Consider the following 144,179-nt stretch of genomic DNA (forward strand, 5'->3'; position numbering starts at 1 on the left):
GAGTGAGTGCTTGCTTAACCTGTCTCTCAATTCCCCAGACAGTCAACCCGACAACACACCCATGAGGAAGAATCCCCTCGGGATCGGTAGAAGCCACAGAAGAACTAAAGAGACGGGATAAGGCATCAGGCTTGGTGTTCTTATTACCCGGGCGATAAGAAATCACAAACTCGAAACGAGCGAAAAACAACGCCCAACGAGCTTGACGTGCATTAAGTCGTTTGGCAGAACGGATGTACTCAAGGTTCTTATGGTCAGTCCAAACGACAAAAGGAACGGTCGCCCTCCAACCACTGTCGCCATTCGCCTAGGGCTAAGCGGATGGCGAGCAGTTTGCGGTTACCCACATCATAGTTGCGTTCCGATGGCGACAGGCGATGAGAAAAATAAGCGCAAGGATGGACCTTATCGTCAGACTGGAAGCGCTGGGATAGAATGGCTCCCACGCCCACCTCTGAAGCGTCAACCTCGACAATGAATTGTTTAGTGACGTCAGGAGTAACGAGGATAGGAGCGGACGTAAAACGCTTCTTGAGGAGATCAAAAGCTCCCTGGGCGGAACCGGACCACTTAAAGCACGTCTTGACAGAAGTAAGAGCTGTGAGAGGGGCAGCAACTTGACCGAAATTACGAATGAAACGCCGATAGAAATTAGCGAAACCTAGAAAGCGCTGCAACTCGACACGTGACCTTGGAACGGGCCAATCACTGACAGCCTGGACCTTAGCGGGATCCATCTGAATGCCTTCAGCGGAAATAACAGAACCGAGAAATGTGACAGAGGAGACATGAAAGGCGCACTTCTCAGCCTTCACGTAGAGACAATTCTCTAAAAGGCGTTGGAGTACACGTCGAACGTGCTGAACATGAATCTCGAGTGACGGTGAAAAAATCAGGATATCGTCAAGGTAGACAAAAACAAAGATGTTCAGCATGTCTCTCAGTACATCATTAACTAATGCCTGAAAAACAGCTGGAGCATTAGCGAGACCGAACGGCAGAACCCGGTACTCAAAATGCCCTAACGGAGTGTTAAACGCCATTTTCCACTCGTCCCCCTCTCTGATGCGCACGAGATGGTAAGCATTACGAAGGTCCAACTTAGTAAAGAACCTGGCTCCCTGCAGAATCTCGAAGGCTGACGACATAAGGGGAAGCGGATAACGATTCTTAACCGTTATGTCATTCAGCCCTCGATAATCCACGCAGGGGTGCAGAGTACCGTCCTTCTTCTTAACAAAAAAAACGCCGCCCCGGCAGGAGAGGAAGAAGGCACTACGGTGCCGGCGTCGAGAGAAACAGACAAATAATCCTCGAGAGCCTTACGTTCGGGAGCCGACAGAGAGTATAGTCTACCCCGAGGGGGAGTGGTCCCCGGAAGGAGATCAATACTACAATCATACGACCGGTGAGGAGGAAGGGAGTTGGCTCTGGACTGACTGAAGACCGTGTGCAGATCATGATATTCCTCCGGCACTCCTGTCAAATCACCAGGTTCCTCCTGAGAAGAGGGGACAGAAGAAACAGGAGGGATAGCAGACATTAAACACTTCACATGACAAGAAACGTTCCAGGATAGGATAGAATTACTAGACCAATTAATAGAAGGATTATGACATACTAGCCAGGGATGACCCAAAACAACAGGTGTAAAAGTTGAACGAAAAATCAAAAAGGAAATGGTCTCACTGTGGTTACCAGATACTGTGAGGGTTAAAGGTAGTGTCTCATATCTGATACTGGGGAGAAGACTACCATCTAAAGCGAACATGGGCGTGGGCTTCCCTAACTGTCTGAGAGGAATGTCATGTTTCCGAGCCCATGCTTCGTCCATAAAACAACCCTCAGCCCCAGAGTCTATCAAGGCACTGCAAGAAGCAGCCGAACCGGTCCAGCGTAGATGGACCGACATGGTAGTACAGGATCTTGATGGAGAGACCTGAGTAGTAGCGCTCACCAGTAGCCCTCCGCTTACTGATGAGCTCTGGCTTTTACTGGACATGAATTGACAAAATGTCCAGCAGAACCGCAATAGAGGCAAAGGCGGTTGGTGATCCTCCGTTCCCTCTCCTTAGTCGAGATGCGAATACCTCCCAGCTGCATGGGCTCAGTCTCTGAGCCGGAGGGAGGAGATGGTTGCGATGCGGAGAGGGGGAAAACCGTTAACGCGAGCTCTCTTCCACGAGCTCGGTGACGAAGATCTACCCGTCGTTCTATGCGGATGGCGAGTGCAATCAAAGAGTCCACACTGGAAGGAACCTCCCGGGAGAGAATCTCATCCTTAACCTCAGCGTGGAGTCCCTCCAGAAAACAAGCGAGCAACGCCGGCTCGTTCCAGTCACTAGAGGCAGCAAGAGTGCGAAACTCTATAGAGTAATCCGTTATGGATCGATCACCTTGACATAGGGAAGCCAGGGCCCTAGAAGCCTCCCTACCAAAAACTGAACGATCAAAAACCCGTATCATCTCCTCTTTAAAGTTCAGATAATTGTTAGAACACTCAGCCCTTGCCTCCCAGATAGCTGTGCCCCACTCTCGAGCCCGACCAGTAAGGAGTGAAATGACGTAAGCAATCCGAGCTCTCTCTCTTGAGTATGTGTTGGGTTGGAGAGAGAACACAATATCACACTGGGTGAGAAAGTAGCGGCACTCAGTGGGCTGCCCAGAGTAACATGGTGGGTTATTAACCCTAGGTTCCGGAGACTCGGAAGACCAGGAAGTAGCTGGTGGCACGAGACGAAGACTCTGAAACTGTCCTGAGAGGTCGGAAACCTGAGCGGCCAGGGTCTCAACGGCATGACGAGCAGCAGACAATTCCTGCTCGTGTCTGCCGAGCATTGCTCCCTGGATCTCGACGGCAGTGTTACGAGAATCCGTAGTCGCTGGGTCCATTCTTGGTCGGATCCTTCTATTATGATGGTGAATGAGGACCCAAAAGCGACTTAACGAAAACAGAGTCTTTATTCCAGTATATGACAAAAGTAATAATCCTGGATAAATCAAGGAGAAAACAAAACAGGAAAAACTTAAATCCACTCGTAGTAACGAGGACTGACTGGAGACTCGACCATAGACTGCAGGTTGCTTCGGGAAGGCACCGACCGTAGCAGACTAAGACACCTGCTCACACGCAGCATCTGAAGAAGACAAAACACGACAGGGCGAGACAAGGACACAGAACAGCGAACATCATACAAGGATCCGACAAGGACAGAAGCGGAAAACAAGGGGAGAAATAGGGGCTCTAATCAGAGGGCAAAATAGAGGACAGGTGTGAAAAGAGTAAATGAGTGAGTTAGGAGAATGAGGAACAGCTGGGAGCAGGAACGGAACGATAGAGAGAGAGAGAGAGAGGGAGGGGGAGAGAGAGGGATAGAAAGAGGGAACGAACCTAATAAGACCAGCAGGGGGAAATGAACAGAAGGGAAAGCACAAGGACAAGACAATAACCAAAGACAAAACATGACCCTAACAGGATTGACCCTAACAGGATTGACCATAACAGGATTTACCATAACAGGATTGAGCCTAACAGGATTGACCATAGCAGGGTTGACGATTTCATCTTAAATCTGCCATAAATCCCAATGTAACAGGGAGAATGGAAGTTTGTTTTGTGCAACAGAGATTGGCAATTACTGTAAATGCAAGCTTCACAATTTTGGGGAAATTGTTATTTAAAACATGTATAGCCTTTCTATCTATGGGTAACAGGGTTTACCAGAACATTTCCCCAAAACGTAGAACCAGCTCACCTGCTTTTACACTATGATTTGACTATTAGATGATCAATGTTTCATTTGAAAAACACATTTTAAAAGGATCGGTTACATCATATCAAAACGAGGGATCGGTTCAAGTATCAGGGATAACCTTAAAATGAAGGACAGACATAAATTAATCACAAATCACATGAGAAATACTAATCTTCAGAAATGGCTGTCAAAGAAACACAATACCTAGGGCTTTACAATGATGGTGAAAACCTGGAGAAATAGTGGGGCAAAGTGGGTTAAAATCTTCCTAGAAGTCACAGAGGGTGCACATAGGAACATGATAATATCTTCCTAGAAGTCACAGAGGGTGCACATAGGAACATGATAATATCTTCCTAGAAGTCACAGAGGGTGCACATAGGAACATGATAATATCTTCCTAGAAGTCACAGAGGGTGCACATAGGAACATGTTAAAATCTTCATAGAAGTCACAGAGGGTGCACATAGGAACATGTTAATATCTTCCTAGAAGTCACAGAGGGTGCACATAGGAACATGTCAAAATGCTTGATTTTAGCAAGTCTTTATTCATACCAAAAAAATCTGATTTATTGAATTCTCCATGGGATCCTTATTCAAGGGCACTTCATTTAGTTTAACAGGCTTTTACGATTACTACTTAAAATATCAAAGAGACACAGAAGTCACCCACCAGTTATTGATACACCAGTTATTCTTCTCCCGTTTGTGGACGTATTGATTTTGCATAATAAAAACTGTCAGAATGATCAGAATCATCCATTATACAGAATTACATCAAAGTGTGTGTGTGTGTGTGTGTGTGTGTGTGTGTGTGTGTGTGTGTGTGTGTGTGTGTGTGTGTGTGTGTGTGTGTGTGTGTGTGTGTGTGTGTGTGTGTGTGTGTGTGTACTGGAGCATCATGTGTGTGATCTGTGGAACCAGGAGACAGAGAAGCACCCTACTGTGATCATTAAGCCATGGGCAATTACTCTATCATGACAGAGAAATCAACTAGCTGGGTCCACACACACACACACACACACACACACACACACACACACACACACACACACACACACACACACACACACACACACACACACACACACACACACACACACACACACACACACACACACACACACACACACATAGGAAGGCTTTCACATGCTCCACAGGTTTCTTTTGATGGTTCTACTTTCATCTCTTTTTACCTTTTGAAATATTTTTATTATCTTCTCTACTTTCGTTTTTTTTTCAAATTTTGTTTCTACCTTTGTTCCCAATCTTTTTCTTTTCATCTTATCCCTTATTGATATAATGAATGGTAACTGATTGAATGGGTCATAAGTCAAGATATACATTCCACCTACAAGCTGGAAAATGTCCCGTATTAATTCCCCGTCCACATCAACCCTTGACATTTAAACAAATACCAAGAATATGAAAGAGAATCATCATCCCTCTCCCTGTGACTTAAGACCATGGAAAAGAATAAAGGAGTGTCTGTCTGAGTCTGATCTGTGTACTTCAAAGACACATTGTGTCCCTCTCCCACCAGCGCATGGTAAAGCTGCAGGAGAGGAGAGTGGATTGGTGGTGGTGCCACACACTCATCCACCCAACAGTAGTCTCTTCTTAAAGGAGAAGTTTTATTTTTCTCAACCAAATCTACATTTTTGATGGAAAAGGCATGTTACAGACACCTTTTTTGTGATTTCACATTTTGGGAAGAAACTTACCCCAAACAGCAAATCACTTCCTCATCCTCGTTGTGTATGGGGGCCCTGGAAAACATGAACAAAGGCTCCATAAACTCACAAACAAGTCCTTTTAGAAACGGTCTTTAGAAGTTGTACACATGAAATTATCATTCCAAACTTTATCCGCAACGTTACAGTATATTCCCTTTTGTGTGACTGGAAGCGTCTCAATCCACCACATCCGCCTAAGTCACACTTCCTCATCTGTGGTGAAAGGTGAGACAGCCAGAGCGTGTTTGTCAGACCATGAGACATCCCATCTGTGTCAGACCATGAGACATCCCATCTGTGGGGAAAGGTGACAGAGCTAGAGCGTGTTTGTCAGACCATGAGACATCCCATCTGTGGGGAAAGGTGACAGAGCTAGAGCGTGTTTGTCAGACCATGAGACACACCATCTGTGGGGAAAGGTGACAGAGCTAGAGCGTGTTTGTCAGACCATGAGACATCCCATCTGTGGGGAAAGGTGACAGAGCTAGAGCGGTGTTTGTCAGACCATGAGACACCCCATCTGTGGGGAAAGGTGACAGAGCTAGAGCGTGTTTGTCAGACCATGAGACATCCCATCTGTGGTGAAAGGTGACAGAGCTAGAGCGTGTTTGTCAGACCATGAGACATCCCATTTGTCAGACCATGAGACATCCCATCTGTGGGGAAAGGTGACAGAGCTAGAGCGTGGTTGTCAGACCATGAGACACCCCATCTGTGGGGAAAGGTGACAGAGCTAGAGCGTGTTTGTCAGACCATGAGACATTCTGAAAATCGGTCTACTCACAAAATCGGTTTGGCCTACAGACTATTATTATTATTACACCTCTATGGAAAGATGAGACTCTCCCGTACAATACTTGTCGTTGGTTTTGCCCAAGGAAGCCCACAGGCATCACAACGTCCCCCTGTATCAGTTTTATTTTTAAAGACTAGAAGTACAGTATATATGGAGACTGTTAGAAGCAAAAATAAGAGGTTAAATAAATGCAAAAAAATGATTACAAAAATGTTCCCCTTTCTTTCTTCTATCTCTCAGAGAATAGGACAGACACCTCAGAATTTTTTTGAAAGACTCTCTGTTGTTCCAATCCGTTATTCACTGCGTTTGTCTGGACTGATAGCAGTAACCCCCCCCCCCCCCCCCCAAATATCATCTAATAGTTTTTTATATGTATTTTTTGATACTTCAAGGGGCCTTAAAATTCTAAATCAAATGGTGAAATGATACTTGGTATGACCTTCTATAAACAATTGCATATGTTGTAGCTTAGTAGAATGCCCCCTCCCTCCCACAGCTTAGACAGGGCTTAGACTCGTATGGGACTCTTCTGTGCATGGTGTGTGTAAGTGGATATGTCTACAGGCTGGAGGCTGAATGTTCTTTTTTAGGACTGAGTGTCTGTCACACTGTGATGAAGATTACCCAGGAGGAGTGTCAGTCAAAGTGGTTTTTATTGTGTGGAAAGGTACAATCTAGTAATTACAAGGCAGCCATAGTGTCAAGCAGAGAAGACAACATTTGAAACACGTCAAGAGGCAAAAGCAAAATCACTGAAATGCACAAAACTGTTATTTTGGAGGTACCATACCCAGCATCATGTCCTTTCTTTCCCCAGATCTTTATCTTTGAGAACAACATCTACTACAGAGCGACAGTGGAGAGCAGAACCATTCGCCTGGTGTCCACAGGGAAGGAGCGAGTCATCTTCAATGGCCTGAGTGACTGGCTGTATGAAGGTAGGCGAACTATAAATGCACCTTCACTACTGCATACAGCTGAGCTATTCTAACAGAACTACAAATACCAGCAGGACAGAGAACGCTTGTTAGTTACACCCCAGGATTGCAGCAGTATCAAAACATAGGGCATGGAATCACAAATAAACTCCACCTATTCTGTACATTGTTTTAAAAGAATAAGCATGCCACTATAATCATAACAAAAAAATAGAGACAATTTTATTGTACTTTTTTAAGATGAGTTTTCCCCTCTCCTCAGAGACAAAGGCTATCTATGGCTAGTGTTTGTAAGTAATTACATAAAGAGAAACATCTGGTTGTATTTCACTGTCTCCCTGTCCCCAGAGCTCTCCACGCTTGTCTCTGTGTTTAGGCAATGTTCATTCATTCATGTCTGCATCGCTGCAATCTCACTCTGCAACTGGTTGCCATCCACACTACTACTGTACCACCATTTGTAATGTGGTCATTTGGAAAATGTTCTGCTCAATACAGTCTTAATTTCTCCATTTATTTCTTTACATTTTTTTCCTCATTGATTTGTTTTGTTGGATAATGGTTTTACTTTCGATGTCACCCCTTATATCACTGGATTACTACATAGAGTTTTATAATAGCAGCCTTAGGCTCAAGGTGACATTGGTACCTCTTCGCTCTCTAGTGGTCACTGTAATTCAACCACAGGGCATTCTGGATCCCAAATCCATTTTTTGAGAGGAGTATAAACCCATTATAACACACTTATATCCCCATCGGCCAGTCTGGCACTATGTAGGCCTACAGTAGCCGATTTTGATAGTGTGCAGCTGGAAACCAGTCTTTCACAAGACTGGTGTACAGTTTCAAGCAGGATTAGCCATCAACTGCCTAATTAGTGGTTACTGACTAAGCTCTCATAAAACCTATTGGCTTTCATATTTGATTAGATTTCTAGATTGTAAACTCACAGTTAAGCTTACCTAATGCTATAATCCATTGTGTAGGCCTAAGCGCGATATTAGATATGCATGTTATTTATAGTGCGAATAGACAGCCACATAGTTGCATAATATTTGTCTGCACTAGGTTTATGGAATGACTCCTGAACTGCAGGACCTGATCTCAGAGCAGCATCATCAGACTGGTGTGAGCGTGCGTGTGTGTGTGTGTGTGTGTGTGTGTGTGTGTGTGTGTGTGTGTGTGTGTGTGTGTGTGTGTGTGTGTGTGTGTGTGTGTGTGTGTGTGTGTGTGTGTGTGTGTGTGTGTGTGTGTGTGTGTGTGTGTGTGTGTGTGTGTGTGTGTGTGTGTCTCTCCCTATCTTATCAGAGCAGAATGCTTGGTGTGAGGGTGATATAGTAGTGAGACAGGATAGGATTGCCATGCAGAGCAGAGAGAGGGCCACACAAAGCCGACCGCACTAGACAGCGCAGGATGTGGGTCTCTTCACAACACCCCCAGCGCTGATTTATCACTGTAGTGACAGGAAACGAGAAGTTGTCTGTGTGTCTTTGGGGTTATGTAATGCAATGGGAAGGGTGTTATTGAGTGGTGATGATCTGGCAACGTGTGCAGTGGATTGGAGCAACAGTTCCTGTGATGGAGAATTCCGACCCGAGTTAAACACGTAAACGGACGGAATTCCCAGAATATTCAGAATATTTATTGTGTGCCCTCATCATTTGTGTAGATGAAATGTGGAGACCCAAACTACAGGCTTCTGTAGGGCCGAACCTGCCGAGTTCACATATAGGCTTTAGAATGTTTGAATTATATGCCCGGGATTGTCACATTTTTATTTGACAGTTTGTATCATGTTAAATATGAACCGCAATCGGGAGCCACTGTCAGTAATACCCACATACATTTCTAACTGTCACTTTAGTTTTAGTTTCCTTACATTAGCCAGCAGAATATGCCTTGCATCCCACTGCTGGCTTGCCTCTAAAGCTAAGCAGGGTTGGCTCTGGTTGGTCCCTAGATGGGAGAATAGATACTGCTGGAAGTGGTGTTGGAGGGCCAGTAGGAGGCAACCTTTTCTCTGGTCTAAATTGTTGTTATCCCAGGGCAGTTATTGGGGACATTGCCCTGTGTAGGATGTTGCCTTTTGGATCGGACGTTAAACGGGTGTCCTGAGTCTCAGTGGTCAATAAAGATCCCATGGCACTCGTTTTAAGAGTAGTGGTGTCCTGGCTAAATTCTCAATCTGGCCCCCTTAGAACCATGGCCACCTAATCATCCCCAGCTTCCAATTGGCTCATTCATCCCCCATCTAAAACTATTCCCCAGATTGTTGCTGTAAATGAGAATGTGTTCTCAGTCAACTTACCTAGTAAAATAACAAATATATTTAAAAAAACATTGTCAGTTTAACTTTCTTTCCTCGGTCACGTTTGTGCGGTTGTTCCTGAGGATCGCAAGCAATAGTGGATCATATTAGGCTAACTTATTACAAGTTGTGCAATAATTTGGGAGTATTTGAATCATTATAGAATACAGCCCGTACGTAGCAGTTTAAACCTGGAGCCTGACGCACGGTTCACAACGGCTGGACTGTACATTGTCATCACACAGTTCCATGATTAGTGAGGTTGGTTAGGGGAGATTTATAGGACTTATGTTGAACCCCTATTTTACACTTTCCTCACCTTCCAATATTTCATGGATTGAACAATTGAATATGGCAACTTTCAGGATGAATCAAACCATTGTATTTTTGATTCACCAATATGTTTAGTGTGTAAAGGCTCTCCAAACCTGTTTAAAAAAATATATATTCATAAATACTTTCTTAACCCTAAATAATATGCAAGATCAGAGTATTTTTTTAATCTACCAATTGGTACTGAAAAGGAGACGAATATGTCTGTATTTAGACCTACATGTCTTAATTGATCCCTAATGTTCTGAACAGTTTTCTCCATATATTCTAGTGAGTCTGTCGAGAGAAATTGTAACTAAAAGTACACCAAATTGGCTTTAGATAGGTTGGCTTTAGATAAATGTACTGTAAAACCTATTGAATGAAAACTCCAGGACAAAATATGTTGGCCAGCAAATGGGAGGGTTCCAGCAGTTGAATTCAATTTATCCAGCATGCGCAAGGGAACCACGCCTGCAAAGCTCATTATGCACCTGCATGTTAACTTTGAATACCAACTACTGAAAAGTGTGTAGGAAAGGTGTGCGTAGGAAAGGTGTCTGAATCAGGCCCGTTATGCAGATTGCTGTATTTTTACAACCAGTACATAAGCACTTCAGTCATGTTGTGTGAAATAACCACCACAGAGAGATACCTCAGGTGTTACTGCATCTCTGGGAGGTAGATTAGGGTTGTGGCTGGAGTTGGAGCTAGGGTTAGGGTTGTGGCTGAAGTTGGAGCTAGGGTTAGGGTTGTGGCTGGAGTTGGAGCTAGGGTTAGGTTTGTGGCTGGAGTTGGAGCTAAGGTTAGGGTTGTGGCTGGAGTTGGAGCTAGGGTTAGGGTTGTGGCTGGAGTTGGAGCTAGGGTTAGGTTTGTGGCTGGAGTTGGAGCTAGGGTTAGGTTTGTGGCTGGAGTTGGAGCTAGGGTTAGGGTTGTGGCTGGAGTTGGAGCTAGGGTTAGGGTTGTGGCTGGAGTTGGAGCTAGGGTTAGGTTTGTGGCTGGAGTTGGAGCTAGGGTTAGGGTTGTGGCTGGAGTTGGAGCTAGGGTTAGGGTTGTGGCTGGAGTTGGAGCTAGGGTTAGGTTTGTGGCTGGAGTTGGAGCTAGGGTTAGGTTTGCGGCTGGAGTTGGAGCTAGGGTTAGGGTTGTGGCTGGTGTTGGAGCTAGGGTTAGGTTTGTGGCTGGAGTTGGAGCTAGGGTTAGGTTTGTGGCTGGAGCTGGAGTTATGTTTGTGGCTTGAACTACTGTATGGTTAGGTTTGTGGCTGGAGCTAGGGTTAGCATTGTGGCTAGAGCTAGGGTTAGCATTGTGGCTAGAGCTAGGGTTAGCATTGTGGCTAGAGCTAGGGTTGTGGCTGGAGTTAGGGTTAGCATTGTGGCTAGGGTTAGGGTTAGCGTCGTGGCTGGAGCTGGAGCTAGGGTTACGGTTATGGCTGGAGCTAGGGTTACGGTTATGGCTGGAGCTAGGGTTAGGATAGTCTGTCCATCCGTCTGTGTGTCTCCCTGAGGGCTGTGGGGCTTTGTCCTCTTGCTGTTTCCATGACTACACTAAGACTGATATAAGTGAATTTCCTCACTGACCTCGGAACTCCTTCACCAAAGCCCTGCCAGTTTAGTTCCAGCAGTATTTCCTCCCATTGATTCTCTTTGAAGACCTTCAGTGGGTTAGCACACAGTCAGATAACTTATTCATCAGGGTTGGGGTCAATTCAGAATTTTGAAAGGAAATTGCATTCAAACCATACATTGTTATTGAATTTGAATTGGCCACACCCCACTGGAAGCAACATTTGAATTGAATTTGAATTGAAGTAGAATATAATTCAAGCAATTCAAACCAATTCAAATGAGACATGAAGCATGAAAATCTCATTCATTTGACAAGTGTTTTATCTTAACGATATGCCACTGTCACGTCTAGTCAAGGTGGGTGGAATCAGGCGCAAAGAGCAAATAGTGATAAGTAGTTTATTCTCCGGTGAACAAAAATAAACACGGACAACCCAAAATACAAACAGGGTGAAATTATCCAAAACAGGATAACAGACAAACCGGAGAATAAATAAACACAAAAACACAGACAGACGAAACGAAATGACAAAACAAAACAAACAATCTACATTATATACAGATACTAATTAACTAACACACAGGTGAAAACAATCACACAAAACCAACAGATACACGAAAAGGGATCGGTAGTGGCTAATAGGACGGTGACGACGACCGCCGAGCACCGCCTGAACGGGCAGGAGAGCCAACCTCGGCGGAAGTCGTGACAGCCACTTAATGCAAATAATACATATACCATTTCAAACATTAGCATGAATTTAACTAAAGACGCCCAACAGATTTTTTCTTCGTAATGAGATGTTAGATTGTTCCCTTCCATACGGTACTATTTGATCTAATGCAATCTGGGAAATGTATTTTATTATTATTATAGACAACCCACAACATGATCTTAGACTATTTCAATACCACTGTAATTATTTAAAATTGTTTTAGGATAATCCGATTTAAAAATGAAATGTTTCAAATGTATGCTACATGGTATTGGTAGCCATACATGTCAAAGTAAACTTTTCTATGGTGATGCGTAGATTAAATAAGCCATTTGAATATCATAGAATTTCATTGAATTCAACTATCCTTTAAAGATGGAATCCTTAATGGTGAAACAGCCACGTCCATTTGCAATATTACAACAACAAAGAAGTTGCTGCAAACAACGAACACTCGGTCTCCGACCGATCATCGCAAAATCTGAACACTACCAACAAAAGGAGCTGATCAAAAGCAGGGGAAGGGAGCTTAAAGGGACCAAATTCGGGCTCAATGACCAATTTCCAAGGGAGGTAAACGAATGTTGTATCATTATATGGAATTTTCTAAGCTGTTTTAAAGGCACAGTCAACTTAGTGTATGTAAACTTCTAACCACTGGAATTGTGATACAGTGAATAGTAAGTGAAATAATCTGTCTGTAAACAATTGTTGGAAAATGACTTGTGTCCTGCACAAAGTAGATGTCCTAACCGACTTGCCAAAACTATAGTTTGTTAACAAGACATTTGTGGAGTGGTTGAAAAAACAGTTTTAATGACTCCAACCTATGTAAACGTCCAACTTCAACTGTACATGTAATAGTGCCAGACATGCACACAAACATATACTGTTGGCATTGCTGTTATGATTTCAGTTGTCCTTGATGTCCCTTGTTTTCATTTTTTTATCTTTTTTTTGTTGCATTGTTGTTTGCTGTTTTCTTCTGTCTCTTTTGTTAATTATCTTGGTTGTTGGTGCATTGAGGGGGTTGGGGTTGGGGAATGGAATGGAATGAATTATATTTTTTACATACATTTTTTATGCACCTGTTTTTCCTCCATATTCAAATTCTGCTTTCTATGGGGTGTGGCTAATTCAGATTCAAATCAAATAATTTTATTGGAATTAAAGAGCAAATCACAATGCAATTCAGAATTGACCCCAACCCTGCTATTCATGCCCTGTAATTATCCATATGGTCTTTTATACAGCAGTCTTCTATGCAGCAATAGAAATGGTTGGATGTCTGCTGTCATACTGTACTGAAGATTGTGTTGTCCACTGTTCTTGAATGCCGTCAATGAGTTATTTCATAATCCGTATCTCATTCTTAGAGAGGGGATCGATGACTCAACATGGTTGTTCAATGTCCAATATACCCAATCACCACTCTCCCACACACAATCGCTGCATGCTGGTCTTCATCATCCCTCGTAGACCATCCTCATATTCTGTCAACTGAATCAGAGAACCCACAGCCAAGGTCTTTGGAGTTAGTCTGTCTCAGGGAATGGTTGCTGCCTGTTTGTACTATTTTTCTCATAGGAGGCCTTCCTGGGAGGTCTATGTTGCCACCTGGTGGGCATTGGTGGATTATATTAGACTTTGTCCATTCATTTCCATAATTACTTGTCTTGTCCTTTTCCTTACCTCTGTTTTCAAATGACCTTTTGACATGTGCTCTTCACATCTGCTGAATGATAAAGACATGACAAAGACATATGTTTACACACAACATAATCTCCTCCAGTTCAGTAAATGGGGGCCATAAATCAGATATTAGCCACAGCACATCTAATACATCAGCATCTGTACAACAGGTTGTGAAATGCTTACTTACTGTTCAAGAAATAGAGTTAAGAAAATATTTACTAAATAACCTTATTTAAAGTTATTAATTTACTAATAACTTTAAAAGTTTTTTAAAGTAACGATAAAATAACAATAACGAGGCTAAATACAGGGGGTACCGGTACCGAGTCAATGTGAGGGGGTCCAGGTTAGTCGAGGTAATTTGTACAGTACATGTAGGTATTTGTAAAGTGACTATGGGAGTACAGGAGGGGACTGAGAACGCTCCCTTGTGGGGCCCATGTGTTGAGGATCAGTGTGGATGAGATAATGTTGCCTACCTTCACCCCCTGGGAGTGAGCCATCAGTCCAGGACCTAGCTATTTAAGGGAGGAGTTCAGTCCCAGAGCCCTGAGCTTTGTTGTGAGCTTAGAGGACACTATAATATTGAATTCAGAGCTGTTGTCGATGAACAGCATTGACTACATATACAATGCCCTCCGAAATTATTGGGACAGTGAAGCATTTTAAAAATATTTTGGCTCTATACTCCAAAAGTTTGGATTTGAAATGAAACACTGACTATGAGGTTAAAGTGCAGACGGTCAGCTTTCATTTTGGGGTATTTTCATCCATATCGGGTGAACTGTTTAGAAATTACAACACGTTTTGTGGATAGTCCCAACATTTTAGGGCACCAAAAGTATTGTGACAAATTCATGTGTATTCAAGTAATAAAACGTGAACTATTTCGTTCCATATTCATAGCACACAATGACTATATCAAGCTTGTGACTCTACAAATTTGTTGGATGCATTTGCTGTTTGTTTTGGTTGTGTTTCAGATTATTTTGTGCCCAAAAGAAAAATGGTGAATAATGTATTGTGTCATTTTGGAGTCACTTTTATTTTAAATAAGAATATAATATGTTTTTAACACTTCCACATGAATGTGGATGCTACCATAATTACCGATAATCCACGATTCATTCTGGATTATCTGTGATCATGGTAGCATCCATATTCATGTACAAGTGTTTAGAAACATATTATTTACAATGAAAGTGACTCCAAACTGACACAATACATTATTTACCATTAATTTCTATTGGAGGGCACATTTCAGTTGAAGGCATTCAGTTGTACAACTGACTAGGTAACACCCTGTCCTTTATGGATGAAAATACCCTCAAATGAAAGCTGACAGTCTGCACTTTAACCTCATAGTCAGTGTTTAATTTCAAATCAAACCTTTGAAGTATAGAGTCAAAAGAAGAAAAAGTGCTTCACTGTCGCAATAATTACAGAGTGCCGATTGTCTTGAATGATAAATGGACATCGTTTGTGATACAGTAGTTAATTGTTTATGGGCGTGTATGCTGTTACAGAGGAGATACTGCAGACCCACATAGCCCATTGGTGGTCTCCTGACGGTCTCAGACTGGCCTATGCCACCATCAACGACACCCTGGTGCGCAAGATGGAGGTCCCCATCTTCACTGGCGCCCTGTATCCAACAGGGCTGGAGTGTCACTACCCTAAGGTACCGTAGGTCCTAGATACAGTCTCTTCAATATTCTCCGTCCTTTCTGCTCTACATCGCCTTGTCTTTTCTGGGTTAGTGGTTTTGAATGAGTACGTAGTGTTGTTGTGCAGAACGTTCAGAAAAGGGATCAACTCTTATCGAGTTGTATGGATCTGACAGTCGACTTCATGTAGACAGAAATGGTCAATAGATACTGTATAACCCACAGAATGATATGATCTCTGGCATAAGCTGTCTCTGCCCCTGCAGGCTGGGGAGGACAACCCTGTAGTACACCTGTCTGTGGTGAGTCTGAACGGACCCCTTCACACGGTGGAGATGAAGAAGCCAGACGACCCCAGGATAGGGTGAGGGTCTCACTGACTGACTGACACTGTGACACAAGGTTAAAGGTCATATTTACTACCCCGTAGGGAATAGCAGAGATGCAAACTCGTCACCTTTCAGGTAATCCTGAAGAGAAAGATTGTAAGTTGTAACACATTCCATTCTTTCTTTTAGAAGAGAATATTACATCACAATGGTAAAGTGGGCCACCAGCACCAAGCTGGCAGTCAACTGGCTGAACAGAGCTCAGAACAACTCCATACTGACACTGTGTGAGGCCACCACAGGAGTGTGCACCAAGGTGAAACACACGCCTGCACACACACACACACACACCGCCACCCTCTCTAACATTAAGCCCTACTTCTTTCTTGCCTCCTCAGTCACAATCCAAGTTGTCCTTACTTTCCGTCCTCTCCATTCAAATAAAATACTGCAGTATGTAACTTGAGAAAAAGCACGGTGGACCAGGCTGGGCACACAGAGGCCGGGATTCAATGCAGTATTCATTTTGTAACCGCCCTGTTATTTTTCCAGAAACACGAGGATGAAAGTGAGGGCTGGCTACACAGACAGGTAAGTGATAAGAACACTAAGAGCATAACATGTATCACAACACACGATCCAGTGAAATACATACATTACAGGAGGAGGGGGTAGGAAGGACAGAGGTGCAGTTTAACAGTTGAGCTGTCTCAATATACTCCCTCACTCACACACACCCACCTACTTCTTTCTCTTCCTGTTGCAGAACGAGGAGCCACTCTTCTCCCACGACGGATACAAGTTCTTCTTCACCAGAGCTATTCCTCAGGGTGGAAGGGGAAAGTTCTTCCATATCTCCATGTCCACCTCCCAAGTAAAACACCTCAGTCTGTTCTCTTCTCTTAAAATGTAGCCGCATTATAGTGCAGCGCACTGGACAGCCCACAATGCTCCTTTTAAAAGCATTTCCCCCGACGTCTGCGGAGAACGCACTCATGGTAAACGCGGCGCAAGGCAAGTTCAATGCGCTGCCCTATAATGCACCTTGGATTGAATCCCGGCCTCTGTGTGCCCAGCCTGGTCTGTATGAGCTGTTACAGATAACCAACTCTTCTATCCAGACTTGTAGTTGTCATGCAATGTGATGTATTGTTCCATTCCAGCCCAACACCAGCACAGACACTCTGCAGTCCCTGACATCAGGCGACTGGGACGTGACTCAGATACTGGCCTACAGCCAAGAAAGGCAGCTCATGTAAGCCTTTCCGACCCATACATTACAGCAACATGACCAAATAGTACCATTATGATTTCCAATTGAACATATGAGTTCCTATTGCTTATAGTTGATCAAATGTTACCAGGGGTATTTGACTTACCTTACCGTCTTGTTCAGGTAATGGTCATTAAACTCCAAACTGATCTTCATCACAATGTTTTACAGATACTTTTTGAGCACAGAGGATGATCCAAAACGACGACACCTCTACAGGTATAATTACATTTTGGGATTTAGCTCTCTAATGGTTATTCTATGTGAGATCACTATTTAGGGGTCTTTTTAAATCTAATAGCGTATAATGCTAATAGCGTGGTTTACTGTATCTATCCTGTGTCAGTGCGGACACCAATGGCCCATTTAATCGCTGCTGTCTGTCGTGTGAGTTCAAGTGTGGCTATGTGGATGGCTCCTTCAGCCACAACATGCAGTACTTCCTGCTCAACTGTAAAGGTGAGTGCTTCTATATATATATATATGCCATTTAGCAGACGCTTTTATCCAAAGCGACTTACAGTCATGTGTGCATACATTCTACGTATGGGTGGTCCCGGGGATCGAACCCACTACCCTGGCGTTACAAGCGCCATGCTCTACCAACTGAGCTACAGAAGGACCAGAAGGACTTCTGACTTTGAATCCTGAACACTAAGCAGCACTTAATGTTGTTAATGTTAATGTTGCACTTAACTGAATCAGTATATTTTTGTGATATACAAATACATTGAAGTCTTTCACTAGGCTGACAGGCTTTTAGTGGGTGTTTAGTGTCAGTGTAGATTTAAAAATCTACACGGACACTAAACATGCTCAGTCAAAATATTTTGCTGTGGCAAAAGGTTGTATTGAATGTGACAGCAGTCGGCACTAACCAGTGTTTGTATTTGCCAGTCAGACAACTCAAGCCCCTTGCCAAATGTGAATCGCCAGCCTGCACCCTAAAAAGTGTTCCTGCTGTGTATCAAACTACAGTAGTTGGCATAGAGCCCTATTTCCTGCCCTGCTTCCTGTGTGTCAGACAGGGTCTATCTATAGAATGAGAGTAGGGCCCATGGCCTTGTTTAAGTCTGTGTTCTCATTTCCTCTGAGAATATTCATCATCCTTATTTCTCCTACTAGTGCGGTTGCCATGACAGCTGATTTGTTTAGACGGCCGGCTCCAGAGAGGAAAAAGAGCAACCGTATTTCGTTAATTAGCTCTTGTGAGAGGAGACCAGCCCTGGTCTAACTGTCTGGAGTAATAATAACAGCCGGGTATTCATTCAGCTGCTCCCCAAGGTGCTACAGACAGACAGTGGCTTCTCAGTAATGACACATGGCTGGCTGAGAGGTGTTATTTCTAGACTTGCATTACTAAAGATGGTAAGAGAAACAGAGTGCTCATTCCACCAATTCAGTGCCTTTTGAGAAATGTAAATGTATTTTTTAATTAAAAAAAATATTTATAAAACATTCTGTTATAAAGAGCACATGTTCAACTTCATAAAAAGAGTTTTCCAATCTCAACAGGTTAAATAAAAATTACAACAGTAAGTGCCTAAGTGTCAAATAAAGTGTCTGGGTTGACTGTGTCTGGGTTGACTGTGTCTGGGTTGACTGTAACTGGGTTGACTGTAACAGGGTTGACAATTTCATCTAAAATCAGCCATAAATCCCCTTGTGACAGGGGGAATGGAAGCTTGTTATGTGTAACAGGGAGTGGCAATTAAAGCTTCTTTAAAACATTAATTGTTCAAACATTTGTAGCCTGTCTATCTGTGCTCGACTCGCTCAGTTTTCTACCACAAACACCAGAAAATGGCCAAAAAGAGTAGAACCAGTTAACCAGCATTTACACTATGATTAGACTATTAGATGTTTAATGTTTCTTTAAAAAAACATATTTAAACTAGAGTTCAGTTCATGTAACAGGGTTGACCTTATAATGAGGAACATAATTAAAATAATCACTAATCACATTAAATAAATATGAATCTTCAGAATTGACATCTTGGAGAAATATTGAGGTTAAGTGGGATAAAGTCTTCTTAGAAGTAAGAGAGGGTGCACAGGGGCTGCATTTTAGGCAGTTCAGCAAGTCTTTAATCATATTTTAAAAAATCTGATTTTTAAAATTCTCCATGGGGTCTTTATTAAAGGACATTTCATTTAACAGGCTTTTAGATGCAATATTGTGGCACAATTTCTTCTTAGAATACCAAATGGACACAAAACGTACCTTCGTGGAATAAACCAGAGGCATTTTTGAATGAGCTCTGATTTGAAGTGAAATGCTACAGAAAAAAGGATTTGAGTGTTTTGTTTGCTTCTCCATTTGAGGCCATTCATCTGAAACTTAAAATGCTTCATCCTATAATAACCGACAACCTCCACCCCTTTATCTCTCTCCCTCTCCACATCTATCCCTATCCAGGCCCTGATGTACCCAGTGTTGCCATCTACAGTACCAAAGACATACAGAGTGAGTGTCATGAGGCCTGAAGCTGGCCTGTACCATAAAGAGCACTGAAGCTGAGTGGCCTGTACCATAAAGAGCACTGAAGCTGAGGGGCCTTTTATTCAGCATAGTGTCTTTTATATCACACATCATTCAATGGGAAATGTGTTAGATGCTTCATGAAGCTGCCACTCAAACAGTACTGAAAGTGAACAATATGACTGTTTCTTCCATGTCACTGCAGAGGTCCTGGACCTGGAGACTAACGAAGGAGTGAATAACACGTACCACAGCATGCAGATGCCCAAAGTGGAGTACGAGACCATCACCATAGACGATTACAGTAGGTATCATGCCTTGCATGAATCTGCTGGTAGTGGTAGCTAATCAACTAGGTTCAATGTTAGCTAGCTAATATTAGGCTCTAACTAGCAAAGCAAACAGCTCTGAGATACGAATAATAACATCATACACGCAATGTTATCTAGCGAGCCAGCCAGCTAACCTCAGCTAGCTAGCTAACAGTACACATTAGCTTGAAACGAAAGCACTTTCTGTCAAAATTAGAAACGTGTAATATCTGAACATTTTGCTAGTTAGACTATCTTACCCGTATACATCATCATGCATGATGGACACGTGTCCATGTCACGGATGCCATGCCATGGTTGCTCTTAGTTTTAAGGAGAGAGGTGTTTTCTCCATCTCTTTAGCTATCAACACTTATGCAGCTCCACTACACAATACATTTTTAAAAAGCTGCATTTAACAGGATTACCAACACATACTGACCAGCTCAAATAGACAGAAGCCTCTATATAGCAGACCAATCTGAACTCTTCTCTCGGCATGTCCAGCCCACTCATTATCTCAGCCAATCATGGTTAGTGGGAAGGTGGCTTAACCAACTAGGTTCACAATTTAACCATTTTTTCATGTTTACAGATATTTAAGGCACATGAAAGTTCACATGTTCCAGAAGGCATTTCTGCCAAAAAATGCATTTTGAAAAAAAAGGTTTCTGTTCAAATGGCTCTCCTGTGAAGTGGTGATCCGCGACATACGCCTAGTTTCCTGAAACGAGTCACACATATATTTTGATATGTTTAACCGTTTTTTGGTTACTACATGATTACATATGTGTTATTTCATAGTTGTGATGTCTTCACTATTATTCAACCATGTAGAAAATATTAAAAATATTATCCAAACTTTTGATTGGTACTGTATAAAACACAGGATAATCACATTTTTGACTGCACTGGGCCTTTAAGAAGAACAACATGCACAAATTATTCACTAAATACCGTAAACCTCAACTAAATCTTGTAATAAATCATGTGGAAATTGAGCAAGTTGAGGTGACTAAACTGCTTGGAGTTACCCTGGATTGTAAACTGTCATGGTCAAAACATATTGATGCAACAGTAGCTAAGATCGGGAGAAGACTGTACATGATAAGGCGCTGCTCTACCTTATTGACATCACTGTCAACAAGGCAGATCCTACAGGCCTTAGTTTTGTCGCACCTGGACTACTGTTCTGTCGCGTGGTCAGGTGCCACTGTCACGTTTTATCAAGGTGGGTGGAATCAGGCGCAGAGAGCAGGTTTCAGATATTTGACAGTTTATTCTCCGGCGCACAAAAAACACGGTCAACCCAACACACAGGGTGAATAATCCAACACAGGATCAAAAATAGACCGGAGAATAAAACGCAAGCACTACACCAAATGACATGAATACAAAATCAATCCCGCACAAAACAAAGGCGGGACAACCTACTACATATAAGGACGTTAATTAAACTAAAATACACACAGGTGAAACTAATAAGACAAAACCAATAGACAAACGAAAAAGGGATCGGTAGTGGCTAGTAGGACGGTGACGACGACCGCCGAGCACCGCCCGAACAGGCAGGAGAGCCAACTTCGGCGGAAGTCGTGACAGCCACCAAAAAGGACTTAGGAAAATTGCAATTGGTTCAGAAAAGGGCAGCACGGCTGGCCCTTGGATGTACACAGAGAGCTAATATTAATAATATGCATGTCAATCTCTCCTGGCTCAAAGTGGAGGAGAGATGAACTTAATCACTGCTTTTATTTATGAGTGGTGTTGACGTAGAATGCACCAAGCTGTCAGTTTGAACTACTGGCACACAGATCGGACAAACATGCATACGCCACAAGACATGCCACAAGAGGTCTCTTCACAGTCCCCAAGCCCAGAACAGACTATGGAAGGCGCACAGTACTACATACAGCCATGGCTACATGGAACTCTATTCCATATCAAGTAACTCATGCAAGCAGTAAAACCAGATTAAACAAACCCTATGGAACAGTGGGGACTGTGAATCAACACAAACATAGGCACAGACACATCTATACACACACACACACAATAACATACGTACACATGGATTTTGTACTGTATATACAGTACATGTGGTTGTGGTGGAGTAGGGGCCTGAGGGCACACAGTCTGTGAATGTATTGTAATGTTTTTTAAAATTGTATAACTGCCTTCATTTTGCTGGACCCCAGGAAGAGTAGCTGCTGCCTTGGCAACAGCTAATGGGGATCCATAATACATTCAAATACACGGTCTTGTTTCTTGCAGCTCTGACAATGCAGATCCTGAAGCCAGCTGGTTTCATAGACACAGCTCACTACCCCCTACTACTACTAGTGTAAGTATGGCAATAACTACCCACACACACGTTTTTCTAGATATAAACATAATATCTATGAATCACACCACCCCCAGTAGGGGATTACATTAGGAATTATAGCACATTCCGTTTTGACATTGGACTCATGACTTTGGACCCTGTCACAGAGAGCTATAATGGGGTCATTGGTTCAGCCTGTCATCTGTTTCCATCAGAGACGGAACACCTGGCGGACAGATGGTGACAGAGCAGTTCCGTGTGGACTGGGCCACGGTGCTGGTGAGCAGTTACAGCACCATTGTGATCCGCTTCGATGGCCACGGGTCCGGGTTCCAGGGCACCAAGCTCCTCCACCACATTAGGAGGAAACTGGGTGTGATCGAGGAGAGGGACCAGATGGAGGCCCTCAGGTGAGAGACAGACACCTGGACAGTAGAATCTTCCTTGAGAGTTCAAATCAATGGTCCTACTTTATGATAATATACTAATACCATGTTACGTCTTACAGTATTTATACTGAACAAAAATATAAACACAACATGTAAAGTGTTGTTGGTCCCATGTTTCATGACCTGAAATAAAAGATCACAGAAATCTATTCTCTCAAATTCTGTGCACAAATGTGTTTACATCCCTGTCGGTGAGCATTTCTCCTTTGCCAATAATCCAGCCACCTGACAGGTGTGGCATATCAAGATGCTCATTAAATAGCATGATCATTACACAAATGCACCTTGTGCTGGGGACAATAAAAGGCCATTCTAAAATGTGCCGTTTTGTCACACAACACAATAGCATAGATGTCTCAAGTTGAGGGAGCGTGCAATTGGTATGCTGACATAAGGAATGTCCACCGGAGTTGTTGCCAGATAATTTAATGTTAATTTCTCTACCATAAGCCTCCAATGTCATTTTTGAGAATTTGGCAGTACGCCCAACTGGCCTCACAACCACAGACCACATGTAAACATGCCAGCCCAGGATCTCCACATCCGGCTTTTTCACCTGCGGAATTGTCTGAGGGGAGGGGGGTTATTTCTGTCTGTAATAAAATAGTATTTCTGTCTGTAATAAAGCACCTTTGTAGGGAAAAACGTATTCTGATTGGCTGGGTCTGGCTCCCAAGTGGGTGGGCTGTAACTCAGTAAAACATATTCAATTGTTGCATGTTGCATTTATATTTTTGTTCAGTATATATGCAGGTACAGTTGAATTATAGTGGGAAAACATTATGATGTTTTTTGTTTCAGGACGTTCGTTACTGTGTTTGTTGGAAATGTAATACCTATTTTGACCTTCCAACCAAAGCATTGATTGTTTTTTTCTTCTTTCTTCCAGACTGATATCCAAAGAAATGTACATCGACAAAAGTCGAATGGGAGTATATGGAAAGGTAAGGACAATCAATGCTTGAAGAAAACAAGCTTAGCTACTTATTTAAAAAAAAAACGTAATTGGGTTCCCTTTACTTCCCTTCTTGTCAATTCTTGTACTGTATTTGAGCTGAAGAAAGAGTAGCTCGGTTGGTAGAGCATGGTGCTTGTCACGCCAGGGTGGTGGGTTCGATTTGCATACAAGCATCTTACACATCTGGACATCATGTTCATGTTCATGACATCATGTTGCACCACAGACTGTCCAGGAGTTGGCAGATGCTTTAGTCCAGGTCTGGGAGGAGATCCCTCAGGAGACCATCTGCCACCTTATCAGGAGCATGCCCAGGCATTGTAGGGAGGTCATACAGGCACGTGGAGGCCGCACACACTACTGAGCCCCATTTTGATCAGCCTGTAGTGTGGTTTTCCACTTTAATTTTGAGTGTGACTCCAAATCCAGACCTCCATGGGTTGATAAATTTGATTTCCATTGATAATTTTTGTATGATTTTGTTGTCAGCACATTCAACTATGTAAAGAAAAAACTATTTAATAAGAATATTTCATTCATTCAGATCTAGGATGTGTTATTGTAGTGTTCCCTTTATTTTTTTGAGCAGTGTATATTCAGAGTGGACAAGGGCTTTCACTCCATCTGGAAAATAGAGCAGAAGCTCACCCTCTCACATCTAGGGGGGGGGGGTACATGCCAAATGGCACTCTATTGTAGTGGCCTACTTTTAACCAGAAGTAATGCACTGTAAAAGGAAGTGTGCCATTTGAGACACACTACTACTACACTACGGTCCAGCAACAACACAGAGCGGACAACATAAACAATTCAATAGGTTTCAGTTTGGCACTCAGTCCTCCTTTGTCTATAGAAAGTTTGAGTGTGTATGCAGTTTGTACTGGGAAGAAACTACCTTTGGAGTGGTGTATCTGGAGTCTCTAGCCTTGATATGTCATCAATGTCTTTCTGTACTGTCGGTTCAGTAAACTTGATACTGTAACATATCTATCCATAGGTTTACGGAGGGTATTTGGCCACAATGCTTTTAAGTTCTGATGACTCCCTGCTTAAATGTGGAGCCGCCGTCTCGCCCATCACAGATTTTGAGTTATACGGTATAACGTGATTATTTTCTTTAGCAACACAATTTCTTACTGCACAAATGATTTATCCCCACAAACTATAAATTGTTCTATGAACAGTGCCTTATAACATGATATTATGTCTGTTATTTCTTTATTCTCCAGCTTCAGCATTTTCAGAGAGGTACCTTGGATCACCAAAGACAGACTCTCGAATTTACTCGGTAAAGACAACAGTTCACACACTGTATTTACACTAGTCAGTCAATGTGTAAGATGCTATGTATTTCATGGTGACATTCTCTTTCCTTTAGATGGCCAGTTTAGCACATCGGGCAGGTCGTCTCATGGACAGGAAGTACATGATTATCCATCCAACCGCTGATGGTACAGTCATTACTTTAAACACTATCAATACATTAGCCTGATTGTTGTTGAAGTACTGTGACTGAATATAAACATCTTGCACATCCTGTTACCTGCTCTCCCACCCTACAGAGAAAGTTCATTTCCAGCACTCTGCAAAATTCATAAACCATTTAATCAACGAGAAGGCAAATTACTCTTTACAGGTAGGCTTGACAGTTTAGCTTTACGACATGTTTAGGACATTCCAATGAAGGCGTAATGAGCAGGGTGTCAAATATTGTATTACCTACATTATTTTCTGTTTTTGTAATGTAGATCTACCCAGACGAGGGACACTTCCTGCATAGCGATGGCACTCGGCAACACCTGAGCCAATCACTGGTCAACTTCTTTGAGGAGTGTTTCCGACTGCCGGACTTACCGAGCGACGAAGAGAAGGACAAGAAAGATGAGGGCGATGGTTAAACCAGCTGACACATGGTTAACGCTCTAGCCAGTTACTACAGCACAATATGCAACAAATCTTTCTCCACTCATTACCCCCACCCATAGCCTGGTTCCAGATCTGTTTGTGCCGTCTTGCCAACTCAGCTGGTCAGCTAATGATCATTTAGAGCTTGCATTGGTGAAACAGATCTAGGATCAGGCCAACCTACTCCATCCTCTGTATAATGCGGGCTTCTCTTTAGGGCACAGTACCTGCATGTACCAATAATCTCACACCTCACCCTTTTCCTCTTCCTCATCACTTCTGGTTGGCTGACAACTGGACTGGCCAGCAGACATCAAATTGTGCTGCTGTTTTTATCCTCTTTGATGTAATGGCAAAATGTAGATTTTCTCCTAAATAGAAATACTCAAAGGTAACTACTATTCATGAGGAATTACATAATTCTGACATGCAAAAATGTGGTATATTTGAAAAGATGACATCTGGGAGATGATCAGAAGATATGAGTTACATAGTTCAGAATACACAAGATCATAGCACACACAAAATCATTTTTATTTTATTTTGAAAGTAATCTTTCATTGACAAGCTATAGGTGAATTATTGATGCCAAGAGCTGGAAACACATATGATGGCTTCCACAACATGTGAACAATATCAGGAAAAAAATGGGATTGATAGACCTAACAACTAGAAATGGAATTGATAGACCTAACAACTAGAAATGGGATTGATTGACCTAACTAGAAATGGGATTGATAGACCTAACAACTATAAATGGGATTGATAGACCTAACAACTGGGATTGATTGACCTAACAACTATAAATGGGATTGATAGACCTAACAACTATAAATGGGATTGATTGACCTAACAACTATAAATGGGATTGATTGACCTAACAACTATAAATGGGATTGATAGACCTAACAACTATAAATGGGATTGATAGACCTAACAACTATAAATGGGATTGATAGACCTAACAACTATAAATGGGATTGATAGACCTAACAACTATAAATGGGATTGATAGACCTAACAACTATAAATGGGATTGATAGACCTAACAACTATAAATGGGATTGATAGACCTAACAAAATGGGATTGATAGACTAACAACTAGAAATGGGATTGATAGACCTAACAACTAGAAATGGGATTGATAGACCTAACAACTAGAAATGGGATTGATAGACCTAACAACTAGAAATGGGATTGATAGACCTAACAACTAGAAATGGGATTGATAGACCTAACAACTAGAAATGGGATTGATAGACCTAACAACTAGAAATGGGATTGATAGACCTAACAACTAGAAATGGGATTGATAGACCTAACAACTAGAAATGGGATTGATAGACCTAACAACTAGAAATGGGATTGATAGACCTAACAACTAGAAATGGGATTGATAGACCTAACAACTAGAAATGGGATTGATAGACCTAACAACTAGAAATGGGATTGATAGACCTAACAACTAGAAATGGGATTGATAGACCTAACAACTAGAAATGGGATTGATAGACCTAACAACTAGAAATGGGATTGATAGACCTAACAACTAGAAATGGGATTGATAGACCTAACAACTAGAAATGGGATTGATAGACCTAACAACTAGAAATGGGATTGATAGACCTAAACAACTAGAAATGGGATTGATAGACCTAACAACTAGAAATGGGATTGATAGACCTAACAACTAGAAATGGGATTGATAGACCTAAACAACTAGAAATGGGATTGATAGACCTAACAACTAGAAATGGGATTGATAGACCTAACAACTAGAAATGGGATTGATAGACCTAAACAACTAGAAATGGGATTGATAGACCTAACAATTAGAAATGGGATTGATAGACCTAACAACTAGAAATGGGATTGATAGACCTAACAATTAGAAATGGGATTGATAGACCTAACAATTAGAAATGGGATGGATAGACCTAACAACTAGAAATGGGATTGATAGACCTAACAACTAGAAATGGGATTGATAGACCTAACAATTAGAAATGGGATGGATAGACCTAACAACTAGAAATGGGATTGATAGACCTAACAATTAGAAATGGGATTGATAGACCTAACAACTAGAAATGGGATTGATAGACCTAACAATTAGAAATGGGATTGATAGACCTAACAACTAGAAATGGGATTGATAGACCTAACAATTAGAAATGGGATTGATCGACCTAAACAATTAGAAATGGGATTGATAGACCTAACAACTAGAAATGGCAGATGTTTTAGTAAGTGTCAGATGTGGTCACAGAACGTTTCCAAGGGTCCCTAATCCTCTCCAAAGTGGCATATGTCTGTAAATTAGATAATTCCAGTGCTATTACATATTTGGAATCCTTTAATGAGATTTGTTCAGTATAAAACACAATTTCTACCATATCAACCTCACTCAAACATTCTGATGGTGTTATTCAAGTGTCCTTTCAACCTCTCCAGTGTCCAAATGTGGTAATTGCACTGTTTTTGCACACTGGATGTGCCCAAAAGTTAATGTTCACTATAAAAACGAAATGTCTACCACACCAACCTCTCTCAAACATTGTGGTGGTGTCGGGGGACAGACATGGGATATCCAATGTGTTTCATCATATTATCCATGCGCAAATATAGTGACTTGATGTTGCCATTATGTCATCAGATACATTTGGCAATAGGCTAGATTTGTTCCTACCAACCTAGAGATTAATGTCATACCCCCATTTAGCTAAAGCTCAAACACAGACCCAATCGAAGTTTACCTTTGCTGTTTGGTGAAAACGTTGTGTAAAATCAACGGGGGTGGTGATCAATAACTGTAGGTCACATGCAGACTAATAAAACATCCTCATGATATGTGGTATCCTGGTTTACGGTGTGAATCAACGTAATCCATGTTGATTTCGTTTATGCCTCACAAGGCTACCCGGAAGGTAGGTAGCAGACATCTTGAAACGAGGTCATCGGCTCGGCCTGCCCTTATGTCCATATATGGCAGTAACTCACCAAAGCTTCTAAGGCACAGATCAACAGCAGACACCCTGCTTTTGCAAATAGGGGCTACCGTTCTCATACCAGACTGAACTGAAAAATGAAATAGGGTCCCCAAATAATGGGTACTTGACATGTAAGAGGTTAACACCGGAATCACGGAACAATCAGAAACGTTCTGGTGGTTGGTGAATTATGTAATTTGACGATGGTACCAAAAACAGGTACCACCCCTGTCGTCCATATTTACTGCATTGGAATTGATTAGCCATAACATTCGTAGGGGAACTTTTGTGCTAAAGACGTGTGTGGGGGAGAGGAGATGCAACTCACAGGCGGTGTTGACTCTGGTAAAAAAAAACAACTCGTAGCAGTGCTCTAAGTTCTTTTTCTGGACCAAATAAACTGATCACTGAGAGACCAGTAAACCCACCTGTGGATATCAGATGCTGTAGTGAACCACCCCAGCGGCATCCGTGTAGGGATGCAGCACAAAATATCCCATATTCCCTTCCCAAATATCATGGCTAATCAATTCCAATGCAGCACAGATGGAGGGAACATACAGTAGCTACCCATTGTTGGTACCATCATTATAAATGACAATTCACCAACAACTTTCCGAGGATTGTATCCATGATACTAAAACAGCAGTAGCATTTATTTCTCTTAATTGGGGTTCGTAATGTTCAGTATGGCTTTGAATTGATGTACGGTGGACATCCTTTCCAAATGAGGACACAATGTTTGATAAAAACTATTGACCTCTTTTGGGATTATTACATTCAGTAGGGCATTTATTTTCATTTGGAATGTAGCTCTCGTGTTGTGTTAGTCACTGTACTGTGCCTTACTACTAGGGGTTAACCAAGGTATTCATGTCAGGGACTATAAACCCTTCAATGGAAACATAACTTTTCATTTAAGAAAGATTGGTCAAAACCAGCCCTCAGTTGTCCTTCCGCCAACAACTGCAGGCACATGTGGAGCTCTATAGTTATATATAAACAAATATTGTATGACGCGTAATGACTTCAGTTGAATCGTTACAATCTGACCAGTCCGTATGTAGGAACATGTGATTTTATAACACCCATTATATATGTACTATAACACAGTAATATTGTGCTTGTATAAAATAGACACCTGAACATGTTCTGGCTGTTGTTAACTACATCAAAGGTTCTTGAGGCACATTCAGTGTATGTTTTCTAATTTGGCAAGTTACAATGTTTGGTTATTTGTTAAACAGCTTGAATGTCCGTCGAGATGTCATTTCTGTTAGTATTGTCCGTGAAAGTTTCTAGTCAGCTGATGTACAAAATGTATAAATCTTACATTGTTGAAAAGTCCTGAACTATGTGTGTGCGACTTGTACATAAAGCATTTTCAAATTAATCTGAGTACATTTGGTTCTTGGTGGCTTTGCTTTGCTTGGACACACTGCCCTCCAGTGGTCAAAAGGGGTTTAACTAAAGGACGTTAACTCCTACCAGATACAAGCAACATCAGTTATGTTAGGACACCATGCAAGAAACAGACCAATGCTCTTTAATAGGAACTAACTAGGGAGTGCAGGAGATTCTCAAACACCAGCCGTGTCCTTTTAGCCATTGATAAGATTTATTTCCAGTGTTTTAGGAGCCCGTGGCCCCTCCACTCAGAGAGTGAACAGGGTATATTGATACCAATGGTCCAGCAGTTCAATGAAGCCTCTTCATATGCAGGGCGGGATCTCTCCCAAGATAACCACTAGACTTAACACCCACACATACCATCAGGCTCCAATCAGCAACATCTCACAATACTGTACTTTTTACCTTACAAAAAAAATTCAATTTGATGGAAATGAAACAAAAAAGCAGCTAAAACATTGCATTTATATACACATTTAAGTTACTCTTTTTTTTTTACAGAAATATTTAAAATTCAAGTTGTGTTAAAATCCAAAATGCAAAAAAGGAAAAAGAAAAGTATAAAACATGTTAAGACCAGAGTGGAATGTCTAAGGAATGGAAGCCCAGCGTTCTTCTCCGTGTAAGACAGAACCTGTAGAATGACAGTGTTAGTCAACAATAAAAATGGCATTCGTAGTAACATCTTTATGCATCTCAACAAAGACGATATTGCACCCTTTACAGTTCATTGAGGCACTTTCTATTGCGAAGAAACATGATTTCAGATTTGATTATTCAATTTCTTCTCCCTCTCGATAATTTTGCAGCAGTCTGATGTCAGTAACTGACTGAAGCATGAAACCACAAGCATATCAACAAATACACAGCATATTGCAATAGAGGGAAGTAGTTGTTTACTGCTCCTTTTCTATCACTTAAAAGGGTGGAATAAAATGTCATTCTCGTATTTTCATGACGTCGTTAGTCCAGTGTCTTCTTGTCACAATGCACCTTGAGGCCACTTGACGGCGGCAATAGAGCACATATGGCAGTCCAAAACACAGGCTACCCCGAAAATAAAAGCTCCCTTCAAGTAGGTATAGATATATATATATATAGATATATATAGATATAGAGAGAGAGGGTGAGAGAGAGAGGAAGGGGGGAGAGAGAGGGAGAGAGGGAGGGAGAGCGAGAGGAGAGCGAGAGAGAGAGAGAGAGAGAGGAGAGAGGGAGAGAGAGGGTGAGAGAGGAGAGAGAGGAGAGAGAGGAGAGGGAGGAGAGGGAGAGAGGGGAGAGAGAGAGGGAGAGAGGGGAGAGAGGAGAGAGAGAGAGAGGGGAGAGAGGAGAGAGAGGAGAGAGAGGGGAGGGAGAGAGGGAGAGAGAGAGGGGAGAGAGGAAGGGGGGAGAGAGAGGAGAGAGAGGGTGAGAGAGAGAGGAAGGGGGAGAGAGGAGAGAGAGAGGGTGAGAGAGAGAGGAAGGGGGATATGTACAATTTCAAATGAGAACACAAGCAACTAAAGCTTCAGTCAGTATTACAGCACGTTGTACATTCTTCATTTGGTTACTGAAGGACTCACTTTTTACCAACAGACCCTCTTACAACAAACACAGCTCCACTGCAATACTTTTACAAACGTTCCCTGTACCTCCTAATCATCCTACTAGTCAGTTACTGTATCGTAAAGCCACTTAGCTAACCTTTTCACAATCTTTAGCGCCAGCCATGTTTACACTTCCTTACACCAATCAACCTTCAGACTCAGTTTATCCATGAGCAAGAGGCCCTCGAGGCACTACCTTCAGCAAAACAGGAATTTATGTTAGGAGTGACGATATCTCTACCCCAACACCCATCCCAAACTCTTTCATTTGTCATGAAAATGGAGAAAATATACCTACATCAATTTAATGTTTTGTTCCATGCCGTGTCGTGTTGAGTAACACAAACCACCCCTGTGAAGTAAACAGTCTAAGAGTACAAACATACACACCACCAAACAGACTCTTCGCACGCACACACACACACACACACACACACACACACACACACACACACACACACACACACACACACACACACACACACACACACACACACACACACACACACACACACACACACACACACACACACACACACACACACACACACACACACACACACACACACACACACACACACACACACACAGAAGTCACTTCACAGTACCTGAACATGCTCACCGGTCAATTACAAAATAAATCACCCACACCCATGGGTCTCAGACACAGACGATCAAACACATACACATCTCACAGACAGACGACACCCCCTCTCACAGGTACTGGTAGAAGCGAGAGTGGACCACCTGGGCACCAGAGAGTTTGTGTGGGTGTGCAGTGGCCGACAGGCTCAGGCTTTTATTCTGGGGGCCTGCGTCTCCGTTCAGTAGCGCAGCTGGAGCCGGGCGTGGTGAGAGGGGTTCTGAGAGGGACGACGACAGAGCCTCCTGGGCCTGGTTGGGGTCGGGGCTGCGGAAGAGGAGCGGCGCACCCTGGTGTTCAGTGAAGTCCAGGCTGACCTCGGGGTTGGAGGTGCGGTGGCGCTCGCGGGCAATCCACTCCCGGATGGAGAAGTCCTGGGAAGAACACTTTGGCTTCAGCCGGTCCACGGCCGATAGCTCCGCCCGCGAGCCCCCGCCCTCCTGCCAGTTCCCCATCACAGACAGTTCAGCAAAGTCCCTCTGGCCTCCCATGGTGTGTCTGCGTCTGATGTTCTTCTTCTTTTCCCTGCGTCCCTCTGGAGAGCGGCTCCGCTGGGTACCCACCCCGAACATGTCGTCTACGGACGTCAGCAGACGGAACTTCAGCCGGTCTGTAATTTTGAGACGCCACGCAGGATCAGCCCCCACCTCCAACTCGCTGCGGGAGGAGGAGCTAAGGCTGTCAATGGAACGCACCTTAACTGCCCCCGGAACACAAGACAGCCTAGTGGAGTCCTTGTCGCTCCGCCCTCCGTCCAATGAGGACTCGCTGTCAGTCTTCTGCCGCGCTGCTGACTTCTTCCTGGAGAGAGTGTCACATTCAATGAGTCTGTGGGAGGGGAGGGGCCTGGGGGCATCCGACACATCTGATTGGCAGATCTTCTCCACCGGCCCTGCTTCCTTCCCGCCCCCAACAAACACTGATAGGTCACTCTCACTATCCATCTCCATGGGCCGGCCCTCACTAATCAGCTCACTACGCTCATCATCAGCGTCGTCGTCTCCTCCCCTGCTCTCGGCCACCGAGCAAACCTCTGGACTGAGCGTGCTCAGATCGGCCCCTGTCAGGAAGGTCATGGAGGAGGTGGTGGAGTAGTCTGAGGTGATGGAGCTGACCTCTGCCCCTAGGCCGCTGGCCCCAGTCTCTGGCCCCAAGCCCCCCGTCCTGCCATGTCTCACCCTGGGACCTCTGACAGATGCCTGGGAGCTGGTGCTGTCCATGGTGCCCAGGTCTGAGACCTCGTCGTAGTTGGAGGGAGGGTCCGACAGGGAAGACTGGTGTGCTACCTGGCTGCGGTAGCCAAGTCTGGGGGACCGGGACGGTGAGGCATAGGGGGAGCAGGTGGAGGATGTACGGAAGCTGGGGGTGTGTTTGGGAGAGGGCTGAGACATGAGGCTGTCTGAACGGGACTCTTTCCCGTTGGTTTGGAACCTGTCCCCAGGCTGTACCCCTCTCTCGCTGACGTCCTCGACATCCCTCTCCTCCTCATCTTTTGTCTGGCTCTCTGGGGACCAGGCGGGGTGGAGGGCCTGGTGGCGCGGCTCTGGCTCCTCCTTCTTCTTATCAAACACGGCATCCAGGTCATCGTCAGAGCTGCTGGGCTGAGTCTTGTCCTTGGGCTTTTTACGCTTGCGGCTGACAAAGAAAGAAGAGAGCAGCATCTCCCTGCTACACTGGTCCTTCCCAGACCCCCACAAGCCCTGCTGGGACAGAGTACCAGGACGTCGTATTACATTAAAACACATAATTGTTCTTAAATGAGGAATTTCGCCAAGTCTGCTCTGAAACGGCATGGTCAATTGCTAATCACTCCGGATAAGACCATCTGCTAAATGTCTAAAATGTAAACGGTAGAACATTCCAGTGAGCAGGACAAGGCCTTTTAGATCTCTTTACTTAGTGAAGGTAATTAACATCAAATAGGAAGCAAGAGACAGCCAGACACCCCAGTGCCACATACCTTTGATTTGGAGGAGTCACTACACGTTGAATCTGTGAGAGAGGAGAGGGGCATTAGTAACATCCTTTAAGACACATATAACCTGAACAACAAGTATCAAGGGAGAGCGACTGTAGGGAGATCACAGGGTAGAGAGAAGAAGAGACAGAAACCTGCACCATGAGGGGGCAGTAGATTCAACAGACAGTGGAGATATTTGTAGCCCACAGAGATGGACGAAGGAAACGCTGAAGAAAGACTCCGCCCATGAGTGGAAGAAGAGAAGAGGAGGCCAGTAATGGAGGGATGAGAGGAAGAAGATGAAACCACGGCAGTGCGCATTAGGACAGGAAGCAGCTCATGCTCATAACAGGATGTACCCAATGGGACGACATCAACACATCACGGACCACAGGTTACGTCAGTCACAGTACATAGACAGCCAATAGCAACGGGGCATTCTATCCCAACTGAGAGGTATAAATCACAGAGGAAGGGATGACAAGTCTTCACAACCAGAGTTAAGGGGACAGAGCAGTGTTTAGGTCAGTAGTTCCACCCATGCAAGTTAGCCACAGAATGGACAGGTTGTGCAATATGTCCAGAGCTCGGTTTTACAATCCCTGTAGCACTCTCTAACATTTTAGTCTAAGTCAATTGAATATGACTGATGACCATAAACACTACAAAACAAGGACAGTACAAAAACCTTATCAAAGAAAATGTAAAAGAAACCATTTCCTACCGCATCAATACTACCACTATCAAGTCGTGGAGGGTACGACTTAAGTGTGTGCGCTTAATTTCGAGTTGTGTGTGTCCAAGTTGGGGTCAATTTCATTTAAATTCTTGTCAGCTGAATTGAACATGGAATATCTCCATATAGGAAATGTTATTTACCTGAATCAACTGGAATTTAGGTGGAATTGACTCGAACTGGTGCGTATATCAGTGTGCTACGCAAGGCTTTTGATGGGGGAGGTGGGTATTTGATAGATGTGGATGGTTGAGGCATTGGGGTAGAAGTATGTAGCCGTGAAAGACAAGGAGGTAGCTAGGTGGCAGTGTTTGGCTGTAGTTGGTGTTTCTGATGCTGAAAGAACAGTGGTTCATTGATAAGACTGGGGGTGAATCTCAGAAGTCTTTGCTAGATTTTTTTTAGCGTCCTTGCCCACCAAACGACAGAGGGAAGCAAGGAGAGATCTCCTCAAACCTTGTCCTCCAATACTGTCCTTGCTTCCATCTGACGTCTTGAGACGGGGAGAAAGCGTACAAGAAAATATGTTAGAGATTCACCCCTATGGTGTCTATCTCAAACGTGACAGGAGGGCAGAAAGAGGCTGAAGGGACTAATGCCATCAGAGCCACTTTGCTTACCATCTCACTGCTATCTATCTAACCACCCTAGTCTGTGTATATGGTGAGTGTGTGGGTCTAACGAGGTGCTGATCTCTCCTAGATGTCATTTTAGTGCGTTTGACAACAGCCAGCTCAGCCCAACACCACTACAACACTTACAACCCCCCGCAACCCCACTCGGACGCCATGACAGTAATGCCGCATGAGCGGGCGGTTGTGAAACCGTGGTTTGACCGTACCATGCTACTTGTCCTCGCGATCAGCTTTAGAGACAAGAGACAGCAGAAAGGCTTTCAGTAGAAAGTACAGCAGGCACTGCTCTGTATGTAACCTTCAGGTTATTAGGTATTTAGATTTTTGGGGGAAATATGAAAAACGTGCACACCGACAGGAAATGACAAAACATCGACTTCTCTTTCTTTCCGTTTTTCTTTTTTTTCTCTCCTCTCCTTCATGTTTCACCCCCAATTTAACAGAGCTGAGGGTTTCTGCAGACTAGGCAGCTACACTGGTGACAACACTCATCGTCCTTCTTCCTACAGTCCCAGCTGTCCACCACTGACATTACAGAGTCCACCAGTGACATCAGCGAGTGATAGACGCCGCCCACTTGGCCTGTGTCAGATTGGGTCAATGTGTGAGTGCTGGACAGGGACAAGGGAGAAAAAAACACACTACACACAAACCAAGGGTAGGGGTCAGAAGGGTTAACACTTCCACTTTGTTGTTTTGTTTGTTTGTTGTTTTTGGGGGGAAAGAACATGCCGGGTTTATGTGGGAGGAGGGGGGGAAGAAAAGAACTGAAAGAAAACGAGTCGTCATCTCAAGATAAGGAGGAAAGCACGGGGAGGAAAACAACGAGCAAAGAAAAAAAGGAAACATAAGAAAGCATAAGATGGAACTGGGAAAGAAATATAAAAATAAAAAAGAATTATGACATAACGAAACAGACCTTTATCCAAAACAAAAGGCTTAACAGCATTTGCAAACTTTTTTTTTTTTTTAGCAATTCCCAATTGGGTAACCCAAAATCCTTCCATCAAAAATGACTAAAATAGCTTGCCTCTTTACAAAAGCATGACACTTTTCAGTAGACTTGCTTAACTTTAGCATTTGATCATCTGATGGAAAGCAAACAAGAAGCCTCTTACTTTAGGACTAACAAACACATACATCTCTAAACATACACACATCTCCTGGAGCACTTTGCCTGAAGCTCATTAGTATACTTTGTTTTACACTTTAGTAAATCTGGTACATGTAGTCAAACTAGCAGGAGTGCTGTATTACATCCTCTCCAGGTGTGGTATCAATGAGCTTCAGCTGAGTTACCTGAGACTTCCCCAGGCGAGGAGGTGGTTGTGGTCCGGCCGATGTTGGACAGCAGGTGGTCGATGTTGGGCACGGGCTGAGACTGCACTGTACTCTCTTGTTCCACTGAGGTCTAGAGGAGAGAGAGATTCAACGAAGGAGATGAATGGAGATCGTGTTGAAGTAGAGGAGGAAAGAGGGATGGAGAGAGAACCTCAAACAACACTTCAGGCAACCTGCAAGACCAACAAACATCAACTACATCACACAACGAACATTTAACATTCTGTGCCATTACCAGCTGAGAGTAATGAGATTTATGTTTAGAAGTGAGAGAGCGAGCTGCTACGTACAACAGGGTCATCGTCCCCCTCAGTGAAGAACCAGTCGTACTGCTGAATGAGGTTCTCCACTATCTTGCACTGGTCTGGCATGTGGTTGACCATGTTGGTCATGTTGTCCTCAGAGGTTCTGACCAGGGTTGGACCAAACACGATGGCCAAGTTACGAGGCTCCATCTGGGGGGAGAGATGAGCAAAAGAGGCTTCCAGTCCAGTCCATATACACTAGGCCGCTACATTAAAAAGGCTCCATTTCTAAATACTTTTCAACTCTCAAGCGCACATACCTTATTTTTCTCACAGTTTTCAGAGACCAACTTGAGGTGTCCAGAGAGAAATTTGAGGGTTTCATAGTGGTGATCAGGCAATTCAAGAATCTGTGAAGAGGACCAACTTTCAATGCTAGAATGCAACAATTCAAACATTCAAATGCTACAGATCGAACATAAACCCTCATAGCATGAGCTGTAACTTACCAGCCTCTTGAGTTCTTTTAACCTCTCCACTGAGTCTTCTGTTCGATTGGCTTCAATAAAATCTGCATATTTTTCTGGAAAAGGAATATAAGAATCACTTAGTATCTCTAGTGACCAAGACCGAACATGGAGCAATAAGGCATACTATAAATAACTATGTGATTTATTAACAACTTCCTTAACACATTTTCTCTTCTTTACAGACATGCATTTACACTGTGTTCAGTGACTCACCATTTGTGAAAAGGGGCTCTGGAAGTTTCCGGAAGAAGGATTTCAGTAAACTACTGATCACGTTGAGGTCCCTCCATTTCTGTCAGGGAGAACAAGAGAGAAAAAGCATTAAAGACATTGTGAAGTATGGGAGAGATACAGTGCCTTCAGAAACCCATAGACTTTTTCCATATTTTGTTGTGTTATAGCCTGAATAAAATAAAATACAGTTTTTAATGTCACTGGCCTACACACAAATACCGCAATGTCAAAGTGGAATTATGTTTTTAGAAATTTGTACAAATTATTTCAAAATGAAATGTCTTGAGTCAATAATTATACAACTTATTTGTTATGGCAAGCCTAATTAAGCGCGTGTGTAAAAATGTGCTTAAGTCAAATAAGTTGCCTGGACTCACTATGTGCAATAATAGTGTTTAACATAACTGTTAATGACTACCTCATCTCTTTACACCAAACATACAATTATCTGCTCCCAAGTGGCGCAGGGGTCTAAGGCACTGCATCTCAGTGCTTGAGGCGTCACTACAGACACCCTGGTTCAAATTCAGGTTGTATCACAGCCGGACGTGATTGGGAGTCCCATAGGGCGGTGCACAATTGGCCCAGTGTCATCCGGGTTGGCCGTCATTGTAAATAAGAATTTAAATAAAGGGTCAATAAAATCAAAAATCTGTAAGATCCTCAGCCGAGCAGGGAATTTCAAACAGATTCAACCACAAAGGATATGGCATTAAAAAACAACGGTAGGAGGTAGTTGAGGTAATACATGTACATATGTGCAGTTTCTTTTGTTACTTTAAAGCCTTATTCTGAAATTGATTAAATTGTTTCCCCCTCTCATCAATCTACACACAGTACCCCATAATGACAAAGCAAAAATGTGGGGGAATAACAAAAAAAACATTTACATAAGTATTCAGACCCTTTACTCAGTACTTTGTTGAAGCACCTTTGGCAGCAATTACAGCCTTGAGTCTTCTTGGGTATGACGCTACAAGCATGGCACACCTGTATTTGGGGAGTTTCTCCCATTCTCTCTGCAGATACTCTCATCTCTGTCAGGTTGGATGGGGAGTGTTGCTGCATAGCTATTTTCAGGTTTCTCAAGAGATGTTTCATTCAAGTCAGGGCTCTGGCTGGGCCACTCAAGGACATTCAGGTCCCAAAGCCACCCCTGTGTTGTCTTGGCTATGTGCTTAGGGTCCTGAGACCCTGAGTGCTCTGGAGTGCTCCAGTCTCCCAGTCCCTGCACCACCGCATGATGCTGCCACCACCATGCTTCACCGTAGGGATGTTGCCAGGTTTCCTGCAGACGTGACGCTTGTGATTAAGGCCAAGGAGTTTCATCTTGGTTTTATCAGACCAGTCTCGTTTCTCATGGTCCTTTAGATGCTTTTTGGAAAACTCCAAGCGGGTTGTCATGTGCCTTTTAATGAGGAGTGGCTTCCATCTGGCCACTCTACCATAAAGGCCTGATTGTTGGAGTGTTGAAGAGATTGTTGTTCTCTGGAAGGTTCTCACATCTCCACAGAGGAACTACGGAGCTCTGTCAGAGTGAACATCGGGTTCTTGGTCACTTCCCTGACCAAGGCCCTTCTCCTCATTGCTCAGTTTGTCCGGGCAGCCAGCTCTAGGAAGAGTCTTCGTGGTTACAAACTTCTTTAATTTAAGAATGATGGAGGACACTGTGTTCTTGGGGTTCTTAAATGCTGCAGACATGTTTTGGTACCCTTCCCAAGATCTGTGCCTCGACACAATCCTGTCTCGGAGCACTACGGACAATTCCTTTGACCTCATGGCTTGGTTTTTATTCTGACATGCACTGTCAACTGTGGGACCGTATTTAGACCGGCGTGTGCCTTTCCAAATCATGCCCAATCAATTGAATTAACTACATGTCGACTCCAATCAAGATTAATAAACATCAAGGATGTTCAATGGAAACAGGATGCACCTGACCTCAATTTCGAGTTTCAAAGCAAAGGGTCTGAATACTTATGCAAATACGGTATGTGTTTTTATTTGTAATACATTTGCAAAAATCTCTAAAAGCATGTTTTCGCTTCGTCATTATGGGGTATTGTGTAGATTGATGAGCAAAAAAAAAGATTGAATCCATTTTAGAATAAGGCTGTAATGTAACAAAATGTGGAAAAAGTCAATGGGTCTGAATATTCAGTATAAACAGAGTAGCATCAGCATATGTGAAGTGTGAAAGTGTATGTGTGAGTATTTGGGGACTCAATATCCATGTGTGTGTGTGTGTCAAAATCAAATCAAATGTATTTGTCACATACACATGGTTAGCAGATTTTAATGCGAGTGTAGCGAAATGCTTGTGCTTCTAGTTCCGACAATGCAGTAATAACCAACCAGTAATCTAACCTAACAATTCCAAAACAACTACCTTATACACACAAGTATAAAGGGATAAAGAATATGTACATAAAGATATGAATGAGTGATGGTACAGAACGGCATAGGCAAGATGCAGTAGATGGTATCGAGTACAGTATATACATATGAGATGAGTAATGTAGGGTAGGTAAACATATAAAAGTGGCATAGTTTAAAGTGGCTAGTGATATATCTGCTGTTTCCTGAAGTCCACAATCATCTCCTTAATTTTGTTGACGTTGAGTGAGAGGTTATTGTCCTGACACCACACTCCGAGGGCCTTCACCTCCCTGTAGGCAGTCTCGTCGTCGTTGGTAATCAAGCCTACCACTGTAGTGTCACCCGCAAACTTGATGATTGAGTTGGTGGCATGCATGGCCACGCAGTCGTGGGTGAACAGGGAGTACAGGAGAGGGCTCAGAACGCACCCTCGTGGGGCCCCAGTGTTGAGGTTCAGAGGGGTGGAGATGCTACCTACCCTCACCACCTGGGGGCAGCCCGTCAGGAAGTCCAATACCCAGTTGCACAGGGCGGAGTCGAGACCCAGGGTCTCGACCTTGATGACGAGTTTGGAGGGTACTATGGTGTTAAATGCTGAGCTGTAGTCAATGAACAGCATTCTCACATAGGTATTCCTCTTGTCCAGATGAGTTAGGGCAGTGTGCAGTGTGGTTGAGATTGCATCGTCTGTGGACCTATTTGGGAGGTAAGCAAATTGGAGTGGGTCTCGGGTGTCAGGTAGGGTGGAGTTGATATGGTCATGACTAGTCTCTCAAAGCACTTCATGATGACGGAAGTGGGTGCTACAGGGCGGTAGTCGTTTAGCTCAGTTACCTTAGCTTTCATGGGAACAGGGACAATGGTGGCCCTCTTGAAGCATGTGGGAACAGCAGACTGGGATAAGGATTGATTGAATATGCCCGCAAACACACCAGCCAGCTGGTCTGCGCATGCTCTGAGGACGCGGCTGGAAGTCAGTGCAAAACAATTAAGATAAATAAATAAATAATATAATATAAAAAGGGATCCATGTAAACTGTCCGGATAGCCGTCTGATTAACTGTTCCGGTGCCATTTGATCCCAGACTTCACGCTCCGGTACCGCTTGCAGAGAGAACAGTGACTTGGGTGGCTGGAGTCCTTGACAATTTTTAGGGCCTTTCTCTGACAACACCTGGTAGGTCCTGGATGGCAGGGTGTTTGGCCCCAATGATGCACTACCCTCTGTAGCCCCTTGTGGTCGGATGCCGAGCAGTTGCCATACCAAGCAGTGATGCAGTCACTCAAGATGCTCTCAATGGTGCAGCAATATAACTTTTTGAAGATCTCAGGGCCCATGCTAAATCTTTTCAGCTTCCTAAGGGGGAAGAAGCATTGTCGTGCCCTCTTCACGACTGTTAGTGTGTTTGGACCATGATAGGTCCTTAGTGATGTGGACACCAAAGAACTTGAAGATTTCAACCCGCTCCACTACAGCCCCGTTGAGGTGAATGGGGCAGTGTTCGGCCCTCCGTTTCCTGTAGTCTTTGATACATTTTTCTTGCCCACGTTAAGGGAAAGGTTTTTGTCCTGGTTGCAAGGTCTCTGACCTCCTCCCTATAAGCCTCGTCGTCGGTGATCAGACCTTCCACTAACGAGTCGTCTGCAAACATGGTGTTGGATTTGCGCGAGGCATGCAGTCGTGGGTGAACAGGAGGGGACTGAGCACGCACCCTTGAGGGGCCCCGTGTTGAGAGTCAGCATAGCGGATGTGTTATTGCCTACCCACACCACCTGGGGTCGGCCCATCAGGAAGTCCAGGATCAAAGGTTGTAGAGGGAGGTATTCAGTAACAGGACCCGTAGCTTAGTGATGAGCTTGGTGGGCACTTTGGTGTTGAACGCTGAGCTGTAGTCAATGAACAATATTCTCACATAGGTGGTCCTTTTGTCCAGGTGGGCAGTGTGATGTAAAATAGAGAATAGAGGTCAACCGATTAAATCGGCATGGCCGATTAATTAGGGACGATTTTTTTTTAACATAGCATTTTTGGATGCCGATTATGGCTGATTACATTGCAATCCACGAGGAGACTGCGTGGCAGTGTTATGATCACCTGTTACGCGAGTGCAGCATCAAAAGGACCAGGTGGCTGCAAGGAGCCAAGGTATGCTGCTAGCTAGCATTAAAATTATCTTATAAGAAATCTTAACATAATCACTAGTTAACTACACATGGTTGATGATATTACTAGTTCAACTAGCTTGTCCTGCGTGTTGCATATTATCAATACGGTGCCTGTTAATTTACCATCGAATCACAGCCAACTTCAACTTTGCCAAACGGGTGATGATTTAACAAAAGCACATTCGCGAAAAAAGCTCAATCGTTGCACCAATGTACCTAACCATAAACATCAATGCTTTTCTAAAAAAATCAATACACAAGTATAGATTTTTTAAAACCTGCATATTTAGTTAAAATAAATTCATGTTAGCAGGCAATATATTAACTATGGAAATTGTGTCACTTCTCTTGCGTTCAGTGCCAGCAGAGTCAGGCTCGTTGCGAACAGTGTGAAGACTATTTCTTCCTAATAAAGACCGTAATTAATTTGCCAGAATTTTACATAATTATGACATAACATTGAAGGTTGTGCAAAATAACAGCAATATTTAGACTTAGGGTTGCCACCCGTTCGATAAAATACGGAACAATTCCGTATTTCACTGAAAGAATAAACGTTTTGTTTTCGAAGTAACAATTTCCAGATTTGAACATATTAACAACATATTTGCTCATATTTCTATGTGTTTATTATATTATAATTACGTCTATAATTGATATTTGACAGAGCAGTCTGAGCGGTTGTAGGCAGCAGCAGGCTCACAAGCATTCATTCAAATAGCACTTTCCTGCATTTGCCAGCAGCTCTTAGCAATGCTTGAAACACAGCGCTGTTTATGACTTCAAGCCTACTGTATCAACTCCCGAGATTAGGCTGGCAATACAATGCAATAGTGCCTATGAGAACATCCAATAGTCAGAGGTATATGAAATACAAATGGTAGAGAGAAATAGTCCAATAATTCCTATAATAACTACAACCTAAAACTTCTTAACTAGGAATATTGAAGACTCATGTTACAAGGAACCACCAGCTTTCATATATTCTCATGTTCTGAGCAAGGAACTTAAGTTAGCTTTTTTACATGGCACATGTTGCACTTTTACGTTCTTCTTTAACACCGTTTTTGCATTATTTAAACCAAATTGAACACGCATAGTTCAGTGTTGCTTGCCTCAAAGCGAGCAAAGAAGGCATTTTGCTAATCTGGTAGGCTCGTGTCACTGGGAAGCTCTTGGCTGTGCTTTCCTTTGAAATCTGTGATTGTTTGCAAAGCCTGCCACATCTGACGAGCTTCAAGAGCGGTTGTAGTAGGATTCGATCTTAGTCCTGTACTGACACTTTGCCTGTTTTTGAATTATTATACCTTTATTTAACTAGGCAAGTCAGTTAAGAACAAATTTGAGCCTTTAGCTCAGTACGATTGTTGCCTGTAATCCATTTCTTCTGGTTGGGATATTTACTTATAGTCACTATGGGGACAATGTTGTCAATGCACTTATTAATGAAGCTGGTGACAGATGTGAACTCCTCAATGCCATCAGATGAATCCAGTCTGTGCTAGCGAAACAGTCCTGTAGCTTTGCATCCGTTTCATCTGACCACTTCCACAGTGAGCACGTCACTGGTATTTCCTGTTTGAGTATTTGTTAGTAAGCAGAAATCAGGAAGATAGTGTTATGGTCCGATTTGCCAAATGGAGGGAGAGCTTTGTATGCGTCTGTGTGTGTGTGGAGTAAAGGTAATTTAAAGTTGTTTTTACCATCTAGTTGTAAAGGTGGTAGAAATGAGGCAAAACTGATTCGAGTTGTCCTGCATTAAAATGACCGGCCACTAGGAGCGCCGCCCCTGGATGAGCATTTTCTTGTTTGCTTTAGCGCCAGCATCGGTTTGTGGTGGTAAATAGAGACCCACGAAAAATAGATTCAAACTCAAAGTGTGTTATGTTTAAGGCAAATTCAACACAACACATTACTGAGTTCCACTCTCCATATTTTCAAAGCATAGAGGTGGCTACATCATGTTATGGGTATGCTTGTAATAATTAAAGACCAGGGATTTTTTCAGGATCAAAAATAAAAGGAATGGAGCTAAGCACAAGCATAATCCTAGAAGAAAACCTGGTTAAGTCTGCCGTCCACCAGACACTGGGAGATTAATTCACCTTTCTGCAGGACAATAACCTAAAGCACAAGGCCAAATCCACACTTGCGTTATTTACCAAGTGAATGTTCCTGAGTGGCCAATCTACATGAAAATCTGTGGCAAGAACTGAAAATGGTTGTCTAGCAATGATCAGCAACCAATTTGACAGAGCCTGAATAAATGTGAATATAATAAATGGTCACATGTTGCACAATCCAGGTGTGGGAAGCTCTTAAAGACTTACCCCAAAAGACTCACAGGTGTAATCACTGCCAAAGGTGCTTCTACAAAGTAGTCACTTAGGGGTATGAATACTTATGTAAATTAAATATCGGTATTTCATTTTCAATACATTTTCTAAAAACATGTTTTCACTGTCAATATGGGGTAGTGTGTGTAGATGGGTGGGTAAAAAAAATGTATATATCCATTTTGAATTCAGGCTGTAGCAAAATGTGGAATAAGTCCAGGGGTATGAACACTTTCTGAAGACACTGTATGCATGCGTGTCTGTCACTCACGTCTTCTTGGATGTCGATGTCACTCATCAGTCCTTTACTGTCCAGCTCCTCCTGCATGCTGGAGATGGCAGCGTTGTTTCCTGGTACTCTGTAGATCCCAGTGTACTCTAGCCCTCTTTCCTCTACCAGCTTACAGCACACATCCACGATGAGGGGAACAAACTACACAACACAAACAAAGTCTTTAGCATTATACATATTGTATAAACTAAGAAACAGACATCACTTTCATATACACAAAGCAGAACTTATACCGCACATATTAAAGGGAAATTTAACCGCTGCTCGTTCAGTGTATATGTCTGTCCATTAATATGTCATAAAAATCTATAACTTCCTCACTACAAGCAAATACGAGCGTTTCTGCATCTCAACGGCAGAAACGGGACATTCACATTTCCTGGTTCAAGCAAACTATAACATCCAGAATTCAGGACATAGTACCGCCCCTGTCAAGGTGGATCCAGTTTAACCATTTATTATTCTTTGCGTCGACAACAACTGTAAAGTAGTTAAATGTTGGCTAATCACCGACTCGTGTGTATCCCACAGACTAATCCGGCTGAGGATGACCTTGACGCCAGCTTTAGTAGTACAGATCCTGTAGACCCATTGGATGAAAGCGCTCAACATCATTGGACTCGGAAGAGGAAAATACCACATGGGGCTGGCAAGAGCCAAAGTGTATAGTCTGAGTCCAAGGTCATGGAGCTCGAACTTCTGACACACCAGCTGCCATTGCCAAACACAGGACAAGGTTCACGAGCTGAAACGCATTCAGGAACCTGGAACATTCAGCAAACACAACATCCATATTCAGATAGACTGATGTTGTAGTATAATATTGAATGCCTAGTATTCCTAGACACCGTGCTTCTACACCTGCATTGCTTGCTGTTTGGGGTTTTAGGCTGAGTTTCTGTACCAAACTTTGCGGTACAGAAAATGCTATTATTGCAAAAACGCTATTAGACTTTCATGGGCAATCGTTGTGTACGGTTTGTATTCCTACTATATCAGCTGATGTATGAAGGGCCATATAAAAAAATATATATTTGATGCAGGGAGCTGGTGTATCATTTCAACTAATTTGTTGGCAAATAAACATATTTCATTAAAATAGTAGATGTAGCAAATAAGTAGACATGGCTTGTATTTAAGACAATGTTTATTTGCTCTGGAGATCATGCTGAGTTTACATAGTATGCAGGTATAAAAATATTCTACTAACGCCTATAATAAATACTACAGTTCCACTACTTGCATATGGTGCGTTGGGGGTGCAGTGGTGTTCATAGTCACTCCCCACTTAGAGCAACCCCTACCCCCAAAAAAGCTGTATTGTCTGTATAAGAGAATTGCAAAAACGCTATTAGACTTTCTTGGGCAATTGTTGTGTACGGTTTGTATTCCTGCTGTAGCAGCACGATGCAGATCATCAACAGTTGGGCCCCTCAGGAGTGTGTCCTAAGTCCCCTCCTGTACTCCCTGTTCACCCACGACTGCGTGGCTAAACACGACTCCAACAGCATCATTAAGTTTGCAGACGACAACAGTGGTAGGCCTGATCACAGACAGCGATGAGACAGCCTATAGGGAGGTCTTCAGAGACATGGCAGTGTGGTGTCAGGACAACAACCTCTCCCTCAATGTGAGCAAGACAAAGGAGCTGATTGTGGACTACAGGAAAAGGCGAGCCGAACAGGCCCCCATTAACATTGACGGGGCTGTAGTGGAGCGGGTCGAGAGTTAAGTTCCTTGGAGTCCACATCACCAACAAACTATCATGGTCCAAACATACCAAGACAATCGTGAAGAGGGCATGACAACATCTTTTCCCCTCAGGAGACTGAAAAGATTTGGCATGGGTCCCCAAATCCTCAAAAAGTTCTACAGCTGCACCATCGAGAGCATCCTGGCTGGTTGCATCATCGCCTGGTATGGCAACTACTCGGCATCTGACCGCAAGGTAATACAAAGGGAATTGCGTACGGCCCAGTACATCACTGGGGCCAAGCTTCCTGCCATCCAGGACCTCTATACTAGGAGGTGTCAGAGAAAGGCCCCCCAAAAAAATCAGTTTTCTCTGCAACCGCATGGCAAGCGGTACCGGAGCGCCAAGTCGAGCCATAAGACTCGCTGAACAATTAGTCAAATGGCCTCCCGGACTATTTACATTGACACTCACAGAAACGTTAGATAGCTACCTACAACACACAGGTATATTTACTCTAAGACGAATGAGTCAAAGCCAAAGTCATTCCTTTACTCTTCGTTATCACAACATTTATCCAGTTTTGTTCCAAATGAGGTGCACTGAGGCTAGCTAGCTAGTTAACATTAGCTAGCTAGCTATAACATTAGGCTACAGTACTTTTGGGGTATAGCAAACAAAGCTAGCTAACTCAACATGGATAGTAGTGGTACTAGCAAGCCCCGTTATGGCTGAATCAATCACAGAGTTACACTGTACTGAACAACACTGCCTCATGTAAAAAGAGAGCTCATATTGCTAGCTAGCTACAGAAAGCAACACCACTTACTCGTTTGGCATTTGCTCTCCTAGTCCAGCTGGACAAGGCTGCCGCCCCCAGTTGATCATGGAGGTTCTGAAAAACATCTCCAGCACCCCTCTATCCATATGTGCGTCAAATCCTTGATGGTCCGTCACACACACACGAGACATGAGGTCTGCAGTGACTCTCTCTAGTAAGAACCGTCTGCGATCTAATTTGTTGCAGCACAGACATTCCTCTGTCGGCATGGCTGGATGGCAACCGCTTAGGCACCACCGGTCAGAGTCTGACCGAGGCTTCCCCCATCGCTCGTTGCTGGTCATGCACTTGTTATTGTTGGTGCCTCAACTCCTATTCACTGTATTCTGGCTGAAATGAATAGGGCTGTGTGCCCCTATGTAAAATAACATCAAAAACGGTTTCGCCGTCGAGCACTTCTTGGAAAGACAAAATCATCAGAAGCAGCCATCAGAAGCAGAACACAATTGGACAAGGAAGTAGGACTCCCGTCAGGCTGTAGTCTTTACAAAGCCGGGGAAAATGAGTCGACCTAGATATCCTGCTATGTTGAGGCAGTTAAGAACATTGTTGAAACAAGTCCAATGGCTCTATTGAACAAGGACAACCATTTCTACTCGCAGCTAGCGTGACTGTGCAAATCAGAGAAACAAAGGCCACAATAACTGCTACAAAATATGACTCCGTTCATTTTTAGATCGGAAAGCAGGCCTTTTGGTGCAAAGAAAAAAGAAGAGAAGTGCACTATGGTGCATAATTATGTCTGAAACACCCCTTATGTAGGGAGACTGGAAAAACAACCCAAATAGTGTCTAGAGGAAGTTGATCTTAAAGATCACACTACTCAACCATCAAAGAAAAAAAAAATCATTCAACATCATCATTCCCATGTCTCTCTCACATGTAAACACACTCTCTCGCTCTCCCTTACCCTGTTGGTCTGTGCAGGTGGGCAGTCATCGAGGCGCACCCCAAAGGTTACCCCAGCAGTGCTCTTCTTCTCAAAGGGTTTCCTCATGATGCCAGGGATGCCCCTCCTCCAGGCAGCCTTATCCCGTGGAGGACTGGATTCATCTGACAGAACACACACAAAGCAGCCATCTGAGTTATAATCCACACTACAGATACACACTCAAACCACACTAGCTGCTGGAAGGTCAACAGCTGCTTGTGCAGACAGTCAAAGATAAAAATGTTCAATAACATACTGTATTTCCACATGTAATCCTAACATATTTATTGTCTCCTGTTCTTGTGTGATGTGCAACTTTCCTGTGTAGTATAGCTAGAAACTTCATCATGCCCTGCTTTTCAGCTGTGTGTAAAGGACACAACATGTCTACCTGTGGCGAATGTAATCCCTTGCTTTAAAGCAGAGATCCATAAAAGGTGAAACAGGTCACTGGTCACCCCAGGCACATGACTTATTGTTTTACCTTTGTTTACTAAATGAAGCGTTCATTGTTTCCAGTAACTTCTTTCTTGTAATAATGACCTTACCTCTCTCTCCTGTTTTGGGTGAGTGGGGGCTCTGGCCCTTGCCCTCTCCCTTCACCCCCAGGAGGGTGTGTCTGATACTGAGGGACTGCCGGGAGGTTTTGGGGGAGGGCTCAGTCTTGCTGCTGGGGGCACTGGATCAAACACAAAAAAAGGTAATATTATCGTACATTCAATTATACAATATGTGAATTTAAGGACTTGTGCATAAGTGGGTGTAAAATGATGTTGCATTGTGGGTCAAATAAAGATGGTGTGTGCGTGTGTAACTACATACCTCATCATGGTGTTGTACTCTCTGATCTTTCTGCTGATCAGGTCCTGGCTGGTTATACCAGCATTCTGAAACACATAATGGACAACAAACTATCAGTTTTCACATAACTGGAACACAAGGTAAGGACAAACAAAATTAACGATTTTGGAAATGAAAAATCACGGATGTTAATTAACCCAAACTTTTTTTTAATGGCTGAGCAGTAACCTCACATAACCTTTGGACTACCAGCACATTCAGATTTCTCAAGTATATGTTGTCTTATCAAATATATATATATATTTTTTTTTATAGTACTAAGTGAATAGGATTTAGTAGTTAACCACACTGAATCCTGTTTGAGCTATTTAGGAAGTCATGGGTTCTCTCCATTAATGAAAGACTCTGTGGGAGACTGAGACCACAGACAAAGACCGAAGGCTAACTGAGAGGGGGCAAACAGCTGAACAAGCAAGCACACTGTTAGCTCATTTCACAGCCAACAGACAAGTTAACATTAAGCCAAGAAAAGAAACCACATTCTTGTTAGGGTCCAGCAGGAGATGTTTGTGTTTTTGTATCCTAGTGATCCTACATACAGTAAGCATGAGAAATCAAACGTTAAAATGGTTTGATATTATAAATAGGCTCTAGTAGAGATTCTAAAACTCTAGTAGAGATTCTAAGATTCTATTTGTGGGGTAAACACCAAACACAACAGTGACAAACTTCATTGGCATAAACCCAAGGAGAAGAATGTTTAACAAAAGCGAGTCTCTCAAGCCCAAAAGTTATTGCTTCCACTAGTGACCAAGGACAGTGAGAATGACTAGTGTAAATGAAATAGAAGATGTGTAGCCTGAGCCCCGATGCAGGCGAGGCTATTCACAAGTGTTGGCTGTAAAATAGCACACTGGCATTTGACACATCTGCCTTGCAGTTAAGGTAGGACCTGACAAAAATGTGGGTAGTAGAATTCTAGCTGCTGTATGCAAGTCCCTTTGGATAAAAACATGGGCTGAGCAAAGAATAATCAAATGTGGGATAGACCTATTACTATAAAAATCACATCACCGTTTATTAGTTGTGTACAGTTTTGCAGATGATATCGCAGGCGCAGCGAAATGCTTATAATCATATGATGAGCTTAGTAACACAGTACTGCACTGTTGCCAGGCAGAACCCACCTCATCATCCAGATTACTATTCTCCTGGATGACTCGGATCCATGACAGCATGTCATCCCTGCCCTCAGCCTGGAACAGATACTCGTAGTCTGACGTGGTCAGACGCAGCACGTTCTTCCGTTTCGTGTCGCTGTAGGAGATGTCAATCAGGCAGGCTTTGACACTGATTGGCTGTGGGTCGTCGTCGGACTGGGAGTGGGAGGAAGCGTGGGAGACGCCGTCCTTCTTGTCCTTGTAAAGCGTGAGGCCGTGGCCTCGCAGCACGGCATACATCTGCTTCCACGACCTCGAACCTCCACGCTAGAGAAGGAAAGAAAAGAAACGGAGAGAGAAGAGAGCGAAATGTTGAGTTAAGGACCTGTATGAAGATATAAAGAGTTAGTACAGTGTGGGCGGGTGTGCGTGATAACCTTTTCACACGATTGTGGATATTTTTGTTTCACATTGTCCTTTCCAGCAACTATGGTGGATACATAACCAGACCAGCGAAGTAGAGCTCCATGTGATTTTGCAGTTGAACAAGGGTAGAAGTGTGAAAATATACCTTGCTCTTCTCAGTGTTGATCTGCCTGAAGTTGAGCCAGCCTTCTTTAGAAGAGTCACTGAATACATCTGAAGAGGAGTCCCTTCTGGAACCGGAGTCATCAGATGACTTGTGTCCATCCAGAGCCTACACACACACACACACACACACACACACACACACACACACACACACACACACACACACACACACACACACACACACACACACACACACACACACACACACACACACACACACACACACACACACACACACACACACACACACACGAGCCGGTGGTCTTAAAGAAAATAGCTCAAATCCCCAGGGAGTCCTTTTCTACTGGTATTTGGGGAGCATCAAAGCCTGTCTGACTAGTGTAGCAAAATCACACAGACAGGTGCGTTCATTATGGCTGAAGAAATCAAGATGATTCAGGCAAAGCCAGGAAACCATACAACACATCCTGTCAATGTGATTAGGAAACCTTTCAAAAGCACGGGGAAAGTACAGACTGTTTTCAAACCAGTTGCATAAAAGTAGCAGCATGTCCCACCGTTAGACACTCTGATTAGGGATAGATATTACCGGCTTTTTGCCCACATATGTTGGGTAGCCATTATACTGGCTGTTTAAACACAGCCAACATGGCTTAGTTAAACCTTTATAGAACTGCTATAACCCATTTAAAGTTGTTATAAAGATGGCGTGGTTAATAAAGCTTGTATTGAGCGGTTTCCTCACCTTCCTCAGGCCTCTCAGACTGGGCATGTGTTTACTGTTTGACCGGCTAGAGACAGAGGAGAAGGGAGACAAATAACTGATATTAGGAGGATGAACCAAAACCATTGGAGAACAGTATCAAGTAGAAAATGAGACCAAATTCCACATCTCCAAATTTAAAAAAAGGGACTCACCCTCTGCCTTCCTCTCTGTAGTTATCCAGACCCTCGTCGCAGGATTTGGACCGCTCTTGTTTGGTCTCGGCATCAGAATCCAGAATAGCATTTCTGAGAGACTCTTGAGACCGGGACAAACAACGACAGTGTTTTTTAGAGCGTGTAGACAGAGTGATGTGGCATAGCTGAGTGTTATTGGTGAGGTTCAGTGGTGGCTTTAGGGCTCAATATCACAGGGCAGAATTGTGTTCATATCAAATGCAGAGCCAATTATAATCTGAAGTGATTTAGCACTGATGGAGGAGACATCCTAGCTGCTTTCAAGCCTGTATAAAGAACTGGGTCAATGTCATGCTTCCTCAGAAAACTCCAGCACCGAGTTCTGTCACATCTATTATGTGGCAGAAACATCAAGACAGTAACAACGCAATGGATGCGGCTGAAAAGGCACTGTAGTATTCCCTATATAGCGCACTACTTTCGACCAGGGCCTATGGGGATTGGGGATCTGGTCAACAGTAGTGCACTGCATACGTAGTGTTTCAGATGCCACCAATGACTAAAACAACAACGGCATTGGCAACACAGAAACTGACCGTACTGTATTTGCACCTTAACCATGACAACCAGGAGCCCCGCCCCCAGAGTGCCTCTTACCTTGGTCATGTGACAGCTGTCGGCGCATGAGAGGGTACGGGGAGGAGCTTGGGCTAGGGGGGGCTGTAGTTATGGCTGGAGCGACAGATATCACGGCGGAAGCAGGAATGGACGTGGCCTCATGGTCAACACTAGGGCTAGCCGGCTCATCTGCAACAACACAAGCTTAGGTATTACATGATGGATAAATATATGTTATGAAGCACTTCATTAGTCATCATGTTCCTCCATCTCACCATGATCTTCCTCATCATCACAATGGATAAAATGTACCTAAACGTCCGATTATGGTGCAACAAATTTGTTTAAAACAATAATTCAGCTTCCTGAGATACTCCAGTTACGTATCATCAACAAGTAGACCACTGCAGCATTATGAAGAGTCCCAAAGACACTTATGGCACTAGACCAACACGGCTCCTAGGAATGAGGACGTCTCTCTCCCCCTCCCTTTCTGACATGGCCTGTTTTCTAAAAGAAAAGTGTGAAAGTTGTTAACTGCTGAGTAGAGCAGCATCTCCAACGCCGCCCAACCCGGGCCCGCCGAGCCCAAAACAGCTCAGAGTGCAAAGCTGCTCTCTGCCTGCAGCCGCGGGGCTTGTGGAGCTAAATTTAAAAGCCACTGCCCTAGTTCCTTCCAACATCCCAGGCTGAACCCATCTCTCATCTCAACCAGAAGGAGCGTGAAGGAACACCGCCAATGTAGCCCCATAGGCATCCATCACCAATATAGGCCTATCCCATAGGCATCCATCACCAATATAGGCCTATCCCATAGGCATCCATCACCAATACAGGCCTATCCCATAGGCATCCATCACCAATATAGGCCTATCCCATAGGCATCCATCACCAATATAGGCCTATCCCATAGGCATCCATCACCAATATAGGCCTATCCCATAGGCATCCATCACCAATATAGGCCCATCCCATAGGCAGATTCACCCTCGATGTGGACACAAACACACCGTCAAATCTTTAGATCTGATATTCACCCAATACAGCTATACAACATGGGCCAAATGTACAACAACCCCATTGATGCCATCTACTTCAAAGAGCTACCGTTATACAAGCTACAAAAAGATACCACCAACCACCCAACTTTTTGAGACGCAAAATAACTGCATACAAGAAACTGGACTTCTTATAGGTTACACACCACCCCTTCCCCCATCTGAAGAACTCGACACACCGTCTGGTTCCTCCAGCGTCAGGTAGCGGCGCTCACACTCCTGGCAGGCCCTGCACCAGCCCCCTTTGTCCAGCCAAGCCCAGGGCCCCAGCCCCATGGCCAGCCTGTCCACCATCAGCATGCTTCCCAGGGAGGGATTACCAGTCCTGGGGGATGACCCTCACCACACCTCGCCTGGCCATAATTGAACTGGCACAGGACCGGAGCTCCTCACTCAGAAAAAACAACATTCCAGCTTCTCTGTTAGTGCTGGACCCAATCCACGAGTCCTGAAGTTCCTTGCAAAGTTCAAAAGGTGAAACTTTGCAAGATAAATCCTCAACGAGGTATCGTATTTTAAAACTCTCAAAACAATTAAATGGAACTTAAATTCATGTTTCTAAAATATTCAAAACCAAAAACTAAAATCCAGCAGGCGATGGATGATCATATTCCAGTAACACCAGTCATTTTTTAGATTCCAATAAAACCCAGATATGGACACTTATCAGCGGTTAGATCCAAGAGGGTAAGGAAAGTATGTGACCTGGACCAGAGCCTAAGAAAGCTAAAGACGACTAGTGACCAACCGGCTCTGCCACTCTCTGCCACTACCGGGTGGGCCATGGGAATGGAATCTGACCTCACATGACAAGAGCTGAGAGCCCCTACCGTACAGACAGTGGCCTGCCTGCCTGACCTTTCAAACGGGTCATTGATGGGAGCCTGAGGGGCTGGTCAGGCCTGGTCAATCAGACCTCTGTTCTCTGAATCACATCATGGGCACCAGGCCCAGAGTGGTGGTGCTGTGGCTGCCCCAACACCCTCCCTCCTAACTGTAACTGCCTGCTTTGTCTGCACCTGGCTTGGCCCTGCCTGCCTGATTCACTACCAGCAGTGGTGGTATGGACGGACTATGACAGGCAGACATGTAACTGCTACATGCTACGTGACACAGAAATAGATTTCTAACTGGTTAAATAAAGACCATCATCATCATCACGGGAGATAATGTAAGTAAGGCAGTCTGGTAACAAGATGTCGGTTCGCGTCTATTGCCGATTCCAGCTCGACTTTGCTTTATGACTATTTTTGTGTTAATTATTACTTTGTTAGCTCAGAATGTTTGTGCAATAATTTCCTATGAACACTCGGATAATCAATCGGAAGCTACACACACTCAGTTTACCAGGTCTGGAATAGTACATGGGCTCCTGTTGCTCCTGGCCGAGATGACCTAAGGCAACGCCAGCAAAGAAGAAAGGGCGACTCAAAGCTAGGCTGAAAAGGCAGGCTACACAGCCTCCTCTTCCTAGTATGGAAAATAAACTTTGTGAACTCAGAGCATGGATTTAAATCGCAGAGGGTCCTCAGGAAATGCTATGTCTTGTTTTTCCTCAAATGTAGTTTACGAACAACACACTCGACTCTACAATTCAACCAAAATTATTTTCCATATTCTGAAAGGGTCGAATGGCGGCTTCTGGTAAGATTTGGGGGGAGCGGAATCTTTCCTCAAACAATTCCTGGTGTACAGTAGTTGAAAACATTGCGAGCTCCTGTTCACCTGACCAGGAGGTGCTAAAGTGACAAACCCACTATATGTCAAGGAAATTCATGTGTGTTATCATCACAGCTATGTACATACACTGCCACAAGCAAACAACGGCGGCATTTGCGAACTTTACAAGATCATTAGCCAGCAGTCACGGGTGACTTTAACCAAGCCCATCTAAAACATATATATATTTTTTTAAATGTACACGCCTGGTCAAAAGTTTTTGACCAGGACAGGGCCAACCAGGTAGGATATAACCCCACCAACTTTGCCAAAGCACAGCCCCCACACCACTAGAGGGATATCTTTAACCACCAACTTACTATCCTGAGACAAGGCCGAGTTTTGCCCACGAAGACTCCCCCACGGCACGAACACGGGGGGCAACCCAGACAGGAAGATCACGTCAGCGACTCCAACCCACTCAAGTGACGCACCCCTTCTAGGGGCGGCATGGAAGAAGACCAGTAAGCCAGTGACTCAGCCCCCGTAATAGGGTTTGAGGAAGAGAATCCCAGTGGAGAGAGGGGAACCGGCCAGGTAGAGACGGACAAGGGCGGTTTGTTGCTCCAGTGCCATTCCGTTTACCTTCACACTCCTAGGCCAGACTACACTCAATCATAGGACCTACTGAAGAGATGAGTCTTCAATAAAGACTTAAAGGTCGAGACAGAGTCTGGATCTCTCACATGGATAGGCAGACCATTCCATAAAAATGGAGCTCTAAAGGAGAAAGCCCTGCCTCCAGTTATTAGCTAAGACATTCTAGGGACAGTAAGGAGACCTGTGACTTTAGCGTACGTATGTACGGCAGGACCAAATGGGAAAGATGGGTAGGAGCAAGCCCAGGTGTAATGCATGGTAGGTTATCAGTAAAACCTTGAAATCAGCCCTAGCCTTAACAGGAAGCCAATGTAGAGAGGCTAGCACTGGAGTAATATGATCATTTTTTGGGGGTTATAGTCAAGATTCTAGCAGCCGCATTTAGCATTGACTGAAGTTTATTTAGTGCTTTATCCAAGTAGCCGGAAAGTAGAGCATTGCAGTAGTCTAATCTAGAAGTGACAAAGCTTGGATACATCTGATTTTTGCAATGTTACGTAGATGGAAAAAAGCTGTCCTTGAAACAGTCTTGATATGTTCGTCAATAAGAGATCAAGGTCCAGTGTAACGCCGAGGTCCTTCAGTTTTTTTTGAGACGACTGCAGAACCAAGATTAATTGTCAGATTCAACAGAAGATCTCTTTGTTTCTTGGGACCTAGAACTAGCATCTCTGTTTTGTCCGAGTTTAAATGTAGAAAATTGAATGCCTTCGAGCCAATCAGTTGTGTTGTGTCAAGGTAGTGGGGGTATATAGAAGATTTGGTAAAAGACCAAGTTCATATTATGGCAAGAACTGCTCAAATAAGCAAAGAGAAACAACAGTCCATCATTACTTTAAGACATGAAGGTCAGTCAATAAGGACGTTTTAAAGAACTTTGAAAGTTTCTTCAAGTGCAGTCGCAAAAACCATCAAGAGCTATGATGAAACTGGCTCTCATGAGGACCTCTGCTGCAGAGGATAAGTTCATTATAGTTACAAGTCTCAGAAATTGCAGCCCAAATAAATACTACACATTTCATAGTTTTGAGGTCTTCACTATTATACTACAATGTAGAAAATAGTAAAAATAAAGAAAAACCCTTGAATGAGTAGGTGTCCAAACTTTTGACTGGTACGGTATGTGCAAATGCTGGACTGGCACCAAAGTCAACACGGACTCATCCTTCATACAAAAATAACACTATTACTGTCTGGGCCTATTATGCTAGTGGGCTTATTTAGTTAGTTGACGCAGATAGATCATTCAGGCCATGTACGTCATTCATGATGAGAATGTTAGCTAGCTAGCTAAATTAGAACATGTGATTAGAACCCGTTCGGCAAGCCATTTACTGCATTAACATTTCAATCCTCAGGGCATTACATTTACATAGTGGTGTGGGGGCTGTGCTTTGGCAAAGTGGGTGGGGTTATATCCTTCCTGTTTGGCCCTGTCCGGGGGTGTCCTCAGATGGGGCCACAGTGTCTCCTGACCCCTCCTGTCTCAGCCTCCAGTATTTATGCTGCAGTAGTTTATGTGTCGGGGGGCTAGGGTCAGTTTGTTATATCTGGAGTACTTCTCCTGTCCTATTCGGTGTCCTGTGTGAATCTAAGTGTGCATTCTCTAATTCTCTCCTCTCTTTCTTTCTCTCTCTCGGAGGACCTGAGCCCTAGGACCATGCCCCAGGACTACCTGACATGATGACTCCTTGCTGTCCCCAGTCCACCTGACCGTGCTGCTGCTCCAGTTTCAACTGTTCTGCCTTATTATTATATGACCATGCTGGTCATTTATGAACATTTGAACATCTTGGCCATGTTCTGTTATAATCTCCACCCGGCACAGCCAGAAGAAGACTGGCCACCCCACATAGCCTGGTTCCTCTCTCGGTTTCTTCCTAGGTTTTGGCCTTTCTAGGGAGTTTTTCCTAGCCACCGTGCTTCTACACTTGCATTGCTTGCTGTTTGGGGTTTTAGGCTAGGTTTCTGTACAGCACTTTGAGATATCAGCTGATGTACGAAGGGCTATATAAATACATTTGATTTGATTACATTTGATTACATTTACAGTTGAAATATATAGCCAATACATTTTGTATTGAATAACAGTGTAATTTACATTTTGGTTTAAGTAAGAAAACATTTTTGTAATGAACAGCTAGCGTGTGCTTGTCGTAACAGGCAGTACATTCTGATAACAAGCCAGAGAAAAGATATAGGAATCCCACTGGGCAATGGAGGAACGTATAACTCCTCACCCAGCAGACTGTCGACCAATCGCGTTCACATGGTCACGCTGTGTCATGTAGTTGCTGAGCCAATCGTCATTTAATCCCTTCTCAAAGTCGGGGTGTATTGAGAAATCTGCCTATTTTTTATTTTATTTTACCTTTATTTAACCAGGCAAGTCAGTTAAGAACACATTCTTATTTTCAATGACAGCCTGGGAACAGTGGGTTAACTGCCTGTACAGGGGCAGAACGACAGATTTGTACCTTGTCAGCTTGGGGGTTTGAACTCGCAACTTTCCGGTTACTAGTCCAACGCTCTAACCACTAGGCTACCCTTCCTCGAAATTACGCAACGCCCCGATTCCAAAGCTCTACGATATTAAAGAGAACAAGTTAATTAGGCCACATCTCTGAAAATATTTGCAATGTTGTACATTTTGTTAACGAAAATCATGCTAAAATTGGTATTTTGAGCTAGCACCCAATTGACTCCCATACACTCCATGAAGGAGAGCTATCCTTGTCCCAAAATGTACCGTGCGGTCCATTGACTACACATGGGAAACATACACAATGGGCGTTAATACGATTCCAATGGAGTTTCCCATCTCTCAAAAGTATCTCTGAACAACCTCTAATTGCAAGGTTGCCATAAAGTGTTTCTTTACATGACCTTTGTTGTAAAGCAGTGTAGTGAATCTACTCAACACACAGTGACTGTTCCTGAGTGGCAGGGTTACAGTTTTGACTTGAATCTACTTGAAAATCTAAGTCAAGACTTAAAAATGGTCGAAAATACAAATTCTGAATAGAACCTAGGGCAAATATTGTACATCCAGGTGTGCAAAACTCTTAGAGACTTAACCAGGAAGACTCACAGCTGTGATCAATGTAAAATGTGATTCTTACATGTATCGACTCAGGGGTGTGAATACTTATGTCAGGTACACTGGACCCACTCCAATTTGCCTACCGCTCCAAAAGATCCACAGAAGATGCTATTTCCATCGCTATTCACAAAGCTGTGACAAATCTGGAAAAGAGGAACACCTATGTGAGAATGCAGTTCATGGACTTCAGTTCAGAGTTCAAAACTAATGTTCCCGCCACGCGAGACACCAAGCTCAGAGCCCTGGGTCAGGGCACCACCCTCTGCAACTGGATCCTGGACTTCCTGACAGGCAGGCCACAGGTTGCGAGGATTGGCAACAACGCCTTCTCCACACAGACTCTTAACACAGGGGCCCACCAGGGGTGTGTCCTCAGCCCTCTGCTGTACTCCCGGTTCACCCACGACTGTGGCTTTGCACGACACCAACTCCACTATGTTTGCGACACTATGGTTGTAGGCCTGATAAGCAACAACGAGTCAGCCTATAGGGAGGAGGTAAGTGAACTATGTCATGACAACCTCTCCCTCAATGTCAGCAAAACAAACACCACTCGTCAAGAGGGTGCAACAGCGTCTATACTTCCTAAGGCGGCTGAAGAAATTTGTCACGCCGCCCCGGGTTTCTCCGAATACTATCGCTGCGCCACTGAGAGCATCCTGACCGGTTGCACCACAGCCTGGTACGGACCTCCAGCGGGTGGTGAAGACAGCTCACTACATCCCTGGAACCGTGCTCCCACCCATCCAGTACATCTACTTAACACGGTGTCTGAGGAAGGGCACGCAACATCGTCAAGAACCCAACACACAAGCTTCTCTCACCCTTACCGTCGGGTAGACGGTATCGGAGCATGAGGTCTGATAGAAACGGTCTCTGAGCCTGTTGGTATCTACAAGCCATCAGACTGCTGAACACTTGAACTGACCACCTGCTACGATTCTCTGCACCCTAGCACAAATGCGCACACACATAACTGCTGCTACCAGACTCTTATTATACCGCTCAATTTATACAAGTGCCCCCAATACACATGTAAATATTGGGACTTTAAATTGTGCCTTCCTGCATTATACTTATGCTACATTTACTTGTCTATTCTACTGCCATTTACTTTTTGTTCATATTCTTCTCTTTTTTTATTTCTTATTGTTGTTGCATTGTTGAAAAGGAACCTGCAAGTAAGCCTATAGTTGGACGATGTATACCATGTGTATCCTGTACATATGAAGAATAAAACTTGACTAGTGCTGTGTAGAGGGAGGGGCTTTCACAATAAATGTGAGACAACATTACATTGTCTCTAAAAGGAAGAATTCAAGAGCAGACTTGAATCATTTTAACAATGCATTCAGTAAGTTTCATAACACAAGATGCTTCTGTGCCAGTGGCGGCTGGTGGGAGGAGCTATAGAAGGACAGACTCATTGTCACAGCTGGAATGGAATCAATTGAACGGAGTCAAACGTGGTTTCCATATGTTTGATACCGTTCCATTAATTCCATTCCAGCCATTACAATGAACCTGTCCTCCTACAGCTCCTCCCACCAGCCGCCACTGTTCAGCACCATTCTACAGCATTGCCCGAGACCTTTGTGGTGAATGTCTAACGACTCCAGCTTACATCACACTGTCACACTTGTGTTTGCATGTAACATAATAATACTACTAATAATAATATTAGTCCTACGCACTTCTCAGTAGTTGGTATTCGGACTAACCTTATGCAGGTGTGTAATGGGCTTTGCAGTCTTGGTTCCCTGAATACAGTCTTATGACTGGCACACACAGGACTCACACACTGCAGCCCAATTCTGATCTTTTCCCACAAATTGGTCTTTTGACCAATCAGATCTGCAAACGATTTGATAGTGTAAAAAATATCAGTATTGGGCTGCCTGTGTAAACGCAGGCTCAGTAAAACAACAAGCCCTGGCATTAAGCATGAGAGTTGATTTACAGTGAAAATCATGGTTTTATCTTGTTTAAGAAACACTATTGCTAAATCCACATTGCCATCAATAGGAATGTCTGTATGAACACTACTAGGGTAAAGGCTCAAGGCTAGAACTGTTCCATTCCATCCAAATTGTTTAAAAAAGGCATTGGTAAAACAATATTCTTAAGGCTACAACTGTTCCATCGCAAAATGTATCAGATGTCTAAAGCTCAAATTAGATAATAATAAAAAAGTTACTGCCCCCTTATACCACACACTGGACAGTGTGGTCTCTTCTCATACGGGTTCGGCACTAGGACAAAACTCTAGCTGACTTCTGTCCCATGGGCCATACTAAAAATGTACATGCCCAATCTCTGCTACTTCGCTGTGCTCCAATTCCATAGAACACCTCTGCAGAACGCATCTACAGGGATGATTCCCACCCGAGTTAAGCGTGAGTAAATGGAACGTGCAATGAGCCCCAAAAGTATTGGGCCAGTGACAAAATGTTTTGTTGTTTTGAGTCTGTACTCCAGCACTATACAATACTATGAGGTTAAAGGGCAGTCTGATAGCTTTAAATTGAGGGTATTTTCATCCATATCGGGTGAACCATTTAGAATTTACAGCACCTTTGTGCATAGTCCCCCCCCATTTAAGTGGACCAAAAGTATCAGGACAGATTCACTTACATGTGTATTAAAGTCGTAAAAAGTTTAGTATTTTGTCCCATATTCATAGCAAGCAATGACTACATTAAGTTAGATGCATACACATCATACTACCCCGCCCAAAAAATGAAAACCTCTCCTGTTATTGTAATGGTGAGAGGTTAGCATGTCTTGTGGTATGATATTTGTGCATCTATAACTTTCTCAATCAACATTACTCACAATTCATTCAGGATTATCTGTAATCCTGGTAGCAACCACATTGACATAGTGTTTAGAAACATATTCTACTCTTATTTACAATACAAGTGACCAAAATGACACAATACATTATTTCTCATTCATTTCTATTGGGCACAAAATAATCTGAAACAACCAAAACAAACAGCAAATGCTTCCAACACATTTGTAGTCACACAAGCTTAATGTCATTGTGTACTATGAATATGGGACCAAATACTTAAATTACACTTTATTATACATAAATACATTTATCCCAATACTTTTGGTCCCCTAAAATATAGGGAATATGTACAAAAAGTGTTGCGATTTCTAAACGATTTACCCGATATGGATGAAACTAAAGCTGACAGTAGTCTGCCCTTTAACCTCATAGTTATTGCATAATTTCAAATCCAAAGTGCGAATAGCATGCTTTTCACCCACTATTCGGTCGGGGTCGAGATCTACAAGATGAAGGTGTGGCGGAGGTGTCTACATGTACGCTGTATTCTGACCTTGACTTAATATCTTCATAATGCAACCACATTTACGCGTGAGGAAACCATCATTTTTTTGGTGTAAGATGGCACCGACAGATATGGCAGCTCTGCTTCAAGCTCCTAAGCAACTTCGTAGTATTTAGTTATGTGTTTTTATGTAATGCTGTTCATTGACCATAGTGCTCTCCAAGCTCATCATTAAACTCAGGGCCCTGGGTCTGAACCCCGCCCTGTGCAACTGGGTCCTGGACTTCCTGACTGGCCACCCCCAAGTGGTGAAGGTAGGAAACAACACCACTTTGCTGACAGGGGCCCCACAAGGGTGCGTGCTCAGCCCCTTCCTGTACTCCTCTGTTCACCCATGACTGGGTGGCCAAGCATGCCTCCAACTCAATCGTCAAGTTTGAAGACGACACAACAGTAGTAAGCCTGATTAACAACAATGACGAGACAGCCTACAGGGAGGAGATGAGGGCCATGGGAGAGTGGTGCAAGGAAAATAACCTCTCACCATCAACAAAAGGAGCTGATTGTGGACTTCAGGAAACAGCAGAGGGAGCACGACCCTATCCACATTGACGGTACCGCAGTGGAGAAGGTGGAAATCTTCAAGTTCCTCGGCGTACACATCACTGACAATGTGAAATGGTCCACCCACAAAGACAGTGTGGTGAAGAAGACGCAACAGCACCTCTTCAACCTCAGGAGGCTGAAGAAATGTATCTTGGCCCCTAAGACCCACAAACTTTTACAGATGCACAATTAAGAGCTTCCTGCTGTATCTCGGGCTGTATCTCTGCCTGGTACGTCAACTGCACTGCATCACAGTAGGCAAACTACCTGCCCTCCAGGACACCTACAACACCCAATGTCACAGAATGGCTAAAAAGATCATCAAGGACATCAACCACCCGAGCCATGGCCTGTTCATCCCACTATCATCCAGAAGGAGAGGTCAGTACAGGTGCATCACAAATAGAACTGAAAGATTGATTACATTGAGATTGAAAAAAAATGCTTCTGACTTAAATAACCATCACTAGCCGGCTTCCATACGGTTATGCAACCCTGCACCTTAGAGGCTGCTTCCCTATATACATAGACTTGGAATCGCTGGCCACTTTAATAATGGAACACTAGTCGCTTTACTCACATTTGTGAACTCATTAAAAAAAAGCAGCGTCCCTTTTTCAGGACCCAGTCTTTCAAAGAAAAAAATTCCAAATTACTTCACAGAGCTTCATTGTAAAGGGTACACGGTTTCCCATGCTTGTTCAATGAACCATAAACAATTAATTAACATGCACCTGTGGAATGGTCGTTAAGGCACTAACAGCTTACAGACGATAGGCAATTAAAGGTCACAGTTATGAATATTGTCCTAAGTTGAGAGTCCTTTCTACTGACTTTGAAACGCCAAAAGAAAGATTCCCAGGGTCCCTGCTCATCTGTGTGAATGTGCCTTAGGCATGCTGCAGGGAGGCATGAGGACTGCATATGTGGCCAGGGCAATAAATTGCAATGTCCGTACTGTGAGACGACTAAGATACTGCTACAGGGAGACAGGATGGACAGCTGATCGTCCTCGCAGTGGCAGACCACGTGTAACACCTGCACAGGATCAGTACATCCGAACATCACACCTGCGGGACAGTTCAAGGATGGCAACAATAACTGCCCGAGTTACACCAGGAATGCACAATCCCTCAATCAGTGTTCAGACTGTACACAATAGGCTGAGAGAGGCTGGACTGAGGGCTTGTAGGCCTGTTGTAAGGCATCACAGGCAACAACTTCGTCAATAGGCACAAACCCACCATCGCTGGAGCAGACAGGACTGGTAAAAAGTGCTCTTCACTGACGAGTCACGGTTTTGTCTCACCAGGGGTGATGGTCAGATTCACGTTTATTGTCGAAGGAATGAGCATTACACCGAGGCCTGTACTCTGGAGCGGGATCGATTTGGAGGTGGAGGGTTCCGTCATCGTCTGCGGCAGTGTGTCACAGCATCATCGGACTGAGCTTGTTGTCATTGCAGGCAATCTCAACGCTGTGCGTTACAGGGAAGACATCCTCCTCCCTCATGTGGTACCCTTCCTGCAGATTCATCCTGACATGACCCCTCAGCATAACAATGCCACCAGCCATTCTGCTCGTTCAGTGCGTGATTTCTTGCAAGACAGGAATGTAAGTGTTCTGCTATGGCCAGCAAAGAGCCCGGATCTCAATCCAATTGTGCACGTCTGGGACCTGTTGGATCGGAGGGTGAGGGCTAGGGCCAGTCACCCCATAAATGTCTGGGAACCTGCAGGTGCCTTGGTGGAAGAGTGGGGTAACATCTCACAGCAAGAACTGAAAAATCTGGTGCAGTCCATGAGGAGGAGATGCACTACAGTACTTAATGCAGCTGGTGGCCACACCAGATTCTGACTGTTACTTTTGATTTTGACCCCCCCTTCGTTCAGGGACACATTACATTTTTGTTAGTCACATGTCTGTGGAACTTGTTCAGTTTGTATCTCAGTTGTTGAATCTTTTTATTTTCATACAAAGATTTACACATGTTACATTTTCTGAAAATAAACTCAGTTGACAGTGGGAAGATGTTTCTTTTTTGATGAGTTTATATACTTTATTCTACTCTACTGTATTTTAGCCAATGCCACTGTATTTTAGTCAATGCCATCTAAGATGTATATATTTCTTAATTCCATAATTTTACTTTTAGATGTGTGCATTGTGAATTGTTTTTAGATTCTACTGCACTGTTAGATAGTACTGCACTGTCGGAGCTAGGAACTCAAGCATTTTGCTACACCAGCAATAACATCTGCTAAATATGTTTGTGTAACCAATAAAATTGGATTTGATTTGAATGAGGTTGCACGAAACTGCCAGTTCCAAGCAGCAAAATCACCTTTACTTTTCCTGATAAAAATATCAGCTAGGTAAATGAATAATCCTTTTGGAGAAGGGGATTGTAAATGCACATTGTTTTAGATGATTTTTCCTTATGAACCCTGGAGACAAACATGAAACCAAACTGAAAATCGTATCAAAATGACATGTATGGTGGCCCCTTTTCCACAGTGAAGTAGGCTATAAATAGCTGTGCCGTTATCGGGAATTTTTATTGTGTTCCCTCATAATTTACATGGATGCAATTTAGAGAGCCGAGTAGAGCTCTAAGCTGACCTTTTTTTATTACAAGGAGTACATGTGTGCCTAAGTTGAAAAATGTAGGTGCACAAGGAAATTTAGGAGAACAATGAAAAATATTTGGAGGTATTAAAGCTAAGTCTCTTAATTTTTCAATGCGCACTGGTGTTCCGAAATAAACATTCATACAGAAAAATATTTAGGCACATATGCGAGTAAAATGGTCGCACTGTAAAGCCCTGACAAGTTAGACTAACGTCGTGCAAAAATGTGGGACATGAATCCTATTTGAATCATTATGGAACTCTGACCACACAGCAGGTTAAACCTGGTGCCTGACGCATGGTTCACGACAACTGGACCATTGTCATACAGCTCCATGATTAGTGAGGATTAGGGGAGATTTATAGGACCATTGTCATACAGCTCCATAATTAGTGAGGATTAGGGGAGATTTATAGGACCATTGTCATACAGCTCCATGATTAGTGAGGATTAGGGGAGATTTATAGGACCATTGTCATACAGCTCCATGATTAGTGAGGATTAGGGGAGATTTATAGGACCATTGTCATACAGCTCCATAATTAGTGAGGATTAGGGGAGATTTATAGGACCATTGTCATACAGCTCCATGATTAGTGAGGATTAGGGGAGATTTATAGGACCATTGTCATACAGCTCCATGATTAGTGAGGATTAGGGGAGATTTATAGGACCATTGTCATACAGCTCCATAATTAGTGAGGATTAGGGGAGATTTATAGGACCATTGTCATACAGCTCCATGATTAGTGAGGATTAGGGGAGATTTATAGGACCATTGTCATACAGCTCCATGATTAGTGAGGATTAGGGGAGATTTATAGGACCATTGTCATACAGCTCCATGATTAGTGAGGATTAGGGGAGATTTATAGGACCATTGTCATACAGCTCCATAATTAGTGAGGATTAGGGGAGATTTATAGGACCATTGTTCAACCCTTATTTTAAAAAATGTTCGACCTTCCAATATTTCATGGCTTGAACTTGAATATGACAAATTTCAGGATGAATGAATCAACTCTTGTTGAATAATCAATATATTTGGTGCGTAAAGGCTCTCCAAACCAGTTTTTCCCCCCTACTAACCCTAAAATATGCTTAAATAATCTACAAAATTAGTTTTTTTTTTTAATCTACCAGTTGTTGCTGAAATGAAGACTAATATGTATTTATTTAGATGGATTTCTTTCATTGATCCATATATTCTGAACCTGTTCTTTCAATATATTCTAGTCTGTCAACAAAATTATAATTAGAAGGTACACCGTATTTATAGGGATGGCTTAAGATAAATGTACTGAAACCACACAAGAAAATATGTTGGTCAACAAGTGGGAGGTTTTTCAGCGGTTGAATTAAAGATGCAATATGTAACTTTTCACAGAAATGTGTGTTATAATGTGTCCTTCTCATCGAAAGCAAGTCTACGAAGCGGTAGATCTATTCTATGCTTACTGTTCTTACCTAAGGTGTTTGCCTTTTGTGCTTCAAACGGCTGAAAATACATGATTTCTGGTTATGGAAAATATATTTCACAGCGATTTAGATGGTGCAATGATTCTCTACACTATACTAACTTGCTTGTTTTGTCACAAAGAAATGACGAACTATTCAAATTTTAGCCACCTGGGAAAGGCAGAGGAAATGCATCTTTAAATGCATTCAGTGCACATAAGGGAACCACTCCTGCAAAGACCGTGACGCACCTGCATAAGAGAAGTCTGAATACCAACTCCTGAGAAGTGCATAGGAAAGGGGTACACAAGTCGGAATCAGGCCCAATATTCTTCAGTGTCATTCCAGAACACTAAGTGGATCAGCCAACAGGAGCGTTCTACCTTACTGATCAAAATTTGTTTATCCACCTCTGGCCTGCTCGCCTCCCTACCACTGAGGAAGTACAGTTCCCACTCAGCCCAGTCAAAACTGTTCGCTGCTCTGGCTCCCCAATGGTGGAACAAACTCCCTCACTACGCCAGGACAGCGGAGTCAATCACCACCTTCCGGAGACACCTGAAACCCCACCTCTTTAAGGAATACCTAGGATAGGATAATCCTTCCCACCCCCCCCCCCCCCCTTAAAAGATTTAGATGCACTATTGTAAAGTGGCTGTTCCACTGGATGTCATAAGGTGAATGCACCAATTTGTAAGTCGCTCTGGATAAGAGCGTCTGCTAAATGACTTAAATGTAATGTAAATGTAAAATGGCCCAGTAAAATATGTTTAAGTCGTTTTAGTTATGGTACATCCTGACCCAATTCTTCAATTAGGCAATAATAAATCCATGTCCTGGTTGTCCACCTGATTGAAGAAAATAACTTGACTGACTCCTAAAACAAAGTACATGCATATTGCAGGTTGTGAGCTCGGTGCAAGGATAGGATAGTCAGAACAGGCTACATTTTTATCCGACTGTCCCTTTAAGGAAATGAAGTCTACTTCAGCTGTTTGTGCTGAGAGAAAAGCTTTTTCAGCAAAATGGAGATAAAAGGAAAATGCACAAACATGAAAAAGAATCCTTTTACTCTGACTTTAGCGGGAGTGACATTTAGAGAGCACTTCTTACGGAGAAATATGTTCCTATCACCATCAACATCATGGTTGACCATTATGCTACTCATAGGGATGGTGAACAGACACTTTGGGGAAGATAAAATCCTGTGAACAGCCTGAGTTCACACAACCCGAAAAGGGTGTTTCACCCAAAAATTGCTGGGAGCATATTTAGAGTGTGACTTTTTAAAATGATTATTACAGAAGATGACATCCTACAGACTAATGGAGAAGTGTAATCCCTCACCCACATACCGTCCCACTCTAGTGCAGCTAAACTAAGCCAAACCACAAGCGACACTCCTGCATGCCAACAAGGCTCTTACTGTACATCCAGCCAAGGAGATTGATTTGGTGGTAAACATCATGTATGTCATGGAAAAACATTATAAAACCACGTTGCTAAACGATTTTCAGATGGCAAAAAGATGCTCTAGTCTGCTAATCTAGACTAGAACGACATCCCCTTCCATGTTCCTTTCCCTCCCAATCTGTACATCGGGACCTACCCAGCAAACCGCAAACATTCCCAGAACATTAGCTAAGATTCCCATTAAGTTGTAGTTAGGGTTTTACCGAACATTAGGATGAGAACATAAAAAAAATAGTTTAAAAATATTTCAAGAAATGTTTTAAATTAAACATCCATGGAATGTTCTAACATTCACTAAAATGTTGTGCACAAGATCTGTAACAGCCACCACAGAAGATTCCCCAAAACAAGCATGGCACTTGCAATGCCAGGATAGTGGGTTCGATTCGCAGGATCACCCAGGCGTAAAATGTATGCACGCTTGAAATGTGTGTGCGCAACGATATGGGACAGTTCTTGCAACATCAGGCGTGTATAATGTTGTGCACGAGAACATCTGCCACAACCTAACGAATGTTCTGAGAACTTTCACAGAGCCATGACACCTTATTCCCTATACACATGTTGAAGCACAGTAGTGTACCAAATAGGGAATGGGAAGCAATATGGGATGCAACCGTGAAGTTAGTGCTCCGTTTCTTACCGATGAAGGGGATGGAGTCGAGGGATTCGTCCAGGTTGCTGGAGGAGCCGGTCTGGTGCTTTTCCTGCTTCTCGCTCAGCCGCCGCATGTGCATCTCCCGCCGCGCATCGTTGGGCAGCCAGCACACCGCACTCGCTGCCGGTTCCGAGCTGTCGTCCTCATTCACCGCCAGGATGTAGGAAGGGTGGCGTAGGGGACTGGGATTCTTCCCCGACCCAGGAGGCTTCTCCCTGAGCACCACGCCTGACTCGGAGGCTGAGGGGCCTCGCCCGTTCACTTGGGGCTCTGGGCGAGGGTGCTGGTAAGAGGTTTTGAAAATCCCAGGCTTCTGCGGTCTCTGATGGGGAGCGGAGAGGGAAGAGGACCTACGGCCAACCACCGCTGCCACCTGTCTCCCTGGCACCTCCCCTGGTTGCTGCATGGTCTCTGCTGATCCCCTACTCTGGCTCACATGGTTCACACCAGCTCTTTCATCAGTGTTGGATTGCTCCAAGCTTAGATTCTTCCCCAGATGAGAGGGTCTGTCTTTGAGCATGTTAGGGGCACTGTGAGGCTGGTGCTGTTCTGGTCCTGTAGTTTGGAGGGCAGGGTTAGACATTGGCCCCACCCGGAGACTGTCCCTACCGTATCCTGCAGGAGGTCGATGATGGGCAGCCTGTTTGGAGAGGCTCTGCCTGCTTGGGCATGTACCCTGGTCCGCCCTGCTACCATAGCCCCGTCTGTCCACCATGGGACGCCCCAGATTGACAGGGTCCACATAGTCAGAGGAGCGGGCCCGGGCCTTGTGGGTAAACTCATCCTGGGACACGCTACGAGGGGGCCAGTTCCTGGGGTGGACCCCCCGCTCCGCCACACTCATACGGTCCTGGGAAGAGCTGCGAGGGGGCATGTGGTGGAAAGGGGGCGGGGGTCCGTGGTAGGCACGGTCATGGGAGGTGCTCCTGCGTCGGAGACCCTTGGGGTCGGGCCCCCAGCCCCCTCGGGGGATGTAGTGGGTGGGGTTGAAGGTGTTCTGACTGGCGGCTCGCAGGCTGTCTAGTCTCTCCTGGATGGTCCGGCTGCCGTATGCATGGATACCCTTGTTGTCGATGTACTCCCTGTACGTCTGGTACGTCCGCCAGTCGATGTTTTGGTGAGAGCCGGGGTTGGGGGAGTTTGAGTTGGGTGGGTAGTGGGGTGGTGGGGCGCCATAATTGAGGCGGCTCGCACCAGAGGGGTAGATGTCTGTTTTCCGTGGCACGGGGTAGTGGGACACAGACCCAGGTCGCCCTCTGATGACGCCAGGGTCAGAGGGCCCTACCAGGCCGTACTCTACTCTATGAGCTGGTCCCATATGGCCCAGTTCTGGAGGAACTACCACAGTCCTCACGCTGTTGTTGCGCATGCATGCCACAGTCTGGGATTTGGAGTACGGGTGTGCAGGAGGAGGGGACGGGGGCATGGGGATCTCTATGCGGTACCCCAGGTCGGGTGGTGGTGCCCCCACATGCCCCCGGCATGCTCCCTGTACCCCCACCGGGGAGGGGGTCTCTGTAGCCTGTGCCATCCCCGGGGGCTTACAGTCTACTCTGGGGTAACATATGGGGGGAGGTTCGGGGATGTGACGGGCAATTCCACTGTAGGCACTGCGGCCTCGGAGGTACGCATCCTGGGAGTAGGCCTGGAGCGAGAAAGAAGAGAGAAAAGGGTGAGATACAACAACGGTGTCCTCTGGTTCAAGTCCTAACCATGCCCCTTGGCCCTAACCATGCCCCTTGGCCCTAACCATGTCCCTTGGCCCTAACCATGTCCCTTGGCCCTAACCATGTCCCTAACCATGTCCCTTGGCCCTAACCATGTCCCTTGGCCCTAACCACAATCCTTATATCTAGACTTGACCCTTCAGATCTGAAAACATCAGAGTTCGGGCAAATGGGAAGGGAGCAGAATAGGATGAGCACGTGTGTCATATTGAACATTGCATCTCTAAACGATGATAAAGAACTGTGGTCGTGAACGTTGAATAATGCTAGGTGACGTGTGTGTGATTAGGAAAGGCAGGCAGACAGGGAGCAGCATGTTGCAGTGTGAGAGTGTGGAGGCGTGTAGCAAGTCAGGAGAGTCACTAGCGCTCATCTGCTCGCTCCATATTTAGAAAGCTAGTTCTCTGGGTACCGCTCACTACGCAACGAGAGCATGCTGTGCTGCCGCACTGTGCACACACCCACATAGAAGACTGGAAACACATTCCAAGGTGGATTTAAGCAATGAACACTTGTGGGTTAAAGTAATGAACACCTGTATTGTACACACAGGGGGGGAAAACACAGCAAAAAAAATAGCATGACATCCACTGTCAAAATAATTGGCAAAACGGTCTTGAGTAAATGTTCAAAATGATGAAATTATTTTTTCAAGGAACTTGATTTCTACTCATTTCTGTTATCGTGTCAGATCACACAGAAACAGTCCTATTCTGTCCAACCCTACTGAGTAGCCAGCCAGCGGGAACAGCTAGTCAGGTGATCTGTGATTGAATGGAGTGGACAAGAAGCAACAGATGTGTTGGAAGAAAGAAGGAAAGAGAGACTGGCATGCAAGACCTAACAGTGACACACAGGAAGGTGGCCTATCTGTTTGGTTTAGCCACCTTCTGGCTGACAGCACTGGCACTGTTCGAGCGAGGTCTGAGACTTACAGAAAAAGAGGGGGGCAGAGGAAGCCCAGCACCTACAACGGTCCTCGCCACACTAAACCTAACCTCCGCTCTCATGTTCCCAGACAGCTTAACACAAACGTTAGCTCAACCCTCCTTCAGCGGCACGCCGGCAGACGACGATCACACATGCATAGATTCCATAGTGGTAGATTCCGTACGGCTGGCTGAGCAGCCTTCGTCCATTTATCAAACGCCATTTCATATGCATTTCCTGTTTGCCTTGCAACTAGCAAGCACACAAAAAATAACACGTCACAATTGGTTGGACTTTAAACCCAACCTGGTGTCGTATTACGATTTACGTAACACTATGCAAGCTTTTACTGTATCTACAATCAGTTCTATAAAACGCTCGCCCCTCCCTACAACAATAGCTAGAGCGCTAGTGGAACGTTCCGGGGCCAAGGCCTTTATCACTGGCTTCGTCCGAAATGGCACTCTAGTCTCTATGTAGTGCACCCCTTTTGACCAAAGTCATAGCACCCTATTCCCTATATTGTGATCTACTTTTGATCAATACTACTTCACTATATAGGGAATAGGGTGCCATTAAGGACGTAGGCAGGAATAGATGGCTTGCAGGATCAGAAAGGGGCGAGGCTCCAAGGTGCCAGCTCTGTCTGCCGCCTCATCTAACAGGTACTGCGGGCACGGTGAATCACTGCCTACCTGCCCGTAGCTAAGGGCTACATAGCAACAATTAGCCGACTAACATGGCAATCGAATAAATGACACAGCTATGCAAGAACAGTACATTACATCAAAACGAAAACACACGTTACAAAGGGAAAAGGAGACGGGGAAACAACAACATGCAGAGTGATTGTTATCCTCCCTGCTGTTGCTTACCAGATCAGTGGTCTCCAGTGAATAAGGCTGCCGTTACAGCAGGAGAGAAAACGTGAGCAGTGAGAGGCGGCAACCATGGGAGAGAAGAAGAATGGGGAAAAGGCTAGCAAGCAGAGAAAATAACACGCATAACACGCTGGAGAAAGAAGAGTTCGCCTGGAACACCGACGCCAGGGCTCGAGTCGAAGCGCAAAAAATCCATCATAGCAGCGGCATCGAGAGAGAGAGGAAAAAAGGGAGCCAACGTCGGCCGTGGCAGGACTGTCATATTAGCGACGCCACCTGAGTGAGCCAGTCTGTCCTGGACGAGGTGTAGGTGTCAGGAGAAGAGGAAGCCTGCTGCCTTCCACAGCTCTGGGAGTTCTCCATCTGACTGCAGCAGCCAGGTGACACCACTCAATGAATGAACTGCTGCCTCCACTCTCTGTCCCTGCCTCTCTCACTCCCTTTGGTATCGCTCACATGACAGAAGCAGTTGCTGTACTATACATTCAGCTCAGATGCTGCTACTGCTCCTCCCCTCCTGCTCCCTCTCCCTCCCTCTCCTCCTCTCAGCAGCATCAACCTGTTCACAACACAGAGGCAGTCAGCTGACTACAGCTGGTTTGATGATATATTGCTTCAGGACCTCCCTCATTCCTTCCCCGGCTCCCTCACTCAGACGCTCTCTCATGCTAAGCCAATGATGTTACTACTGTTGACATGTAACACTGTAACTTGTTTCCAGGCAGCCTGTATGTGTATGAGGGTCTCTCCTTCAGGCTATAATGTCAGTCACCCAGCGAGCCGCGGTGCTAATCTTCCAGCTCCGGCTAACAGCCCCAGTCTGGACGGCTACATCAGGAGCTCGTTACGCTCTGGTAGCCAAGCACCGTGGACCGGTGTCCGCTAGCTAGCAACAGATGTGCAACACAGTTCATGAAAGGGGAGGAGGGAGGGAGAAGAAAAGCGGGGGATGGGAATAGGGAGAGGGCTGAGCCGATGGGGATGGAGAAAAGGAAAGAGGAGGGTAGCGGGGGAGAGGAAGCAAAGGGAATAGGGATGTTTACAAGCTCTGCTTTTTTAGGATGACGCATACCAGCTTGAAGGCATCAGGCACTGAAGCGTTAACAGGCTTTCTGTGAAACATCTTAACAGGCCATTTCACCCATTGTATGAACCAACACCCCCTCCCCCACTGTGTGAGTACTACTCTTTCTGTTACTTGTACACATTATGTTCATTACGCAGAGAACTGAGTTCCTACTGAATCTCAGCAGAATACATAGCAAGCACCTCTAGTTGCCAGTAGCTAGTGCGCATGAAAAGTTAATGATGAGAGTGGAGGCACAACCAGGTTACTAGCTTAGAGGCCATGTCATTTAGGCTTCCTTCAACTGCACTCAAATCACAGATACACAGGGAGACGTAAGGTGGCAGGAAGCCTAGTGTTTGGAGCGTTGGCCCAGTAACCGTAGGTTGCTAGATCGAATCCCTGAGCTGACATGCTAATATTCTGTCGTACCTCCAGGCTCTGATCAGGCCCTACACCCAAACAAGGGCACTGCGTTCATCCACCTCTGGCCTGCTCGCCTCCCTACCACTGAGGAAGTACAGCTCCCGCTCAGCCCAGTCAAAACTATTCGCTGCTCTGGCCCCCCCAATGGTGGAACAAACTCCCTCACGACGCCAGGACAGCGGAGTCAATCACCACCTTCTGGAGACACCTGAAACCCCACCTCTTTAAGGAATACCTAGGATAGGATAAGTATTCCCTCTCACCCCCCCCCCCTTTAAGATTTAGATGCACTATTGTAAAGTGACTGTTCCACTGGATGTCATAAGGTGAATGCACCAATTTGTAAGTCGCTCTGGATAAGAGCGTCTGCTAAATGACTTAAATGTAAATGTAATGTAAATGTTCTGCCCCTGAACAAGACAGTTAACTCACTCTTCCTAGGCCGTCATTGTAAATAAGAATTTGTTCTGAACGGACTAGCCTAGTAAAATAAAAGGTTAAATAAATAAAAAATTATATAAAAAGGCAAGACTAGTCTGCACCGCAGGGAACAGCTACAGAGAGAGAGGGGAAGGAAGGTGAAGGTGAGAGAACGTCCATGAGACTGGCTGCCAAGAGCACACTCCCACAATGCCACTAGGTAGCTTCATTTCATTTCCTACAGTCACTGCATCAGAAAAATGTGATAATGCAAATTTGCTAACCGAGTCAGCTCTTAATAATAACCTGAAAGGCCCCTGGCATCAACTGATCTCCAGTTGACATCAGCCTATTTCTGCCTGCCCCCTGTGCTAAATTAAAATAAAATGGCAGCACAATGCAAGCTGAACCTCACAGCCTCTCTGCTCAGCCCTGGTGGCACAAAGATCAAGCTCAACTATTTATACCTGACACAGATTTTTCGCTCAATGCCCCCATGGCCAATAACTTCGTAATCTCGCTGAAGCTAATCTGTGCTACGAGAGACAGGGAGTGGCCACAGCCTTCGGTAAGGTAAACATTCCAACACAAGCCGGTGTTAATAGGCTCAGCATTTATATAATAGAGGTGGATTCATTGAGCTGATGGGAATTTTGTGCTACAGTTGACAATAGGCTAGGTGTGACCGGGCAACTAGGGTGGCACCTGTGTTAACACAGCCTGGCTTTCTCAACAGCACTGTACAGAGATGGTATGCATTAACATGAACTGGAACCACCTTAATTATTGCGTGTGGAGTTCAGAGTTAGTAAGAGAACTCATCTTTACATTTGTCCAATATACACAGAACAAAAATATAAATTAAACATGTAAAGTTCTGGTCCCACGTTTCATGAGCTGAAATAATAGATAGCAGAAATGTTCCATACGTACAAAAACCATTTCTCAATTTTTTTGCACACGTTTACATCCCTGTGTTAGTGAGCATTTCTCCATTGCCAAGATAATCCAGCCACCTGACAGGTGTGGCATAGTGTATCAAGAAGCTAATTAAACATGATCATGGCCTCCTGAGTTGCGCAGCAATCTAATGTGTTACTACAGACCCAAGTTCATTTCCCGGGCTGTGCCACAACCGGCCGTGGCTGGGAGTCCCATAGAACTGCACACAATTGGCGAAGCTTCGTACGGGTTAGGGGAGGGTTTGGCCGATGGGGCTTTACTTGGCTCATTGGGCTAACCCCGGTTGCCAGTTGAACGGTGTTTCCTCACTTTGGTGAGGCTTGCTTCCGGGTTAAGCTGACGGGTGTTAAGGAGCGAGGTTTGGCGGGTCATGTTTTTGAGGACACGACTCCACCTTCGCCTCTCCCGAGCCCGTTGTCGAGTGGCAGCGATGAGACAATATCGAAAATTGGGGAGAAAGGGGTATATTAAAAAATTTAAAAACAGCCTGCACCTTGTGTTGACAATAAAAGGCCACTAAAATGTGCAGTTGTCGTAACATAACACAATGCCACAGATGTCTGAAGTTGAAGGCGCGTGTAATTGGCTTGCTGACTGCAGGAATACCCACTAGAGCTGTTGCCAGAGAATTGAATGTTCAGTCGCTCTACCATAATCTGCTTTCAGTATCGTTTTAAAGAGAATTTGGCAGTACGTTGGCCTCAAAACTAAAGACCACGTGTATGTGTCATGTGGGCGAGAACAGAGTGCCCCATGGTGGCGGTGGGGTTATGGTATGAGCAAGCATAAGCTATGGACAACAAACACAATTGCATTTTATCGATGGCAATTTGACTGCACAAACACTGTGACAAGATCCTGAGCCCCATGTTTTTAAGGTATCTGTGATTAACAGATGCATATCTGCATTCCCATTCATGTCAATTCCATAGATTAGGGCCTAATAAATGCATTTCAACTGACTGATATGAACTGTAACTCAGTAAAAATCCAATTGTTGCATGTTGCATTTTTATTTCTGTTCAGTGTAATTTTAGGAGTAAACATTTGCTTAACATGTCACATAATAAGTTGCATGGACTCACTGTGTGCAATACGTGTTTACATAATTTTTAAATGACTAACCCATCTCTGTACCCCACGCATACAGATAATTGTAACGGTCCTTCAGTCGAGCAGTCAATTTCAACCACAAAGAACAATAATGTTTTCCAATGCCTCGCAATGTCGGCCACGTACAATTTCTTTTAAAGCAGACATTGAATATCCATTTGAGCATCCACCAGACAAGTGTGGCACATCAAGAGGCTGATTAAAGAGCATGATCAGTACACATGTACACCTAGTGCTGGGGAAAATTACAGGCCACTCTAAAATGCGCAGTTGTCACAACAATGCCAAAGATGTTTTGAGGGAGCCTGCAATTGGCATGCTGACTCTGCAGGAATGTCTACCAGAGCTGATGCCAGAGAATGGAAGGTTAATTATTCTGCTTTAAGCCGCTTCCAACATAATTTTAGAGAATTTAGCAGTACGTCCAACCGGCCTCACAACCACAGACCAGACCACATGTAACCACTCCAGCCCAGGACCTTCACATCCGGCTTCTTCACCTGCGGGATCGTCTGAGACCAGCCACCCGGACAGCTGATAAAACTGTGGGTTTGCTATAGAATTTCTGCACAAACTGTCAGAAACTGTCTCAGGGAAGCTCATCTGCATGCTCGTCGTCTTCCCCTGACTGCCGTTTTGGTGGATTAATTGACTTCAGTCGGCAAATGCTCACCTTCAATGGCCACTGGCAAGCTGGAGAAGTGTGCCCATCATGGAAGAATCCGTTTCAACTGTACCGGGCAGACAGCATGTAATGGCATCTTGTGGGCAAGCAGTTTGCTGATATCAACGTTGTGAACAGAGTGGACCATGGGGTTATGGTATGGGCAGGCATAAGCTACGGACAATGAACACAATTGCATTTTATCAATGGAAATGTTAATGCACAGAGATACTGTGATTAGATCCTGAGGCCCATTTTCGTTCCATTCATCCACTGTGAGGCATCTGTTGCTCAAACTAGACACTAATGTACTTGTCCTCCTGCTCAATTGTGCACTGGGACCCCCCACTCTTTCTATTTTGGTTAGGGCCAGTTTGCGCTGTTCTGTGAAGGGAGTAGTCTGAGGCAAGATAATGAGATGTTTCTAACTTATTGAGGGAATAAATTATTTAGGATGTAAGTGGCTGGGTACTGGCCTAAATGCATGCATAAACTACAGCATGCTACAGACTGGGCCTTGGTTGCTTCCTGCCGGTGTCCGGGTCTCTCACCCACTATGTCCTGCAACAGAGCTCCGCATCAGACATGCTCGTGACAGGCAGACCCCAAGTTGGCTCCTTCACGGTTAGGCTTGGGCGGTATCCACATTGTCATACCAACCTTGTGCCATATCGGGATAATCGGTAATACCGGCACTAAACACAAGTGGCGCTGTTTTCAAACCCCACTAACCCTTTGTAATGCGAACATTAGCAATGCTGCAAGTGTGTGCGCGCGTGTAAGTGCGTTCACGTGGTGTGTTTGTTTAGTATGTGTGGGAGTGGGTGTGTTTATTTATGACTTTGTTATTTGCATTTCTCAAAGTGACCCTTCCAGTTCCCAGAATGAGGCCAGCCCTGCAGCAGAGAAGAAGTAGCAGCACTTGGAGGGGACCGGGTGTGGTGGCCTGGTTAGGAGGCCCAGATAGAGCACTCTGAAGGGAGAGGGTTTCACCCTCCCCTCTGGAGCAGTACTGCGGTCCCCGCACACACACCCTTCACAGAGAAACTAGAGCAGCTTTCTAAGCCTTGATGACATAAATAGCGACTAAGTTGATGTAGAAGTGGAAATAGGGTCTACTTCTGTTTTACAGTGGGCAAATTTAGGAAGAGATTAAATCAACAGAGTAATGATCTTTAAAAACTAACCAGCTGCAGTATGTCTTCATCTCTTGGCATCACGCAGAGTTTAAGAAAGGCATCACTGTAAAATAACAGATAAAGTCAAACATTGTAAACTTCAACAGAACAGCAGGAAATCAGTCACTGACAACAATGGGAAATATTCATATTTGAGTGCTCACCTGTTTTGGATCAAGGCTATGACCTGAGAGTACGTTTTCCCAATGATACTTTCTTCATTTACCTTTACTATCCGGTCTCCTGTTGACAATAAGAAAGCATTTAAAAGAGGAGATATGTACCTTTTTGGGCGACTCAACCAAATTCACATAGAAAAGTGAGTTATAGATCTGTCACTCATTGTAAGCAAGTCTAAGAAGCGGTAGATCTGTTCTGTGCTCTAGTTCCATGCTTCCCCATTCTGAAGATCTGTTTTTGCATCTTTTACTTTTGGGTTTGTCTACAAGTTTCAAACAGTTGAAAATACAATATTTTTAGTTTAATGAAAAAATAATATTTCACACTGGTTTAGAGATGGTACAATGATTCTCTACACATTCCATTGCTTGTTTTGTCATAAACTTAAATTAGGTGAACTATTTGAATTTTAGCAATCAGGAAATGGCAGAGCGATTTCTGCATATTGCACCTTTAATGTTAGACTGGTAGCTAATACGTGAAATTGTGTTAATGGCAGATGTGTGAGAGTGTGTGCGCGCTTCTCTGTTTGAAAACCCATTGGAGGAAAAAGTCAGAGGGGAGGGACCTCTGGCTTTCTTATCCAATGGTTTTTGAGAAGGAGACAAAGAGAGGACGCGAGGAGTAGGCAATTGAGATATTCCCTATGTGTCTTTGAAGAGATGAACCTGTGCTGGTAGGTAGAAAGAGGCAGCGTCCCTGCTAGGCTGACGGTCAGAATAGCAGAGGAAACAGCTTTGATCAGTCACCTGATATGCGTTTACAGTAACTGAGTGCCTGAGGAAGCTGAGCTCTGTGCCTCTACTAACCCTCCACAAAAAGGAAACACAGAAAACTACACCCAGTATACAACATTCAGGTGAAAACAAATCATTATGTACAGCCCTATATATTTATTTATTTTAATCTCTTTTAGTCCCCATTTGGACTAATCTTCCAAGAGTCCTTAAACATACATAAATATGCACAGTGTATAAAACATACAGAACACATTCCTAATATTCCCTCAGAACAGTCTCAATTCGTCAGGGCATGGACCACAAGGTGTGGAAAGCGTTCCAGAAGTATGCTGACCCATGTTGACTGCAATGCATCCTACAGTTGTGGCATGTGGCTGGATGTACTTAGGGTGAGGAACCATTCTAGATACGCACAGGAAACGGTTGAACGTTAAAAAACCAGCAGCATTGCAGTTCTTGACATTCAAACCAATGCGCCTGGCACCTACTACCCTACCCCGTTCAAAGGCACTTACATCTTTTGTCTTGCCAGTTCACCCTCTGAATGGCACACATACACAATCCATGTCTCAATCGTCTCAAGGCTTAAAACATAAACCTTCAACCAGTCTCCTCCCCTTCACCTACACTGATTGAAGTGGATTTAACTGGTGACATCAGTAAGGGAATCACAGCTTTCAACTAGATTCAGCTGGTCAGTCTGTCATGGAAAGTGCAGGTGTTCTTTGTGTTTTCTACACTCAATGTATATATATGCCATTTAGCTGAGGCTTTTATCCAACAGTATAATGTCCAATGTGTCACTAGGTCTATTGCCATAACGAATACAGTACGGTTTAGGATAAGGTGCAGCATGGTCATAACTCCAATATGATATAATACTTTGTATGATGCCGCTTGTCCACACACACACACACACACACACACACACACACACACACACACACACACACACACACACACACACACACACACACACACACACACACACACACACACACACAGAGAGAGAGGCAGGCAGAGCTCCCGTCTGTTACTTTTGGAGATGTGGTCAGTTACCTGTGCAGAGTCCAGCTCCGTCGGCAGGACCACCCACCTTCACCTGCTTCACAAAGATGGTGTCCATTGGCTCCAGCCTGTTCCGTTGTCTCCCTGACAACAAAGACAAGGTGTCATCGTCAACACCTTCCTCTGGAGGTCACCTGGTAGTGACATACCATCTCTGCTCATAACAGTCAATCAATTCATGCTACGTACAGTATTTGCCCACTCAAAATTATTTTCATATTTTCTTCATTAGTTCCACTGTCGACAGTCCCAAAATGTTCGTTGATAGTTTGAGTGGATTTTATATTTTAGTACTATAGGATATCATAAACCGGGGTTCTTAGACACTGTTCCTAGAGAGCAGCTACCCTCCTGTAGGTTTTCGCTTCAACACCAGTTGTAACTAACCTGATTCAGTTTATCAACCAGCTAAATATTACAATCAGGTGCACTAGATTAGGGTTGGAGCGAAAACGTACAGGATGGTAGCTGCTCTCCAGGAACAAGGTTGGAGAGCCCGGTCATAAAGAGACTAGAAGGGTAGTAGTCAGATTAGTTTCCCTATAGAATGGCACATTGCTGACCTCAGATTACCTTAGCAGACCTACAATACCCTATACTAAGAGCAGAGGACACAGGCTAGACTGCTCCACCTACAACTCTCAGTTCAACACGACCCAGACTGGGACGCACTCTGAATGTGAAGCAGCCAGGACAACAGGACAATGGCTACCAGACACAACCATAAATTGTTTCGAAGATATTTCCTGAGGAGCGCGCCCGAGAGAGAGAGCTACAGAACACTCGAGAGAGAGAGAGAGAGAGAGAGAGAGAGAGAGAGAGAGAGAGAGAGAGAGAGAGAGAGAGAGAGAGAGATTAAGAGCACGACAGAAAGCGTGAGAGAAAGCTAGAGAAAGCTAGAGAAAGAGATGAGAGCGAGCGAGCACAAGCAAAAGGGAGAGACAGAGAAAGTGATTTAGAGAGCAATAGAGAACAAGAGACTGTCACAAGATTCAGTGGCAGAGAGAAGAACAGTGGGGTTTCTCTCTGTCACATTGGCTGTCCACAATACAACAGGTCTGAATGAGAATTCAAAGTAGGAAAAAGCCTCCTAATACAGTAGCAGAGCTCGTGGAGATTTGGGAAAGGGAAATGAATAGTCTGAGTTTAGTAGCAGAACCTGTTTGCTCATGCTGCTCCTGTCTCCTAGCAGCTGCATGGCTGCAGAGGAGAGGAAAGCAAATGAGAGGAGAGGGGATGGGAGGGAGAGGAGAGAGTGAGCTCAGCTGCACAACTCCCACTCCTTCCCTATAAACAGAATAACAGCTCCAGGCTCAAGACGCAAGGCTCTGTCCAACTCATAATTACTGAGAGTCCAAATGAATAGGAATGTGGTGAGTATCTATATGGAAGTCTTAATGATAATCATGATGTAACACTGGTAAGCACCGAATGTGGCAGCAAGCTCATTTGCCATACTGGTTTTTCAATAAAGAAAAAGTGCATAGCTGTGTGAGTGAATGCGCATAGCCGTGTGAGTGAGTGAGAGAGCGAGAGAGCCAAGTGATTGAGCGAGAAATATGGGAGTGTGGGTGTTTGATAGAGCAAGCAGAGAGTGGGCACTCGAGGTCTTTCTCCCTCCGTTGGTGTGAGAGATTGAGAGGGACCCTCAGGCACCGAGAGACGTCAGATCTGTTAACAGGTGGTTGCTAAAGTTGCTCACCTTAGAACTGAGCCACTGAACCTTTCTTAGAAGAGCTATGCAAGACAAGGCTAGCATGCTACACATCACCTGGCCAGTATGTTCAAACAAACCCATTGTTTCTCACAAGTACATTATGTGTCATGTAATGCTACAACATCTTTGTTAGGGAAGGTAAAAGGGGATACCTAGTCAGTTGTACAACCATGCATTCAACCAAAATGGTTAGTCCACATTTAACCCAACCTTTCTGAAACCGAGAGGCGCGGGTGGCTCCCTCTTGTGGAGAGTGGTAGAACCACAGCATAACGTCCCAACACTACAACTGCTGCTTCATAATAAATAATCCAGTGATTTGATAACTAGTCCTGACTCAATGACTGTTGCTGCAACCATTCTTGTTATTCCTCAAAAATAGGATGAGCGCAGTCAGTCCCCAGACAGCGTAAATCATTTGGAGTTAGGAGCCAGTTGAAATATTGACCGGAGCCAGTTGAAATCTTGACCGTAGGCCTTTCCTTTTCATTTCCTCTACATACTGAAGTTGTTCCCAGTAGGGAATCATGGAACACTAAGCCAAATAAAATAGAATGGCCAGCAGAGGGCGCCCCAGAGACGTGTGATCCCCCAGTCAATCAGGTGTGAGAGACTCTGGGCTTCCAATGATTTAACACTGGGCTAGGTTCACAATGGTAGGAATTATCATGAAGCCTTTGGCCGTGTTAGAGAGCATCAAAACCGTGAAGTATTGTGGGTAAATTGTGATTGAATGATCTACAAATAATATTTGGTAGTTATTTATGACGCATGCAAGGTGATTTGTAGATAAGTCTGTAAGACTAGGGAAGGAGTGGGAGTTGTGCAGCTGAGCTCATACTCTCCCTTAGTTTACCACATGAGGTGGCTGAAACAAAGGGAATCACTCTCATTCACAAAGGCTGTCCTGGGATAACCCAGAGTCAGCAAACTAGTCTACACACACACACATTTGGGAATATAATACGACACCTATAATGAACATTATACAGGAATATGACAGAGAGATTGAAGAGAATCAACATGACCCAGGGGTCACTTAAGAAATATCTTGCTGTGTTTTATAAATGCAGATCTAAATTGCTTCTCGTTGTAATTTCAGCTCGGCATCAGACACATTTTGTGCTTCAGTTGCACTTCTCCACTTGGACACGAATTCACAAAATGCCATTCTATCAACAGACAGCACTCTAACTGATGTGAAGCTACTTTTTCCTCTGGTACTTTTCTCTAGTAAAATGCATGATTAACTTCAAGTAATACATTAGGAAATGTAGATGGCCAAAACAATTCTATGATAAACAGAAACGATGGCCATCAATCATTTTGGGAGAAAAAAAAACACTTATTCATTGTAGGCTCATTTACTTGTGTGACTGCTAGCCAAATAGTGTTGCACTTCTGCTGTCATTTGATGGAAATTAAGCAATTTTCTGCCAAATGTGATGCTCCAATGTATTTTCAGTGAAGGAAAACTACACTACACGACCAAAAGTATGTGGACATCTGCACATCGAACATCTCATTCCAAAATTAATATGGTTGGTCCCCCTTTGCTGCTATAACAGCTTCTCCACTCTTCTGGGAAGGCTTTCCACTAGATGTTTGAACATTGTTGCGGGTACTTGCTTCCATTCAGTCACAAGCACTGATGTTGGGCGATTAGGACTGGCTCACAGTCGGCATTCCAATTCATCCCAAAGGTGTTGGATGGGGTTGAGGTCAGGGCAGGCGGGTGACGTTCTTCCACGTCGATCTCGACAAGCAATATCTGTATGGACCTCGCTTTGTGCACGGATTTATTTTCATGCTGAATCAGTAAAGGTCCTTCCCCAAACTGTGGCCAAAGTTGGAAGCACAGAATCTTCTAGAATGTCATATGCTGTCGCATTAAGATTTCCCTTCACTGGAACTAAAGGGGCCTAGCCCAAACCACTATGCATTCAGGCAGGTAGAATTCTCCTGGCATCCGCCAATCCCAGAATCGTTCGTCGGGAATGCCAGATGGTGAAGCATGATTAATCACTCCAGTGAACGCTTTTCCACTGCTCCAGAGTCCAATGGCGGCAAGCTTTACACCACTCCAGCCGATGCTACGCATTGTGCGTGGTGATCTTAGGCTTGTGTGTGGCTCGGACATGGAAACCCATTTCATGAAGCTCCCGACTAACAGTTGTTGTGCTGACGATACTTCAAGAGGCAGTATGGAACTCGTACAGAGTGTTGCACCCAAGGACAGAAATTTTACAACCTTCAGCACTCGGAGGTCCAATCTGTGAGCTTGTTTGGCCGACCACTATTTCGCAGCTGAGCCATTGTTGCTCCTAGACATTTCCACTTCACAATAACAGCACTTCAGTTGACCGGGGCAACTCTAGCAGGGCAGAAATTTGACAAACTCACTTGATGGGAATGTGGCATTCGATGACGGTGCCACGTTGAAAGTCACTGAGCTCGGCCTCCCGAGAGGCGCAGCGGTCTAAGAAACTGCATCGCAGTGTTGCAGTGTCACTACAGCCTGGGGTTCAATCCCAGGCTGTTTCACAACCGGCCGCGACCGAGAGTCCCACAGGGCGGTGCACAATTGGCCCAGCGTCGTTCGGGTTAGGGAGGGTTTGGCCGGGGGCTTTCCTTGGCTCATCGCACTCTAGCAACTCCTTGTGGCGGGCCAGTACAAAGGTGACTTCGGTCGTCAGTTGAACAGTGTTTCCTACAACACATTGGTGCAGCTGGCTTCCGGGTTAAGCGAGTGGGTGTTAAGAAGCAGCCGGGCTTGGCAGGTCATGTTTCGGTGGACGCATGACTCATCCTTCACCTCTCCCGAGCCCGATGGGGAGTTGCAGCGATGAGACAAGTTTGTAAATGGATCACAATTGGATATCACAAAGTTTGGGAGAAAATAAAATAAATAAAAATATCACTGAGCTAATCAGTAAGGCCATTCTGTTGCCAATGTTTGTCTATGGAAATTGCATGGCTGTATGCTCAATTTTATACACTTGCCAGCAACAGGTGTGGCTGAAATAGCCAAATCCACAAATTTGATGGGATGTTCACATACTTTTGTATATAGTGTATAGTTGCATCCCCCTGATAACTCAATTGAGGCAAAAAAAAACAACTTTACTTTCAATAAACTCAGAAAAAAAAGAAACGTCCCTTTTTCAGAACCTTACCTTTCAAAGATCATTTGTAAAAATCCACGTCACAGAGCTTCATCGTAAAGGCTTTAAACACTGTTTCCCATGCTTCAATGAACCATCAACAATTAACGAGCGTGCACCTGTGGAACGGTCGTTAAGACACTAACAGCTTACAGATGGTAGGGCAAATAAGGACACAGTTATGAAAACGTAGGACACTATAGAGGCCTTTGTACTGACTCTGTAAAAACACCATAAGAAAGATGCCCAGGGTATCTGCGTGAACGTGCCTTAGGCATGCTGCAAGGAGGCATGAGGACTGCAGATAAATTGCAATGTCCGTACTGTGAGACGACTAAGACAGAGCTACAGGGAGACAGGATGGACAGCTGATCGTCCTCACAGTGGCAGACCACGTGTAACACCTGCACAGGATCGGTACATCCGAACATCACACCTGCGGGACAGGTACAGGATGGCAACAACTGCCCGAGTTACACCAGGAACTCACAATCACTCCATCGGTGCTCAGACTGTCCGCATTAGGCTGAGAGAGGCTGGACTGAGGGCTTGTAGGCCTGTTGTAAGGCAGGTCCTCACCAGACATCACCGGCAACAACGTCGCCTATGGGCACAAACCCACCATCGCGGGACCAGACAGGACTGGCAAAAAGTGATCTTCACTGACAAGTCGCGGTTTTGTCTCACCAGGGTAGATGGTCGGATTCGCGTTTAAGGAAGGAATCAGCATTACACTGAGACGTGTACTCTGGAGAGGAATCGATTATTATTATTATTATTATTATGACATCAGCAATAACAACTTGAAACAAGCACACTGACGAACGCAAACCGAAAGTATTGATTTAAGATCTCTCTCGCGGAGAACCATGTTTTTAACATAACCTAGTTTATAGCTTTCCTGTAGTGGTAGCACAGCCAAGCCAAGGCAGTTTGAGCTGGTGGGAGCATCTCAGGTTGTGTTTTCACAACTCAGGGTCACAGCACAGCCAGCCAATTAGGTCCCTATGTCTGTACTGTCACTCTTTCCAGTGTCCAGCATTATGAAATGCATGGCCTGGATTACTTCACATTTTCCCCTGACCTGACTCACTGAGGGCCAGACAGAGTGAGACCAAGTCATGGAAGCTATTATGGTCTCGCTCTCTGGACAATCTCACTGACTGTCAAAGATATGATTGAATTTTTCCTTCACAGTATTTTCAAAACATTACATCTTCCTATTTCATTGAATCTTTCAGAGGAGAATTTAGACATTCACCCTCTTTGGTGAATGTCTTCTCTACATTGTTCCCCTAGCATATTTCCACTGATCATTTTTATTTTATTTTTTAACCTTAGTTTATACGCACACAGATAAAAATCTGCTTTCAAATTTCCGATTGTACACGGTTTCTTTGCTGGACATAGGCCTGCAACTTGAGCAATAGCGTAGGCTAAGTCAAAATAAATCTCTGATATTTAGCTCTAGTTGGACAGGTTCCAGCAACAGCAAACCCCCCTATGCTCAATGAAAGCCCACTCAGACTAAACACAGTTTAACCACACAAACAACCCACAGGGAGATCCCAAACACACTCCTACCATAGCGGTGTTAGGAGGCGGAGAGACAGTGGAACAGCAGACCATAGGCCAAACTGTTTGCTCAGAATGTGGGCATGATTCCTTTTATTCAACGGGAGTAGTGACAAAAACCGTCATGCTGACATTGTTGTGAATTGAAAGGAGTCAATGGTTACAATCTTTCTTCAACAGGACTAGGGCTGTTACGGTGACCGTATTACAGCCACACCGGCAGTAACGAGTCATGGTGGCAGTCAAATTCCACGTGACAATTTAGTCATGGTAATTATGCTTCTCCAAGCTTTGATGCTGCTCATTAGTAGCCTCCAGAACTTGCCAACTGCCTGGTAATCAGCATTCTATTGTCCCTCTAATCACTCTGACATCAATGTAAATGTAATCAAAATTGCTTATCTTTATAACAGGAGTATAGCCTAACAGGCAGGCATGAAAATTAACCACAGGAATAGCGTCCTCCATTCGCTATAAGTGCATAGATGACAAGTACTTTTTTCACTTGCCTGTTTCGATACAGGTGCATGATAATGGTCCATTCTAAATCAAAACAAATTTCACACTTTCAGTATATGTAAAGACCAGATTAAATCAAGAATAGTCTGATGGGTGACAATAATTAGCCAATCACTTGTGAATGATGCACAGCACAAGGCAAGAAACAGTGAATGCCTTTTTCCCCCCAAACTTTTTCAAATCAGTCTCGCACCTCATGTAGCCGAGCCCATAGGCATATATATTTGATGAGGTTTGTATCCCAACTAAAGTGGCAAATAACTTCTTAAAATGAAGCACATTAATCTACTTTAGAACAGGTGTGGAGCCTAACTAGAATGCATAAGCAGCGGGTGAGTTTCAAGTTTGGGGAAGAAAATTTACCAGAAAAATGCACCTTTATAATAAAAGCATTTGCGCTTCTAGCCTACATAATGTGAAGAAATAGTCTAATAGTTTATCAACTTTTTAAGCTAAAAGGTTTTGATCCGTTGCGTCAGCCTCATTACTTAAAAGTTATTGGACGCTAGGGGTTGTATTAATTTTGGATATATCGCATCCCACAACTGTCCCAGAGTATGGGTGGAATATTTCTTTCTTGCAAAGAATAGGTCAACTTTTGTACTATGGGGGAAAGTAGATTGACATAGGCTAGTGCTGTTGCTGTTTGTTAGGCCTACTCATCCTGTTGGCTGCCGAAAAGTAAACGTGGAAAGTTCTTCCAATATCTTCAATATCTGCCACGGAATTGGATAAGGACGCAGTTGCGTCCCCAATGTGTCTGTCTTCACCTGTAGCCGTTGAGAAAGACCTGATCTCGTGACGGAGAGCCATGTGAGTGAGCGGTGCTTCGGAGCGCGCAGCCGGGAGTAGGGAATTATAATTATTATATTCAGCCCAAGGGCACAACGGCCATTTGCCACAATTCTTTTTAGGAGGCATTACGGCAACACAAAGGGGATGCCACTGGAAAATTCGAGACACTATCAAGTGCTTGTCAAAATGTGAATGGGAGCGTGATGGTGTCACTCTCCCAAAAAGTCATTAGACTTTTTTCAAGTCATCATTAGTCGCATTATGCAGCCTTAGAATGTATTTTTTTAAACTAAACATATAGATCAATGTTTGTATCACAACTAAAGTTACATAAATAAGAAAATTAAGCAGAAACGAGTACCTGTTTCTTTGTTAAACGCCAACACAGAATAGCCGCATGTGCGCGCTCCCTCAAATCATTTGGAGAAATGATACTTTCTATTTTGTTCAGCTATATTCAATTGTATTCCTCATACTATGAAATAATTCCACAGAATTCTAAGCAAATCTTCTCTGCTAAATTAACTTATGGCATAGCCAGATCAGGGCATAGCATAAGGACAACTCAACAGTATGCTATTCTGTTCTTCTAAAATACACTACATTTTCTTCATATCATGCTACCATAGACCTGTAAAATAAATCCTGGATTTATTGTGACGGCGTAGGCTATATTACATGGATTTATTGTGACGGCGTAGGGTATATTACATGGATTTATTGTGGCGGCGTAGGCTACATTACATGGATTTATTGTGGCGGCGTAGGCTATATGACATGGATTTATTGTGACGGCGTAGGCTATATGACATGGATTTATTGTGACGGCGTAGGCTGTATGACATGGATTTATTGTGATGGCGTAGGCTGTATGACATGGATTTATTGTGATGGCGTAGGCTGTATGACATGGATTTATTGTGACGGCGTAGGCTATATTACATGGATTTATTGTGACGGCGTAGGCTATATTACATGGATTTATTGTGACGGCGTAGGCTACATTACATGGATTTATTGTGACAGCGTAGGGTATATGACATGGATTTATTGTGACGGCGTAGGGTATATGACATGGATTTATTGTGACGGCGTAGGGTATATGACATGGATTTATTGTGACGGCGTAGGGTATATGACATGGATTTATTGTGACGGCGTAGGGTATATGACATGGATTTATTGTGACGGCGTAGGGTATATGACATGGATTTATTGTGACGGCATAGGGTATATGACATGGATTTATTGTGACGGTGTAGGGTATATGACATGGATTTATTAGACTTTTTAAAATGTAGATGCTCCAAAAGGCCTGCATCAGTGGCATGTAGGCTATGCGTGGAAGACAGATGCTAAATTATGTATTTATGTTAATTAACGGTCATTTACTGTGCGACCGGCAGTTATTTGCTTGACAATCACCGGCTGACAAAATGTCATGACAGCCACAGCCCTAAACAGGACTAGTGTCCTAAAACCACGAAACACCCATGCACAAGGGCACACATACACCTACAAACACACAAGTGAAAAATGCCAAAAACTAAAAACAAGGGCTTTGGGCAACGTTTTGTAGTGATGTGAAAGGTTTGACACTGACAACAAAGTGCAGTTAGAAGGATAAAGTTCAAGGGTTAGTTGAGGACAGTAACCGGTGGTGCTGCTGACCAAACTGTTTCAGGCAGGCCTCTAAAAGGTCACCCTAACACGACAGCTACATTGTGCCATGTGCATAACAAGGAAGTAAAAGAGCTAAATCAACATATGGAAAAATCCTACTAAGTGGGAGGCAGAGTGACTGACTATGCAGTAGTGAAGGACAGGCAGGGGGAGGAAGGAACGTTCAGCTTACCTCTGCGTCCATGCTCTTCCTCCTAAATAAAAAAATGAATATCAACATGAGTTTTGATGCCCTTACAGATGCAGCATTGGTCTGTAATGTCCGATATCCCAACAGTTATGATATAGCCTTTGGTACGGATAAAATATGCCATTATGTTATTTGCCACCAGCAATGATGAAGATATCATAGTTCAATGAGCTCAGGGAGTTGTTTAAAGGAATCAACTGATTTCACACAAATTGTATTCGGGGCAACTCCTGCCACAACAACATCATACAAAGTGCTACAGTAAATGTCAATGAACTGAATGGAAGAGCTTTGGAATGTTCATGTGACTGTGGTGCTTACTGGGAAGGGGTAAGGGTGCACTGCAGACTCTGGTGGGTAGACAATGAAGTGGCGCAGGGTGAAGCCGAAGCCCTGAGAAGTGCGCCGCAGATGGATAGTCTTGGGACCCGGCCACGAGAAGGGCTCCTCCTCTCCCTGCAGGTTGAACCGGCCTGCAGGGGAATCACCCCACTCTGGCACGTCATTCTGGGAGCGAGAGCGAGGGAGAGAGCGAGGGAGAAGAGCGAGGGAGAGAGAAGGGGAAGAAGAAGGGGAAGAAAACAAGGAAAGGCGGGTGGGAGACAGAAGAGAGAGAGGGAGGCAATTATTATACCGTACACAACTGTATGACAGATTGAAATAAGATCTACTGCGGGTGACTGCTCAAATTCTACTGAGAAAGGCAAGAATTGTGAGAATGTAATAAAGTTCAAAGAAACATAAATCTATGCTTGTGGTATGAATGCATTTATTCGTTTTGAAAACTAAATCACGAGTCTGGCAACGACTGAGTGTATTCTGTAGCCTGCTGCCTAATTGATCATAAGCAACAGTAATAATAAAGTTAAATCCACATCATGTGTCTAGACTCTGTGATCAGAAACATGGGATCTAGAGGAAATTCACAAAAGTCTCCAACAGTGCAGCCAACAAAAAAAAAAGAAATATCAGAACAACCAATATATATAAATCTATATTTTTTAACCTTTATTTAACTAGGCAAGTCAGTTAAGAACAAATTATTATTTTCAATGACAGCCTAGGAACAGTGGGTTGACTGCCTGTTCAGGGGCAGAACGACAGATTTGTACCTTGTCAGCTCGGGGATTTGAACTTGCAACAGTGAATTAGGACACCGGATGCTTATAAGAAATACCGCTTTGCCCTCTGACGAACCATCAAAACAGGCAAAGTGTCAAAACAGGACAAAGATTGAATCCTACTATACCGGCTCTGACGCTCGTTGATGTGGCAGGGCTTGCAAACTATTACTGAGTCCAAAGAGAAACGTATCCGCGACCCGCCTAGTGACACGAGCCTACCAGACGAGCTAAATGCCTTTTATGCTTGCGTCAGGGCAAGCAACACTGAAGCATGCATCAGAGCATCAGCTATTCGGGATGACAGTGATCACGCTTTCCATAGAGAATGTGAGCAAGACCTTAAAACAGACAGATTACCAGGGCATGTACTCAGAGCATGAGCGAAACAAATGGCAAGTCTCTTCACTGACATTTTCAACCTCTCCCTGACCAGAGTTTGTAATACCTACATGTTTCAAGCAGACCACTACAGTCCATGTGCCCAAGAATGCGAAGGTAAACTGCCTAAATAACTACCGCCCCCTGTAGAACTCACATCGGTAGCCATGAAGTGCTTTGAAAGGCTGATCTTGGCTCACATCAACACCATCATCCCGGAAACCCTAGACCCACTCCAATTCTCATAACGCCCCAACAGATCCACAGATGACACAATCTCAATCACACTCCACACTGCCCTTTCCCACCTGGACAAAAGGAAAACCTGTGAGAATGCTGTTCATTGACTACAGCTCAGCATTCAACACCATAGTGCCCACAAAGCTCATCACTAAACTAAGGACCCTGGGACTAAACATCTCCCTCTGCAAATAGGAAGTCCAAGATCTAACGGGCCGCCACCAGGTGGTACCAACTTTCATATGCTCTCGTGTTCTGAGCAAGGAACTTAAACGTTAGCTTTTTTACATGGCATATATTTTACATGGCACACATTACTTTCTTCTCCAACACTTTGTTTCGGCATTATTTAAACCAAATTGAACAGGTTTCATTATTTAATTTAGTGGCCCAGCCAGAGCCCGGACTTGAACCTGATCGAACATCTCTGGAGAGACCTGAACATAGCTGTGCAGCGACACTCCCTATCCAACCTGACAGAGCTTGAGATGACCTGCAGAGAAGAATGGGAAAATCTCCCCAAATACATACCAAGAAGACTCAAGGCTGCAAGACTCACTGCCAAAGGTGCATCAACAAAGTACTGAGTAAAGGGTCTGAATACTTATGTAAATGTGATTTTATTTTCAAAATTATACATTTGTAAAAATGTTACTGTCACATACACATGGTTAGCAGATGTTATTGCAAGTGCAGCGAAATGCTTGTGTGTAGGTTGAGAACGATTTCATATATCAATTTCAGAATAAAGTTGTAAAGTAACAAAATTTGGGGGAAAACAAGTTCTGAATACTTTCTGAATGCAGTGTATGTAATTAAAAGTCTAATTTGGCTACATTTTCAGGTGCCTCCCTCATGTCAGCATCTGTCTGGACAGAACAGACTGTAGCCAATAAACATAGGCTAACATCTACACTTTGACAAGTAGGCAAATTATGTACATTTAATTACACATGTTTTTAACAGAATAGCTACTGTTTTTTGGTTTTCAAATCAATGTGTCTATTTTGGTTAATGGCCTTGGTGCCCTGGCAGATGGCCTTGGTGCCCTAGCAGATGGCCTTGGTGCCCTAGCAGATGGCCTTGGTGGACTGGCCACCTCTTGAAGGCCAAACGGCCTTTCCCCTAAAATCATGAAATTCCAGGCCTGCTACTCAGTTTGCTGCATGTGGATTGGATTCTCTGCTGTTACCAAGAAAGGCTGGACTTTGAAAGAAGCTTATCACTTAGGTAGATCGCTAACTAGCTTCTAAATTAGACAAGCAAATGCACGACTTCAGAGGATTTAGCACATGTTAGACAGTTAACTTTATAGTTAAGATAACTAGCTGGCAAACATTTACTTACGAATTCCAAACTGTAACTAGATCACCAGTCGCGTGCTTGCTGCAAAACTGTGAGTGACAAGGCTCCGGTCTCTCGCTTGTAAACAAACACCACGTGACTGGGGACTACCGGTAAGCTTCATAATGAAAAATGATGTGACATGAAGAACACAATCTTCTTTATCTCCTAAGGCATTGCCCAAGCATTGCTCAACTTGACTGTAGGTGTTTACTTAAAGTTACAAATATTTATGAAAACTTTAAAATAAACAGTTCATTCTATTTACAGTATTGAAAAAAAACATTGATAAAACATCCCGTGGCAATTTCCAAATATTCCGGGATACCTCCCAAGCCTAATGCGGTCAAGAAGAGATTGAATTCAAAATGGATTTACCCAGCTTTTTTTGTGGTCAACAAAACAGAAGTTCAACAGAACAGAGGAACATCAGGGGCTCAACCTTATGGCGGAATGAGCCAACGGCAGAAGGGCTGCTGTCAAATAGAGCTTCAGGTGCAACTGCGTGACACCGGAGTGAGTTTGGTTTGGTGGGAACTATCTGGCCAAACAGGTTTCTGACTGTGTCTGCCCCAGCTCTGACTGTTGCTCCACAGCTCCAGCACTACTTCCTTGTTTGTGTGTGCATGTGGAGGTGCGTTTTTCCTACATTCATTCCACTCAAATCCATAGAATGTTTGAGAATAATTAGGCTATGCAGTATGTGGGTTCTGCTAGAAGTTAAGCCTAGCTATGCTGATCTGCCCCTAGCTGTAACTAACTATATGTAGGCTATTCAGTAACAGCCATCTTCTCTAAATTTATACAGAGCTCTTTTTGAAAAATTAAAACCTAATAAATGAAAATAGTCCTGAAAGGGTAGGCTTCAAATGCCTCACCCCTTGGGGCATGCCAACCCCAGTTCACCAGATCTAATTTAGCAGTGAATCTCATTCCAGCAATATCCAGTCCTCTGATGTTGCTGGGGGTTGTTGGCCCTCCTTAGTCCAGATAGACACATGCCTTGCAGGGCTAACATTGCCCCTCACATAGTTAATGCTGTGCTGACAGACCCGGCCAATAAATTCCAGCCAAACATTCCCTGACCGCCCGACCGGCACACACCCTCCTTCCTCTGAGCTGAGCCAAAAAGCTGAAGCTAGACAACGAAGCAGAGGCACGGTCTCTCCAGTTAAACACTGATACTTATAACTGGGGTTAGCAATATGGTTGCAATGCAAACCTAATGGGGATGATCAATAAGGAGGTGATGCATCTGTTGCCTCTGGTTATTGAGACAAAGGAAAACACATGAGTTACTACTAGGGATACACAATATATCGATGAACATATCGGAATAGGATGATATTAGCTAAAAATGGCAGCATCGGGATGTCTAGTTTAACGTCGATGTGCAAAGCCGATGTCAAAGCTGACGTGCATACCTATATAACGTAGGTAGATGACGTGCATACCTTTATAACGTAAGTACATGATGTATTGACACCATGTAAAATGTTGCGCTACACGTGTAACACAGCATTCCTAGCCTAGCCCACTATGTCTGCTGTGTGGATCGAGCAGTCAACAAGTCAAGCAGTCATTTGAGAGAGTAAGAACATTTCAGCAAGACAACTCAAAAGGCGAAATCCACTAACACCAAGATAATGGAATTCATTGCCCTTGACATTCAACCATTCTGTCGTGGATGACGTTGGCTTTCACGACTGGTCGAGCACCTCAAGCCCCGATGCACACTACCAAGTACGCACTATTTTTCAGTTGCTGCCCTACCGGAGTTACACAGTATTGTTGAAACACACATCCATGAGCTACTTGCTACGGGCTTCACTGCTATTAGCTTCACGACTGACATTTGGACCAGCGATGTCAGCCCCATGAGCATACAGAGTCTGACAGCACAGTGGGTCAATGAGGATTCGTACTGAGGAAAGCCGTAACGCATGCTCAAAAACGTGCTGGTTCTCATACCGCTGCTGTCATTTCGAATGGCATTCGAGAACATGAACACACACCTACCTCCATTCAAACAACTGACTGGAGAAATAAGCTCATCAAACTGCGTCTTCAGCAGATGTGATACCATCTGTCATGGCATTGAAACACCTGCTCAACAAAACTGCTGACACAGACCGTGGGGTTAACTTGGAAAAGTACTGTGAAAAAGCGATTCGGAGGCATTCTCTCTGAGCCTCTTTACTGTGTCGCCACTAGGTTTGCACATTTTGGGGAATATTCAGGAGGTGAAAACTTTGTGGGAATTAACGAGAATTTATGCAAATTAATATTAATACCATTTTTAAAAATGTAGATGTTTTTTGCATTTGATATATTTACCATATCACATGGAGACAGAAACAAAACTTTTTACCTTATCATATGTTGACAATTTCAAATGATTAAATCCTTCCAATATAAATTTGTAAAAATAATTTAGTTAGGAATTTAACTTTAAATGAGTTGACTCTTCACATGGGATGATTTCACTGAACAACGAAAGGGAATATTGAATGATCCCCAATGATCCATTGCATCTCCCAAAAACGTTTTCAACATACATCTGTAAATTGATAGTCTAGAAACTAAAGCTTTGGTTGTCTTCCTCTCAGGATTCCATGTCTTGTCCCTGGACATCCTCAATGTTCATCTCTTTGCGGTCACTTTACAACCTTGCTGAGGATGGCTTGTTGTCAAGCTCAAAAAGCCTCAAATTTGCCCAGATGGTCACCAATTTTTCGACCCTTGTATCGGTCAACCTGTTGCGTGTTTTGGTGTGCGTGTTCCCAAAGAAGGATCAGTTGCGCTCTGAGGTGACTGATGTTGGTGGGATTTGGAGGATGATGAGGCAACAGGGGAAATATTGCATCTCCATCCCAAAGCCCTTGCTTGGAAGTGGACTTCGCCAGACTGCCAAGAACCTTGCCCTCATCCATGCCAAGGTGGCAAGACACGATAGTGCCTTGTTGATCTCTGCACCAGACAGGATGCTCTTGTCAGCATACTTGGGGTCCAACATGTACGCTGTGGCGTGTATGGGCTTCAGGCAGAAGTCTTCACGCTTTTTGAGGTATTTCAGAACTGGGCAGTACGGATTTCTTCTCTTACATCTGCAAGCAGAGTCTGAACATCAGACAGGATGGCATTGTCTCCCTCAATCCATGCAATGGCTACTGCTATAGGTTTCAGGAGTTTTAGGCTGCTTACCACACTCTCCCAAAATACATCTACCAGGAGGACCCTCTCGGTGGGGCTGTCCATATCGGCAGACTGTGATTCCCGGGCTTAACTTCCCAATGAAAATGTCCGACACTTTGCAACCCTAGTCGCCACCATGCTCATTGCTAGGTACAAGGACCGCTACTTCGATGCAGACAAGACACAGGGTTTACGTGAAATGTTAGACACAGCTGGACAAGATGAAAACGGACACAGTGACAGTGCGCAAAGAGGAAGAGACGCCAAGGAAAGACAGAGCTGAAACGTCACTTCTTGACATGAATGATGAAATCCTAGTTGAGAACAAATTAACAAATTAACAAATCAACTATTTAACAGTACTAAAATGCTTAAGCTCAAAAAAAGTATATATCTTATCGGATTTTTTGGCAAAGAAATGATCAGATATTGGTATCAGACAGAAATGTCATATCAATGCAACCCTAGTTACTACCAGTTCAGCAAAAACACTAACTTCATGTTTCACACATTAATTACAAAAAGACAAGCACAAAAAACAACACACACAAATCCATTCTGGATAAATGATCACACACACATCAATCAGTCTATGAATCACTACCAGAATGCCAGTGTTTAGTATTTGCATTGGGTGTGGCAGCGTGGAGTGTGTGAAGCACTGAACTCAAAGCTCTTGTTCATTTCATATCAGACTGTGGAATGGAGAGCAGAGTATCAGAAGTCATACATCAGCTTCATAACGACAGCCTCAGGGCTTACGACCTCAGTGGAATCCCAGCCGGTACTATGGTGCCCACTTACTGAATATGAGCTGCCAAAGCATATTTGTGAGGGGAAAAAATGGCTCTTCGGTTACATAGCATAACTAAACATATACGGAAAACATGAGACAGAAGATGACTTGGAATGTGCTTTAAAACATTATCTGGCTTAGTTATCGAACAATGCTTTACTTGTATTGGCATATTAGCTAGCATGCTTTAGAGTGTTTACACATGTGTATGTGGTCATTTGTGAGGTTCAGAAGCTACAGCCCTTCCATCCCAGTCACACACACACACGCACCTCGATACTAAGCTAAGCCTGGAACACACCTCCAGGGCCTCCATTTTCAAACAGCTAGTATTTTCTTCAAACATAGAAGGGATAAAGACATTTCACTCTTGTTAGTCTTTCACAAGTACACAAAAACACTGACACATGGCCTCTATATTTACAGGCTCATCCAGCCATGACACACACTGCACAGACCACATGACATCAGGCCTAAATACATCAAACACTACCCTCTTAACCAGGAAAAAGTTAAGCTCTGTGGGCTGGCAAATCTGACACCACATCCAGAGTAAATGGAGCACTTCACTGTGTAGGCCTCAGATAATGAAGCAGAGCAGAGGGCCTCCTGTGTGCGTGTGCCTAGGATGTTTTATCTTGTAATGCTTAAGTATCATGGAGTTACCCACTTACAGTGCCTAGCAAAAGTATTCACCCCCCTTGGCATTTTTCCTATTTTGTTGCATTACAACCTATCATTTAAATAGATTTGGATTTCATGTAATGGACATACACAAAATAGTCCAAATTGGTGAAGTGAAATGGAAAATAATAACTAAATTTAAAAAAACAGAAAAGTGGTGCGTGCATATGTATTCACCCCCTTTGCTATGAAGCCCCTAAATAAGATGTGGTGCAACCAATTACCTTCAGAAGTCGCATAATTAGTTCAATAAAGTACACCTGTGTGCAATCTAAGTGTTACATGATCCGTCACATGAACTCATGATATATACACCTGTTCTGAAAGGCCCCATTGTTTGCAACACCACTAAGCAAGGGGCACCACCAAGCAAGCGGCACCATGACGACCAAGGAGCTCTCCAAACAGGTCAGGGACAAATTTGTGGAGAAGGACAGATCAGGGGTGGGCGATTAAAAAAAATATCCAAAACTTTGAACATCCCACAGAGCACCATTAAATCCATTATTAAAAAATGGAAAGAATATGGCACCACAACAAACCTGCCAAGAGGGCCGCCCGCCAAAACTCACGTACCAGGGAAGGACGGCATTCTTCAGAGAGGCAACAAAGAGACCAAAGATCACCCTGAAGGAGCTGCAAAGCTCCACAGCGGAGATTGGAGGATCTGTCCATAGGACCACTAAGTAATACACTCCACAGAGCTGGACTTTACGGAAGAGTGCCCAGAAAAAAGCCATTGCTTAAAGATAAAAATACGCAAACACGTTTGGTGTTCGCCAAAAGGCATACTCCCCAAACATATGGAAGAAGGTACTCTGGTTAGATGAGTCTAAAATTGAGCTTTTTGGCTATCAAGGAAAACGCTATGTTTGGCGCAAACCCAACACCTCTCATCACTCCGAGAACACCATCCCCAGTGAAGCATGGTAGCAGCATCATGCTGTGGGCATGTTTTTACATCGACAGGGACTGGGAAACTGGTCCGAATTGAAGGAATGATGGCAGTTTTGCCTTAAAGAATGGGCAGAAATCCCAGTGACTAGATGTGCCAAGCTCATAGAGACATACACCCCAAGAGACTTGTAGCTGTAATTGCTGCAAAAGGTGGCTCTATAAAGTATTGACTTTGGGGGGGGGGGGGGTTGAATAGGTTATACACGCTCAAGTTTTCAGTTTGTCTTATTTCTTGTTTGTTTCACAAGGAAAAATATTTTGCATCTTCAAAGTGATAGGCAAAGTTGTGTCAATCAAATGATACAAACCACCCAAAATCTATTTTAATTCCTAGGCAACAAAATATAAATAATGCCAGGGGGGAGTGAATACTTTTGCAAGCCACTGTACCTTGTACGTTATGTAGCCAAATAAGTAATAACATTTTACAGGCCATGTAATATTTTGGAAGCAGGGCATTTGACAAAAATGTGAAGCTTTTTCCATCCTGTGATTTGATTAGGGCCTAGCACATCATCCTCAAGTGCTGAAAGAATGTTTGAAAGTAATTTGAAGTATTTTAGACATCAGCCTAGAGCAGTGGTTCTTAACCTGGGTTCGATCGAACCCCAGGGGTTCGGTGAGTCAGTCTCAGGGGTTCGGCGGAGGTCAAGACAAACATCCGATTCATATGATTCGTGATGACACGCTCCGCTTGGCCATCATTGGCTGCAGGTGATCACACTACATCGCTTGGCCTATCTGTGCTGCAGGGAATTTGGCGCGCTCAGTTTGTGACTATGGTGATGGTACGTCTTGTGATTTCTTTCTTAATATTTTAATCCCTTCATACTTACTATGTCGAGCAAAAAAAAAAAGTGGTCGGACGAATATGTACATTATGGATTTACATGTATAACCGAACGTGATGGGAGTCAGTGTCCTAACTGCATGATTTGCAATGCCAAGTTGAGCAATTCTAGTCTAGCACCGGCAAAACTAAGAGAACACTTCCTTAAGCTGCATGGAGATGGAAAATACAAGAACACAACGCTCGCTGAATTCAAGGTGAAGAGAGCCAGATTCGATGAAAAGGCTACTCTGTCTGTTCTCGGCTTTGTACCCATCAACAAACCGATCCTCACAGCATCGTAGAAGTTGCTTACATGATCGCAAAGCAGGGCAAACCACACACCATTGGTGAAACACTCATAAAACCAGCTGTGTTGAAGATGGCGAATATGATGCTTGGAAAAGAGGCCGAAAGTTAAGTTATCCCAAATACCTCTTTCAAATGACACCATCAGTGACAGAATAGAGGACATGAGCAAAGACATCTTGGCTCAAGTAGTTGCAGATCTGATTTCAAGCCCAGCAAAATTCAGCCTTCAATTCGACGAGACCACAGACGTTTCCAATCTAAGCCAGCTTGCTGTATTCGTGCGCTATGTGAAAGACGACGTGATAAAGGAAGAATTTTTATTTTGTAAGCCTCTTACAACAACAACTAAGGCAGCCGATGTGAAGAAACTTGCGGATGACTTCTTCAAAGACAACAATCTTTCATGGGATATGGTTTCTGCCGTTTGTTCGGACGGAGCTCCAGTCATGCTGGGAAGAAAGTCTGGTTTTGGTGCGCTAGTGAAAGCCGATGCACCACACATCATTGTTACGCATTGTATTCTACACAGGCATGCGTTGGCAACAAAAACCTTGCCTCCAAAACTGGCAGAAGTATTAAAAATTGTAGTGGAATGCGTGAACTATGTGCGAACTAGTGCTCTGCGGCATCGCGTCTTCAGTGAGCTGTGTAAAGAAATGGGCTCTGAATTTACTTCTGTACCATTCTAACATTAAAGGGACAGGTGCTGAATCGTGTTTTTGCCATGCGTGTGGAATTAGCCCTGTTTTTGCAAGAGCACCAACATTGTCATGCAGATTGCTTTAAAAATTCTGAGAATTCTTCGCAGCTCTCAATCATCTCAATCAAAAGATGCAGGGCGGTGGAGTCAACATCATCGAATGGAGGAAAACCTGAAGGCTTTTCAAAAAAAGCTACCGTTATGGAAACGACGAACAGAGAACAATAACCATCGCAAACTTTCCCCTGCTGGACGACTGTGTAAGTAAGATCGAAGATGTATTTGGAATCGGAGACATTTCTGTACCCGCTGAACTGAAGCAAGCAATTGCCACGCACTTAGATGAGCTTGCAAAGTCTCTCGACGGATACTTCCCTACAAGAGAGTCATATCCAGCATGGGTGAGACAGCCATTCACGTTTAGTGTTGAGACAACAGATGTTGAAATTCAGCAGAGCCAGGTTCAACAGCAACTCTTCAGAACAACAACGCTTTCAACGTTTTGGTGTCAACAAATGGTAACGTTTGCTAAGAAAGCTCTGGAGATTTTCATACCGTTTGTTACAACATATCTTTGCGAGCAATCCTTTGAGGATGCTGGACATAAAAACGAAGAAAAGGAACAGACTGTTGTGAAAATGACATGAGTGGCACTTGCCAAGGTGAAGCCGCGCATTTCTGAACTGGTCTCTGAAAGGCAACAGCAAAAGTCACACTGATTTGCAGTAAATATTCATTATTATGTGTTTGTTTTTGTGTGAAAATGTTTTGATGATTTTGTTCTTTGAACAGTGATGTTGATGCACGGTTCATTTTGTGCACCAGTCAAATATATACCTATGTTTTGAATTTGATTTTTTTTTTTCAATTAAGAAGGGTTCGGTGAATGCGCATATGAAACTGTTGGGGTTCAGTACCTCCAACAAGGTTAAGAACCACTGGCCTAGAGGAAGGAACACTTCTAGGACAATTGGGATTTAACTTTGTGTGACTTCTCAGACAAGCACCAGTTGCCTTAACTATCACAGAGTGGTTGTTCCTGGCATGGGAAAGGCAGTATCTGTGGCTGTGCAGCCCCTTTCAGATATTCTGGGAGCGTCACTCATGCTTCCACTCCCTGGCTAAAGGTTGGCCCGGCACAGACTGTAAAGTGCCTTCAGAAAGTATTCAGATCCCTTGACTTTTTCCACATTTTGTTACGCTACAGCCTTATTCTAAATTTTGATTTTTTTGTGCTAATTTATTCAAATAAAAAAACTGAAATATCACATCTACATAAGTAGTCAGACCCTTTTTTCAGTACTTTTTAAAAACACATTTGGCAGCGATGACAGCATTGAGTCTTCTTGGGTATGACACTACAAAGCTTGGCACACCTGTAGATCCTCTCAAGCTGTCAGGTTGGATGGGGAGCATTGCTACAGTTATTTTCATGTCTCTCCAGAGATGTTCGATTGGGTTCAAGTTCAGGCCACTCAAGGACATTCTGAGACTTGTCCCGAAGCCACTCCTGCATTGTCTTGGCTCTGTACTTACGGTCGTTGTCCTGTTGGAAGGTTAACATTCACCCCAGTGTTAAGTCTTGAGTGCTCTGTAGCAGGATATCAAGGATCTCTCTGTACTTTGCTCCTCATCTTTGCATCAACCCTGACTAGTCTCCCAGTCTTTGCAGATAAAAACATCCCCAGAGCATGATGCTGCCACCAGCATGCTTCACCGTAAGGATGGTGCCAGGGCAAAGAGTTCAATCTTGGATTCATCAGACCAGAGAATCTTGTTTCTCATGGTCTAAGAGTCTTTAGGTCCAAATGGGCTGTCATGTGCTTTTTACTGAGGAGCTTCCGTCTGGCCACTATACCATAAATGCCTGATTGTGGAGATGCAGAGATTGTTGTCCTTCTAGAAGGTTATACCCTCTCCACAGAGGAACTCTGAGTTCTGACTCTGAGTTCTGTCAGTGACCATCGGGTTCTTGGTTACCTCTCTGACCAAGGCCTTTCTCCCCCGATTGCTCAGTTTGGCCGGGCGGCCAGATTTAGGAAGAGCCTTGGTGGTTCCAAACTTCTTCCATCCATGAATGATGGAGGCCACTGTGTTCTTGGGAACCTTCAATGCTACAGAAATGTTTTGGTACCCTTCCCCAGATCTGTTCCTCAACACAATCCTGTCTCGGAGCTCTACGGACAATTCCTTTGACCTCATGGCTTGGCTTTTGCACGGTCAACTGTGGGATCTTATATAGGCAGGTGTACCTTTCCAAATCATGTCCAATCAATTTAATTTACCACAGATGGACTCAATCAAGTTGTCAAAACATCAAGGATGATCAATGATCAATGGAAACAGAATGCACCTGAGCTCAATTTCGAGTCTGATAGCAAAGGGTCTGAATAATTATGTAATTTTTTTTTTATAAACGTGCAAAACATACAGTAGAACAGTATGTACATAAACACCCAAACTCATCACGCGCGAGACATTACACTGCCCTAGGGCTGGGCGATATGGGCTAAAAACCATGTCTCTGTTTTTTTCCCCCAAACCAATGGGCGATTCACAGTATGCATCGGAATTTATTTTCTCTATATAAGCTTTGTTTCACAATTAAAAAGGTCAACACTGAATTTCAAACAGTCAGGAATAATCAAATTAATTCAGGGCTTATAAAATTATACCTAAGCTAAATATATAAGTGTTCCACAACAAGACAACACCAATTTAATTATTTTATCAAAATAGTTTAACCTGTTTATTGCAATCACTGATATTGCGTTCAAGTTGCTGAAAAATGCCCTTTGTTACAAATGTAACCAGAAACATGCATAATTGACATCCACTAATAATGACCAAATTCTGACAGCAGGCATTATAAAACAATAACAATCTCTCGAGCACTAGCCCGCCTGCTAGTGAGTAGCCAGCTAATCGTTATATTTAATGTCTAGCCAACTTCACTAATGAGGTAGAACAGTGGAACTCTTCTGCCCGTCTCCGTTTGAGCATAGCCTGTTCACTTTGTTGAGATGTGTAAATCAAGTGGCCTGCCTGGATAAGATGCTTATTTCTCAGAATGAGAACGAGTTGCCAATTCCTTAAATAATTGTATTTTTATGCTCATTTCACATTTATAGAACACAGACTAGAGAGCTAGCACATATGTCTGTGGCTAAAATGCTGCTCGTGGTACCGTAATGCCATGTGACAGAAACAGTAAACATTTTCCACAGTCATGCTCCTTGATACTCTTGTCTTAGTAGGGTCTGCTCTGTTCTACATTTTGGAAGTTGAGACATGAAGGTTAAGTTCTCCACTCTAAAAGTGAGTGGCAGGGGCTTGGTGTGTGTGTGCGAATCAGAAGGTGCACTGTGCACACAGCACAGGAGCCAAGGAGACGTAACAAAAAGACAAAACACTCAAAAACAGCAAAAAAATGTAAACCTCAATTCTTGCAATACAAGCATTTCGAACATTGCGCTAAAATATGCATTCAAATTAATCTAATTAGAGTTCAAATAAAATAAAAGAGTAACAAAATAACAAGGCTATATACAGGGGGCACCGGTACAGAGTCAAAGTGCAGGGGTTCAGGTTAGTCGAGGTAATTTATACTTGTGGGAGGGGTAAAGTCACTATGCATAGATAACACTGCTGCTACTCACTGTTGATTAAAACAAAGGGGGGAGATCAATATCAATAGTCCAGGTGGCTATTTACATTGCGCCACTCAGGACCAGTCTAAAGGTACTGCATCTCAGTGCTAGAGACGTCACTACAGACCCTGGTTCGATCCGGCCGCGATTGGGAGTCCCATAGGGCGGCGCACAATTGGCCCAGCATTATTCTTATTTCTGTAAGTCACATGTCTGTGGAACTTGTTCAGTTGTTTAATCTTTTGCTGAGTTTAGGTCCTGGATGGCAGGAAGCTTGGCCCCAGTGATGTACTGGGCCGTACACAATACCCTCTTGTCATGCCTTGCGGTCGGATGCTGAGCAGTTGCCATACCAGGTGGTGATGCAACCGGTCAGGATGCTCTTGATGGTGCAGCTGTAGAACTTTTTGGCACCACACTGCCAGGACTCTGACCTCCTCCCTATAGTCGGTCTCATTGTTGTCAGTGATCAGGCCAACCACTTGTGTCATCAGCAAACTTAATGGTGGTGTTGGAGTCATGCTTAGCCACACAGTCGTGGGTGAACAGGGAGTACAGTAGGGGACCAAGCACACACCCCTGAGGGGCCACAGTGTTGAGGATAAGCGTGGCAGATGTGTTGTTGCCTACCTTTACCACCCGGGGGCAGCCCATCAGGAAGTCCAGGATCCAGTTACAGAGGGAGGTGTTTGTCCCAGGGTCCGTCAATTAGTGATGAGCTTTGTGGGCACTATGGTGTTGAACGCTGAGCTGTAGTCAATGAACAGCATTCTCGCATAGGTTTTCCTTTTGTCCAGGTTGGAAAGGGCAGTGTGGAGTGCGATTGAGATTGTGTCATCTGTGGATCTGTTGGGGCGTTATGCGAATTGGAGTGGGTCTAGGGTTTCTGGGATGATGGTGTTGATGTGAGCCAAGACCAGCCTTTCAAAACACTTAATGGCTACCAACGTGAGTGCTACGGGGCGGTAGTCATTTAGGGGGAAGTGGAAAGGTCCTACAACTGAATTCCGCCTGAATCGTACAACTGAATGCCTCATTTAACCCAACCCCTCTGAAGAGGTTCGGGGGGCTGCCTTAATCGACATCCACGTCTTCGGCGCCCGGGGAACAGTGTGTTAACTGCCTTGCTCAGGCGCAGAACGAGAGATATTTACCATGTCAACTTGGGGATTCAATCCAGTAAGCGATACACTCAAAACACTAGGTTACCTTCGCTTTCTTGGGCACAGGGACTTTGGTGGTCTGCTTGTAACTTGTTGGTATTACAGACTCAGACAGTGAGAGGTTTAAAATGTCAGTGCAGAAACTTGCCAGTTGGTCCACGAATGCTCTGAGTACACGTCCTGTTAATCTGTCGGGCCCCGTAGCCTTTTGAATGTTTACCTGTTTAAAAGGTCTTTCTCACATTGGCTATGTAGAGCGTGATCACACAGTCGTCTGGAACAGCTGGTGCTCTCATTTATGCTTCAGTGTTGCTTGCCTCAAAGCGAGCATATGTTGCACGGTACACCGTTACCACAGTAATATCACAGTACCGAAACGTCATGACTCTTATTATACCAACATTTTAGAATACCGGTGTACCGTTTCACATGATACTACTACCTCTTTTCAGCCCTACTGATCTAAATAACCTGCTGGTGCCTGTTATAAAATGTTTATCAAGTCAGTTTTGTTTATAAATGCAGTTGAATTGAAGCAAGAGCCACTAGTCCCTTGTATGCGCAGGTCCAGTAATATCCACTTCACTTTCATGCGTATGTCACGTGTGGCAGCTGTAATCAGTCAGCCACATCCCCTAACAGCTCTCACCTGCTTCTCTTCATCCCGCTCTTCATGCGCATCTATTCCTGTGTCAGTTTTATACTTTAGCTGTGATGCAGACCCTAATGAGTCTTCTGTTGTAACAAATGTACACTATTAACATTGGAGCAGCACGCAGAGCAAGCAATGTTGATACATTATATAATTTAATCACCTGTTATTGCCAAGAGCACAGTCCATTCAGAGTATACTTTGCAAGTTCACCATCATGCAGCCTCAGTGTCAGAGGGGAAAAGGAGCACCGCTTCACAACAGGCATACTTGCAGTTTTACAGCAAAGAAAACTGTCTCTAGCCTAAATGTTATTTTTGGTTTTTTTAATCACCCATATTATCAGATGCCTTTTCTTCTTTCTATGGGGAGCCGCAAGCATTTCATATAATTTCACAAACCATGTTGCTGGCCGTTTCAAACTAATCTCAGGTTGCTAACGTTGTTCAGTCATGTTTCCTAGCTAGCTAACAACCTGGTAACTTGATAGTAGGTTTAGGCAAATTTGATTGGCACAGGAAGAAAGGAAAAGGGTCTACTACTCATGAGATGTGCATCAAAAGGTAGGATTCATATAGTTCTTAATAACTAATAAAAACATCTATTTCATTCTGGTGCTCCTTAAATTCTGTTTGGTGTCGAACGTTTTAAAATTTGGGAGCAGTGTGTGTGTGTGTGTGTAAGTTTGTGGGAGAGAGAGTGGGGTGTGTGTGTTTACGACAGAGAGGGAGACAATGTGTGTGTCTGTGTTAACTGATGAGTAAAGGTTTCCTGCAGTGTTTTCTCCTTACAGACACAATGACATGTATATTCCTTACTCCCATTCCTCAGGCCAAAACACAGGTAGGTCTTTGCAAATATGAGCAAATCAGCCAGTCTATTCTGTATTCTATTATACACTGAACAGTGTGAAGTTAAATGCAATATGTTGTATTGAGTAGAATTGTGAATTTCAGTAACATGTTTTTGCACAGCAGAACAATTCATTTTTTTTCACCTTTATTTAACCAGGTAGGCAAAGTTGAGAACAAGTTCTCATTTACAATTGCGACCTGGCCAAGATAAAGCAAAGCAGTTCGACAGATACAACGACACAGAGTTACACATGGAGTAAAACAAACATACAGTCAATAATACAGTATAAACAAGTCTATATACAATGTGAGCAAATGAGGTGAGAAGGGAGGTAAAGGCAAAAAAGGCCATGGTGGCAAAGTAAATACAATATAGCAAGTAAAACACTGGAATGGTAGTTTTGCAATGTAAGAATGTGCAAAGTAGAAATAAAAATAATGGGGTGCAAAGGAGCAAAATAAATTAATAAATTAAATAGGGAGTTGTTTGGGCTAAATTATAGGTGGGCTATGTACAGGTGCAGTAATCTGTAAGATGCTCTGACAGTTGGTGCTTAAAGCTAGTGAGGGAGATAAGTGTTTCCAGTTTCAGAGATTTTTGTAGTTCATTCCAGTCATTGGCAGCAGAGAACTGGAAGGAGAGGCGGCCAAAGAAAGAATTGGTTTTGGGGGTGACTAGAGAGATGTACCTGCTGGAGCGTGTGCTACAGGTGGGAGATGCTATGGTGACCAGCGAGCTGAGATAAGGGGGGACTTTACCTAGCAGGGTCTTGTAGATGACATGGAGCCAGTGGGTTTGGCGACGAGTATGAAGCGAGGGCCAGCCAACGAGAGCGTACAGGTCGCAATGGTGGGTAGTATATGGGGCTTTGGTGACAAAACGGATTGCACTGTGATAGACTGCATCCAATTTGTTGAGTAGGGTATTGGAGGCTACTTTGTAAATGACATCGCCAAAGTCGAGGATTGGTAGGATGGTCAGTTTTACAAGGGTATGTTTGGCAGCATGAGTGAAGGATGCTTTGTTGTGAAATAGGAAGCCAATTCTAGATTTAACTTTGGATTGGAGATGTTTGATATGGGTCTGGAAGGAGAGTTTACAGTCTAACCAGACACCTAAGTATTTGTAGTTGTCCACGTATTCTAAGTCAGAGCCGTCCAGAGTAGTGATGTTGGACAGGCGGGTAGGTGCAGGTAGCGATCGGTTGAAGAGCATGCATTTAGTTTTACTTGTATTTAAGAGCAATTGGAGGCCACGGAAGGAGAGTTGTATGGCATTGAAGCTTGCCTGGAGGGTAGTTAACACAGTGTCCAAAGAAGGGCCGGAGGTATACAGAATGGTGTCATCTGCGTAGAGGTGGATCAGGGACTCACCAGCAGCAAGAGCGACCTCATTGATGTATACAGAGAAGAGAGTCGGTCCAAGAATTGAACCCTGTGGCACCCCATAGAGACTGCCAGAGGTCCGGACAGCAGACCCTCCGATTTGACACACTGAACTCTATCAGAGAAGTAGTTGGTGAACCAGGCGAGGCAATCATTTGAGAAACCAAGGCTGTCGAGTCTGCCGATGAGGATGTGGTGGTTGACAGAGTCGAAAGCCTTGGCCAGATCAATGAATACGGCTGCACAGTAATGTTTCTTATCGATGGCGGTTAGGATATCGTTTAGGACCTTGAGCGTGGCTGAGGTGTACCCATGACCAGCTCTGAAACCAGATTGCATAGCAGAGAAGGTATGGTGAGATTCGAAATGGTCGGTAATCTGTTTGTTGACTTGGCTTTCGAAGACCTTAGAAAGGCATGGTAGGATAGATATAGGTCTGTAGCAGTTTGGGTCAAGAGTGTCCCCCCCTTTGAAGAGGGGGATGACCGCAGCTGCTTTCCAATCTTTGGGAATCTCAGACGACACGAAAGAGAGGTTGAACAGGCTAGTAATAGGGGTGGCAACAATTTCGGCAGATCATTTTAGAAAGAAAGGGTCCAGATTGTCTAGCCCGGCTGATTTGTAGGGGTCCAGATTTTTCAGCTCTTTCAGAACATCAGCTGAATGGATTTGGGAGAAGGAGAAATGGGGAAGGCTTGGGCGAGTTGCTGTTGGGGTGCAGTGCTGTTGACCGGGGTAGGAGTAGCCAGGTGGAAAGCATGGCCAGCCGTAGAAAAATGCTTATTGAAATTCTCAATTATGGTGGATTTATCAGTGGTGACAGTGTTTCCTATCTTCAGTGCAGTGGGCAGCTGGGAGGAGGTGTTCTTATTCTCCATGGACTTTACAGTGTCCCAGAACTTTTTGAGTTAGTGTTGCAGGAAGCAAATTTCTGCTTGAAAAAGCTAGCCTTGGCTTTTCTAACTGCCTGTGTATAACGGTTTCTAGCTTCCCTGAACAGCTGCATATCACGGGGGCTGTTCGATGCTAATGCAGAACGCCATAGGATGTTTTTGCGTTGGTTAAGGGCAGTCAGGTCTGGGGAGAACCAAGGGCTATATCTGTTCCTGGTTCTAAATTTCTTGAATGGGGCATGTTTATTTAAGATGGTTAGGAAGGCATTTAAAAAAATATCCAGGCATCCTCTACTGACGGGATGAGATCAATATCCTTCCAGCATACCCCGGCCAGGTCGATTAGAAAGGCCTGCTCGCTGAAGTGTTTCAGGGAGCGTTTTACAGTGATGAGTGGAGGTCGTTTGACCGCTGACCCATTACGGATGCAGGCAATGAGGCAGCGATCGCTGAGATCTTGGTTGAAGACAGCAGAGGTGTATTTAGAGGGGAAGTTGGTTAGGATGATATCTATGAGGGTGCCCGTGTTTAACCTGTTAGTCCTATAGGGGCAGTATTTCATTTTTGGATAAAAACACGTGCCCGTTTTAAGCGCAATATTTTGTCACGAAAAGATGCTCGACTATGCTTGGAATTGATAGCTTTGGAAAGAAGACACGCTGACGTTTCCAGAACTGCAAAGATTTTCACTGTGAGTGCCTTATAACAAAAGCTTCAGGCAAAACCAAGATGTTTGAGCGACCAGGAAATCAACAGGATTTCTGAAGGTACGTTTTCCATGATCGCCTTATATGGCTGTGAATGCGACAGGAATGAACGGACACTTTCTAGCGTTTCCCCAAGGTGTCTGCAGCATTGTGACGTATTTGTAGGCATATCATTGGAAGATTGACCATAAGAGACTACAATTGCCAAGTGTCCCGCACGGTGTCTGCGTAGAAATTGGTGCGCAAAAGTCACCTACCAGTATTTTTCCATCCGAATCTGAGAACAATGCAGGCTTCCAGGAACGGCATTTCAATGAAGAGATATGACAAAACACCTTGAGGATTGATTCAAACAATGTTTTCCATGTTTCAGTCAATATTATGGAGTTAATTCGGAAAAAAGTTTGACGTGTAGGTGACTGAATTTTCAGTTAGTTTAGTTTCGGTAGCCAAATGCATAGTAACAAAACGGAACGTTGTGTCCTACACAAGAATCTTTCAGGAAAAACTGGACATCTGCTATGTAACTGAGAGTCTCCTCGTTGAAACATCTGAAGTTCTTCAAATGTAAATTATTTTATTTGATCCCTTTGCTGGTTTTTGTGAATACGTTGCGTGCTAAATGCTAACGCTAAATGCTAAGCTAGCTATCACCACTCTTACACAAGTTATTGATTTTCTCTGGTTCTAAAGCATATTTTGAAAATCTGAGACGACAGGATTGTTAAGAAAAGGATAAGCTTGAGAGCAGGCATATTTATTTCATTTCATTTGCGATTTTTAGAAATTGCTAACGTTGCGTTATGGTATGAGCTTGAGGCTGTAGTAATGCGACCGCATGCGGGATGGGGCGGACTATGAGGTTAAGGCTTTGGGGGGGTACCTGGTAGGTTCATTGATAATTTGAGTGAGATTGAGGGCATCAAATTTAGATTGTAGGATGGCTGGGGTGTTAAGCATGTTCCAGTTTAGGTCGCCTAGCAGCACGAGCTCTGAAGATAGATGGGGGGGCAATCAGTTCACATATGGTGTCCAGAGCACAGCTGGGAGCAGAGGGTGGTCTATAGCAGGTGGCAACGGTGAGAGACTTGTTTTTAGAGAGGTGGATTTTTAAAAGTAGAAGTTCAAATTGTTTGGGTACAGACCTGGATAGTAGGACAGAACTCTGCAGGCTATCTTTGCAGTAGATTGCAACACCGCCCCCTTTGGCAGTTCTATCTTGTCTGAAAATGTTGTAATTTGGAATTAAAATTTCAGAATTTTTGGTGGTCTTCCTAAGCCAGGATTCAGACACAGCTAGAACATCCGGGTTGGCAGAGTGTGCTAAAGCAGTGAATAGAACAAACTTAGGGAGGAGGCTTCTAATGTTAACATGCATGAAACCAAGGCTATTATGGTTACAGAAGTCATCAAAAGAGAGCGCCTGGGGAATAGGAGTGGAGCTAGGCACTGCAGGGCCTGGATTCACCTCTACATCGCCAGAGGAACATAGGAGGAGAAGAATAAGGGTACGGCTAAAAGAAATAAGAATTGGTCGTCTAGAACGTCTGGAACAGAGAGTAAAAGGAGGTTTCTGGGGGCGATAAAATAGCATCAAGGTATAATGTACAGACAAAGGTATGGTAGGATGTGAATACAGTGGAGGTAAACCTAGGTATTGAGTGAGGAAGAGAGAGATATTGTCTCTAGAAACATCATTGAAACCAGGAGATGTCATTGCATGTGTGGGTGGTGGAACTAATAAATTGGATAAGGTATAGTGAGCAGGACTAGAGGCTCAACAGTGAAATAAGCCAATAAACACTAACCAGAACAGCAATGGACAAGACATATTGACATTAAGGAGAGGCATCCTTAGTCGAGTGATCAAAAGAGTCCAGTGAGTGGAGTGGTTGGTTTGGGGGTCACGGCGATTTAGACAGCTAGCCAGGACATCGGTAGCAAGCTAGCATAGGATGGAGGTCTGTTGTTAGCCACCTCTTGCGTTCCGTCAGTAGATTAGTGGGGTTCCGTGTGGTAGAGGGGATTAGTCCAAATCACACAACAACAAAAAATAAAATAAAAACAATAGATATAGTTATAGAGGCCCAAGAAGAAACATAATAATAATAAAAATAAATAAATTGACTGATTGTCTATTCTGAGAGCAGCCGGTAAGACAGCTAACGGTTAGCAGGCAGCAGATGGCCGTTCAGGTAACGTCGCGACGGAGGAGCCAGCCGGATCTCCTTCGGGTAGATAACGTCGGCAGTCCAGTTGTGAAGGCCCGGTGGGGCTCCGCGTAGGCAGTAAAAACGGGTCCGGATAGGTGACTGCAGCCCAGGAGTGATTGACGGAGCTCAGGAGTGATTGACGGAGCTGGCTAGCTCCGGAGTAATTGATGTTTGCTCCGGAATCGACAAGAGCAGATAGACACACGGATAGCAGCTAGCTCGCTGTGAGATCCGGGAATGAATGTCCAGAGAGCAGTTGAAATCCAAGGACATGGAGAGAAAAATTGGTCCGGTATGTTCCGTTCTGAGCCGCGCTGCGCCGTACAAAACATGCGTGCGGGGCGAACAGGACGCTAGGCCACTGGTTTTTTTAACAACTCTGTATCGTAATACTTCGCCTAGTACTGTAAAAATGTTGGTATCGTGACAACACTAACAACTAATTCATTCTAAATATATCGCCCAGCCCTACGCTGGTCATCTGGCTTCGTAATGTGATGGGAGTTTAATTGAAAAATATAACATTTTCCAGTGACCATCAATTAACTCATTCAGTTCATTGAAACATTACAGTCTGACTAGTTTTATTAGGCGTTAACGATGTGCATCTGTCCCTTTCACGACGATTCGATGCGTATCTAGATACAAGGGCTCCGATGCGATACAGGAACGATATGTTTTAGTTTGAAACGATTCGGTACGATTCAGTTGATTAGAAAATAATCTATAAGATTTGATATGCTAACATTTGTCGCATACACATTAATTTTCCATTTTAACCTCTTAATCAGGAAAGTTGCTGATGACACCTTTTTCCATTTCCGCCTAAAATGACATACCCAAATCTAACTGCCTGTAGCTCAGGAACTGAATCAAGTGTATGCATATTTTTGATAACATTTGAAAGGAAACACTTTGAAGTTTGTGGAACTGTGAAATGAATGTAGATTAATATAACACATTAGATCTGGTAAAAGATAATACAAAGAAAAAAACATGCGTTTGAATTTATTATTTTTTCCCCCCCATCTTTAAAATGCAAGATACGGGTCATTATATCACATAGTCTAGGTGCAATTTAGATTTGTGTGCAGTGTATGTTCAAAGTTTTAGACTGATCCAATGAACCATTGCATTACTGTTCACAATGTTGTATCAAGTCTGCGCAAAGGTGCCGAATTCGTAAATTGATACATTTTCAAGTACATAAATATAGAGAAGATAAAAAAATGATATGTTAATTATGGACAATTAGCTTCCCTACAGAAAATACACTAACCTTCACACATCTAGATGGGGGGGCTGACACAGCAGGGGTTCAAACTGTCGAGCCCAGTTCCTACATTTGAATGTAAAAATTGATTTTATCAAACAAAACTATGATTACTGAATATAAGTACATTATTTACCTTCAGAGGTGAATGTATCAAACCAGATGCCATGATAAACGTTTTTGTTGCTGTGCACTCTCCTCAAACAAAAGCATGGTATTTTTCACTAATAGCTACTGTAAATTGGACAGTGCAGTTAGATTAACAAGAATTTAAACTTTCTGCCCATAAAAATACATATCTATTTCCTGGGAAATGTTCTTGTTACTTACAACATCATGCTAATCACATTATTGCACGTTAGCTCAACCGGACACCGATCTTAAATTAAAATCTGCTGCTGAGGCGCTTTGAGCTGGGCCTCTCTGAGCTGGATCTGTCTGAGCTGACTTCTCTGTGTGTGTATGTGTAAATTATGTGTACAGCATGTCTTGTGTATGTAGGCACCTGAGCTTAGCCATAAAGGAAATTGGGCATCTACCAACCCACTATCAGTTAGTTTGCTTTTTTTTATTTGAATGCTGAAGGTGATGCATAGATGAGCCAGATCAGGAACAGGTCTACTTCTCATTGGTCAGCGCACGAAGCTGTGCACAGTGAGCATTTTGACTAGGCTACTGATATTGTCTGGGGTTGTTTGGTATGCAAAATTACTTGTAGATCAATGACTGTCAACCTAATTACATGCTTAGTTAGACAAGGAGGATGCAGTTGTCACAAAAGATTAAAGGTATTTTCGGGAGGGTGGAAAGTAATTTGATCAACAACAACAAAAATAGTAAACCAGTGATTCATAACTTTTGTACCGATTTTCTGACAAATGCATGCTACATTTGGATCTGTTTGGAATCCTCCAGACCGATGAACTCATATATCTTAAACATTTGAACCGGGATTGACGCGGTGAATCATTACTTCCCTATTAGGAGTGCCATCAAAAGGAAAACAGAACTTTTGTTGAAATCGACAAGAAAGCAGAACACTACACAGTGTTAAACTACACATTTTACAGTGTCCAGCCTTTACACAGTGTAATGGAGAAATGAAACTGGATAAAATAGCCTAAGCTAACCCTAACCCATCTCTATATTTACCAGAGACTGAGCATAACAGACAACCCAAAGCCTACAGGAAGAAAGCAGAGTCCTCTATCCAATTTCCGATATCCATCAGAGAGCCATATAATGCTCTGTAAATGGCTGCTAAACAAGTTAAGTCCTGGGCTTTAATGAGGTACAGATCACAGGAGTGGAGAGTCTGTCTAATAGAGCCTTTATAGGCTAGGGCTCCTCAGAGAAAAACCACCCATTCACTAGTGGCACACTAACTGTGGATAATAACTACACTGGATGCATCACTATAGTATGTTTCATCTGCTCTAGTGACACAGCAGTTAAAAACACTCCAATATCAGTGATTGGTCAAAATGACTCATGATAAAATGGGTTTTACTAGGTTTACCCAAATCCAGAAAGCTGATGTTCTGAAAGAGCTGCAAAATCTGGACCCCTACAAATCAGCCGGGCTAGACAATCTGGACCCTCTCTTTCTAAAAATATCTGCCAAAATTGTTGCAACCCCTATTACTAGCCTGTTCAACCTCTCTTTCGTATCGTCTGAGATTCCCAAAGATTGGAAAGCTGCCACGGTCATCCCCCTCTTCAAAGGGGGTGACACTCTAGACCCAAACTGCTTCAGACCTATATCTATCCTACCCTGTCTTTCTAAGGTCTTCGAAAGCCAAGTTAACAAACAGATTACTGACCATTTCGAATCCCACCATACCTTCTCTGCTATGCAATCTGGTTTCAGAGCTGGTCATGGGTGCACCTCAGCCACGCTCAAGGTTCTAAACGACATCATAACCGCCATTGATAAGAAACATTACTGTGCAGCCGTATTCATCGACCTGGCCAAGGATTTCGACTGTCAATCACAACATTCTTATTGGCAGACTCGACAGCCTTGGTTTCTCAAATGATTGCCTCGCCTGGTTTACCAACTACTTCTCTGATAGAGTTCAGTGTGTCAAATCGGAGGGACTGTTGTCCGGTCCTCTGACAGTCTATGGGTGTGCCACAGGGTTCAATTCTCGGAATTCAATTCACCCCCAAAGCCAATTCCTGCTTTGGTCGTCTTTCCTTCCAGTTCTCTGCTGCCCATGACTGGAACGAATTGCAAAAATCTCTGAAGCTGTTGACTCACATCTCCCTCACTAGCTTTAAGCACCAGCTGTCAGAGCAGCTTACAGATCACTGCACCTGTACATAGCCCATCTGTAAACAGCCCATCTATCTACCTACCTCATTCCCATACTGGTATTTATTTATTTATTTTACTCCTTTGCACCCCAGTATCTCTACCTGCACATTCATCTTCTGCCAAGCTACAATTCCAGTGTTTAATTGCCATTTTGTAATTACTTCACCACCATGGCTTATTTATTTCCTTAACTTACCTCATTTGCACTCACTGTATATAGACTTTTTGTTTTATTTTGTTCTACTGTATTATTGACTATGTTTTGTTTATTCCATGTCTAACTCTGTGTTGCTGTATGTGTCGAATTGCTACGCTTTATCTTGGCCAGGTCACAGTTGCAAATGAGAAATTGTTCTCAACTAGCCTACCTGGTTAAATAAAGGTGAAATAAAAAAATAAAAAATTGACATACACTAGGCTTAAGTGAGTTGAGGTTGATGAAACAGGCTGACCTTAACTGGGTTGAGAACTAAGCTTAGGTTAGGCCTACTCCTATTGTGTCAAAATCTAAGTTAGTGGAATATTTGTAAGGGAGCATATTTTGAAGCTGGCATCTTTTCTTCTAGCCATGGTAGCGAAAATAATGGGCAACTGGGCATTTTTATTTATGACCCTAAGCATGATGGGATGATAATTGCTTAATTAACCCAGGAACATCTGCTTTCAACATACTTTGTATCCCCATAATTGGTGTTTCCTTTATTTTGGCAGTTACCTGTAGCTTAACCTACATCTAATTGATCATCTCCGGGACCCCAATTTCTATGAGAAGAACTTTGGGTCACCCAAAAACAACCTTTAAGGTGGTAAAATGTTGGAATTTTGGGCATGAATTTGAGTGGGGCTTATGTACCTTGCACAAAGAGGGTCTGGTCAGTCTCTCCTCTTCATCGAATGGACCTTTCCAACGTGACGTCATCATTTCACTTCACACAAGAGGTGACAATCCTTTAGTACACACATCGAAAGCTATAGATCCCAGCAAATAGACAGCAGTCGAGTCCTCCAGGTAACGTTAGGGTTCGTCTCTCCAGTTCACACCGTAATCCATGTTCCCGTATCTGGTCCAAATTGTTGAGCTGAATGTGAAATAAGTTTATTTGAACGAATTGCATTAGTGACTGCTATATTGAAATACACAACACAATTTATATTCCAATGTTAGCTAACATTGATAAGCATAGTTGAAATTTGAAAATGATAACTAAGGTTAGTGCAAAAAATTTGCTTGCTATTACCTTTCTAATACTATTTACCAAAACTACCGTATGAATGATCAGCTAGGTTATTACCAGCAAGCCAAGCAACAAGTAGGCAGGAGGCAAAGCCGATCGATGCAACTCGCTCGCGGACCAACGTTAGTAACTAACTCGTGAGGCAAAACTTGCCACCCTGTTTTTCTTGTGTTCGGACCGAGAGAGCTGACGGAGACGTCTTTCACTGGTCACCGTACTATAAGTTCTGCGATTTTATTTTCAGGTAAAGTAAAACAGGTCTAGTGGAGAACACACAGGCATGCGGTTACGATGGTCGCCGATTCTTTTCCTGCCCTGGCTAAACTCCGTTAAATGGAGTTGGATCCGATCAATACAAAGAAGCCAACGTTTTCCTCAACAACAAACAACCTCGTTGTGGGGTGGGAGGACGTTAAAATTACAGATGACACGATACAGCAAGAGTTTTCAGAAGTGTAGTTAGGTAGCTACATCTAACACTACAAAACAAACGCGTGGAACCTGTTTAGCTAGCTGGCTATTCTTCAGAAGTTTGTAGTTGGCATTAAAAACAATATCCGTGCAATGTGACCAAGTTAGCTAACGTTCGTAGGTAGCCAGCTAACGTTAGCATGCTATTTAATGGACTAAAGTAAACCTACCTGTTGTGAAAAGCGACGTTACGGACTGTGTTGAAACGTATTTATTTCCCATAAAAATCACTCAAATAGAATTATGGCCCCGTGTCAGTTTCAGTCATATTTCCATATCCTAACGAAATACAGTCACAGATGTATCCCATCCGAACTCCAGGGAGACACGCGGCTGCTGGAAGTTGGAATTTTGTTCAAGCCTTCCAGAATGCAAAAGACCATCCTCTTTTCGCCAGCGCCACTCCCGGCAAGGCTTCTTCTTTGGTATTATGACAGTCCGCAAACAAATGTTATAGGGGCATGCCGCCGACTACTGTATTGGCTGTGTATCAGCCTATTATTCTGTAGTATGGCTTCATCACACTGTAAAAAACATGGATTTTATTGATGTATTGCCCTACCAACTAACCCTGCACCCATTAAAACCTCACCACTATTCCGCTACTTTTGCCTCCATCTGATCCGTAACAATCCAGGCCAGCAGACTGGGAGGATGGGACACTATAATTCAAAACATCTTGTAACTCTTCTGCAGTAAAATCTCGTGCAGTGGCGGTTCTAGCTTGTATAGCTCCCTGGGCGAACCCCCCATTCAGCGTCCCCCGCCAACACAAAACAAATAAAACATTATTCAGACATTTGGAACAACACAAATACATAATCATAACATTTAAAACTATATACATATAAAATATTTACAAAAATAAGACTCATAAATATCAAAAATAAGTAACAAAGACAAATAGAAATACATTTGTGTTGATTTGGCACTCGAGCATCAATACATTATACCCATCCCCCAACACTGTCAACCAAGAGTCAAGACTAAACCACTTCACCTTGGTGGTGTGCGGAATGGTTTTATATTATTAACGATTTTGCACAAACCATTAAAAAAATGCAATGATTTGTCTGCGAAACTATATATTAATGATTTTGCACAAACCAGAAAAAAATGCAACGATATGCCTGTGAAACTATATATTCACAGTATTATGAATTAATTGTGGTGTATTACATAGTGTGACTGATTTGACTAATTTCATTAGTACTGTACAAAGTTAGAGGTGCGCTATACAAACACTCATACACCTATACAACAACTGCTTGGTTAGATTGCAATAGTCACATGGTGGCTGGTTCAGTAGGGTTGAGAAGGGGTTGGCATGTGGATGACAGGGCCGGTGGAATGTTTATTCCCACTGTATGAGTGATAGAGTTCCCACCATCCAATACAACAGTTCCCACCATCCAATACAATCATCATTACCCTCTTTGGTTTTCCTCCGTAGTAATGTCTGGCACATACACCGGCTGTGGTCTCCGACTGAATTGAACTGGAATTATAGCATTTCGTTTCTACAATTTTGCTTTTTCAGAGTACTTTGATGTAGGTGCTAGTTTAACCTTTAATACTTAGATATGTTTGGGGGGGAATTAGAATGACATGGTCTGTGTTATAATTTGTTACATTTTACACACACTCACACTCACACACTTGCACGCACACACAAACCTGAAAGGAGGGACTTAAAAGTGCTGTTTTTCTCAGGGCCCAGACAAATGTCCCTTTCATTCCTTCCCAACAGAAGGGACCACCTGTTCCTGGGATTGGTGGCTTTTGTCAAGGAGGTCATCCTGGCCAAGGGACTTTCACAATGCTGCCCTGCCTGTCCAGTTCTACCGCCAACGGTTGCCAGTTCTACTTCCAACGGTTCTGCGAGGGGCTGTGGTGGCAAGAGGAGATTTTTGATTTTTGATTACACACAGGTGGATTGTATTTATCATCATTAGTCATTTAGGTCAACATTGGATCATTCAGAGATCCTCACTGAACTTCTGGAGAGAGTTTGCTGCACTGAAAGTAAAGGGGCTGAATAATTTTGCACGCCCAATTTTTCAGTTTTTGATTTGTTAAAAAAGTTTGAAATATCCAATAAATGTCGTTCCACTTCATGATTGTGTCCCACTTGTTGTTGATTCTTCATAAAAAAATACAGTTTTATATCTTTCTGTTTGAAGCCTGAAATGTGGCAAAAGGTCGCAAAGTTCAAGGGGGCCGAATACTTTCGCAAGGCACTGTAATCTTGAATGTCTCAATTGTCTGCTGTAACATTGTATATGGAGAGGCAATCACTTATCAAACACTATAAGAGAGTTCACTAGCAGGTAAACAGACAAAATATTTTGGTTTTTATGACACTGCTTGTCCCGCTGCTTCAACACTGTGGAATCATATGTCAGTTGTATGCCATGGACCCAGCAGTTCACACACAACTTGCTCTATTTTGGTCCTTTGACTATCTCTATTCTTTCTGCTGCTGACCTAGTTTTTCAGTGCATTTACCAGGTCAAAGTCTGCTGAGGCAAGTTCAAACCTTGTAAAGTTATCTGTTTGACCCATTTCTCCACCACAAGGTGAAACAACCAGAACCATATAAAGCTTCCAGGAAGACCAGGTGTTTATGACCAAGAAACTGGGAAAGGACAGAAAATGATGACAACGATTTTAGAGTTGTGTTGTCATGTAATAGTCGCCCAGGTATATGAAATATGCTATGGTATACTATCTATGGTATACTATGGTATACTATCATCACACGATTCGTTTGGTTGAATAAGATAGGACTTTCGGAATTGAATGTATCAACAGCTTGATACATGGTTAGGCCTAAGTGAGACGTGATGAACAGTGGGTTTTCAATCTGGTGAGCAGCTCTATAGTGACCAAAGTAAAGTACAAAAAGCATACATAAAGACACTTTATTTTCTATGAAGGAAAAGCCATGCATTAACTGGTTCTCTGTAGCTCAGTTGGTAGAGCATGGTGCTTGCAATGGCAGAGTAGTGGGTTCTATTCCCAGGACCACACATATGTTTAAAAAATTTAGTTGTTTGGGATAAAAGTGCCTGCTAAATGGCATATAGATGTATGTGTTTGTATACAGAAAAATACAGAGCTGGTTATCTAATTACAATGTCTCATAACCTGTTCTATATCATGGATGAATTTAAGTTGAGAAAATCAGATGAACAAAGGCAGTGAAGCACATCTCCTCCCAAAACAGTGCAATTCCCTTTTATTAGAAAAGCAGAATTTGTTTCAATTCAATGGGCAATAGAAATATGAATTCACTGGGGAGCCAGGCCCACAAAAGGGCTTTATTACAGACAGAAATACTCCTCGGGCTGGGGTGGTTACAAGTGGTCTGTGATTGTGAGGTCGCTTTGAACATATTGCCAAATTCTCTAAAACGATGTTGGAGGCAGCTTATGGTACATAAATTAACATTACATTCTCTGGCAACAGCTCTGGTGGATATTCCTGCAGTCAGCGTGCCATCTGCACGCTCCCTCAAAACTTGAGGCATCTGTGGCATTGTGTTGTGTGACAAAACTGCACATTTTTGAGTGGTCTTTTATTGTCCCCACCACAAGGTGCACCTGTGTAATGGTAATGCGATCAGTTTCTTGATATGCCACACCTGTCAGGTGAATGGATTATCTTGGCAAAGGAGAAATGCTCACTAACAGGGATATAAACACATTTGTGCAAAAATATTTGAGAGAAATAAGCTTTTTGTGCATATGGAACATTTCTAGGATTTTTTATTTCAGCTCATGAAACATGGAACCAACACTACATGTTGCATTTATATTTTTGTTCAGTGTGCATAGTTTTTGATCACTTTCAAAATAAATGTACTTACTGGAATAGGTTCTCCCACTTCCTCCGTTTTCTGGGTCCAACTAAATAATGGTCAATCTTCCCAAAGTTTCCGGTGGCAGCGAAACGCAACCAGCTGTGTGGACGATTAGAGGGCACCCAACAGACTGAGTTTTGTCTTCCAACATGGCGCCTGGTGCAGTTGCTAGGTGATTTGTGATGCAACTGCAAGCCCTCTTTACAGGTAACTGCCAAAATAAAGGAAACATGGGTCTCAAAGGAGAATAAGGGTGTGTGTGCATGTCTCAGTCACCAGATCTCAACCCAAATTATGGAATTTCTCATGGAAGAATGACATTGCATCCCTCCAATAGAGTTCAATACACATGTAGAATCTATGCCAAGGCTTATTGAAACTAACATATAATAATGAAAACATAAAAGAAAAATGTATAGAACTGCTACATTCAATCTGGGAGACAACCTGAACCGTTTGGCACTCTCTTCACCAGCGAACTCAAAAAGAAAAACAGGAGGCACACTCAACACAAGCATATTATTGAAACATCTTCAATATTTCAACATGTAGTACACTGAAACTAAGCCCCTTTCTTCCTTCCTTTCTGTCTAGACTGTAAACAGGAAATTGAGTGACTTGGCGTGGGTCACCTGGTATGTTATGGTGTTAGTGTTTCTTTGCCAGGACTCACCCTGCTGCTTTGATCCTCTTGGGCCTAAAGGCCTCCACCTGTTTAAGGAGAGTCTTCATTGTCTTGCCTGTGTCTACAATGGCCTGTCAACACTCAAAGTCAAAAATACACCAAGCTGAGAGCTCACTGGTATTTAACACAAAAAAAAACAAATAAGAGTGCTGTAAAAAATAAATAATATGTGTGTGAGCATGCGCACAAGAGTGTGTTTTGTGTGTGTACAGTAGCTATGTGTGTAGCCCCAGTTGCACTGAGCAGTCTGAACCCACAGTTAAAAAGGGGACAACCAAAGTGTGACCCAGGCTAACACAGAAACCCATCTGACCCTGAACACCACTAGTGACACAGGTCAAATCAAATCAAATGTATTTACAGCATATAGCTATTCTTACATCAGCTGATACCTCAAAGTGCTGTACAGAAACCCAGCCTAAAACCCCAAACCCCAGGTGGTTTAAGTCATTCAGCTTGCGATAAAGGGGAAGCCGCATTGTGTGGCTCTATTGTGTGGCCCCTCTATTCATAACACGTGTGTGTGTGTGTGTGTGTGTGTGTGTGTGTGTGTGTGTGTGTGTGTGTGTGTGTGTGTGTGTGTGTGTGTGTGTGTGTGTGTGTGTGTGTGTGTGTGTGTGTGTGTGTGTGTGTGTGTGTGTGTGTGTGTGTGTGTGTGTGTGTGTGTGTGTGTGTTGGGGGATTGATTGTGAGGGGCATGACATTGAACACATTTCCATGTCATCCATCAATGCAACAAATGCAATGGCAGCCATTCTTGTCATACAGTCATTTATGGCATTCGATGACATAGGCCAACTAGTTCATGACACATTAGGTGCATTATTAGATGACGGCGACACTAGAAATGAGAGAGTGTATGACCTTTTAATATGGAAACCTATTCTATGATACAAAGAACAGAACAGCACAGGACTTAAAGAGGCTCATATAATAACTTCCAATAACTGCTTCGGTATCTTCCACTATTAGAAGTGCCATTTGCTTTGATTCTATACATTTTGTAACAGTATTTTGGCATTTTATTAACGTTTCTGCATAGACTACTAATGGACACAGCTCTATTCATATGCTTGTTCTAAGGATGTCTGCTTATGGTAAGCACTGACTGTTTTCATTCATTTCAAAGAGAATCTTTCCCAATGTAGAGGTCCCCATAATAGGCACACAATTACTGTGCTAAGAGGAACGTTTCTGAATCAATTCTGAGAAGGGACAATCAAGATTCCCTAATGGACAGACTCAGACAATCAATTAAAGAGTTGTGACTGTCCAATTCAGGGTTGAATTCATTAGGGCACACCATTCGCATTGGTAAACGAATAAGGAGCATTTATTATTGGATAAGTTTGTGTAGTCCTTCTTTGTTTCAGTCTGTTTTGTTCTGTTTGGTGCCTAATGAATATGACCCTGGTCTGGTAGAACTCACACCTACATACAGAGAATGAGAGCTATGAGGCAATGTCCTCCACTCCCCATGACCTTGATAAACATCTGGAGAAAGTTATGGAGTATTTGATGGATGTACTCCGAGACTCCAGTAGAGGAGAGGAAGGAAATACGCATGTTGACTCAACTCCACGATTAGGATATTATTTTTTGTAAGAGAGAACAGAGAATGGAAGCAGTTATGCATGGGTAGGAATAGTAAAGATGTATCTGCAATCTACCACATTGCTGGAAAGGAGACTGAATCAGGTTTTCCTCTAGAACTTGCCTGTGCTTAGCTCCATACCTTTTCTTTTTTATGCTGAAAAAAATGCCCTAAACTATTAGAAACAGTGGCGATTTTAGCATGTAAGTTTTGGTGAGGATTTTTTTTTTAGATGCCTGCAAGCAAAGCCCCTACACAACACAACACTAAACAATACATTAATTGGACTATAATGGTGACAAACGATGCCCACAAACTAGAGCCTACATAAAGCTGTCCCAACAGCAGAGTACCAACAGCAGTCCCAACACCTTACCACTGTTACACCTGGCTATCAGCGGAGCCTTGTCTGGAAGCGAAACAGTTCATTCAGACTCATTTACTGCTTTTTAAAAAACAGAGCTGATACGGCTGACTTGCTTAAACAAATGTGGCAATTGAGATGTACAAAATATGGCATAAGGGGACGACGAGCGTATAAGAGGCAATCCATAATTTTATATTAAGACATTAATGAGTGAGCTAGGATGGACGTCAATATAACTATTTGTTCTGCACTTTTGAAATATACAGCGACAGAATTCAGAACATGGGCCATTCTTACATTATTCTCCCTGTACACCAAGTCAGAACCGTAGGATAAATAAATAAATAAAGGGGGCATATAAGCAGACAACGAAAGCTCTTAGACTATTCGATGAGGACATTGCACCACCAAGTCAGATGAATAGGCTAAATTATGAGGGGAAAACGTACCAAATTATTAGGGTGAGGCACATGGGCTACTAACAGTTTACTGCACACCATATACTTAGTTTTACTTTCTTAGCTACAGTATACACATCTCCCTGGCATATCAAATAATTTATGCAGCAGCATACAATACATTTTTGGACTCACCTTGTTGTGCTGTGCTCACTTGAACAGGAAGGTGGTCCTTCGTGGGCAAATTTTGTCTTCAAACTTTGTCTTCAAAGTCTGTCATTCTCTGGATTTATGGTGCTTTTAAGACAACTGGGGGAAAAACAAGGTCAATTCATCTTTAGGTCGGAGCTCTAGAAAGATGTTTCAACTTGGAATTCCGAGTTGGATGACCGTTCAAAACATACTTTCCCAGTCAGAGCTAGTTTTTTTCATAGTTCCCAGTCGTCTTGAACTCACTGAGATTGAGATTTCGCAGTTCCGACTTTCCAGTTGTTTTGAAAGCGGCAGAAGTCATGCTGAATTGACAGAATGGCCAATGTTAAATGCTTATCCCTTTAAGCTAGAAAACGAGATTCTTAAACACAGACTTGGACCACACATCCACTCCATTGAATAGTAGGCTAGTGATTGCTTTGTGATGCTTGTAGTTAGCCACTGATTCCTTCAAACTACTCATTATTGAATTTGCCATTTCCAACTTGTTGTGTGATGTTTATGTCCATTGGCTGATGAGCACGGATATGTTTTTTTCTATCATTTCTTTTCACATGACAAGGATTGAAAAGGATTTGCCAATAGATTGTCGACTTGATTCATGATTATGAATGCTAGCTTGCTAGCTAAAATTTTGAAAGTGTGTCCAATCAAAGCCACTGTAGATAGAACGTGATTGACGTCATTTTATCTGTGGCCAATGACCTTGGGTCTTTTTGGATGGGCACTTTGAATATAACTCTTTGGCATCGACCAAGGGTCTTCAATTTTTGAGTTCTCCCCGTAGATTTTGCGGTGACGTAGTGTCCCCATGAGTGACAGAACACTGAGCCAATCATGGCGCAACTAGAGAACATTACCAACCCCTACGTTGCGTATTTTCTGCTGGCTGCCTCAGCACCACAGAAAGCACTGAGCTAGGCTGAAACATCTGCCTTTGGAACTACCTCACTCTAGAAAGCAAAAAAGAGACATTTGTTAGCAGCTTTATTAACTCAATGATATATTAATGTTTTTACATTGTGTAACGGCGTTCTTCGTTTGTGGAAAGAGAGTCGGACCGAAATGCAGCGTGTTGGTTACTCATGACTTTAATGAATGAAATGCGGTACATGAAATAACTGAAAGACGAAAACAACAAACGGAACGAGAAACTATTACAGCCTATCTGGTGAACACTACACAAAGACAGGAACAATCACCCACGAAATACAAAGCGAAACTCAGGCTCCCTAAATGCGGTTCCCAATCAGAGATAATGAGAATCACCTGACTCTGATTGAGAATCGCCTCAGGCAGCCAAGCCTAATACAACACCCCTAATCAGCCGCAATCCCAAAATCTACAAACCCCAAAACGAAAAACAACATATAAACCCATGTCACACCCTGGCCTACCCAAACATATAACAAAAACACAAAATACAATGACCAAGGCGTGACAGAACCCCCCCCCTAAGGTGCGGACTCCCGGACGCACCTCAAACCATAGGGAGGGTCCGGGTGGGCGTCTGTCCATGGTGGCGGCTCTGGCTCGGGACGTGGACCCCACTCCATGAATGTCCTTGTTCCTCCCCTTCGCGTCCTGGGATAATCCACCCTCTCCGCCGACCATGGCCTAATAGTCCTCACCCAGATCCCCACTGGAATGAGGGGCAGCTCGTGACTGAGGGGCAGCTCGGGACAAAGGGGCAGCTCGGGACAGAGGGGCAGCCCGGGACTGAGGGGAAGCCCCAGACTGAGGGGAAGCCCAGTACTGAGAGGAAGCCCAGCACTGAGAGCAAGCCCAGTGCTGAGAGGAAGCCCAGTACTGAGATGAAGCCCAGTACTGAGATGAAGCTCAGGCAGGTAGTAGGCTCCGGTAGATCCTGGCTGGCTGGCGGAACTGGAAGATTCTGGTTGACTAGCAGATCTGGAAGAGACTGGTTGACTGGCAGATCTGGAAGAGACTGGTTGACTGGCAGATCTGGAAGAGACTGGTTGACTGGCAGATCTGGAAGAGACTGGTTGTCTGGCAGATCTAGAAGATCATGGCTGACTGGCAGATCTAGCTGCTCTATGCAGACTGACAGCTCTGGCTGCTTCTTACAGACTGACAGCTCTGGCTGCTTCATGCAGACTGACAGCTCTGGCTGCTTCATGCAGACTGACAGCTCTGACTGCTCCATGCAGGCTGACAGCTCTGACTGCTTCATGCAGGCTGACAGCACCCTGCAGACTGGCAGATCCTGGCTGACTGGCACTTCTGGCGGGTCCTGGCAGACTGGTGGATCCTGGCTGACTGGTGGATCTAACTGATCCTGACAGACTGGCGGCACTGGGCAGACTGGCGACGCTGGGCAGACTGGGAGCACTGGTGGCGCTGGGCAGACTGGCGGTGCTGGGCAGACTGGCGACGCTGGGCAGACTGGAGACGCTGGGCAGACTGGAGAGGAGACAGGCTCTGGCTGCCCTGAACAGGCGAGGCGCACTGGAGGACTGGTGTGTGGTGCTGGAACTGGTGCTACAGGATCGAGGACACGCACAGGAAGCCTGGTGCGGGGAGCTGCCACCGGAGGACTGGAGTGTGGAGGTGGCACAGGATGGGCTTGACCGTGAAGGCGTACTGGAGATCTTGAGAGCAGTGTAGGCACAGGACGTGCAAGGCTAGGGATGTGCACAGGAGGCCTGGTGCGTGAGGCTGGCACCAACTTCACCAGCTGACTAACACGCACCTCAGGTTGAGTATAGAGCGCTAACTCAGGTGCTATCAAATCCCCGACACGATCCGTAGGACGAATATCGTATCTATAGCACCAAGCTAGCAACTCCTTCATTACTCTCCACTCCACTTTCCCCATTAACTCCTTCACAGTCTCTGCTTCGCTCACCTCTAACACCGGCTCTGGTTCTGGTCTCCTCCTTGGCTCCTCACGATAAACAAGGAGAGTTGGCTCAGGTCTATCTCCTGACTCAGCCATACTCTCCCTGAGCCCCCCCCAATACTTTTTTGGGGTGACTTTCGGGTTTCGCTCTGCGCCGCCTTGTTCTCCTTTTCGACTCCATTCGCCTATAGCCCTCTTCGCATTGCTGCAGCAAATCCCAGGCGGGCACCTGCACTCTCTCTGGGTCGGCTGCCCACCTGTCGATTTCTTCCCACGTCGTATACTCCATGCCTCTGCTGTCCATAACGTCCTCTCTTCGCTGCTGCCTGTTAACACGCTGCTCGATCCGTGAGTGGTGGGTGATTCTGTAACGGCGTTCTTCGTTTGTGGAAAGAGAGTCGGACCGAAATGCAGCGTGTTGGTTACTCATAACTTTAATGAATGAAATGCGGTACATGAAATAACTGAAAGACGAAAACAACAAACGGAACGAGAAACTATTACAGCCTATCTGGTGAACACTACACAAAGACAGGAACAATCACCCACGAAATACAAAGAGAAACTCAGGCTCCCTAAATACGGTTCCCAATCAGAGACAATGAGAATCACCTGACTCTGATTGAGAATCGCCTCAGGCAGCCAAGCCTAATACAACACCCCTAATCAGCCGCGATCCCAAAATCTACAAACCCCAAAACGAAAAACAACATATAAACCCATGTCACACCCTGGCCTACCCAAACATATAACAAAAACACAAAATACAATGACCAAGGCGTGACACATTGTTTGCAAACTGATATGTGACATGTATTAATGCCAAAATAACATGCAAAACAGTCAGAAAAATAAATAATTCACATTTAATTCTTAAAAAAGCTAAACAGTTGGGGCTCAAAACATGTGGGGCTCTACTTTACCTGTCCTGAATGACGGGTCACCACTGATTATAAACATACCCATAACATGATGCAGCCACCACTATGCTTGAAAATATGGAGAGTGGTACTCAGTAATGTGTTCTATTAGATTTGCCCCAAACATAACACTTTATATTCAGGACAAAAGTTGAATTATTTTGCAAATTTATTTTGGCAGGATTACTTTACTGCCTTGTTTGCAAACAGGATGCTTGTTTTGGAATAAAAATAATTCTGTAAATGCTTTTTTACACCTGAATTTCTCTAGGTGTGAAGATCGTTATAATAAGTGGACCAAAGTGCAGCGTAATCTGGGTTCCTCATCTTTTAATTACTTAGTGAAACTCACAGCAAAACAATAAAGAGAAACAAACAAACAAACGAACGTACGTACAGCCTTGTAGGGCTCAAAAGCAACAATACAAAAACAGGATCCCACAAACAACAGGTGGGAAAAGGCTGCCTAAATATGATCCCCAATCAGAGAAAATGATAGACAGCTGCCTCTGATTGGGAACCATACCAGGCCAACATAGAAATACAAAAACTAGACTACACATAGAAATAATAAACTAGAACACCCCCCAGTCATGCCCTGACCTTGCCCTGAAGGCTTTCTATGGTCAGGACGTGACACTAGGCTTGCCATAACAAAGGGGTTGAATACTTATTGGCATTTCAGCTTTTCATTTTTTATTCATTTGTGCAAATTTCGAAAAACATAATTCCAATTTGACATTAAGAGGTATTGTGTGTAGGCCAGTGAAGATCAGCAATTAGAAGAGTAATAGTTTACACACACATGAAGGTGCCCATAAGCAATCATTTCTGATTAAAAACACAAATGTGGATATAGCATTTTGGGGAAAAAGTCTTTACAATGGGTACGACTCCATAACCACATGAAATGCAGGTAACTGACAAAATAAAGGAAACACCAACGTGAAGTGTCATAATAGGGCGTTAGACCACCACGAGCCAGAACAGCTTCAATGCACCTTGACAAGTGCTTGAAACTCTATTGGAGGGATGCAACACCATTCTTCCAAAAATAAATAGAATCATTAGGGGTTTTGTTGATGATGGTGGAAAAGCTGTCTCAGGCGCTACTTCAAAATCTCCCGTAAGTGTTCAATTGGGTTGAGATCTGGTGACAGATGGCCATGGAATATGGTCTACACCATTTTCATGCTCATCAAACCATTCAGTATCCACTCGTGCCTTGTGGATGCGAGCATTGTCATCCTATGGGGCATAGCCATGGTAGCCAAAGTAAGGCCTGCCCAGAATTTTTATACATGACTCTAAGCATGATGGAATGTTAGTTGCTTAATTACCTCAGGAACCACGCCTATCTCTCATTTACTCAAGTGTTTCCATTATTTTGGCAGTTACCTGTAATTATGCACATCATATATTGAGTGTCAGAAAAATATCAATGTTAAAACAATGTTACACAAACACATTTCGGACAATGGTAAGCATTAAAAAAAGTACATGCCTATGCCCACACAAAGGCACTATGAAGACTAACATGGCATGGGACATATATGGATTTAGAGGTAGAATACAGTACTACTCAATAAGTGTTTCCCTAGACAAAGTGATCCATTATGAAAAAGTTTTGTTTTCTTCTCGTTGCAGAGGAACGGAACATTCCTGATATTGCAAAAAGTCTATCAGAGGCATGCCTCCCACTGTTGACCTATTGCCCTATGCAGGCAGGGACAGCCAGCCAATACCAGACATCACATGTTGCAGAAGAAATAAGGTGGCCAATCATATTGGACAAAACAAGGGCTTTCTACTCAGTCGTCCAGGGGCATGATCCAACTCTTCCTGATTATTAATGCTAGCGGTGTGTGACTTATTACTTTATATTGGTGATTACACAAGGCATGTCTAAATAATGCCTTGCTTATCTGACTAGAAAGTCTGTGTCTTCTCTCTCTCTGTGGCTCTCTGTCCGCTTGCATTGTCTGCAATTTAGCATGGATGTGTGTTTGAGGAACTTTTGACGCAAATATGAACTAAGGTATTCTCAAGACTCAAGAGAAGACAATAGACATCCCAATCCTAAACATCCTGCCTGAAAACAAATGTATCTACGTACAGTGGTAGTGCTGTACTGTACTTTAATTTCATGTGAAGAATGCAGTCAAGCAGAAATTAAGCCATGCTGAGTTGATGCTTTGTCTGTCTTTCTGGGGCTCAGTAGTTCCATTAACTTCTTCAAGAAAGTAAACAATTACTAATCTTAATCCTCAATCCAGATTCCAGACAGTGTAAACTATATGGGTAGAAACTGGAATCTCTCGTTAGTATCTACAATACATCAGTGGTAGATATTGTGTCAACTTTCCCTAGGCCTCAATTACTTAACAATCCACAGTTTTACTCTATGTACAAGAGTCAGTACCTGTCTCAAAGAAACAATAAACTACATAGTAACTGTAAATGACTTCACACACAGTCCTAGCATAATCTGTGTATAAAAGCAACATAGAAATGAGTTAAACTCACCATCCCATAACTCATCAGTGGTTCAGCATTTTCTTACACACTAAATATCTGAGCCACGCCTCTCTAAAGGCTGTGTCAGTGTGTGTGTCTGATTTATATCAGCAGCGTCTCCCTCGCTGACCTATGATCCCATTAATGGCTGGACAGACAGACAGACAGACAGACAGACAGACAGACAGACAGACAGACAGACAGACAGACAGACAGACAGACAGACAGACAGACAGACAGACAGACAGACAGACAGACAGACAGACAGACAGACAGACAGACAGACAGACAGACAGACAGACAGACAGACAGACAGACAGACAGACAGACAGACAGACAGACAGACAGACACTGCAGAATAGTGACAAACTAAGCCAATGTCTTGTTCTCCCAAGACAATGAGCAATGATGCTATGTTTCTAGTATGACATCAGCAGCTATTTAAGCAAACAAACTTTGTATGTCGCAAATATAATATACAGTGTATACTTTAATGGGTGGAAGGAGAATTGGTAGCAGCAGTTTGCCAGAAATAGTGATAAATTCTAGTCCTGACAGAAGAGGAAAGATGTGGTCATAGCTTTGTCACATGTCCAGGTTGTGGATTAAATCTAATCAAGGCCATAACTAACCACGGTCTTTGAGTTCAGCTCCAAAATTTGGGGAGGCTGAATGTGGGGAAGACTGCCACCTTTTGGTTGTTTAGAGATACTGCCCAACTCTTTCTCAGTTCAGAATAACAACAACTACTACGAAGAAGCACCACGATCATATCAACTGCTTTCAAGACACATCATTTACTTTTAAGTGAGAACAGGTCATAGAACCGGTCATAGTAGGGTGCTGCAGCACCCCCTGATAAGTAAAAAAACAACATATATATTAATTTAAACCAATCATTTTAATAAATCAATACAAATGATTTGCCAAGTCAGTGAACTAGGCCTTTGTTACTCCTGTACTAATGTAGAAAAACTCTCGTCAGCATCCCCCCTCCCCCAGAGCCCCCGCCACCCCATTGACAGCACCCCAACCCAAAACATCTTCAGTATGTGGATTTGTAAGGCTCATAACTATATCTGCTCACAGCTTGTCTGGTATGTGTTATATTTCCTGTGTACAGCAGTGCTACTCACCTTTCCCGTCAGGAAAGAGAGGTCTTCTGCTCCAGTGATTTGGAGATCCTCTATTGACTGGTCATTCTACAAGAAAGGGAAAGAAAAACAAACAATCATTTGAATTCATTTGGATTTGGTCAAGTGTGGTGTAAGAGCTCACAGTAATACAACATTAATTACAATAATATTATGGATATATATATTTTTTAAACTGATAGAACATAACGTGTGTACAACAGCCCTGTAGGCCTAAATGCTTTATACGGTATATGCCAGCTGGAAATGACTACAGGCATGACCAGGCACACATAGACCAGAGAAAGAAACACTACAATCTCAAACCATGACACTTTTATCTGGGAGTCTTATGACTGAATGGATCATGAAGGCGTATTTTCTACATCGTGAAGCTTCCTGTCCACTTGTCCAGCATCAAATAAGAACAAGTTGGTTATTTAAGTCCTTACCACATTGAGACGGATGAAGTTGACACTAATGGGCAGTGTGGGCAGTGTGGGCAGTGTGAGCAGTGTGAGCAGTGTGGGCAGTGTGGGCAGTGTGAGCAGTGTGGGCAGTGTGGGCAGTGTGAGCAGTGTGAGCAGTGTGGGCAGTGTGGGCAGTGTGAGCAGTGTGGGCAGTGTGGGCAGTGTGGGCAGTGTGGGCAGTGTGAGCAGTGTGGGCAGTGTGAGCAGTGTGGGTAGTGTGAGCAGTGTGGGCAGTGTGGACAGTGTGGGTAGTGTGAGCAGTGTGGGTAGTGTGAGCAGTGTGGGCAGTGTGAGCAGTGTGGGCAGTGTGAGCAGTGTGGGTAGTGTGAGCAGTGTGGGTAGTGTGAGCAGTGTGGGCAGTGTGAGCAGTGTGGGCAGTGTGGACAGTGTGGGTAGTGTGAGCAGTGTGGGTAGTGTGAGCAGTGTGGGCAGTGTGGGCAGTGTGGGCAGTGTGGGCAGTGTGGGCAGTGTGAGCAGTGTGGGCAGTGTGAGCAGTGTGGGCAGTGTGGGCAGTGTGGGCAGTGTGAGCAGTGTGGGCAGTGTGAGCAGTGTGAGCAGTGTGGGCAGTGTGAGCAGTGTGGGTAGTGTGAGCAGTGTGAGCAGTGTGGGCAGTGTGAGCAGTGTGGGCAGTGTGGGTAGTGTGAGCAGTGTGAGCAGTGTGGGCAGTGAGAGCAGTGTGGGTAGTGTGAGCAGTGTGAGCAGTGTGGGCAGTGTGAGCAGTGTGGGCAGTGTGGGCAGTGTGGGCAGTGTGAGCAGTGTGAGCAGTGTGAGCAGTGTGAGCAGTGTGGGCAGTGTGAGCAGTGTGGGCAGTGTGAGCAGTGTGGGCAGTGTGGGCAGTGTGAGCAGTGTGGGCAGTGTGAGCAGTGTGGGCAGTGTGGGCAGTGTGGGCAGTGTGGGCAGTGTGAGCAGTGTGGGCAGTGTGAGCAGTGTGGGCAGTGTGGGCAGTGTGAGCAGTGTGGGCAGTGTGGGCAGTGTGAACAGTGTGGGCAGTGTGAGCAGTGTGGGCAGTGTGAGCAGTGTGAGCAGTGTGGGCAGTGTGAGCAGTGTGGGCAGTGTGGGCAGTGTGAGCAGTGTGGGCAGTGTGGGCAGTGTGGGCAGTGTGAGCAGTGTGGCCAGTGTGGGCAGTGTGGGCAGTGTGAGCAGTGTGGGCAGTGTGGTGGGAGTTGCAGCTCAGTGCATTGATACTCTCCACCAGGTTGGCACAGAACTGATACCCGGCTTTCAGCACACATAGCACGACGATGTCATGGTCGCCCAAGTACCCATGATGTTACGGGCAAGACACTCTGTCCTGCAACACAAGTATGTCAAAGATGAGAGGGTGTTACTCAATCCAAGCTCTCTCCAAGATGCCCTCCATCTCTCTATCTGTTTATCTGTCGTTGGGCTATCAGGATTGTATCTTCAAACTCACTGATAATATCCTGATAAGAAATTGTCCTTTGTTCTGTTTGACCACTGAGGACTACAGATGTATGACCTTTTAAACCACAAATGCTGCATTGCAGGAAAATTGTTCTGCAACAGGGTGATCAAATTAAGATCCTACATCTGTATGAAGGACTGAAAGTCTTGTAGTTTCCCCATGTCAGTGCTCACATATTTACCAACTAAATTGGTAAATAGGCCTTCTGCATTGATGCTAAATATTTGACCTGTCCATGATGATGCCATATGGGATGAAAAACCCTCTAGATCCCCAGAGTAGGGTTTTGGATAGTTAAAAAGCTCTAAACTGTAACCTGGCCAGTCATGATCTTGGAGGGAAAATATAATAGTCATTCAAATATTTGCATGCAGTTTAAAGTGACAAGTGAAGTCCATACCAGGCATCTAACAGGCATGTGTAATAATTATGTAACAAGCAACCAAAGTCATTTTGTTTGTTTGTAGTAGGTTGTTTTTTTGTAGTAGGCACATTTATATGTAACATATTTAACAGCAAGTATCCACGTCAAAGTGATCACTAATTCAGGGTACATCCCATAGCCAGGTATGCATTCTTTTCCAAACAATCTTATTGTATTTACCACAATTCCTCCACTTTTCTGGAAACCAAATAGGTTTTTATTTTAATTTAATTTGAGCTTTATTTATACAGGTTTTTGTTATTGAGATAACATCTCTTTTCCAAGAGAGACCTGGTCCAATAGCAACAGGGGGAGCAACATTTCAGACAAAACAACTTACATACACTAACACAACACTAAACAAAACTATTAACACATCTTCAGTACAACAAAAACATGTTACGTTAAAAACACGAAAGTCTTGACTAAAAACAGCTGTCCTAAAGACATTTACACTCATCTATGATATGTACATCGATCAAGTGTTTAAACTCCACCAACAAAACTAGATCATCAAATTTTAAAATGTTCAGGAGACAATTCCAGGACCATGGAGCAAAGTAACTAAAGCTATTTCTACCATGACCTGTTCTAATTCTTGGTACTGTTAGAAGCAAATGAGAATGGGATCGTAATTGATATTTATTTACCGACCTGACTAAAAAAGAACGGAGATAAAATGGCATTTTACCCAATATGGCCTGATAAATCAGTGTATACCAGTGTTTAAGCCTACGCAAGGTCAGTGACGACCAGCCACCAGCGCTGTAGAGATCACAATGATGTGTTAGACGTTTTCAAACAAACAAACAAACAAACAAACATACAGCCTTGTAGGGCTCAAAAGCAACAATACAAAAACAAGATCCCACAAACCACAGGTGGGAAAAGGCTGCCTAAATATGATCCCCAATCAGAGACAACGATAGACAGCTGCCTCTGATTGGGAACCATACCAGGCCAACATAGAAATACAAAAACTGGACTACACATAGAAATAATAAACTAGAACACACCCCCAGTCACGCCCTGACCTACTCCACCATAGATGTATCAATAATCCATCCAATTGCTAGTATTTCAATCTTCAAGATCCCTATAAACACCCAGAGCAATATTATTGGTGTCTTTTTTTAGGCACTAACTCTGCCATGATTTGTTGGGCAAAGCCTATGGGCAAATTAATCTAGTTTTTGTAGGGTTTTGGATAAACACCAAAAATATGGTCCTTGTCTGGAGTCTGGAGATTTTATACATTTTGTTTTATGAGACATTCTTCATCAGCTCATGTCACTTTTAAACATTTGTATTTGAAGCATTGATGTCATAAAACATGCACATAAAGCACACAAAGGCTTCATAATTCATAAAGGTCATGTTAAGTGACTGCTATTATCTCATAGAACAAAACTTATAAGATCTCCTAAGCCTGTGTCAGACCTCATTTTCAGTATTTTTCCCCAAAACCGTATTCTTTCTCCATTCATTTTCCCTATAGGAATGGCTGAACGAACCAATGGTAACTCATTTCCGGTTTTTAGGATTACAAACTGGCGTGCTCTGTACTGAGGGAAATGGATTAACATTGCCATCTTGCGGTATGAAAACAAACTTGCACACAGCCCCTCATGTAGTGGTGAATGTACACCCATTCACCACAAGAGGGAACTCTGCAAGATAGATAATAAAGGGCCACACCACACACACACACACACACACACACACACACACACACACACACACACACACACACACACACACACACACACACACACACACACACACACACACACACACACACACACACACACACACACACACACACACACACACACACACACACACACACACACACACACACACACACACACACACACAGTTATCTGTTATACTGTTACACACGCACACACACACCAAACTGCAGTGCAGACCTCTGCTTCATGGTCCACAGGCCCCACACATGTACCAAACACTATTCTTCCATGGTCCCTTTTAAACATTTCACCATATAAATCCACCTTTAATTTTAATCCGTCTTTGTGATTACTCTAATGAGCCAAATTCTAAGATTCCAAGGCCCCTTTCCCCTCCCATGAAACCGTACGGGATCCTTTTTGTTCATTTTGTGTAGCAGCAGGAGATCCGTTGTGGAATAGCTCTGTCGCTCCACATTAGTGGCGTCTGCTGGGAGTTGTTTAGGAGGGTTGGACAAGGTGTCTGGGCCACCCTCCTGCGCCGTGCAGCGCGGAGTGGGCCCATCCACATCCACGGCAGCTGTAATTATTAAACAGGGGTGTAATAACAGCTGGAGAGACAGATGTCAACAGAGAGAAACATTTGATTTCTATCAGACAGTTTAGTGTGTCACCTCTAAAGAATGGAGTAATTTAACACTCATCTAATATGGTGTTGCAGCCAGGGTTCCTGAAAATTATTTAAATGACTCAAAGCTTGTAGTCTGTATGAGTTCACCTTTTCTACTTCACAAACAACATAACACAAAAACACCAAAACAAAATGCCCACTATACAAAACTTTATCTTCAAAGTTCTGTCAAATGTCTCAGATTTTTATTTAACTTATAATAATAACATAAAGTGCCTTCAGAAATTATTCAGACCCCTTGACTTTTTCCACATTGTTGTGTTACAGTCTGAATTGAAAATGTATTAAATTGCGATTTTGTGTCACTGACCTACACATAATGATATAATAATAATAATAACCATATAATGTCAAAGTGGAAATATGTTTTTAGACATTTTTACAAATTAATCAAAAAATGAAAAGCTGAAATGTCTTGAGTCAATAAGTATTCACCCCCTATCGTTCTGGCAAGCCTAAATAAGTTCAGAAGGAAACATTTGCTTAACAGGTCACATAATTAGGGGCTCCCGAGTGGCGCAGCGGTCTAAGGCACTGCATCTCAGTACTAGAGGCATCACTGCAGACCCTGGTTTGATTCCAGGCTGTATCACAACAGGCTGTGATTGGGAATCTTATAAGGCAGCTCACAATTGGCCAAGCGTCGTCCGGGTTAGGGTTTGGCCGGGGTAGGCCGTCATTGTAAATAAGAATGTGTTCTTAACTGACTTGCCTAGTTAAATCAAAGTAAAATAATGTGTTGCATGGACTCACTGTGTGCAATAATAGTGTTTAACATGATTTTTGAATGACTACCTCATCTCTGTACCCCAAACATACAATTGTCTCTAAGGTTCCTCAGTTGAGCAGTACATTTCAAACACAGATTCAACCACAAAGATGAGGCACCTGGTATATTAAAATAACAACAACAATGGCATTTTATTTTATTTAGCTCTTTTTACCCCTTTTTCATGATACCCAATTGGTAGTTACAGTCTTGTCTCATCGCTGCAACTCCCGTACAGACTCGGGAGAGGCGAAGATCGAAAGCCATGCGTCCTTCGAAACATGACCCTGCCAAGCCGCGCTGCTTCTTGACACACAACTCGTTTCACCTGAAAGCCAGCCGCACCACTGTGTCGGAGGAAACACCGTCCAACTGGCGACTATGTCAGCGTGCATGCACCTGGCCCACCACAGGAGTCGCTAGAGTGCGATGGGACAAGAACACCCCAGCCGGCCAAATCCTCCCCTAACCCAGATGATGCTGGGCCAATTGTGCGCCACCTCATGGGTCTCCCGATCGCGGCCAGCTGCGACATAGCCTGGGATCAAACGCGGATCTGTAGTGACACCTCTAGCATTGTGATGCAGTGCCTTAGACCACTGCACCACTCTGGAGGCCCGATCAGCAACCAACTTGACAGAGCTTTAAGAATTTTCAAAAGAATAAATGTGCAAATATTGTACAATCCAGGTGTACAAAGCTCTTAGAGACTTACCCCGAAAGACTCATAGCTGTAATCGCTGGCAAAGGTGATTCTAACATGTATTGACTCAGGAGTGTGAATACTTACGTACAAAAATATATTTCTGTATTTCCTTTTCAATACATTTGCAAACATTTCTAAAAACATGTTTGCACTTTGTCATGGTTATTGTGTGTAGATGGGTGAGAAAAATACAACTTCTGAATTCAGGCTGTAACACAACAAAATGTGGAATAAGTCAAGGTGTCATGTATTGTCATATTATTTCTTGTTCCTGTTCTTTCTCTTCACTCCGTCTCCCTCTGCTGGTCGTATTAGGTTACCTTCTCTTCCTCTCCTTTCCCCAGCTGTTCCTCATATTCTCTAACTACCTCGTTCACCCTTTTCCCACCTGTTCCTTTTTTCCCTCTGATTAGGTCTCTATTTCTCTCTCTGTTCCTGCTTCTGTCTTTGTCAGATTCTCGTTTGAGTTTCTCATGCCAGAACCAAACTATCGTCTCGTTTGCTTCACCCTTGTCCCGTCGGTATCTGCCTGTTCATCTGATGCTACGTGTGATCAGGTACCTCTGTCCTCTACGACCCGCGCCTACCCAGAGAGACCAGCAGTCTGTCGCCGCTACCCAGCTATTCTCCTCTGCTGCTAAGAAGGGGACTCTAACCCAGCTATTCTCCTCAGCTGCTAAGAAGGGGACTCTTCTGTAAATATCAGAAGGACTTTATGATTCATTTGTCGCCCTCTCTGCGGGTTGTCTATTTTGCCATTATATACATCTGAAGAGGATCTATGTCTTCCCTGTGTTTTGACATTAAAGGACTCTGTATTTGTTAAACTGCTTTTGGGTCCTCACTCACGTGCACAACACAAGGGGTATGAATACTTTCTGAAGGCACTGCATCTAAAGGGATGTAACTAGACAGCTCAGTCCTCCAGTTTGTTATAGTATGATGCTTTCCAATTCATGGCTACACATTTTCCTGCCGAAATTAAGCCTAGATTACAAAACCTTCTCTGATATTGATCACCAATATTTACACTTCCCAACAGATATAATAGTGGAGATGGATGAATCCAAACTCCGAGACACAATGAAATGATAGTGCATAGGTTACATTATCCCAAAATGGTGTCAGTTTGTCACAGGACAACAGCATATGTAATAGGTTCCTTTGTACATCTCCAACAGAGATGCTACATTTCTGGGTGTGTTACATGTATTCTGGCAGGAGTGTAGTAAGACCTATGAATTATCTTAAATTGCAGTAGTTTATGTCTTAGGTTGTAGGAGCAGGTGTTAGCATTTTCACATACAGTGCCTTGCGAAAGTATTCGGCCCCCTTGAACTTTGCCACATTTCAGGCTTCAAACATAAAGATATAAAACTGTATTTTTTGTGAAGAATCAACAACAAGTGGGACACAACAATGAAGTAAAACGACATTTATTGGATATTTCAAACTTTTTTAACAAATCCAAAACTGAAAAATTGGGCGTGCAAAATTATTCAGCCCCTTTACTTTCAGTGCAGCAAACTCTCTCCAGAAGTTCAGTGAGGATCTCTGAATGATCTAATGTTGACCTAAATGACTAATAATGATAAATACAATCCACCTGTGTGTAATCAAGTCTCCGTATAAATGCACCTGCACTGTGATAGTCTCAGAGGTTCGTTAAAAGCGCAGAGAGCATCATGAAGAACAAGGAACACACCAGGCAGGTCCGAGATACTGATGTGAAGAAGTTTAAAGCTGGATTTGGATACAAAAAGATTTCCCAAGCTTTAAACATCCCAAAGAGCACTGTGCAAGCGATAATATTGAAATGGAAGGAGTATCAGACCACTGCAAATCTACCAAGACCTGGCCGTCCCTCTAAACTTTCAGCTCATACAAGGAGAAGACTGATCAGTGATGCAGCCAATAGGCCCATGATCACTCTGGATGAACTGCAGAGATCTACAGCTGAGGTGGGAGACTCTGTCCATAGGATAAACAATCAGTCGTATATTGCACAAATCTGGCCTTTATGGAAGAGTGGCAAGAAGAAAGCCATTTCTTAAAGATATCCATAAAAAGTGTTGTTTAAAGTTTGCCACAAGCCACCTGGGAGACACACCAAACATGTGGAAGAAGGTGCTCTGGTCAGATGAAACCAAAATTGAACTTTTTGGCAACAATGCAAAATGTTATGTTTGGCGTAAAAGCAACACAGCTCATCACCCTGAACACACCATCCCCACTGTCAAACATGGTGGTGGCAGCATCATGGTTTGGGCCTGCTTTACTTCAGCAGGGACAGGGAAGATGGTTCAAATTTATTTGAAGATGGATGGAGCCAAATACAGGACCATTCTGGAAGAAAACCTGATGGAGTCTGCAAAAGACCTGAGACTGGGACGGAGATTTGTCTTCCAACAAGACAATGATCCAAATCATAAAGCAAAATCTACAATGGAATGGTTCAAAAATAAACATATCCAGGTGTTAGAATGGCCAAGTCAAAGTCCAGACCTGAATCCAATCGAGAATCTGTGGAAAGAACTGAAAACTGCTGTTCACAAATGCTCTCCATCCAACCTCACTGAGCTCGAGCTGTTTTGCAAGGAGGAATGGGAAAAAATTTCAGTCTCTCGATGTGCAAAACTGATAGAGACATACCCCAAGTGACTTACAGCTGTAATCGCAGAAAAAGGTGGCGCTACAAAGTATTAACTTAAAGGGGCTGAATAATTTTGCATGCCCAATTTTTCAGTTTTTGATTTTTTTTTAAAGTTTGAAATATCCAATAAATGTCGTTCTACTTCATGATTGTGTCCCACTTGTTGTTGATTTTTCACAAAAAATACAGTTTTATATCTTTATGTTTGAAGCCTGAAATGTGGCAAAAGGTCGCAAAGTTCAAGGGGGCCGAATACTTTCGCAAGGCACTGTATCTGTGACCAATGGTTCTCCTCAATTTCTTCCTTTAGATCGGTTTCCCATTTTGTCCTTAAAGGTTCTGAAACATCAGGTAGAGATTCAATCAACCACTGATATAACTTGGCTGTCACGACTTCCGCTGAAGTTGGTCCCTCTCCTTGCTCGGGCGGCGTTCGGTGGTAGACGTCACCGACCTTCTAGCCATCACTGATCCATTTGTTCATTCTCCATTGGTTTTGTCTGGTCTTCCATCACACCTGGTTCCAATCCCATCAATTACATGTTGTGTATTTAACCCTCTGTTTCCCCCTCATGTCCTTGTCGGTGATTGTTTATTGTAAGTGTATGTGTACGTCTATACTGGTGTGTGTCGGGTTATGTTACCCATTGATTTGTACTGTTATGTTTTCTGGTGGGTTTTTGTAAATAAACTGCGCCGTTGGAAACAGTTATTTCTCTCCTGCGCCTTACTTCTCTGCCACCAGTTAAACACCCCTTACATTGGCAATCAACTTCTTTAGCGTAGCAGCATCTTTCAGTATTGTCTCTATGCTAGATGCATTAGGTTAATCCAGATGTCATGTTTTGTCATATATTGTCTTGTCCTTGTGCTTTCCCTTCTGTTCGTTTCCCCCTGCTGGTCTTATTAGGTTCGTACCCTTTTTCTATCCCTCTCTCTCCCCCTCCCTCTCTCTCTTCTCTCTATCGTTCCGTTCCTGCTCCCAGCTGTTCCTCATTCTCCTAACTCACTCATTTACTCTTTTCACACCTGTCCCCTATTTTGCCCTCTGATTAGAGCCCTATTTCTCCCCTTGTTTTCCGCTTCTGTCCTTGTCGGATCCTTGTATGATGTTCGCTGTTCTGTGTCCTTGTCTCGCCCTGTCGTGTTTTGTCTCCTTCAGATGCTGCGTGTGAGCAGGTGTCTTAGTCTGCTACGGTCGGTGCCTTCCCGAAGCAACCTGCAGTCAATGGTCGAGTCTCCAGTCTGTCCTCGTTACTACGAGTGGATTTAAGTTTTTTCCTGTTTTGTTTTCTTCTTGATTTTTCCAGGATTATTACTTTTGTCATATACTGGAATAAAGACTCTGTTTTCGTTAAGTCGCTTTTGGGTCCTCATTCACCAGCATAACACCAGATTCTGCTGAAGGCGATTGAATTGAATAAAATGAGTTGAAAGAACTTAAAGAAATCGGCCTTGGATAATCCAAATCCTTCTTGTAATTGATTGAATGACAGTAGAGATCCATTATAGTACACATGTTTCAAATTCATGTTGCTACTTTGGAACCAGGACTTTAAACATTGGAGGTCAAGTGGGATTATTCCAAACAGGGGTGCGTGATGATCCATCTCATGAATTGATGAACATTTTCCCAAATACAAATGGAATTGAGAATCATTGGATTGTCTGTTTTTTTCTTCAATGCCTTGGACCCGAAGTAGTGAATATCGTGTATTTTGGATCATAAGGTATTACTTTGGTGGCTTTGATACTTCTCCATGAGTTCATGAGTTCACTTCTTATGCAGGCCATTGTCATTGAATGACCTAAATGAAATGATAGGGTTGTTGGGGGCCATGACAATTTTAGGAGTGTCAGCAAGCTGTCAAGTACGGTGCTGTGAAATGGACTTCAGACTATGATCATGTCACAAACAGTATACCATAATATGAACATCAAGTGATGGGCAATGCTCTTCTTTTGTTTTCATCATTTTAATTTTGCCTGATTTGAGAGGGATCAAGGTTTGGACACTGATCAAGTGTGTGTGGTCAAATCGTTTTGATGCCATCTCTGTTTTAGAGAAAGAGTCCTGTTTCCTCTCAGCCCTGGGGCCGGTGAGCAGTCCGGCTCTGGCATTTCACCATCCCTCAGCAGTCAAGCCTAGTGTCTATCTATTCTACAGCCCTCTCTGCCTACTGTCCCTTTCTCCCACTATCACACACTATATTTAGGCAATTATGAATATGCAGCAGTTGTGAAAGTAATTCTGCCAGACATGCCACTGTCCAGCCAAATAATGTCTTCATTGGTAGTATAGAGGGTTTTACCCAACAACAACGTGGCCACTCAAGCTCCACTGTCTGTTTCATTCAAGGGTACGAGACAACAAGAGGAAGTGATTGAGTTCCTGGTTGACCTACTTACAGGAGATAACACCCTCCACATGCTAGTAAGCACACACACACACACACATGCGCACGCGCGTGCACACACACATGTCTTAAATGTCCCCTCTGTTTATTGGAAAGGGTCTCACAATATTTGACTTGTGAGATGTTGCAGCCTTCCATCTGCCCGTCCTTATCCAATCAACCGTTTGTGGAGAGGAGAAATCCCTCACTATCTTCATAATGTCCACACCATAGTACTGGTATCCATAGCAGCACGGACATCAACATAGCCATGGTTTACTGTTCTATTTTTCAAATTGCCCACATTGGCCAATTCAGATACTGTGAAATATCACTGCTTTGGATGACAATGGTCATCTTCTGTCTGTGTGACTCTCTGATGTCCATCGCCTGGCTACAGCTCAAATGACCTTTACCATGGAAGCTCTCTGAAGAACACATCCTGCCTGACGCTTTGTACTGTGGGCGGCCCAGTATATTTCTACGGAAGGAGCTGTGGAAATGTCAGATAACATGAGGCAAAGGGGGACCTGACCATTGGTTGTCTAAACGGTGTGAGGATTTGACTGGCACAAAAGCTCTTGGAAAACACTGAAATTGAACGTCCTTCATGTTTGGCGTAACAAAACACTCCAGGGCTTCAACATTTCCATAACCTAAGGGTTATGCTCACATGCATATAAACTGTTAGAGCCAAATCCCTTCACGATGCCCTCGTTGTCAGATGTGACTCCTAAGGTCATATAACAAAGCATGCTGCAGGCCTTCACATCAACTAGTAATGAAAATGCCTGAACGATGATTAGATACATGTTGGACTATAAATAAGCGATAGAATGTTACAAATAGAATACAAATATTTTTCTGATATCCGTAATCCTGGCATGTTATTGACAAGACCAAGTG

At 43.6% G+C, this 144,179-nt stretch overlaps 2 protein-coding genes, 1 long non-coding RNA gene and 1 pseudogene across 9 annotated transcripts in view; 1 reads left to right on the plus strand and 3 right to left on the minus strand.

The window, feature by feature from the left end:
* LOC124041795 (dipeptidyl aminopeptidase-like protein 6) overlaps positions 1 to 26,540 on the plus strand; it is a 130,824-nt gene extending 104,284 nt beyond the window's left edge. For both annotated transcript variants that reach the window (XM_046359828.1, XM_046359829.1), the window contains exons 8-26: positions 7,110 to 7,230; positions 15,353 to 15,507; positions 15,760 to 15,857; positions 16,012 to 16,138; positions 16,375 to 16,413; positions 16,589 to 16,696; positions 16,986 to 17,077; positions 17,267 to 17,314; positions 17,442 to 17,554; positions 19,515 to 19,562; positions 19,783 to 19,881; positions 22,163 to 22,232; positions 22,430 to 22,624; positions 23,553 to 23,607; positions 24,619 to 24,718; positions 24,851 to 24,909; positions 25,000 to 25,072; positions 25,184 to 25,257; positions 25,370 to 26,540. In XM_046359828.1, coding sequence (XP_046215784.1) covers positions 7,110 to 7,230; positions 15,353 to 15,507; positions 15,760 to 15,857; positions 16,012 to 16,138; positions 16,375 to 16,413; positions 16,589 to 16,696; positions 16,986 to 17,077; positions 17,267 to 17,314; positions 17,442 to 17,554; positions 19,515 to 19,562; positions 19,783 to 19,881; positions 22,163 to 22,232; positions 22,430 to 22,624; positions 23,553 to 23,607; positions 24,619 to 24,718; positions 24,851 to 24,909; positions 25,000 to 25,072; positions 25,184 to 25,257; positions 25,370 to 25,519 — 1,824 coding nt within the window. In that variant the 3' untranslated portion in view covers positions 25,520 to 26,540. The remainder of the gene's footprint in view (positions 1 to 7,109; positions 7,231 to 15,352; positions 15,508 to 15,759; positions 15,858 to 16,011; positions 16,139 to 16,374; positions 16,414 to 16,588; positions 16,697 to 16,985; positions 17,078 to 17,266; positions 17,315 to 17,441; positions 17,555 to 19,514; positions 19,563 to 19,782; positions 19,882 to 22,162; positions 22,233 to 22,429; positions 22,625 to 23,552; positions 23,608 to 24,618; positions 24,719 to 24,850; positions 24,910 to 24,999; positions 25,073 to 25,183; positions 25,258 to 25,369) is intronic.
* Positions 13,100 to 28,555, minus strand: LOC124041796. 3 transcript variants are annotated; one of them, XR_006839986.1, is made up of 4 exons: positions 28,284 to 28,555; positions 25,783 to 25,897; positions 25,345 to 25,470; positions 22,049 to 22,639 (listed from the first exon to the last, which is right to left on the minus strand). It is a non-coding gene; the product is annotated as an uncharacterized LOC124041796 (long non-coding RNA). The 3 variants fall into 3 exon arrangements; XR_006839985.1 differs by lacking the exon at positions 22,049 to 22,639 and adding an exon at positions 13,100 to 13,863 and having other exon boundaries at positions 25,345 to 25,897; XR_006839984.1 differs by having other exon boundaries at positions 25,345 to 25,897.
* Positions 28,556 to 31,362: 2,807 nt separating this feature from the next.
* Positions 31,363 to 117,870, minus strand: LOC124041798 (rho GTPase-activating protein 21-like). Of its 4 annotated transcripts, none has more exons than XM_046359830.1 (24): positions 117,660 to 117,870; positions 116,637 to 116,862; positions 90,435 to 90,620; positions 90,096 to 90,117; positions 80,462 to 80,554; positions 78,647 to 78,725; positions 78,492 to 78,546; positions 69,100 to 70,759; positions 52,546 to 52,695; positions 51,907 to 52,009; positions 51,734 to 51,779; positions 51,008 to 51,133; positions 50,464 to 50,763; positions 49,298 to 49,362; positions 49,024 to 49,154; positions 48,455 to 48,597; positions 44,990 to 45,151; positions 37,817 to 37,895; positions 37,583 to 37,656; positions 37,394 to 37,483; positions 37,119 to 37,283; positions 36,787 to 36,898; positions 34,117 to 34,148; positions 31,363 to 33,859 (listed from the first exon to the last, which is right to left on the minus strand). In XM_046359830.1, exons 2-24 carry the CDS (start codon positions 116,703 to 116,705, stop codon positions 32,228 to 32,230), a joined length of 5,574 nt encoding a protein of 1,857 aa, XP_046215786.1. In that variant the 5' UTR covers positions 116,706 to 116,862; positions 117,660 to 117,870; the 3' UTR covers positions 31,363 to 32,227. The 4 variants fall into 4 exon arrangements, with proteins under 4 accessions (XP_046215786.1, XP_046215787.1, XP_046215790.1 ...); XM_046359831.1 differs by having other exon boundaries at positions 31,363 to 33,856; positions 117,660 to 117,869; XM_046359834.1 differs by lacking the exons at positions 78,492 to 78,546; positions 78,647 to 78,725; positions 80,462 to 80,554; ... (2 more) ...; positions 116,637 to 116,862; positions 117,660 to 117,870 and adding an exon at positions 72,647 to 73,166.
* A 3,914-nt stretch (positions 117,871 to 121,784) lies between these two features.
* LOC124040663 lies at positions 121,785 to 136,306 on the minus strand (annotated as a pseudogene).
* Positions 136,307 to 144,179: the final 7,873 nt, after the last annotated feature.

The sequence above is a fragment of the Oncorhynchus gorbuscha genome, linkage group LG08, assembly GCF_021184085.1.
Source record: "Oncorhynchus gorbuscha isolate QuinsamMale2020 ecotype Even-year linkage group LG08, OgorEven_v1.0, whole genome shotgun sequence".
Lineage (NCBI taxonomy): Eukaryota > Metazoa > Chordata > Actinopteri > Salmoniformes > Salmonidae > Oncorhynchus > Oncorhynchus gorbuscha.

What these genes read in the sequence shown, in the direction of transcription:
- LOC124041798 (XM_046359830.1), bottom strand. Translation starts at nt 116,705, where the DNA reads ATGATGACGTCACGTTGGAAAGGTCCATTCGATGAAGAGGAGAGACTG. An exon ending in ATAGTAATCTGGATGATGAG is followed by an intron (nt 49,363 to 50,463) that starts GTGGGTTCTGCC and finishes TATGTGTTTCAG; the next exon opens with AATGCTGGTATAACCAGCCA. An exon ending in GTGACTCCTCCAAATCAAAG is followed by an intron (nt 33,860 to 34,116) that starts GTATGTGGCACT and finishes ACTCTGTCCCAG; the next exon opens with CAGGGCTTGTGGGGGTCTGG.